Here is a 144,179-nt window from a genome sequence, read left to right as displayed (position 1 = left end):
CTGGCATTTTTTATCCATTAGGGTATTTCTGCACTACCATTCTCAATGTTTTTGAAATTAACTGAGCTCTATTTTCACATTCCAAGTCATCTTGGTTCTTCTGCTTTGATCTCTTCAGTTTTTCTACCTTCCTTTAAAAAACTATAAACAAGAGGTATATGCGACATTCTGCTAGCAGTGTGTCAGTGCCATATATTGTAGGCTACAGAGCACTACTACTTCCTGCTCCTGTGGTCAACTCTAAGGAATGCAATAGCTTTTTTTTAAAAAATATAAAGTTACAGAATAGAGGACTGAAAGATACAGTACTTGCTCCCAAGTGTATTACTTTGAACATGACTGTTAATACACGTTTTGGTAGAATTAACTTTCCTTGTGATGCTAATCACTTTATATTATAGTTATTCTCATTATTTATCACCCTATCTTGTGACATTGCAAAACTTAACACTCAGCTATGGTTGATAGTTACTTCCAAATCATGGACAAACCTGTTGAATAGCACTGAACTTGATATCAGTTCTTGCCAAATCCCCTGGATACTCTCTCATTCAGTGATACTTCCCACAAATGATGCCTTTGAGCTCTCTTCACTAACCAGTTCCTAATCCATTTAACAGGCACTTTACTGATATCATGTAATGCTAAAATTTTAGCCAGACTATCACACAGTATTAAGTCAAATGCTTTATGAAAGTATAAGTACCTCACATCTATACAATTGCCTTTAACAATCCCTTCTTTGAGATTACATTATTGAGATCAAGTTTGTTTGACAAGACCTAGTTTCCATAAAACTATGTCGACTGGCATTAATTATATACCTATTCTTTAGCAACTGACTTCCATATCAGATTTCCCATTACTCCCATGTTCTTTTTTGACTTCTGGCACACAAAGGCAGGGCAGGATGCAGTCACAGCATGGTTGGGAATGGGAGAAGTGCAAGAGAAGAGATATGTGGTGATATTGTCTTTCCCAAAGGCACCACCAAACAGTACTTATAGGAAATTGCAGCCTCCCTAGCTGTCTTCCATTCCATATCCAGTGTGTATCTTCTCCAGGTGATCTTACAGTCCTTGAAACAGTAAAGAAATACCCAAATAGAACAAAAGCTAGTATCAGTAATTCAGAGATTTCCTAAGATCCATGACTTGCTTATTTTAAAAGATTTTCTCCTTTTGAAGGTTGTTTACCACTCACTTGTGGTAACTAACCAGAAGGGCCAGTGGATCCTCACATGGTTCACAAGCACACTGTTCTTTTCAAACATAGGACAAAAGTATTTTTCACATGTGTCAGGTTCTGCAGAGGTTAAATAAATACACTCAACTCAGCAGGATTTTTGTCTAGCACATACAGTTTCGAAGCCTCCTCCCACCATGAGTTAGATTATGTGATCTTCTACAAACAGAAAAGACTGCCCATAGGAGATTTAATAGGTTTCTATTAAAAAAATAAAGGCAAAAATCACAGAGCCAGAGAATTGAAAAGGGATTTAAGCTCTGAAGCTTTGTAAAACCTTTAAAGTTTTAAACCAGCAAATGGGAGCTAATAAACTAGTATGACCTTGCAACAATCATGTAATCTAGCTCTATGCCTTGGGGCCCCCATCAGTCAGTCAGGACTTTAAGCTCTGAACCAACTTATAGGACAGACTAAGCTATATTTAAAAACATAGTAAGTACTTTGGGGTGCTCTCAGAAAGACACTATAGGAGTGCAAGATATCAGGGTTCATGCAGCAGACAGCAAAAGAGTTTCCTGCAAGACTTATCCCCTGAATAGAAACCTATGCTCTGGACTTTAATCTCTCAGCATGTTTCTCAGTTTCCTGAGGGTCCTCAAAACTATATAGACTGGTGTCATCAGGTAGCTCCTGTAGGAAGCTTGAAGCCCCAAACTGCCCTTCCCACTCCTCACTGTTGTAGCCTCTGCAGCTTTCGGCATTTACATCAAGAGATGAAGAATTCTACTACTCTGCTGCATCAGCATTTCCATGACCATCTGTTACTGCGTGGCTATACAGCAAGGGTTTGGGAACAAAACCTTCCACTGAGGCAGAAAGCAAGACAGACAGAGGGCAAGTTGGACAAGTTACAGGAAACCACTCACAACCTTGCTTGAGCTATCCACCTCTGTGCAAGCAAGTACGAGTACACGTTCTTCAACACCACAACTGCGAAGCTGCTTTCTCACTAACATGCCATCTACTTTTTACACTCTCCACTAGTGTCCAGGGATGGGTTTGTTCCCAGGTGCTTCCACACTCCCTCACGATCCACAGAGCAACTTAGGTCTGAGAAGCCAAAGAATACACTGGGCTAAAGCCAGCTCTGAGATCAGTCCTTTTGCCAGCACCAGTGGGAATATCGGTGTTCTGAGCTGCACCATCTGGGCAATGTCACTGGAGACAGAGGTCATGGGCTTGTGACTTGTGCAGCTGAACACCAACTTTTTTTTGTGCAATAGAAAGATTTTTAATCAGTACATTTTATGTTAGCTTGTCTTCTACTCAATCTCCCTCAGGTGCAAGGGCCTGATCAGTTCCCTACCTCAGTTCCACATACGACCAAACTCTAACCAAGGATTCCCTTGCCATCTTGTCATGACCATCCACCAGCACCTCCTCCTGCCTCGCCACCGAGCTAGCTGTTGTGTATGTATGCTAAACTGATGGCAACAGGCACACCAGAGCTTCCCTATAACTCTGTTTAGCAAAACGGTGGCATTTAATGGAGGGAAACCATAAGACAGTGATTTTCAAAGATGTCCACTGTACTTTTCACTGTGCACTGGTCCCCAAAGTAGCTAACATTCCTATGCTGTATTACATTCAGACATAGGGCAGAATCAGGCTCTCCCAACTGTCTTCCCCTAGAGCTACAGGAGCCAGACTCATATCACTTATATATCACATATATATCACATCTATTTCTATGAGTCTGTACCATAATCAACATGAAGTAGTTGCATAGTTGTTTCACCTCCTGGGGATCCTGGACTGATCTTCACTAATGTCTGCCAATCTCAGATAAAAAGGGAGATTGTTTAAAGACACTACTTTGAAAATATCTTCCAGATTTCTGAGTAATTTTTAAATGTGGCATCAAAACACAACGCAGAAGAGCCTGGAAGGAGGCGGTTGGTACCCTGAGAGATGGTGGTGGCTGAAGGCAGCACCCGAGTACTGTGTGGGGCGACGTGAGAAGCCTCCCTTGTCACACGCTATCCTACTCGGCTTCCTTCTGCCCAGCCGCCGGTAAGGAACCCGGTACGAACGCAGGGCTGCAGCCGGAGCTCGCAGCATTCCCTTTCCCGGGCTCGACGGCTGCGAGGCCGCCGGGAGCAGGGCAGGGCGGCGGGAGCAGCCGCCAGGAAGGGGCGAAGGCCCAGCGGGGGCTGTCTGCGGCTCCCGGTGCCCGCTCCCCTGCGCTGTCCCCAGGCCGCCCCTGGCAGCAGAGCGGGGCTCGCCGAGGGCAGAGGGAAGCCCCGGTGTCCCCAGGCCGCCCCCGGCAGCAGAGCGGGGCTCGCCGAGGGCAGAGGGAAGCCCCGGTGTCCCCAGGCCGCCCCCGGCAGCAGAGCGGGGCTCGCCGAGGGCAGAGGGAAGCCCCGGCGCTGCCCGCGGCTCTCGGGGCTGCCGCGGCCCCGCCGAGCCAAGCGCGGTGCTCTGGCGCCGCGCCGTGGGCAGAGGCCGAGCGGCAGGAGCGGCCCCGCGGACCCGGCGCTCAGCCGCTCCCTGGAGCCGCCGCTCCGAGGGGCCTTGCCGCGGGGCACTGCTCCTTCCCGCTCCTCAGCAGCAGCGGGAGCACGCGGCTCTAACCTTGCCCTGCTTCTAAGCAGCAGTGAAAAACGCAGTAAAGAGTCTTAGTTGTTTAGGATGAAAAGGTTTCAACAACTCAGTTATGAAAGATGCTGAAAGCTCCCTGTCTGTTTTCAACCTCTCTAAAGAGCCCTCCGGTAAGAAACATAGTAAAGGATGCAGGCTTTTTCCCTGGGAGTAGAGAGAGGGGAGAACACCTCTTTTTTTCTGTTTTTTTTTTTTGGTTGGTTGGTTGGTTGGTTGGTGAATGGGAGATGTTTATCAATCATTTTAAGAGCAAGAGTCACCATCCGATTTCCTTCAAACCACACTTTAAACATACCTACAGGAAAAACTTAAGGGAAAGCAGTATGTAGTCATAAATTTTGCTGACTGAATAGTTGACTGAAAAGAGCTCCAGGCATTAAATGAGAGAATTCAAAGGAAGCTGTCGGGGGGGAAAAAAGAAACTAACGTTACTCACCAGAGGTACTCAGCCTGAAAGCAGGAAGGCTCCCTGGACAAAAGCGGAACCCACAAAGAAGGAAGAGAGAGTTGACAGTACAAAGCAGGTACCCCATGTACCGCGGTACAGACATTTCAGTGTGAAACAGAGGAACAGCCGTTCATCTCCTGGGATTACTCCACGTGTACTCATAGCTGGGTCCTGCTGTCAATTGTTTGGCAGTAGAGATTTACAAAGAGAGAGAAAATAAAACTAAATTCAGCTAGTAGTATTATGACAATGCAAGAGGATGGCCTGACAGGTGACCCAAAGCAAAGAATGATGCAGACTGCATTTCAAGAAAACCTAGACAGGGCCTCTGTCTTTGAATGAACAAGATTAATCTTCTTAGAATAGCTGAAGAGACACGGAAGTGGTCAGTCTAGGGCTGGTTTTACAAGGAAGAATTTGTACCATTTAGTACCTGAATGCCTTCACCCTAATTCTAATCTAATGTTTGACCAAACCAAGACTTTCAATGTGTAATGGACTTCCATAATTTATTCTCATGTTCCACAATGAAGAGGAAAAACCCCTTAGAATTAGCTTAGAAGAAAGCGCACTCACATCTATTATGAAATTATGAACACCTACCTTCCAGCAGTGGTGGGAGGGAGATTACATTTTTACTGTTTTCAGGGTAATATGTGTACATGTAACCTACTCAGTGCCTGCTCCTTTCATCAGCCACTGCTGCTGTCACTGGAGATGTAGGAAACATTACAAATATAGGTAATTTAAACTTCTGTTGGACTGTAAACAAAAGCAATTGAAGTGCAGAAGCATATTCCCTTTTTTTTTTCTCAAATAACCTGTTTAAAAATCAGCTTGAAAAGTAGTACAGGTATGGTACAGGTACGGTACAGGTACTCAGTTGGCACTTTAAACCAAACCACTAAATCCACATAAACCACTGTCCAAATGTCTAGATTCATGGCTTGTTAAAAGATAAGGAATCTTATTTTGACATCAGGAGCCTTTTATCTTAGTACAGGGAAATTTTTTCGTTAATTCTACTAGTTAAAGACTTGTTCACTGGAAGCTGAAATATCAATTGGGAGCTAAAAAGCCAGGGAAGTTTATTTTTCTTTTACAAAATATTAAGAAAAACAGCATGTGAGCATGCAAATTAAGCCAGTTTAAAATACCAAAAGACATGAACAGAAACAATCTGTTCAATTCCCTAAGTATAGACACATTTTTAATACTCAGTTTTCAGTGAGAAATATTTTCTTAAGCTTTAAGGAAAACTACCACCAACAGTCTGCAAAAGTAACCCAAAAAAACCCCAAAAATATTTAAAGTTATTTTGCACTGTAATTGAATTCCAATTTCAATCAAATTATATCTTGACACAAATTAATCTTCTGATAAAAAATGAACCCATGATTTTTTTAGTATAAGGTGAAAATTAGGATCCTAAATATGTGCACATTAAATTACACCATTGCTTGACTCAGACTGGTACAGGTATAGTATATCTTCTTGGTCAGGGGAACTATCATACAGAGTACACCAGGGTGTATGTTTTTGTCAAAAAAAAAAAAAAAGAAAAAAAAAAGCAATGGTGAACACCAAAATAAAATTAGTATTTCCACAGAAATTAAAATGTAAAATTGCACAATAAGATTAAAATAGATTTAGGATCATATTTCCCATTCCTCAGTTTAAGTTGTCAATCATCTTATTGAATATTGAATCCATATAACCTTGCAAATTCCCAGAGTGGAAATAAAATTGGAACAAGAAATTAGATTTTAGCTAAATTTGTTAATCCAAAGAACAAGAGAATGAATCTGATGGATTACATTAATCTTCCTGGCTGAACAGTGAGAAAATTCTCGATTTACAATGCAATTTTAAACTTCTACTCAGGAAAACAGAAATTTATTAAGAAGAACAAACAGAGCCCATTTCCTTTCTTTACTCCACACAACTGAGAAATCTTACTAAATACTAACACTCTTCCTGATCCCTGGCACAGGAAAGACAAGGAAAAAGGGTTTTGCCCTTGCTCTATGCATGTAAACACACTGGAAATAAAACTTTTGCTACCTGACAGGCTAATCCCCCAGAATGCTACAGCTAAAAAGGATTCCTTGAAATCACTTAGATGCATCTTTCAGTAGTACTTAAAATGAAATCACTAAACATTAAATATACTATAACTTAACTCAAAAATACATTCATTCTATTAAACAGAGAATAAAATCTGAAGTACTGCATTTTTCAAATCATACTGATAAATTACAAACTACACACTTCAGAGACTAGAACAGTCTACAGAGAGGAAATTCCAGCTTCCAGAAATGTCTTGATTCTGTAACTTAATTTGTCAAACCTCTAATAGTCAACAGTGATATAGTATTTTAGATTTAAAAAAATGTTCTAATGAAAGGTTTGGTACCTCATTTACAGCCAGATGGAAATGGTTATTTTTTGTGTCCAAACTGTTGTCTGTTAGAATAAATAATTTTCATTCCTCCATAGACTCCAAGAACAGTGAAAACGCCTCCCAGCAAACATCCACCCAAATGATGGCAGGGGACTCTGAGAATCAATTCAAGCAGTGGGTATCTAAGCAGTGAAAGTCGAATTTTCTTTCTTCTTTGGGGCTCACTGATCTATCCAGTCTTAATCTAACAGGTCTTTAGGATTCTGTGGACTCATTCACAGATAACTTAGTACTTCTTCCCACTGTGTCAGCACTACATTTTTTTCAGGCCACATATTTTTATTTCTGTAAACTTGTTCCAATGAACTGATGACAGGAACAGAATCAGTCAAGGAAATGAGCCATAGACAGTTTAAGAACAGTAGGGTTTATCCTGAAGCACAAGCTGGAAGAAGTGCATCTACCCAAGATGAATTTGTTGGTTATGATGAGTTGGAAGCTCAAGAAATGATTTTGCATGACATAGTTAAATTTGTATCAAGGCCAGAAAGCTCCATCTGTGGTCAGGTCTACTAACAGTTTATGGCCTGCCTTTGTGTGTGCTTTTCTGATTGATGTGCATTTGCTGTTTCCCAGAAAGAGCAGATACTCTCTTGGGGTGGTGGTTCTGGTTATAACCCATTTTGGACACCTGCCAGCTGCTATACTGGAGGAAATTTCTTTCTGAGCATTCAAGCAAGTGAACAGAACATGTATGAGAACAAGAAATTTTTCTTTTCCTTATTGCAGTGAAGGAATCATTGAAGATATGGCAGTCATCATAAATAGCCAGACAGATTCTGGCAATACTCTTGAACTACCATGGTCTTTCCTTAGGTTCCAGGAAGAGAACAGAAAGTACAGCTGGCCTGTTATTTCATGGGCCATGCATTCCTTTCTGAAACCAAATCAATAATTACAGATTGATTAAATGAACTTGTAAACTCCCTATTTCAGAATTCAGCTTGGGACATGACAGTATTCTCAGATGGCAACATCCCATGGAGAAAAACAAAAATCAATGGATATGACCTTTCTGGCATCAATGGGTATGACCCTTCTGGCCTCTATTAAGGATACTGGCTTGTTGCATTCTGCATTTGAAATTTCATTTTGCAACAAAGTTAATTTTTTAATAGCTTTCTGAAACTATGAGAAATTATGGAATTGCTTTGCTGATGCCCCCTTAGCTACCAATATCTAAATAATTTCTCAGTCAGGCCCTAGTAATCACCCAAGGTTTTGCCCAACTCCATTGATAATCCCATATTTTTTACAGAGCTGGAAGAATCTTCAAGTATTTCAAATACTTTGTGACAAATCATCCTTTTCTCCTGAAAATCAACTCAGTTACATATAAACTACAACAGTTTTATGGTAAGGGTCAATCTGTTTTGTGGTTCTGTAGTGACTGGACCCATGTAGTCATGGCTCATCTCTACCTCCTCTGCATGAGTAAGTAAGTAAAAAGAATAACACACACACATTTCCACCTCGCTGGATCCATACAACCCAACTAGCTTCCTCTTCCAAAAACAAGCAGGAAACACAGCTTTAACAATTATTTAAAACACAGGTTGATAGGAATGGCAGCAAAACAAAAGTTCCACAGATCCATTTCAAAACTCCAAGATAACCTGCTATCCTTCTAATCCACATCCTGCCATGAAAGATTCACCACTGAGCTCCCTGACTGTCTCCTGCCTCCTCAATGGCAGCTCTCCTTGGAAGGCAAAGTACTATAATATAAAGGAGCTTTTTATACAGCCTGCACTTCTAGCCTAATAAGGCACAGATACTACTGGGCCTTGGGAATGAGCTCACCCCATGGCAGCAGCTGGTGAGATGTGGTACATCACAGCTGTACAACAGCCATATACAGCCACGTTAAGCAAAGCTGTAGCTGCAGCAGCACTGCTAGAGAAGTAAAATTGCTTCATATGACTCCATATCACCCTAAATTCTCTCCTCATTGAGGAGAAAACTGCCTGAAACACCCATCACATACTTTGGAGGTAGAAACGTACCATGATGATAACTTCTACATTTCCTTGCCCAGATTTTTCTTATTATTTTCAAAGAGGAAAAAGAAAAGCATGGAAAGTACATCCCTTTCTGTTATGTTCTCTTACATATCAATAGGCACATAACAGTGTATTCCCCACTGGTTGGAAAGCATTAGGCTACCTTCCTTATTGAGAGAATATTAGCTGGTCCTGCTTTACAAGGCTGCTAGTTTACAAGGATCCACAAGAATGTGACCTGCACATCAGAGAGCAGGTACCAATTTCTCTGGGCACTTTGACTTGGGAAGGAGAATGTCCAGCAGCTCATTTCCTGTGGAAGCTGGTTTGGAAGATAAACAGTGTCGAGCATTACAGGAGAGACAGATTCTTTTTTTAGGTAATCATCATCAGCGTCATCAAAACCATATGCTTAGATGCCAGTGACTTCTCAACAAACACTGGGAGTCATCTCTACATCAAGAGAATAGGCAAATTTTAGCACAGAAGGAGGAAGGAAGGAAGGCAGAGGAAGTCCAGACATCCAATGCATTTAGGAGACTGTCAGAAACCTCCATCCCTCCATTGCTACAGATGGTATTTCTCCTACACAGGGCACAAATAAAATATTTGTGTAGTGTGGGTATGCATGGAGTTACCGTTCCCTGTTCCTCTAGCAAGTACATTAATAATACATTAGGTGTCTTTCAAAGCTTGCTTGTGTCCTCCACCTGTGTATAATTTAACAGGGGAAATGCTACATTTTGAACAATGAACAATACATTAAATAATAACAGTTTTCAACTCTAAAATAGTGTAACTCTTCCCTCTGTTTGGGATTCAGTATAATTTCCATTGCCCTGTCTATAGAGGTCACCTCCTTGTTATCAGTTCTGGCTAATTAAAAGATTAGGAGATCAGGAAAGTCACCCTGAGGAATCAGTTATTACTAGAACTAACAACAGCTGGCCAAGCAGTAGAGACACATGACTAAATGTCCTAAACCCCTTCCCTTTACACAGCTTTCAAGTTTATCAGAAACTTCCAGAGACTGAGACCAATTCTTAGCATGATTGGTTTTTGTTCTGTGGGCTATGGAAATAATTTCCGCTCTCCCAGTGAATTTGCTGCTAATGGTGTTTCATCAAGAGCTACTTCCCAGATGACTGGTGTATGCCAGACCATGTTCCCAGTAGCAACCTGTGTTGCAAGCTCATGTTTCCAGGAGAACACTAAAATATTTATAATCTTTGTTAAATCTTCAGATGCATGCACACATGCACGATGAAGGCCACTTCTAGCTAAGTGCTTAGGTCACTGTAGCACATTTTTTTCTTTGCTATTTCAAGGCAGCACTGGCTACTGTACCTTTAGGCTTCATGGCTTCAGTGCCCTAATAGCAATGCTGTCTGTTGTTCTTAATGCCGTAAGAGTCTTTGCAGGCCTCTGGCTGTTTCATCCCTTAAGATGAAGAGGTCCAGGTGTGCTGATGCTCTTGTTCCCTGCTATGGAATTGTGTCTCCCCTATCTAGCCTTGCAATTGTTTCATTGATGGTTCACAGTAGGGAGCAATAGCCAGAGTTTAGACATAAACTAAGAGCTAGGACTCCTGGGGCAAAATCAGTTTATTTGGAGCAAGTGAGTACCATGTATACTGCAGCTATTTTTATCACCTGAGGAGCTGAGCCTCATCTTTTTCCTAACAAACTTTCCTCTCTGGATTTCTTGGTCAACGTGCCCTGTTCAACATTCTGTGATTTTGTGAGTTTATTCCATGCAAAACAGCAGCCCCTGTGTTAAAGGCTTCCCACAGCATTAACCTTTCTTGAAAGTGCTTTGAGAGCCATGGATAATAAGTACTATGAATTGCAAAATACATTAAGTGTCTTGGAATCATTTCCACATGACTTAGTTCATAGTGGCCTTTCTCTCTACTGTAAACCACTCCTAGTCACAGCCTATCTCAAACCCATTTCTAACATGAAACGTCCTGTAATGTTTCATGTTTCCCCCGCCTTCACTCACAATTACAGAAACGTTCTAGCAGTGACACATATGGCAAAATAAAGCAGTTTTCCCAGACAGATAATGAGCACTAAATTCTCAGTAGCTGTGAAGAGGTTTCTGAAAACCGCTTCTCACACTCCAGACAATGACTACCTCATACCAAGAAACCTCCTTGAGGCTGAAGTTTGTCAACCTGACATGGGAGAAGTTCCAAGTGCTCCAAATGGATATAATTTATAACAGAGCAGACCTGAGCCTGCCCAGCCATCTTCCAAGAGACATGAAACAGGGCAGCATCTTAAAACCTCCTGGCAGATTCTTGAAATCAGCATCCTCCTGGGAGACATGAAATATAATTTGAAGACCTGTACAAAGTAATTTTGACAGTTTGCATACAGGATGCACTCTGAACACAAAATTATGTTTTTCTTGAAGAAGATCAAGGAAATGCCTGAAGAGTCCTAACTTGTAATCCAGCAATATCCAAGATCACGTATGATGTTATATGGTGATTTGAAGTATAGACATTATAGGAGGTGGAAGTTGACTGCTCAGCCAAGAAGATCCTCTGTAGACTAAGCTCACAGCAATGGGGAGAAGATTTAAAAGGATGCAAAATGTAATGCAGGCACAACAGAAATTGCTGCTTACATAATGCAGGGAGCCTACCTTGAAACAATAGCCATAACAATGGAACAACAAAATTGTGAGAGGCCCCAAAATATTTCCTTCTGTGGAGTTTATAAAAAAGAGGATGGTTTCATAGCAATAGAAAAATAATGAACAGTCTGGAGCAGATATACTCTTATAAAGTGATAATATAATAAAAATAATAATAATTAGAGTTCATAAATCCAAAGATAACTAAATCCCCTCCTTCTATTTTGCTACAAACAACCAGAAACATAAATAGTTTAGCACAATTATTTCTGTCACTATCCATGTTGTTTGATTTTATTGTGCTCAATTTAAAGGTCTTTGAAACATCCAGATCTAAAGATGGCCAGATTGTTCATCTTCCCCAAACTAAGAGGACTGGCTGGCAGTAAAAAGACTGGCAGTCTTCTATAATAAAGACTTTATGTCTAGATCCCTAAATTAATAGCTGCAGCCACTGGATCAAAAGAATTTTGTTCTAGTAAAAACTGTCAAGCTGATAACTCTGGAGACTGAGTGGTCTCATTTATTCACAGAGCAATTAAATTATAGAAGGCACTGGGCAGATTCCTCACAGCTACGCCTTTCAGTTGTTATTCAAATAAAATCTCTGTTCTGAGGCATCTCTGCTGTAGTTAGCACAAATCTTGGGCTGCAGATGTGCAGTGGGAAACATCTGTCTCAGCAGGAAAGAGTGACATCCAGACACTTTGCAAAAGCCAAAGAACAGGCAACAGATGGCAGCAATTTTCATTCACCAGTGACTGGCTTGGACTCCTTTCTGGCTAACAAGTGTGAATGGCTTAATTATCTGTCCAGTTCTCTCAGACCTCTGCATCTATCTAAAGCTGAGAAAACTGCACACTTGGTGACAGTTGTTTTTAAATTACCTAATAAAAACAAAGCTAGTAACAACACTCAATTCCCAGGCACTTTGCTGTTCACAGGCTCTGCCACTTCCTCTTGTCCAGGGGCCAGAATGGAGACATACATGCTCAATTAAAAGGCCCAGGTTTTTCAGTGGGATTCTGACTTTCTGCCACAAGTCTGACAGAGGTACAAAGAGACCAACAACCAGATGATTCAGCCCCTACCAAAAATGCAGAAAATTCTTCAATTCTCATTTTGTGCACCTATAATTAGCACATCCTGTGCCTAGAAACATAGAAGAAATCACATAAACATATGAGCACTCTGTCTATGAATTGCTAAAACTGTCCCAAATCCACAGAGCAAGAAAAGAAACATTTAGGATTCCTGGCAAGTACTCCTCTCCCAGCACATGCTAAACAAAACCCTGCTATCTAACAGGGGGAGAGGATAAATTAACATAACCACCTCTCCATACAGCAATTAGCAAATGAAATCAAAACAAAGGAAATGTCCTCCATTCATCTTTCCCTGCCAAAGAGCAACTGACTGCTATATAATCCACAGCAATTAGCCCAATAATGGGAGCGCAAGAGATTTATCTTGAAGCAGGAATTAGGGAGGGCACGATTAATGTACTGTACATCAAGAGTGCAGACAAAAGCTGGTGATCCCTCAGTGCAGGGTTGTTTGAGGAAGCTGAAAAGCTTAGTAGCCTGGAACCAGGTTGCAACACATATACCCCAATACTCCCCTTCAACATATCCTGAAAAAGTCTGGTTGGCAATCACTGCATAGGGGAGGATGAGAGCTCATACTCAACTGTACACAAGCAAACTTTCAAGCCAGAGAAGACTGAAGCTTACATATGGCTGTTCCTGAATAGTAGGGGGTTTTGTATGTTCATTTCATGAGAAGATTCCAGGATGCCAAGGAGTTTAGGTGACATTTCCCATCAGGATGCAAAGATCCAAAGGACTGCTGAGAGATCTGCCACTGTAAATCACTATATTCCCCCCAGCTCTACACACTGTGAGAGATGAAGCCAAGGAAGCTCCATATTAGCCACTGTTTGTAGGAACAAAACTTGATAACACAGTGAAATGTCTCACATTATATTTTCTTTCCTGCTATTTAGATTTTTTGAAATCACAATGCTCTGCTGCTTTTCACTTTTAGTTCTCACCTGTTAGGGTTTTTTCTGCCTGTTTAACTTGTTGTTTTAGTATGGATCTAGCTCAAGCAAACCTGCAAAGCAATTGGAAACTGAACAGGCTTGAGTGGTACAAAACTAGAAAAAAAATGCAACAACCAGGTTGGTGGAACCTCTGCTACAGGGCAGGTAGGGGATTGGTAAGAGAAGTCTTAACACACAAAATACAATTGCCAGTAGCTGACTATTTCTTAAATTAGAAGATGCATTTTCTTTCTTCATTTTCACTTCTCCAGAATCACATGAAAAGTGAATAGCAAACATGGAACAGCTTACAGGGACACTACAAAGCTCTTGCTTACATATGGATCAGAAATAGTAGAAAGAAAATTAAGAGGAAAAATTAATTATCTGAAGATAATCTTTGTTCTAAAGACCATTATTAGGCATCACAAGCTTAAAGGACTGTGCTTATTTTAATGTAGCACAGGAAAAGACATTTAAGGAGATTTACAAAGATTAAGACCTCTGCCATAAATATCTGTACCAAAATTTTACTATGAGACAGTAAACAACTTATAGTCCTGTGACATTAAGTGTAAAAGAACACAAGGTAGTAACTGGATTGAACAAAATTCTTATTTCAAGGATATTAGCAACACTACAGAAAAGGAGATTTTAAATGAGTGGATTAGGAAGAGGACAGACTCTGCATACCACTAAAATCAATACCTTCTTGAAAATACCTTCTTGTCATCAGCTTAAATATGGACTCACTAGACAAACCAACAGAGAATTTGTGTTGGGCAACTGGTCCCACAGCTGTTGCATCTACTGGGGGCTTTTGGGTATTCAGTCAACTCAAGAGGAATTCTGAGAGCTCTGTAATGAGATGTGTTTTGAAATAATCAGATTTACCCATAGATGAGAGCTTCATTCTACAGGAACTCTACTGGTAACAGAATTAGCCCTTCTCCACTTAGAATAAATGGCTTTAGAGTTTCCATCAACTGCTGTACCTCTGTACCCTGTCTGTGCTCCAAAACTGTGTCTGATATGTTTTCACACAGCAAATATAAGAGAAATAAATACAGAAATTGAGACAGGTTGAACCCCCAAGTCATTCCTGAAAAACCTTGGATGGACTCACATTTCTAATCCTACAATTTTGCAGTTGATTTGTTTCAATAGAGCGGAGAGTTTGCTTCCAAAATCCAACGTTTGACCCTTAGTCCCCATGTGTCGTACTCTTAATTGGAAAAAATCATGTACCTTTCTGCCAAAGAATTCTGCTTGTAAGTGAGAAAAGGATTTAAAGTGTTCATCTAGAGGAGTTACTAAAATATCAGACAAGGGTTAAGAGCAATTTGAAAGACTACTCAGTAACAATGATTCAGCTTAACTTTCTCTCCAGTTCCTCTTTAGATTTTATTTCTTCTCTTTCTCCTTCCTCTCCTTCCTACCCCCTCCCTCTCTTCCTGCTCAGAAAATCTGAAAATCTTTTCTCTGTTATCACGTCCTTTAAGCTTCACAAGGAAGACATGTTCACTCCTGGAATGTAATGTATAAATTTCCTGCATGTGCTTAGCATGCTCAAAATGTGGGAATGAGGTGGCAAAAGTAAAACAAGTAAGGAACCAGCTCCAGTGAGATATTTACAATTATACACCAACATGAAGCTTCAGTTCTCTTGAAGTTGTCAGAGATTTAATCCTTCTCATTTCCCTTCTCATTTCTCTGAATCTTCATCAACTCACCCAACAGGGTCACTTTGCCCTGGTTGTGGCAATCTGAGGTGGTCTCCCACAAAATCAGTTGAATTGTTTCTCTAGCTCATGTAACACTGTGTTTACCATTGCTCCTATGGGGCTCTTTCCTTTTTTTTGAACTAATTTATTGTGCTTCATCAGTGTTTTTACGAAGAACAAAACACAGCATACCATTTCTGGGATCCTCTTTCCAGCATACAGCAGTTGCTTCCCCAGCACTGAAGAGTCATGCGTCTGGAACTGTTTGCTATTCTCCAAAAGCATTAGCATGTCTTGCCATCTCACATTGACAATCTAGACCTAAAAATATGCATGAAAAGACAACAGCAGCTGTCCCTTAGTGCTGCCTTCTGAGGAATCCTTAATAGCAGCAACACCAAGAGATTGTGCCAGTTCTTAAGGAGACAATTCCACCTTCTCCCAGAGTCTCTCACCTGCCTATTACAGCTGATACATTCCCATGACACAGAGATCCCCACAGACCTGCCAACAGACACCAGCACAAGCTACAGCTGCATCTCAATCTATCCACTTACAGCAATCTTTCTGACAGCATTTCTATCAAGGATAAGAAAAGGGTGGTATTCAGCTGGTTTGCCTGCCCCACCACATTACAAAATGGAAATGGAGGGCAGAACCTCAGAGATGAGCTCATGGCTGCATGGTTAGTCTCCTTGCTGTTGTCCTTTGGTGGACAGATTGCAAAGAAATTATTATTTGTCACCAAGTTTTAGTCACTGGGGTACTAGCAGAGTTCTCCCTTGAGGCATTCATAATTAATATTTTTAATATCTCATCACCTACACATGGAGAAATGCTGGAAGCCATAAGAGCATGACCTGACAAAATTCAGTCTGACTGAACAAAGCTATAGCTACACAGGGCATTCCTGATCATCCATGCTCTGCTCCTAAGCAGGGACACTGTTGTACCTTGATTTGACAGCAAGAAAATAAAGAGTGGTTTAAAATGAAATCTGTTAGTCAAGGATTTCATCATAACAGACAGATTTGGAGAGAACAAAGTTCTCGTTATACTGACTGTTGAGATTCTGCTTTGTGAAACCGTGACAAATCTAATAGCGCATGGGGGGATATTTTTTAATAGAGTCAACAGGCAGATGGATGAGATTTTAGACAGACAGAGACAGAAGTGTATAAACTTCAGCCAAACACAAAGAAAGAGAAACTGCCTGGGAAAATGTAACTGAGAGTAACTCAGCATGGCTTGGTATTGGGAGCTGAACTTGCAGCTTTGACAAGGCTGACTTTAAGGCGACCTTCAGTGAAGCTCTTTAACAGTGTATGCTGGGCAATCGCTGGTAAATCTTTATTAATTTTAATTGGCGGCACCCATTTATAAGAACCATTAAAAAGGATAAATTGAGCCCATCCGGCGTAATGTCTTTTGTTAATTAGTTTGTCAGCACTGTTTTAATATCCCCTAATGACTTCATATTTCAGGCCTGACATTAAAGGAGACGCTGTGAGAAAGGAAATGGTCTTATCACCGTGTACACTTTTTTCTTTTTTTGAACAAAAAGTGTCCTTCCAGGCCTGACCAAGGTTAGGTGTCATTTAACTCAGATAGACAGGTATCACAAGACTTGGAAGGGCCCTATCATCCTATCCAAACCTCACCTTGCTACTGAACAACATGCTCTTCTAAGATTTTCTCTTTTTACAGACACACACAACAGCAGAAGGAATTAAAAGTCATTAGTCACCAAACTCCCATCCTCCACAGCTCATCATGGACTTGTCTTTAGTCTCAAACCACAATCATGTGGGAAAAATACAGGAAAAATCTGGTACACAATTGCAGCCATACCTCCCTCAAGTAAAACAGGTTAAATCCCACAGAGCTTTTGATTCACAAAGACATGCACAACAATATTCTGATCTGTCTTGGGAGGCACAAACTTACAAATTAAAAGCTGATAGAATAAGAGCATCAACAAAGAATGCTTTGTGTGTGGATTTAATTTGTAAAAGAAGACGATGAAGAAATTATTTCTCTGGGGATAATGCTTGGTCTCAAACAAAGGTGAGTGAGCAAATCTGTGATTTTAGTGTCAACAGTTATCTTCTTCTTGTGTTCATCCTGTATATTTTGTAATAGCACAATCAAACTTTTATCCTGGAAGATGAAGAACTTGAATTCAGTTATGAGTGTTGGAAATGCACTCCTAATGAGTACACTATTTTAGACCTTTAAATCTCAAATAGGTTATGAAGACTTTAAATTAGCTAATAAAAGCAATTTAGAACATTTTAGCCTTTTTCTTTAATATGTATGCACTTGATAATTTTTTTTTCAAGGAGGAAGTGCATTCAGGAAGGGCCAGGAGAAGGATCAACTGTAGCCATCACAGAAGATAACACAACCCATTGTTGTTTGGGAATTCCCTTTATGAGGTGAACCTTGTGTGCTTAGACACCTTGTTTCTCTCCTCACACATCTGACACACACTTCTTTGAGCTGATGAAAACTGGAATTATTCATCTAGGGAAGCATTTCCTCACTATGATGTGTGCAGCAAATTTTGCTCCTACTCAGTTTCCTACAGTGACTTGTTCAATCATGGGGAAGATCCTGAATTTATACTAACTTTTTGTCAGTGAAGGGTGAGCTAGATTCTATTAGGTTTTTTTCATTTAAGATTACCATATGTGAGCAATATGAGGCAAACAACATCCCCCGGTAGTTAATACTACATTTGATGCTTTGGTGCCTAGTGTTGGATTAATTTACATGACAGTGAAGTGAATAAGTGAGACACAGCTGATAAAAAAATTAGCTTTTCCTCTGTCTTACACAGCTTTGCAAATCATTAATATTTCATTAATTGTAAGATGCTTACATTTCGGCTGTAATAGTAAAAGTAAAACGAAATCTTTAGCTAATAAAATAGCATATTTTTCCTTTAAATTTTAAGTTTACCCATAGATGGCTCTTTGTAGGCATCATACTGAGAATTGTAGAGAAACATGTTCTGCTTTGCTAGATCACCCTTCAGCAAAACACAAACAAGTAATTACTGTAGAGACTGAATAAGTTAGTAGTTTTATTACTGAGCAAAATCCTTGCCTCAAAGTCAATTGAAATCTCTCTGTAAGGGTCTGGAAAACTAACAGGTTTTGCTTTTTCCATTAAAATTTAAGGTTAATGATTTTATGAGATTTTTTTCTTTTTTTTTTATGGATACACAGTCACAGCATTTGAATATTAAAAGCTACTCTTTGATCTCCTGAAAGCCAACCTACCATCATTGCAAGCTTGTGCTATGTTTCATGCAGATTTAAAATTTTCAGGGGACTGCTAAAACTATGCCCTATGTGAAGCACACAGTAAAAGCATGCCTAGGGTGAAATAGATATTCCCAGCAGTCTGAACACCTCTTTGAATGAACTGCCTTTGCAGGGAATAAAAAGTCTTGAGTTTTTTTTCTCCAACCAGCCTGTCTCTTGTGCACTGGTGTGCTCTACAGAACTCAGCCTTTCATAATCAGAGGTCTGTATAACACTGTTAGCATAGCTGGTACTAAGTCTCCATTTTGCAGCTCTGACAAATACAAATTTACATAATAGTCTTTCATTTCTATAAAACATAGTTATTCGTGACAGGCATATTTCCAGTCTTCACCACAGAACAAAACCTTGTGTTTTCATTGTTCCAGTACTTCCAGCTCTCGTTGTACAAAAAAATTATGCCTTAATTACTTTTGCTATTGCCAACTAGAAGGTGAAAAAAGAAAATTTTCATCAGATACATTAACTCAATGACAGTTGAAATTCACCTGGGATTTGAGAAAGAAGGAAATTGATATTCCTGTTTCCAGTCACATCTAAGAGCCAGAGAGAAGAGAGTGGCATCTACCCCTCCAAAATATGGCAAACTATGGCCTAGCCCTTACAGTCTATTCCCCTGTATATTCTAACACTATTTTCACCTGTTGATGTCCTTCCTTCTTTCATATAAAATTTTCTGTCCTCCAGCATGTCACTGTTGATTCTGCTCTTCAGGATTTAGATATCCAATAATGAAATGCCTATATTTTAATAATTTTTTTAAGTTACTGAATGTGCCTAACATATTTCAGACACTTTAATAAAATTTTAATGCTTTATTGCCAACTTCTGATAAATTATAGTTTTTATCCAAAGTCCAAATAAAAAATAATAATAATAAAAAACTAACAACACAAAAAAATCCCACCCACATCTTAGTACCTAGGAAATGTGACACCCAGAAAAATAACCTGACCAGTCTAGATAAGTCTGTATAATCAATTTTACAAATGTATATGAACAGAATAGCAGGAAGGCCCCATCCATGACATACAGACCCTCTGCTGAAGTACCCTGACTGGTCGTCCAGGCTTGTTCTGATCCCATTACCTGCCCAAAATCATTGAGGAACTTAGGCAGATTTATCTGTGTGCCTGGATTACTCAATGCATACGTTGCAAATATCAAGACAAGATGCAAGACAAACATCACAACCCATATTTACAAGGACAATTTTTTTAAAAAGAAAGCTGTTGCTAATAATAAAATCAAGCTGTTAATTTCAATAACAGATAACTACACACAACGCATTCCCTTCACAAAATTCACAACAACTCAATAACTGGTAATTCCCAGACTGGAGCAACAGCTGGGAGGCCAACACCAGCCATTCCATCAGAAGCAGAACATTTTACTGATACAACAAGCGCTAGCAGGAGGTTCAGAAAGTGTTTCAAGCGGTCCCTTGTCTCACCTGGTATTGAAGCTGTAGCTGCTTTCTGCAGAGCAGCCACCACTGCAACAGGTGCTATGTGAGTTAGGCATCCCACTGTTGATGCTGATGTTAGCTGGAGGCCTGGTAGCCTTCAACAAATTTGGCTGCCTCACATGCTAATATACCCATGCTTGTGGATTCAGCAGCATCACTGAGTCTGGAGCTAATCAGGTTTTGAGAGACTTTCAGACATGACCTCCTAGCACGCTCTTTTGCTCTCTTTGACTCATTCTTTTCTGGTGTACATTTCCATCTCCCATACATAAATACCTAAGGAATCCATCCACATCCAAATAGAAGAGGCCTTGACAACCTACACACAGGAGATCTGGCACTTCTGGGAAAAAGCAGACCTGTTAGCATGGGATTTGGGTTGGAAGGTACCTAGCCCATCCTCCCTGCAATGGGCAGAGAATCATTCACTAGAAAGTAATTTCAAAGCCAACAAAAGTACACTGAAAAAAAAAAAGTGTATTTCAGCGTATTTGCCTGCCTTTGTGGAGGGGTGAGGCAGTCACAAGAATAGATCAGCATCCATTCAAGCACTTCCAATAACTTTTTCATTGTCTTCTGCATTAGTACCAAGTATTGTGTATATGGGCAGGCCCTACGTATCTATAGAGAAAGCTAAGACACATAGTCGAAGGAAAGCTGGTTAGAACTTAAACCAGTGGGTACTAGAGTTGCTCAAGTCAGTGCTTACTGAAGGCTATCAAGCTGAGCTCTGCTTGGTGGGAAACACGGGATTATCTCTGGGAGCAATTGTACTGACTCACAAGACATGTGCGGCCTGGTCTAAGCCCAAGCTTTACCCTGAGTACTGCAAGCACTAGTCTCTAACTGCTGGCTCCTCTACCCAAACTGGGTGACAGGAAGAGAGCAAGAAAGTTTATCTGCACAACAGCACCTGGTGGCAGCTGGAACAGCAGCACTGCTTCTGGATTCCTCCTGCTTGAACACCTCAGCCTTAGCAGAGCTCACAATAGAGTTGCTAACTGCAGGCTTTCACAGATCAGGTCCATTATGTTTCCTCACTGTATCTGACAGGGACTAATGCCTGAAATCATACTGGTCTTAAAAAGAGACTGCCCAGAGTTGCAATATTCAAGCACAGTCCTCCAAAACCAGAATCTCTTAGCATGAGGCTTATCTCAGAGCCAACTGTATTGCATCAGCCTCCTGGAAGATGTACTTTGAAAGGTTTTTGACCTTTCTTTTCCATTTGGGGACAAAAATGTTTCAATCATATCATCCAACACCTAAGCAGGAACAGATTCTCACTCCCAAGTTTGAGAACCAGAAGTAACATTTTAGAATAGCAAGTAGCAATCTTTGTGACAGTGAAAAATTCACTTGGAAAGCATCAAAGTTTGTGGAGGCTTCACACAGATTGGAGGAGCTGGTTCTTTGAGCTGTGGCTCAGTTAGATGGGTCCTACAAACAGCTTTTGATTCCTCCTACACAAGAGATTAGGATATCAAAGTGCTCTCAGAAAGGGCACTAGTTCAGTTTCTGCTGCTATTCTGCACAGAGATCTCATGCAAAACTCTCTGCCCTCCAGGTGATACAGTAATATGAGTTCACTCACATGAGCTCACTCATGATCCGACCTGGAAAAAAAGACAATCAAATTGTTGAAAATGAAACTATTTTAAAAATTGAGGGAGATCCTCACACAATTGATTTTACTAATGTTGTTCACACAGCTTTCTAGAGATGGCCTAGCTACATGCAATACATGCAACTAAATAACTTATATAACTGAGATCACACTTTCACTGAATCATCTATGCAGTGAATAGTGATCAATTCACTCTTTATAACAAAATTATCCTGACACTGCTCTCAGCCATCCAAGAAAAAACAAAGCAGAGGTTGTGAATTTCTCTGTTAACTGAAAATCAAACAAATTCAGCAGAATGCTTTGCTACTGTCTAACCAATAAAAATGTTGTATCTCTTAGAAGAACAGGGATTCCATTTCCTATTTATACTGGGCAATTTTTAGCTAACTCTTTTAAATTCCTCAGAGGGTGATAAAGCATGGGCTAGGCAAATGGGTTGTAAGGTGGAATGAAAACCTGCTGAACGGTCAAGGGGTTCAAAAGGCTGTGACCAATGGCCCAAAGACCAGCTGGAGGCCAGTCACTAATAATGTACATCAAGGGTTGATATTGGGGCCAGTAGTATTTTACATCTTCATTAATGGTCTGGATAACAGGACAGGGTGCACCCTCTGCAAAATTGCAGATAGTACAACATTGAGAGGAGTGGTTGACATACCAGAGATTTGTGCTGCCATCAGAAGGACCCTGGTTAATAGGTCATGAAAATTAACAGAGCAAAATGCCAAATCCTGCATCAAGAGTGAAAGAACCCCAAACATCAGTGCAAGCTGGGGCTGACTAGCTGGAAAGATGCTCTGAATGTGCCCTTGTGACAAAGAAGGCAAAGAGTCTCCAGGAGTGGATGGGGGAGAGCATTGCCAGCAGGTTGAGGAAGGTGTTCCTTCCATTTTGCTTGGCAGTAGCAAGATCCTGCCTGGAGTGCTGCATCCAGAACTGAGCTCCCCAGAACAAGAGACATGAACATAGCGTAGCAAGCCCAGCACAAGAGCCACAAAGATGATTTAGGGTCTGAAGCACCTATCATATGAGGAGAGGTTGATAGAGGTAAAATTGTTTATCCTGGAGAAAAGAAGGTGCAAGGAGAATCTTACAAATGTGCAAAAATACATATCCAGAAAAAGGAAAAAAGAACCAGATTCTGCTCAGTGGCATCCAGTGACAGGACAGGAGGCAATGAGCGCACAGTGAAACACAGGAAGCTCCATTTAAACATAATAAAAGTTTAGTGTGATAGTGGGCAAGCACTCAAACACACTATTTCAATATAACTTTAATCTATGGCTGTGGATTCCATGTTTTTGTATTCTCGCTGACACCTCCCCTTATACTTTTACATGCATATAAGCATTCATCAATGTTCAATTTTTAAAGTCATCCCAACCTTATACTCCTAGAGTGTCAGAATACAAAATATCCAAATAACATTAGTATCTAGCTAAGTTTATGTCAGTTCTGAACTCACTGCACTCTTGAAGGTTATTCAAAAACAGAAAGAAGTAGATACTATAAAAAAGGAATTTTTATATCAGACTGTAGTTTGTAAATTGTGTAGAAATATCTCTTCAGCTACTTTGGCATGTTATTTTACCCCTCTAAATCTAAAAGAAAACAACATGGGTTAGTTTTCACTAGCTGATCTTTTCATTTTTCTTCATCTTCACTTTTCACATTTCCAGCAAACACAGCACTAGACAAAGCAAAAATGCAGCAAACTCAAGCTGCCTGCAAGTTAAGTGTCTCCTTGGGCTGATATCACAGGTCTTTTTGCTAATCACTTATTCAAGTACACATACCCTCAGTGCCTGTCTTTGTGAGATCAGTTTTTATCATCAGTGGACTCAGCTCAGTTAGTTTAGTTTTCAGTCCACAGAATGTAAAAACTCCAGCAGTACAACAGGGGAAGTGAATAAAAACAGGCAGTGGATCTTTACTTGCCACGGCACAGTCTGCCCTCTGGGTACAACCTTCAACCTGGAAAAGTCAGATGGAAAGACTAGGGCCGTGTTAATGGAGACAAAGAAGAAAAATGTCTGGTGACTACAAAGAAAAGATTGGTTAAGATGGGTCTTGAAATGAAACATTTCTCTTCTTTGGCTACACTTTTGGCTAGCTTTAGCTGATCTACAAGGTATTTTGCAAAGCTCACCCGAAAAAGAGAGCAGAAATAAAAGCTGAGAGCTGGGGTTGTTCAGCCTGGAGGAGAGAAGGCTCTGGGAAGACCTTATTGTGGCCTTCCAGTAGTTAGAGGGGGCATGTGAAAAAGATGAGGACAGACTTTTTAGTAAGTCCTGTTGTAGAATAAGAAATAATGACTTTAAATTAAAAGAGGGTAGATTTAGAATAGATATAAGGAAGCATGTTTTTATTATGAAGTGATGAAACATAAGCACAGGTTACCCACAGAGGTGGTACAGGCCCTATTCCTGGAAACATTCAAGGTCAGGTTGGATGCAGCTCTGAGCACCTATTCTAGTTGATGTCCATGCTCATTGCAAGGATGTGGACAATATGACCTTTTAAGGACCATTCCAACCCAAACTATTCTATGAGTCTATGCTGCAAGTGCTCTCAATAGTTTGAGAGCCATCTAACAGTACATGGTTGCTCAGGATGCACTGGTGGGCTTTGCAGTAGTGAGAAGAAGTTTCTGCTTCAGACTTTTGTGACTCTTTGTATGTTGGATGCATACCTGGAACTCCAGCATTCTGAAGCTGCACTCCCCTGTGACAATGCAGCTCACAAGTACCAGGGCAAGGAACTTGCAGGAGTTGAGAGTGTTCTTCCTTGGGCATCTGCCTGGAAAACAGTCTCCAAAAGATCAGGTGGTTGCTGCATGACATTCCAGGAAATGTTGCTCCCCTTCTGAAATGTCTTTTCTACCACAGGAATCACATTAACAATGTCTGTTCCTTAAAACCAAACTTTCCCAGAAGAAAGAGAACAAAGTAAAAGTACTAAAAGCTAAAAACACCCAAACTCAAAACCCACAACCACTAAGGAATTATGAGCCTATTAGTTCTGTCTATGCTATATAAATAAAAATAAGGGATTTTATTAACACTGTCTATGCTATATGGAAGGTTCTCAAAGAGCATTGTATTTTCTGTACATTAAAGTTCACTGAAAGTACTGGATTTTTTCCATTTTTGCGTAAATAAAATATTTCTTTGTGTAGTATTACTTCACACAACCAAAATCCTAGAAATGCTGTATTTAAATGACTCGTAAATGTGACACATTGCAAAATTCAAAATATTTTAGTTATTTTATTGTTTAATATTTTATGCTAATATTTATAATTAAAAAATGTGATTACTTTCTAACCATTGTGAGTAAAAAATTAGTGTTATGGTATTGGAAGTCCAGGGATTGAGGGCCTTCTCAAAATTTCTCTTATGCACAAGGAACCAACACCCAGCAACACAACTGTGTCACAGGGAAAGCAAAGTTGAATGATTGCTGCAAGTGCAGAGCTTCTGGCAGGAGAATTACACAGCAGAGGGAGCAATTGCCCTTCATCACAGAAGCAATTGAGCCGCTTTTATTCCTTACAGCATTAGCATTGCTGTAGCTGCAAATTATTCTAAGATGAGTTTTTACCCTAACACAGTAGTTCTTACTAGATGAAATGTGAAAACTGAAAAAAAAAAAAAAGAAAAAACCTGCAAGATCAAAAATCCTCTATGAGTACAGCTTTGAGTACAAGAACTCTGCATTGACTTAGAAGGCCTTGGTAAAGCATCCAAGAGAAAAAGCAGCTGGTCTCTCTCTGTTCAGGAACAAAGACAGATAATTGCTAGCGTGAAACAGTGAGAATTTGTGAGAAGGGAAATTATTCATTATAATAACTATGCTGAGTCTACAGCTGATAGTGACAGTTTTATATGCTAAGATACAGAAGGTGTTTTGAGAACAGAAGACATGAGATCAGGGGTAAACCAACTGTGTATGTGTTTGTTCTCTACTAGTTTTCTGTGAGAGTTTATTCTGGTATGTAGTCATTTCTTAGTTTGACCTACAAAGCTTCCAGGACACCATTTGGTGCAAAGGCTGAGCAAGGTTACATTCTGGGCAGGGAGAACGTAGCAGCTAGAGACATGGGAGATTGACTCTGGGGTGTATTATTCATATTAAGAAACAGGAAGACACTCCAATTCAGAATGTATCTAGAAAAGGTGCTGCAGGTTTCACAGCTCTGTGTTTACAGAACCTCATAGAGAAGTTGTGCCCTGTTCTTCACACAATTAGAGTCACTGCAATGCAAGGCATTGTAGCTCACACTGTCCACACCTGAATATGGCAAAATCAGCAATGAGAGCAGGTAGACTCATTCAGTTGATTTGTATCAATATCTAACAGCAATACTTGCTCTCATTCCATTCTTTAAATCTTTACTTTTCTAAAAGAGAAAAAATGCAGCAAATTTCCATTTGCAGTCTTCTGCCTACCAGACTAGTCATACATGTTTAGTTAGACCGAGTGTTAGTCTTAGCTATCTTTTCTTTTGCACCTTTTGATTCCTACTAATGCAAAAAAATGTAACATCTCAGCCTTCCCTTTGCTATTCAGTCAAATCAGTTACAGGACCTAAAACTGAGAAAAGGGTCTTTGCTCAGCATGGGTTCCCAAGAGCAACTCAGTCATCCATGAAAGAAATAGCTCATTAATTTACTACAACTGATTGATTAAAAAATATTTTGGCTATTTTCAGTAAACCAAGACATCTTAATATACAATAAACTGCCAGAAGTCAAGAATGATAACATATAAGAACCAGTTTTATCATAACCATACCACTGGAAGGTAACTTCCACCCTTTCCAGGGACCACTGAACTGATAGATGCCACCTGCAGCACCAACTTCCACCAAAGATCCACTTCTCAGGATAGAGGGCATCAATGTCCTGGAAAAAATCAGTGCAAATGCCTCCAAGTTTGGCTGCTACATGTATCTGCCCTGCAGCTGACCACTGTGAGTATCCCATCACATACAGCAAGGGGACTAACTACCAAGAAGTAGAAATTACTTCACTTGTTCAGCACTGAAACCGGCAGGAATCACCAGAAAAAGTAGAAATGGGTGTCTGGCCAGCACTGTAAACCAAACGACCAGAAACTCCACAAGCTACTAGTGAGGATCTGGCCCTTTGTAACAGTTGGTTTCAGGCCAAGAAAAAGCTGAATATCCGTAGGGATGGCTGTGAATTGGCCAGTCTCCACCTACAAACAGAGAACGCTGCTGCCATTCATCCCACAAGTGTTCTTGGAATTTGCTTGCTACAGCTTTAAAAAAGGTCAGATAGAAGGTGCTCAAAAAAGTTGTGTGATCACTCTGGCTGTTTTAATTGGGCAGCCAACTCTGCCTTGTGACAGACAGCTGGGAAATGTAGCTACCCAGAGACTGAATTGTATCCACATTTAAGCACTCATATTTCATGTGAGCACATAAATTTTACAGCAGGAATTTAGGGGATGGAGCAGCTGCATTATGAGGAGAGATTTCTCTCCTTGATTTGAAGACATGCAGGTTGATGGGGATACAACTGAGAACTGCAAAATCATGGAGGTAGTTCAGAAAGTGAGAGCAGATTGTTAGTTACCAAACCTTGTAATACTACAAGTATGGGCAGCCACTCATACTGCATGCAAGATAGGTTTCAAACAAACAAAATAAATAATTTCATTTTGCAAACACAGCTGTAGTAAAATGTTGGGTGATATGGGACAAGAAAAGCAGGCTAGACAAAAAAAAGCAGGCTATAAAAAGAGAATTTTTTTTATGGACAGCCATTCCAAAATGGGTAAGGGAATGTCCACAGGTGTACCTCCCAGGGATTTTAATCCAGTGACCATGTATGCTGAGGAAGAATGAGGGGAATGCAAAAATGAACAGTCAGGATCATGTCCTAGTTCCATGTAATATTGCCTGCAGTTACTGTCCAAGGCAAAGATACCTGTCTAGGTGGGCCTTAGGTTTGACAAAATGAGGTATTTCTTACACTTTTATGCATGAAGCCATGACTGGAGAAAGTCTTTGCCTCTGTAGGCCTAAGAGCCCAGATTCACTGCAGGAGAGGCAGCTCCTGTGGCTTTCCCTGTAATCACTGCCAGACCACATGTACTTTAAAAACCTGTGCAGAAGTTATAATGTAATAGGAATACACATTGAGGAACTGCTTCTGCCCCACAGAGCGCTGAAGCTAAATTCAGAATTGTTTCTGTTATATCCTGGTAGCTTATAACTACTGAAGTTTTGCAAAAATTCCCTTGTTGTTTTGCCTTACATGCAACTCCTGTCCATAATACTCCCTGCTCCAGAGGAGCTCAGCAATGACACTAGGCTTTGTCCCTGTTACAGTATGAATTTCTCCCCAAAACTTGCAACCAAAGAAGTAAGCTCAATTTCCAGCTTCATAAAGGTGGTATCTAATAATGGCATGCCTATCCCACTCTCACAATATAAGAGCAGACTTTTAAAGAAAAAATCTGTCATTTGCTAGCACTCAAACACATGCTGGCTTCCTCTGAGCACAACAGATATCACCTGCTTCCTTCCTTTTCCTTTCAGATGCCACAGCTGTGATGGATATGTTACTAACATACACAGCACATGTGCCACATGTCCTTTTATCTTCCTCTCTCCATTTCTACACTCTGGAGTACTGAGGAAATTGAGCTGGCCAGAGCTATCTGGATGTATGCAAGGCCCAATCAAAGAGTCACAGGACCAGACAGATTGACAATAGCTGCTGCTCCTCCTATGTATTAAATGCCATCTCTTTTCCTAGATTTTTCCGTAACATATGCAGTGGTCACTAGTCTAAACTTGACCAAAAAACTTACCCAGCTTCACACTACAGTGGATGGGTGGGTGGACTTCTGAATATGTTTGTGACTTCCCAAGAAGCCATAAGAAAGATGGATCTAATTTTAGTGGAGCCCACTCCTTTCTCAAGTCTGAGGAAAAATCTGTTTCCATTTTCTCTGAAGCCTGCAAGGCAAGTAGGAAGGCACAACACTTTCATCATTGAAATCTGAAAAAAATATGACCATATACTAGCTCATTTCTCAGTATTCCAAATATAACCAGAAAGCATAGTGTTGTATAACTCAAGAAGACAGGCACAGCCCTACAGTGATAGAGATTTTATCTAGCTCCCATTTCAATGGCAACTGGCCAGCTGGAATTTGTTCATAAGTATTTATTTGATAGCAAGATGAGTTATACTGATCCAGTTGCCTAGAAAAGAAATAATTGGAAATTACAAGAGGAAATAACCTATTAAAGCCATCCATTTCCTCCACCAGGTATCACACAGGTATAATCCACTCTGTACCCTTAGACAGAATCAATTTGGCAAGGTTGTGTGAGATAGCAGAGAACTGGACTAGAATCCTTCCCAGTGGAACTGAACAGTGGACAGTGTCAACTCTTCTAACACTGGAAGTAACAAATAAGAAAACTGGGTTCTCAGGAGTACAAAAGAGTAGATCTTTACCAAGATCAGTTTCTCACAACTGAGTTATTAATGAGATCACCTCTCCCCAATGGCCTAAAAAAATTAACAATCAGAAAGCTGTATGATTCTAAATTCATTCTGGTTGTGGCAAAGGGAGAGCCATGTAAAACTATTCCAAAAGTCAAACAAGCAATGAAAAGAGACACAAGAAGACACTAGAATGAGTTGAAAGAAATTGGGCCCTGGGACTAGACACCAAATTCATTCCTTGGCATCAGACATCATTCAGGAAAGTTACTGCTTACAGAGGCTGACAGAAGAAGTTGCACTTATTGGAAATGTTCTCTAAATTTCAAGTTTTCTAGATTCTAAGTTAATCTCAGTCCATTTTTAGGAATTGCTTTACTTTTTGCTGTCCTGCAGGAAAAACACTTGATCCTACACATTTTCATTCCTAACCACTAGATGTCACTCAAGCCTCTTCTGTCTCACGCCCACCACCATGGCAATTTACTCCTCAGGGGAAAAAAACAACCGGAAAAAAAAAAAGCTAAAGTATCACTATGGAGAAATAGAGAACATGTCAAATAGGACACAAAGTTTTCCCAAACACAGCCTCTTTGTAAGCCTGAAGTAGCTTTCAAATGCACATTGGTCAAGACGTTTTGAAGCTGGAGAGAGTAAAAAGATCAACTCCACAGTTACAATTAATTCAATTCAAAAAGCAACAATTAATTTTCAATTCAAACAGCAACAAAGTGAACAACTTGGGTGGAAATAATCACCTCTTAAGCCTCTGAAAAGTCTATTATATACTATCAAAGTGTGAGCCTTGGTCCCTACAGTACATTCCTTATCACAGAACCTTAAAATGTTAAGAGCCAGAAGGCACATGAGAGACCATCCAGTTCCAGCCTCCTGCCATGGGCAGGGACACCTTCCACCAGAAAAGGCTGCTCAGAGCTCCTTCCAACCTGGCTTTCCTTGAACACTTCTGTGAATGGGGCAGCCACAACTTCCCTTCTTCAGTGCCTCACCACTCTCACAAGTAAGGAATTTCTTCCTATTATCTAAACCTAGCTTCTCTCAGTTTGAAGCCATTCCTCCTTGTCCTGTAACTACACGCCCATGTCAAAAGTCCCTCTTCAAGCTCTCTTACAGTCTTTCTTTAGGAGCCAGAAGGCTGCTAGAAGTTCTCCCCAGAGCCTTCCCTCTTCCATATTGAACAGCCTCAGCTCTCTCTGCCTGCTTTCATAGGAGAGGCGTTACAGCCCTCTGATCGTCTTCATGGCCCTTCTCCATGCTGGGGCCCCAGAGCTGGATGCAGCACTCCAGGGGGGGTCTCACCATCTCACTAGAGCAGAGCAGAGGGACACAGTCACTACATGGAGGTATATACCACATCTCTGTGATGACAATACCATCTTAGCCCTGCACGCACCTGCACATCTCTAATTCCTCTCATTTATTCCCCCCACTGCATGCAACTGCATAGATGCACTTAAGTTGGGCACCCCACCCCTATCCCAATGCAGCCAACTCCCTGCTGTCTCTCCCCACATACCTTATAAGATACTCCCTTGGAAAAGATACTTTTCTTAGTTCATTTTTTAAAAAATGAATTCAACTCTTTGTCTTATACCTTAACTTTCATGAAACCCCAACCCTATCTGCAAAACCTGCAATGATAAATTCTCTCCCCTGTATAAACAGATGCCACTGTGTAGCATCAAGCACATTTCATATGATGCCTAAAAAATGTGATGCAAAAACTGAATGTGAAAGTATAATTACTAGATTAGCAGGTTTCAGCAAACCAGAAAACATATGATAAGACTGTGAAACAGTAACAGGGGAAGGGAAGGAAGAGAAATCAAGAACCAGAAGATTAACATTGACAAAAACAATGCACCATTTGTTAATAATCATAGACCCCTTTTTTAAATGAAATTTTTAATCTAATACATTCCTCAATGTATTAGAATCTTAACAAATTCCTATATTCTTTTCAGTCTGTGACATAACAGAGCAGATCAGTATAGTTCTACTGGTCTACATATTTCTACTCTAGTATCAATAAAGCATTTCCAACAGTGAAAATAAACTATTTCTTTCACACAACTAAACCTTTTGTAATCAATCCTCTCCAGTCTCCCAAACATACTTCGCTATAGGAAATAATCTACTTTCAAAAAATTACTGAAATCTTTTCACATGCACAGGATTTTTATTCACTTACAATTTATGTAGCCTAGAAACCAAAAGAAAAAAGATTGGCTTGCTGCTTAGGAGAAAACACATTATGTCCCTGGTCTGCACTGTCTTCCTGTGGGATCATGGACATGTTTACAGTTCACAGCAGAGAACAATGCAGAGTGCTCCGAGCTGCAGATTCCCAAGCCAGGAAACACACATGGCACAGCACTGCTGAACCTGTATGAACCAGTCAGTACTAATACATTAAGGTATCATTGCATGGAACTGGTTGTCTGCTCAGCTGTCTTTTCATTACCAGTAAAAGTACTTGCTGGTTCTTTATCTCTTTTCTTCATTTGAAGAGTGAGAAGAGTAGCCCTTCCATGTTTTGCAAAGATGTTGCAGGCATACAAGAAAACTAGGAAAGTGCAGACAGAACTGAGTACCAGAGAGGAGGGAATGCATGCAGAACTCTAAAACCCACGCGGCACATGAAAGCTGCTTTCCTGCAACAATTTTATCTTAGACACCAGGATAATTAAAAAAAAAAATCTATTACTACTAAATGATAAAGTTAGAACTGGAGACACTAAGGACCAAGTTGTGATGAGAAAACTGATCAGGATAAATTTGACTTGGAAAATGACAAAAAATGTCTTAAGAAAATACCTACACTCTTGGAAAGTGTCACTTTATTGACATTTCTTGAAGAAAAATAAATTTCTGCTGAGAAAGGCTACTCAAGTTCAAGAAGGATTTTCTGAGAAAAGGGAGAGGCACAAATTCCAGAATGACAATCTGCAGTGTTAATGATAAGACAGAAGTTCAAACTGCATGCACAAGACTTGGCACAGGGAATTAATCCTAAGGCTCCCCATAAGTTCCTGACCAGGCTAGTACAGGAGTGGTGTCTTTTGCATGTACAGCTGAATGCTCACTGTAACTCCTATAAGAAAGGTTCACATGCTAGACCAAGATCAGCACACTTGTTTGGATGTGAGGAATGTTACATTTAGATTTCTATTTCACACAAAGCATTGTTGGGATTTGAACCCTGTCTTGTTGGTATATTAATTATTCTGTTTCCAGTTCAATCTTTCAGAAGTGTCTGTTCTGTACCAGTGTAGAACAGGAACAAGGTTTTACGGGATTGGAGCCTGTTTCCTCTCCGTCTCTAGAAAATATCAGATAGACAAAGGGAAATTAAGAATTTTATGACAAAATTCTACCTTTGTCAAAAAGCTCACTGGAGAAGTTAATGAACTTAAAAACAGGAACATTTTTTTTTCAATTTGCGTTTCCCACTCCCTTCAGAAAAAAAGCCCTTTTCCTTCCCAGCTAAGTACAGTGCTTTATACCTGTTATATTTATAGCCATATTCCTTTCAGTGAAGTTTGATATGAAATCATATCAGTCTGTGTTCTTTCCTGTAGACCCACTTTCAGTACTCAAAGCTGGGGCAGCTACAAGAGATCTGGAGAGGACTTTTTACAAGTGCATGTAGTGACAGGATAAGGGGAATGGTTTCAAACTGATAGAGGGTAAATTTAGAGCAGATATTAAGAAAAAATTCTTTACTGTGAGAGTGGTGAGGCACTGAAACAGGTTGGCAGAGAAGTCATGGATGCCCCATCCCTGGAAGTGTTCAAGACCAGGGCAGGATGGGGCTCTGAACAACCTGATCTAATGGAAAGTGACCCTTTCCATGGCAGGAGAGTTGAACTAAATGATCTTTAAGATCACTTCCATCCCAAACCGTCCTAGGATTCTATGATAAATACAAAAGTCTCATAAATATTTGCTGACATTTTAAAGCTTGACTGAATCTAAGTCTCCTCTCTCTTAGGTGTGACCTACACATGAAAAGAAATCAGAATGACTGCACCTGAAGAGAAAAATGTGTGGAGTCATTATATCATTCTCTGTTGAAGTCATTCTTAGCTGCCAACACAACTGGGCTATTCTGGCACTGCTATGCCAATTGATCTCCCAGACAGACTAAACATTACACGTGCTGGAATCAAATAACAAAAGCTTCGCTGTTATCTGCATAGGTAGTCCTGATTAGAGCCAAGGCCAGAACAAATTTAGGGGCAAAGGTAGAATTTGTGGTCGGGGCAAAGATCTACTGCAGCACATGGAACTGGCTCGGCAGCACAGGGATCTCAGCAGGGGCTTCTGCACAGCACAGAATTTCACTGCACCTAAGACATTGTTACAAATAGGCTAAAGGGAGTAGTGTGAGCTGGAGAAAACGAAACATACAAATAAACACCATTTAGACAACGAGTTTCAACTCTTTAACTGAAAAGTTTAAAAAAAGGAAGGGGAGGGGGAAGGGAACGGGAAGGGGAAGAGGAAACAACAAATCAAATACTTTCAAAACGTAGTTCACCTACTTTGTTGCAGGCTATCCAGTGTGATACAAAGTTGCTGAATGACTCAGAGGCAAAGTTGTGAAAAATCAGTTTAGAAAAACTACAGGTGCCTTTAAAAGGAGCATTCCAAACACAGAGAGAATTAAATAGAATTGATTTGTTTAAAACACTGAAAGAAACCCAACAAGGTTAGGTAATAGCCTCAAAACTAAGTACTCTGGGAAATAAATTCAGAAATATGCTGATTTGTTACAAGGCTTTTCACAGAGCTCTTTTAGGAATACAAAAAAGGAAACCCAGTCTGAAACAGTTACCAAAAAAAGGAAGTTAGTGCCACAGAGAACCTTAGATCACAAAAAGTTAGATAAAGTTGGATAAAGACAGCACAACCCCTACTCATGCTCTAAGCAATATTCATTGTTCCATAAAATCACGTAGTTTGGAAAAAAACCTTAAGATTATTGTCACGTTTCAGTTCATGCTAAGAAAATGTAACTAAACAGTGGCCTAAAATTGTCATTAAGAAGAAGAAATCTCTGCCAAGTGTTTTAATTAGTCTTATGGAAGATTACAAACATACTGTATTTGAAAACTGAAAAATAAAAACAAAACCAAAATGACAGCAAAAAAAGAAATTATTGTCAGAAATAAAAACAATTTAATATTAATAAAAATCTAGAAGACAATATAAAACAAAGGGAACACTATCACTCACTATCCATGTTCAGAGAAACTAATTTTGGATCCTCTCTAATAGAGACAAAACTCCCACTTCACACAGAAAAACAGAGGAAATAATTAACTTCTCAAGGGGTCTGTATACTATTTGCACACTTTAATCAAATATCTTATATCTTAAAAAATAACTTACTTACTCCAATAAGTTTTGCCTTGATTTCAACCCTTAATCTATGTTATTTATTTTTCACTAACAGCAAAACTTAACTGTGTCTTAATGAAGTTTCACCCATTTAAATCATTTTCAGGTGTGATACACACAGCATTTGCACAGTCTTCCTCTACAAAGCACAGGTAAATGAACAATTTACCTTGCTATTAAACAGAAATTGCATGGTCCCTCGTCATCCTAGCCACAACCACGTGCAGCCAGAGATGAAAGGCAGTGTTTAATGAGCATTACACACCCTGCACTGCAGGCAACAGCACCCATGGTACAGAAGCACAAGATGTACGGAAGGGGAAGTGAAGTCTCTGTCCTCTGCTCTCACCTCAGTTGCTTCCAGTTCCCACTGCAGGGACTGGCTCACTTGGGAGGGCTCTCCTCTATCCTTTTTCAGCTATGCCAAGCTTAGTGTCATGGCTATTGCCTTAAAATACAGATCCCCTGCTACGGGCCAATTATTTGAGTGATGGTCAGAAGGGAGGAAATGCTACCTAATAATTATCCGATACAAACTGAAACAAAAATCCCCTGATAAGCTTATTTTGAGGTCTGCTGATACTAATCAGCTACATTTCCACCAATTGAAATTTGAGAACATATTTTAAAACATGAAACATACAAAAAATGTATTTCACTTCTACTATGGCTATTTTTCTTTTAAGAAAGAATGGTTGTTAACGTGCCAAAAATGCCAACTAATTTTTACAAAATCTCTGGCTGAAAGTCAGAGTTATTAGCATTTTACTCTAACAGGTGGTACAGAGGTTATAAGCTGAGGTACTATGAGGCAACATGAACTAACAGCCCTGGATTAGTGCTGGAGCCCAGAATCAAAACAAGCATCCTTGCCTCTCTGGACAGTTGTGCCTAATTTCAGCCAGGGGAGGCAACACAGCTCTAAAAGAAGTATTTAAAGTCTTTGCACCGTGTCCTTTCCACAGTGCTGTTACTGGAGATATCTCTGCCCCTCAAGCAAAATGCAGGTGATGTCCCTTTGTATGTGCCATTGCATGACTGGCACACTCCGTCCCGTGTTTCTAGGGAGGCTGAGGACCACGGGGGCAGAAAGGACTGAGGACATGGGAGGTTATGAACTGTTCTTGCAAAATGTCATTCAGGGGCTGTAGAGTGATTTCTGTCACAGGCTTTGCTGCCTCTTTAGATATAAGAAGTCAATTTCAACCAACCACCAGTTGCTCACAAGTAAAAGGCAAAGGCAATAAAAACCTTACAGAGGTGATAAATCTGCAGTGCTTAAGGTTCCCATTCAAAATAAATCCTTATTCAGTGACTTATATGTTTAAGTATCACAGAAGTTAATGTAGGCAGTAAGAAGTTATGCTGGTGATTCGTTTGGAAGGCACAAGCAGGCATACACATTTAGCCTAATTTTCCTTAAAAAAAAATATATATATATATATATAAATCAACCTTTCAGCATTTGGGGCAATGTTGAGTTCAATAGAAAATTGTGTTCAAGTATTTTGCCTTCAGAAATTATTTCATGTGAGCAACAGCCTGCAGAGCACTACAGAAAAAAGTGGTATTTCTCTCTGAAATCCTCTACCCAGCTCTGTAAATGCTAACCCTGTTCTCAGGGTACATCAAATTCCATGGCAACCACCATGTATTTCCCCTCATTTCCCCACACTGATGCTGAACCACAACCTTTTGTTTGGCCTGTAAAATGCAAGTATTTTGAGATGCCCTTCAGACAGTTCCTCAGCAGCTGACCCGGTAATTTGTACACACTTCTTGTACTTGGTGCTTAAATTACAGACTACTTCTCTGTTAGAGGTTTCAATATGAATTAATAGTAGAAGGTGATGAGAAAACGCAGCCATTAGTCCTGTCTGTGGTGAGACACAGCCTGACTCTCAGAGATGAGGACACAGCCATTGTAGCAGGCACACGCTGGAGAAATCTCCTGTAGCATGAGGAGAACCTCCCATGAGAGTTCACATTTCTCAGCACTACAAGAGAGCTGAAACAAAACAAGACGATGAAGTAGAGCAAAACACTCGGTCTTTCACTTGTGGTACATCTCCAGACCATAGGTGCGATGTATTTTGCCTCTTCCCAGGCAGAAGAGCCCTGGCGGGCCCCTCCCTTGAGGGGGATTGGCTATATGCAGCACAGCCCCAGATAAGGGGCGCGGTTCCACAAGAGCCCGTTCTTCACCAGGAGCATCCCAATACACTCTCCACCCCCCACTGCTTCCTACCTGGAAAGCTCATCCCAGCTCTTCCGTTCCTCAAAGCTATGTCAACACGGGTACCTGCCCCTAGCTCCCAGCAGTGCTTTATCGCCGTGGGGCCGTCCCTGAGCCCGGCCAGCCGCCCACCCCGGTCCCTCCCGTCCCTCCCGCCCCCGCAGCCCGAGCGCAGACCCCGGCGGGCGGCCCCTGCCCCTCACGGCGACCCTTCAGCAGCTGCTTCATGGCCCCACCCCAGCCCCCCAGTGCCGGCTCCCACCCTGCCGCCCCGCCCCCTTATCGCCCAGCCGCAGCCGCCTGCTTTATCACCCGTATCTGCCTTATCGCCCGCGGGCAGCGGCACCGCCGCTCGCCCGGCCGCGCCCCGCCAGCGGCACCCAGCTGCGGTAGGGCGGTGGGCGCTCGCCGAGACCCGGCCCAGGGCGGAGCGGGCGGAGGGAGCTGCGCCCGGCCCGGCCCCGCCCCGCCCCGCCCAGCGCGGGGCTTTGTTCCCCCGCATGCAGCCCCCGCCCGGGAGGCGGCCGTGCCCGCCCGGCCCGCGGAGCGCCCGGGAGGCGGCGCGGCGGGGGCGCCCCGGCGGCAGGCCCGCCCCGCGCGGTGCCCGCCGTCACTGCCGCGGGCGCTCGGGCCGCCCGCGCCTCCCCCGCCGCGGCGGCGGCCTGATGCGGCACCCGGCACCGCCCCGTCCGGCTTTTTTCTCCCTTTCTAGCGGCGAGCCCTCCGCTCTGATATCTCCGGGGGCGAGGCGGGGGCGGTGACGCCCCGTGCCCGGAGCGCCGGCCATGCGGGGCGCGGCCCCCGGCGGCCCGGCGGCGGGCGGCAGGCGCTGAGCGCGGGCGCGGCGATGCCGATGCCGGGGGGCGACGGGGCCGCGGCGGCCAGGCAGCCCCCGTCCGGCGAGGCGGCGGCACCGCGGGACGAGGAGCAGCAGGAGGAGGAGGGCGAGGAGGATCTTCGCGACGGCGGCGTCCCCTTCTTCGTCAACCGCGGCGGGCTGCCCGTGGATGAGCCCACCTGGGAGCGGATGTGGCGGCATGTGGGCAGGATCCACCCCGACGGGGACCGGGTGGCGCAGAGGATCCGGGGCGCCGCCGACCTGCCCAAGGTGAGACACCCCCCCACCACCACCACCCCGGGGCTGGTGCGGCGCGGGGACCCAGCGGACCGTGCTCCTCAGGGCGGACGAAGGGAAGGGGGAGACGGCGGCATCCCGCTGGGAGGAGGCGCCCGCCTGTGCCCTTAGGAGGCCGGTCTCCCCGGCTCGGGAACGATCTCTCGAAAAACCGGGCCCCGGGACTGCTCTTGCTGGAAGCAAAGCCGCACTCTAACTCGGAGTGAGAGGGGGTGTCTGCGGGGCTCTGCCCTGCCTGGTGCGCCAGCAGCACCCTCTTCTTCTGCGGCCTTGCTGGGAAACGGACTTCAGGTAGCTAATGTGTGAGCAGCCTGGAGGGGGGAGGGGGGGAATGGCCAATGCCTAAAGACTGGATAAATGATGAAAAGATGAGGGGAGTTAAATTTAGAAGAGTACAATTACTTGAGGTGGGGAATTGAGACAGGCGGAGGTGAGCCTTTGAACCTGAAGAAATTCGATTTGGGTGCAGTCTCCCACACCGAAAGGCATTCTGAAACACAACTGTGTCTGTCAAAAAAGACTTTTGATGCTAAGCTTTTTAAGAAGAGTTAGCAAACGCTTGCAGAGCTTATTGCTGGCGTAGGGTCAGATGTGATTTCCAAGCACGTTCCTGGCCTTGCTGCACAGAACTCTACGAAAAGAGGAACCACTAAGCTTTGTGCTGTACTGAAACATTTGAATGTGAATTCTTGTGATTGTTGCTCTCTGCATTTCATCTCAGCTGGAGAAAAATCTCTCCCTTTTATTGTCATACTGTGAACAAAAGATACTGCAAACATCTGGTATGTCACTCCACTGGTGGGTTGTAAGAGTCTTCCCATCACTCTACTAGAGGAAATTCAGATACAAAAAGATGAAGTTTTTCTTCTCAGACTTTTTTAGCAAGGACTTACCTCCTTGAGAAGGCAATTTGAAGTATGGAAGAACATGCCATTATATGGTGTGCAGACAATCCATACTGCTTTCCATGAGGAATTCTGGAGAACCATGTGATGCAACATCCTTTGTGCAGTAGAGTCATAGGCATCTGTGGCAGCAATTGGAACAAATCCTGAGTCCTGATTACAGTCCCTGTTCTAAGTCCATTAGACTTTCCCTTCGTTTCAGATCAGTCAGAACACACACTACCTAATTTCTGAACCATAAGGACTAATTTGGCCAATGAAGGTGAGGGAAATGGAAGAAAAAAGCTGACAAGACCCCAGTAAATGACGGGGGGTAATAGAGTGTTCAGTCCCTTGTTTTGGTCTTATGTGAAGAGCTTCCACTGTTCTTACTTTTTAGTCTTCATCCGAGAGGGTTACAGTTAGGGAACACAAGTGGTCTGAGCTCTTGCACTAAGAGGCAAAATAGGGTTGTTTTGTTTTGGGGGTTATCGGGTTTTGGTTTGTTGAGGGTTTTTTTGCATCTGGTAGCACCCCTGGGAAATAGATCTATAAACTGTATTCAGCACTCTGCCATCTGAGATCCCATTCCCAAACTCACTCAGCACACAGCTGGGAGGATACTGCAATTCAGGAAACCACAAAGATGGATGAGCTCTGTTTTCTTAGCTCCTTCTCCCCTATAGAGATGTATTCTTTTCTTTGAGGGTTGCTTATTGCCACTTGTCTCCTTGCCCTCGAGTTTCTTTGAAAGGCTGGTGGGACAGATGAGAATGAGGGCAGTAAGTGTACTCTGCAAGGCTAGATCCTTTGAAAAGCCAGGTTCTCTCCATGTACTGCAGAGTGAATAGTCCTTTTTAGGTGTTGGGAATGGGACAGCAACTTGCCTACTCCAAAATTTTGGCCATGGGTCATAGCCAGCATTGGGTGTTGGGGGAAATAACTCTCAAAAATGCTGTCAATAAACTAAAATACTAAAATGATGACTGGAGGAAACTGTGATTAGATACATATTTACAGATCAGCTTCAGGAGCTGTATCTCTCACTGAGGTCTGAGAGCTCAGAGAGCTCCCCTAGTCTCCATTTCCTTCCAGTAAACTTGGGATGAGTGAGCATCAAGTGAGCAGGCTTGAGAGTGCCACTCTCCTGTAGGTTCTTCTCTTTCCAGCAACAGGGTGGGGTATTGTCTTGCTTCAAGCTGCTGGAACCATCAAATGGGTCCATGCTAAAAGTACAAAGTGGTGTGTGCTTGGCTTATAAAGAAATTATGGGTTTTAAATGAGATGGTTATGATGGCAAAGACAGGAAGAGTTGCATCTAATGGATTCAGACTGAGAGAGCCAGGAAAAATAATCTGTTTTTTTTCATTTAGGCTCTCAACCAAGGCTGATATTGCTCCTGTGTTATTTGCAGAAGGAAGAGTAGGGAGGTGCTTGGATACACATAAGTACCATAAAAGAAACTGTTGCTAGACTAGGCCGGCCAGAAGAGCACCTCTATGGTACTGATAAGGGTGGAGCTTTGGCTGTGCCTGGCTCCATCTCCTCTCATACAGCATGGCCCACTCAGTATATGAAAATCTTGGTTCTTCTCAGGATCCCCTTTCTAAAATGCATATATCCCCAATCCCATCCATATAGACAGCCTGCCAGAGTGCATGAATCTAGGAGTGGGGTGATGCAGCTACTCCACACAAGTGATGGAGGATCAAGGGTGTGTTCATGTGGTCTGCTAAGCCTGGCAGAGGTTATATACTTTAGGAAATCTGGGCTCTCTTCCTTGCTTTCTCTCCAGCTTCCAGAGTAGCTAAAGGGAAGACAAAATAGATCTGATTTCCTATCTTTTCTGTTATAAATAAATTCCTCTCTGCTTTCTAAAGGACTGTGAAAACTACCTAGTATTTATAGCTCCTTTGAGACGCGCAGTGGATGATGCTGGGGAATAAAAAAGTGTAAGGATCTCTCATCCTGTCAGTGTGGAATTGAGGGATGGAGACCTTATTCCTCTCCTTCTGCTTCTATTGCCCTATTAAAATGCTATAGACCTGATGCAAAAAGAAACTGTAGCCCAGTCTGGGCTGCAGGCCCAGATCTGAGAGAGAGCACAGTGTACTTTCATCAGTTTAATTACTTGAGGTGCAGGAGGCTCTTCCACATTAACTAGTCCCCTGCTGAACTGATTGCCATTGCACTGACTCAGTGTTACACAGTCCTTTGAGGAAAAGGAGATCTGGGGGTCTGTACCAGTAAAGGGAGGAGGAACTACCCAGAATCATTAATCTGTGCTGTCAACATGCACTTAATCTGTCTGTCTCCTCAAAAGCATGAAAGTCTCCATGCTGAAGAAATGAAACAAAGTTAAATAGCCTGCCCTGATTGTTACCTCTTTCCTTGTTTCTGCCTGGAAATTATTTCCTGTGAGTCAGTGTGTCACCTCACAGCATCCAAACTGACTCAGCTCATGCATTTCCAGAGATGGCTCCATTCCTGTGCCACTCTCTGGAGCCTTCCCTGATCTAGCTGCAGCTGAACAAACCCAGTCTCACATCTGCTGCCACTGTGCCTGTACTGCCCCCTGTGAATGAGGCACCTGCTGTCTCTGCTTGTTGGGGGAACCAGCACCAGCATCTCAAGGTTAAGTGGTCTCTGGTCCTTGTACTGTGGAGGAGCACAAGCGGAGTGCAACCGTGTGGCAAGCCAGGACAGGGAACTGATCTGGCTGAAAACTACCCATGCTTGCTGGCTCAGCTTTCAGCTGCTCCAGGTGCCTGATCTGGTTCACCAGTCACTTGTACCAACACAGGACAGAAGAAGGAGGTATATGAAAAAGAGTGGCCATAAAAATACCTGTAAAGGGCTCATTAAGAAGTACCACTGGCTACAAAACCATGTCCAGCAGAGGCAGTTGTCCACAGCAGCGTGGAAGGCTCAAAGGAAGAACTGGCTCTGACTCACTCTTTCATAGCTGTGGATAGGCCAGCTCTGGGGGAAGTCTGAGGAGGAACTGAAATGTTAAAAGCTGAACAGCTGAGAAAAGATGCAGTCTGATATTAGCAAGGTGTGTGCAAGGCATGAGCTGTCCTTCAGAGAGAAAATATTGGGATGTTTCTCCAAGCCTATCCGTTGTCCCAGACTTGTGTCTTCTTTTTATTTGTCCTGTGGACAGGTCCCTTCTTTTCACTTAGACACATTTTCTCAGCTGCTGACAAGACTACACTCATCCCCTGTGGAGCAAATGGTGAAAATGGTGAGGAAAATCTGACTGGACCCATAAGGCTGAGGCCTCAGAATGGGACAGCAGTCTGAAAGGTGAACATCCAGAAGTCATTCTCTGACCATGTAATTCAAAACACCAGACCCTGCACAGCAGGGAGTCATGCTGTCAAGCCTGTGTCCCAGCCAGTGCCAACTCATCTGAAATACCAGGAAGCAGTGAAGGACTTTACTACCCTTGCTTGCAGGACTATTCCAACCTCTGGTGATATTGGGAAACTCATTGTCCGTTTTTGCCTCTTTCTTTTATTTTTGTTTTGTGCCTTTCAGTTTCAATACTCAAATGGGGTCATGCTCCCTCAGATGATAGCTTTCCTGTCCTGTATCTTGCCTTGTCAGTTAATTCTATCTATTTTGTCCAATGTAGCATTGCATAAATGCACGACCTTTTCATGTAGTTTCTCTTGCAGCTCTGTGGCGATGCCTCATTCTGAATCCTTTCCCAATTTCCATTGTGGAAATAGAGGAATGTTTCTGGTGTGGTTACTTTGGGCAAAAGGGGTCTGGTTTTGGAGGAACATACTCCTTTATAGCTATGTGCCACTGAGTTCAGCAAGAAGCTGGAGAGGTTTGGAAGTAGTGATTTATGTTCTGCTCCTCATTTCAGATTCCCATACCAAGTGTGCCTGTGTTCCAGCCGTCCACCCCCATCCCTGAGCGCCTGGAAGCTGTACAGCGCTACATCAGGGAGCTTCAGTATCCTTTGCTGTACCTTACTCACTGGTGTGATAAGCCAGGAAGAAACAGCAAGAGGACTTTCTCTGTGACAAACAGAAAAGCTTCTTCTGTTGTGGCTGGAGGAGAACTGACACTTGTTCCCTGAAAACACGAAGCTGGACTTGGCATAATGTTTGCTGCTCTGTTTCTTTTCCTTTTTTGCCCAAGTTACCTTCTGGTTCTGTTCACTGCATGTAACAAAGGCCTTTCCCCACTATCCACTCTTCTAGGTCAATGGCTTTGCAGTGGTATTTCATTAAAAAACACACACAGCTGAGATCCTGACAGCCAGGTGTCAGATGTACTACAAACTGCATCACTTCTGTTAAGGTGTGGGTGACTTGTGGTGATGGGCAAACCTCAGGTCAGCCTACTCAATCACTCCATCTAAACAACACTCAGCCACCTTGCTTTTGTGTCTCTGTGGTACGCTGCCCCTTTATATGCAGAGCTGCCTGTGCGGCTGTGTTCTGGGAAAGAGATTTCTCCATTCCTGTTGTGCTGGAGAGCAATATGCCATGCAAACTCAGTCTAATCTCACTGATCAGATACAGATCTAGCTCTGGATCAGCCCTAATTCAAGGTAAGAAGGCTCACCTTTTGGCATCCAGGGTGGTTGTGCTCTGGATTGGATCTTAGTCAATCTTAGAATAAGGTACCATGAATGTTTCATTGCTCCATGTATTATGTGCAGACTGGAGCAGGAAGAGATTTATCAAACTATTCTGCCTTGATAACTGGAAAGCTGGGCAGAGCATGTGCTGTTAGCATGAACCTTTGGGAATTGGAGTGGAAACCTGTGTGCAGGTATGAGGAAGAGAAGAATTGACAAGGAAATACAGTGGAAGTAAGGAGGAATTATAAATGGAAGAAATGCAGAAAGGGTGGTAGGGATTTTCTTGTGCTGCTGCTGCATTTGTGGAATCATGACTTTGCTGTGAGAATAGTAAATAACATGAAAGTCCTTCACACAAGTTTTCTTCAAACTCTACTTTCCAAGCTGCCAAGCCCTTAACTTCTTGCTTCCAGGTACAATCACACTGGGACACAATTCTTTGAGATTAAGAAGAGCAGACCTCTGACTGGGTAAGTGCTGGCAGCCTCTACAGCATTTAATCCTTTCTTTGTTGTTAGAGTCCTGCTGTACACATGGCTTTTTCTCCATCCCCTGCCCAAGGTCTAGTGGCACTCAGGGCTTTGGTACTGCAGCTGCATCACGCTTTGGGTATCTTCATTGTCTGTTGCCTGGGGCATAGCTGGGCAGAGCTGTGTCTGGTCTTTCTCAAGAAAGAGAGTAGGGGCTTTTTGTCATGGATCAGTAAATCCAATAAACCAAAGATGACATATTGCAAAACTCTGCATAGTCTGCCTGCTTCTAATTGGAATGTAACTATAGGAACTTCTGAGGGATTCTGTAATTAGGTCCTGGTCTACAAAAGCTTTGTGAAAGCCAAGCATCTTTATAGGTCTGACTTCATAGCTCCTATGAGTGCCTCTGCAGAATCTAGGCTCACTAAGCTTTTGGTGACTCACACTTGGAACAAGAAAGGGCAGTCTCCTCATTGCAGATTTTGGGAACTGCTGTGCCCCAGAAGTTCCTTGCAATAAGCACCTGATGTTCATTGACTCTCTCGAAGAGCGTATCAAGAATCTCCCAAGACTGGCTTCTTACTATTGGTCTAGTCAACAGGCTTATGTGAGTCTAAATGCCTTGTTTTGTAATTGGTCCCATGTCTCCTCCATGGTACTCACTGAACAGAGACTAGGGTTAATACCAGAGAAGGCGGTTTTATTGTCTTGAGCCTTGTGTGGCAAACACTGCTGGCTCTTGGTCCTTTGAGGGTTTTACTTGTGGACACATTGGTGCTGTGGTCTCCCTGAGAACCCAGGTTGGCCAGTAAGCAGTTTTGCTGCAACCCACTGAAGTGAATTCCTTGCATGCAACAACAGCATGTGGCAGACACCTGCTTTGGATTTAATATCTTCTTAAAGAAGATACTTTGTTCTGTTCCCTATCCTCTGCGGGCCACCCTCTCTCCTGGAAACCTACCTTACAAATATAGTGCAAAAGGGCTGAACTGGCCACATTGCATAGCAAAAGCCACGTAACTGTCCTCATCTTTCCCTTGTCCCACTCTGCAGGCTGATGGATCTGGCCAAAGAAATGACCAAAGAGGCCCTGCCAATAAAATGCCTGGAAGCTGTGATCCTGGGAATGTATCCTTTCCTCTTGGAGTTGTGCATGTCTGCCTATCCTTGTGTTTTTTGCTCTGCTCTCTTGCTTGTGATGCTTTGAGGGTGGTGATAATATTGGAACCAAGCCCCACATTCCTCTTTTTTTCTCCCCAGTTCTCCCACAAAACCCCACCAATGAAATCCAAATCCAAGCAATTCTCTAAAGTATCAGAACTAGTCCTTTAGAGTTGCTTCCCCTTCACCAAGAAGCGTGGTGCTGCTCTGGTCAACCATATGAGATGGTAAAAGATAAAAGAACATCTAAAGAGAAGCAAAAACACTAGAGTTAGATCAGGAAATCCTTTGTGGATAGCATTGTTCCCTTACTACCTGCATGTGTTCTGCATTAAAATAACTTACAGATCCTCCCCAACTTCTAATTACAGTGTATGTCATTTACTAGCTTCGCCAATACCTTTATTAGTTCTAGAAGTGTGTTATCTTTACATACACATCTTTCCTAGCTATCTTCCAGGTTTAGTTTGTGATACTTGGGCTATAGGTTCTTCATGCACCTGGAGGGGCAGAAATAATGCATGAATGATTCAAAAGTGGAGGTTGGTGAGGTTTTTATCCTGAAGGTCTATGAAACAATAGCTAGGGAAACAGATTAAAACAAACCGAGGAATAATGCTGCAGTGTTAACAGTTTGGGAGCTATGGAATACAGTATACTTATGGTGCTAGCATTGCAACTTCTGCATCACAGAACTGTATCAAAATTAACTTGTCTTTGTTGACTGTCTCCTTGAAGAGGCCAAATCTGTTTTCCCCATAACCTAGATGAAAGTAGGGCACCCTGCAATGAGCTGGTCTCTTGACCTGGAGAACAAATCCTGTCTGTGATGCCTGAATCAATGGGGAGTCTGCTAAACAGGCTAGGAGGGTCTGGAGCAGGTAGGAGGTGTCTTGTCAGGAAACTATTATCACCAGTTATTTCCTGAATAGTGGCTGCTGTCAGTTACCTCACCAACAACATGACCACACTGGACCGTTTTCCCATCAGCTTCAAAACCCACTTCTCAGGGAACTACTTCCGACACATCGTGCTGGGGGTGAACTTTGGCGGCCGCTATGGGGCACTGGGCATCAGCCGACGTGAGGAACTTATGTACAAAGCACCTGTCTTCCGCACACTGAGCGAACTCATCTTTGACTTTGAGGAGGCGTATCGCCGCTGCTGGCACACTCTGAAAAAGGTGAAGCTGGGCCACTGTGTGTCCCATGACCCACACAGTGTGGAGCAGATTGAGTGGAAGCGCTCCATCCTGGATCTTGAAAAGCTAACCCGCGAAGACTTTCGCAAAGAGCTGGAGAGACATGCCCGTGATATGAGGCTGAAGGTAAGCAGCAAGGATGGAGTAACGCACTGCCACACCCACTGTCTTGCCTGGCTGCTGGTGTACTGAGGGAATGAAGTGACAGGAAACTCTTATATGTGTGGAGTAGAAAGTGAATTGGAGGCTGGGGCCTCTTTCTTACTGAATGCCACCCCACTGTATACAGGCTAATGGATGCTCATGCAATGCTGCAGTTGTGATTAGGTTGGACTGTATACAGTCCTTGGAGCCATACCTGTCACTGTAACTTGTTTTTTCTGACTTTTGCATATTTGATGCACTTGCCTTGCCTTTTTGGTGTTTTTTCCCATATAATAAATCATTGTTAGTTTTTGTGGGTTTTGCTATTACTCATATTGGTTTTCTGCTCATGTAGCTCTTAATTTTATTTTTCTGGCAGATTGGGAAAGGAACTGGACCACCATCTCCCACCAAGGACAGAAAGAAAGATGTCTCCTCCCCACAAAGAGGTCAGGCCAGCCCCCATCGACGAAACAGCCGTGGGGACCGACGGTGAGTGGGGCTGCTGGGCAAGAGACCTATCTAGAACATCTGTTTTACTCAGACTCCACCTTGCTGTTTGGTTTTGGATCCTTCTGATGTCCTACTGGGTTTCTTTAGAACAGTGGATATTTCTCTGACCTGCAGTAGCATTCTTCCCCAGTCAGTACCACATCATTGTTTAGGGAGTTGAGGGGAGAGGTGGGTTTATTTGCTTGCTTGTTTTGGCAGGGAGGAGGAAGGCAGCTCAGAGAGTGATGTTGGTAGCAGTCTTATAACCTTATGTATGGGCCTGAGCTCTGATGTCTCACAGACCTGTGCCTCAAAGAGATTCCAAAAATTATTCTGCTGTCAGCAAGACAGTTGTCCTGATAATAACCTGGGGTAGCAAGTGGACCTCCTACTTCCTAACTTGCATTCTGTTCTGTTGAGATCACTGCAAGAATTACTGGAGGCTGCAGAATAGTCCTGTCCTCACTAGTGCAGGATCAGTCTGAAGCTCTATATACCTTTTCCTGTGCTGCCATCTCTATGTGGGGCATCACCTGACTGAAAACAGTTTCTGAAGAGTTGTTGCCCTCTTTGCTCACAGGCCATCTGGTGAGAAGAAACCTGCCGATTCCAAAGCCATGCCAGACCTCAATGGGTACCAGATCCGGGTGTGAAGAGAGCTGTGCCTTGTGTACCTGGCTCCACGGACTTTTTGCTGGCCACAGTTGGGACCTGGATCCACCTGCAGTGATTCTGACAAATGAGACAGGGGAGTGGGAGCAAAAGAGTGCTGATTTTCCCAGGTACTTACTAGTGGGCCAGTCCCAGAGCTGGATCCCATGGGTCCCAGAGGATTCGCCTGCCTGTTTCTGGGAGAGGTGACCATCTTAATTCACTTAAGTATTTTTAAAAAAAGAAAAAAAAAAAGAAAAAAATCTAAAAATCTGTACATTAGTGGGAGTTTGCTTCAGGAAGAATATTAAGTGAGTGGGGTCAGTGGACTTGTTATCTTTGCCTTGACAGCAAGTAGGTGAAGCATTCTTGTCAACAGTACTTCTTTCCTGTCTGCACAGAAGTCCTCAACCCCTGCAAGGCCTGCAGGGCTGTGGGAGAAGTGATGCTGGAATGGGATGGCCCCTGAATCTTGTACAAAAACTCCTGGTTTTGTCATTATGAACACTTTGTTTATCATCATCTCTCTTGTGAGAGATAGGTCTGGATTTGCTCAGCCTGATTTATTGACCATACAAAGTCTTCTCATCCAGAAAAAACACATTTTGTATGTTTAGTCCTGCCTATTTCAAAGCATTTCATTGTCTCTGAGGGGGTAGACAGTGGAATGCTGGTGACCTGTTGCTGTAGATCCATTGGTGGTTGAGTGGATCAGGATATGCCTATACCACTGCTACATGAAAACAGGCACAGAGACCTCAATTATTCCAGCAGTGGAGATGGGGCAGGAGGGGGCTGGTGGAAAACCTGAACTTCACATCATCTCTTCATCAGCTTTTTCGCTATCAACTTCTAGTGGCTGCTACTCAGAAAGCTTGTGGCAGGCATTTCAGTCACTGAGGTACGAGTTTTAAGAGTAAATACTTAAAGAAGAATGTAATAATGTGAACAGGATTTACAAGCATTTTTTCCTTTCCACAAGGCTCTTGCTCCTTCCTCCCTGTAGTGTTAGTGCCAGAGTTACATACACCTGTTTGTGAGAAGCTCTGCTGGAGGAAATTGCAGCTGCTTTCGTGACAGCTCACTCTGGAGCCTCCTGAAAGCAGTTCCCCACCCCAGTGCCAGAGCTGTGGTTGTGTTCTGCCTCTTTGGAGAGCTGCAGTATATAAGAGCACTGCTTACACTAACCTTCCCCTAAGGGCTGGGCTGGGCCTTTCTGCCACTTGTGGCCTTGACTTCCTATGCTTCTTTTGGGGGAGTGTTGTACTGCTGATTAAGCAGTGTAATGCTTGTCAGAAATCTGGAGTGTTGTCAGACCTATCTGTTTGAGGCCTAGGACATGAGAACAGTGGGATCTCCAGAAGTCAGAACAGCATGGTCTTAAAGTGATTCGGATGCATGGATCTAGGGGACGCAAAAACTGAGATTGAAAGTGGGAGTACCCTGGAGAGAAAAAGTCTTGTTTTATCACAGCACTGATAAGGAGCTAAACTTTCTGAAATACCACATATTTAATTTTGTTAGAACTGGGCTTATTCTTTCCTTTCTTTGTTAGAAACATGATGGAGCTTAGCTCTACTAGTTTCTTTGTTGCAGTATTCTTGTGCCACATCCTCATAATAAGCAGAGCTATTTTGGTGGCAGAGAATGGGTTCTTAACCCCAAACAAATCAGCTCTTCTGCCTAGTTAAAGCAGTTAATCCTCGAAGCACCACCCACAAGCTATTTAACTCACGCTTTACAGGTCCCTAATTGTACATCCTTAGCTGTGATGTAACTTGCAAGGTGTATCCATACCACTGCAGTCGGTCCTTCCAAACTCTCTTTGTAGTCTGTTTTCTGCCAGGAGGAAAATCTGTAAGAAGGTGTCAGAACTTGCTGCTGAGCCAAGACAAGGTTAATCCAGAAGAGGATGCCAGTTTCCACAGTGCAGTACAACACCTGTCTACTCCTTTATATTCCAGCTACATGCAACAATTGACGTTAACAGCAGCAGTGAGCCAAGCACCTATTTGAATGCGTCCTCTGGTCATTTTTGTGTGGCTGTAAATTAACATATTTAATGTCTGGATGCTAACGATAATGTTAGCTGTAAAGGCACCACAGTTACCTGTAAATAATATGGGCCACTCAGAAGCCACAAACTGCCTTTGCATAATGTTTGCTATGCAGCGGACTAAAAGTTCAGATGCCACTGTGAATCATATGATAAATATAAGCAGCAGTCAGCAAGGGAAAACTGGCTGCCAGGTTTTAATAAAGTGGATGAAATCCAGAATTTTAAAAAATTATAATAAGATGCCTAGAATGCATCTTCATCATAACTTTGTTGATTGGTTAGTTATTTCAGAGTAACTGGAGAGCTTTTGAGAGTAATTAGTAGCTTAATATAGAGAACATTGAATAACTGGAGAGACTTGAGCTTTTTTAGATGGAAAGGGGAAATGTGGGGGTGGGAGGAAGACTTTACAGCAGATGAGACAAATGAGGGGTCAGCTGCAAGTTAATGATGCTTTCTTGAGAGCAGGGCAACAGGGGTGTTCAGCAGTATTAGATCACCAAGGCAGAATAGCTTAAAACAAAATGCTTTGTTTGACTTTGTAATTAAGTGCTTTCCTGCAGGATGTAACTGAGGCCAGTAGCTTAGAAAACCAAAGGAAATGGATGTTTAAGATATGAATGACAGGTAGAGTTCAAGGTCTCTTAATCCTCAGCTGCAGCTAGACAAAAACATCCTCTTTCAATATTTAATTGCACAATTACATATGTTAGGAAGTATTTAATTCTTTGCTTGATCAAACATTGATTAACTTCTCAAGGTGGACACAGGAGGAGACAAGTGCACTCTGCTAGGGTTACTATTTCAAGCCTTCTACTGTGTTTCTCTGTGTTGTAGAATTCCTGTTGTAGAATTCCTGCTCCTTACTGTTTCGGTATCTCCAGTTTAGCAGATCTTACAAGAAACTGGAAAAGGACCATGGAGTTCTTTCCTTTTTGCTCTTGCTCCCCCCATCTTTGTAACAGGATCAATCACTTCAACACAACACATTGTTTCCTTCCTAACAAACAAGACCACATTCTTCCATGACAAAGAGGATTAATGAGATCTAGCTTTATGCTGTAAGAAACCTGCAAGAAATCTTACAGAAAACTATAAGAGGGTACAGTGCAAGACAAACTTGAGCACTTCAACTTCTTTCCTCCCCCATCTAATTGCTCTGGTTTCTGGTCTGTCTGCCTTTAACCATAAGGAAAAAAAGCTGGCGATGAGAGTCTTTTTCACTTCTGCAGGCTTTAGAGGAGGAATGGCAATGTAACTCATATTCCTTTAGTGCCTGCAGAACAAGGAAGATGGATCTCAAGGAGTCCTATTAATTTTTAGAAGTTAAATATTAATAGGGTCACTTGTGTAGCTCTGTGATGTAAATTTCAGTATTCAGTGGGTCCCACCTGATGTCTGTTCTGCAGTACAAGTCCTGTGAATGAAATAAGAGCCCCTCTTTATACTTTTATGTAGACAAGTCCCTTGATACCTGGCCAACTGCAATTTTTTAATGGGCAGATTCATTAGTGAGCAAAACTTTGTGCTACAGCATCACTCTGATACAAACTTTGTATATTAAAGAGTGGGATTGGGTGTCACACTAGCCTTTTTTTTTTTAACTGGTAGAAGCTAAAGGAGTCATTAGGAATGTCAGGTGTGTTAGCAAGTGTTTTAGGTGGGAGTGGAGTGCTTTTTTTTCAGTTACTATTTTACCTGTGGGCCAGGGTATGGGTCAGAACATAGTTTCTATCAGAATAAATGACTCCAGAATTGTACATGTGTTCACGTAGTAGCTGTATTGCTGTTTTCAAATCTGCTTAACATGATGAATTTTAAGTATTTCAGGTGAAAGCCTTAATCAGGTGCCTGCCCCCTAAGGTAGGCTCATGTGTGGTGTTGTATAGACTGGAACATGACTGTCCTTAAAAATTCAGAGTTTAAGAAACCATAATGAAGCTTCTGTTTGCCAAAGGGCAAGAGTCTGGATTAGATTGGCTTGACCTTGCTCCAGTGGCTCTGGCTAATCACTTTGGGTGGTTGCTTTAGCTACCTGCTTCTTCTGAGTTAAGTGTTTCAAGTGGTCCTGATGCTTGAACAGTAGGAAGGGGCAGAGGGTGTTCCAGGTGTACTGTGTGTGCAAGTGAAGCTGAAATAACACCACACATTCCAGTGGCCTTGCACTGTTGTCTTGACAACATTTAGACCTGCATTATGGATTTATAATTTTACTTAATAAAGCAAGTGCTATCCTGGCTTGATGTTTGCTCTCCCAGAGCAAGTTGGAGATGACCCCTCTACAACCAAGCTGAACTCCTTAGGGAATTTAATATTTTTGTGTGTCTTCTGAGCAGGTGTTTACTTGTGTCACAACCACTCTCCTTCAGTGGTGCCCTGGCCCTTTCTGCTCAAGAGCAACTCTGTTTAGGCCCAGAAGGCTACTGAATTCCCCATGATCTCTGCAGAGCAGAGTTTCCCTCCAGGTCAGGGTTGAGATGGTGCTAGTGGGACCAGAGCAGTCCCCTTCCATGCACATCAGTATTCTACTCCAGCACTGATAGGGTGCTCCAAAACCATTTACATCTTTATCACTGGTACAGCTCAGAACTAAGAAATGGAAAGTTTCTTTCTTTAAGAACAGTATCATGTGTGTCTTTTTGTAATTAATCAGTGTGGTTCTGTTTCTTATGTAGCCAACACAGAATTTTTATTTAGATTTAGTTTTTACTGCACTTCCCATGGCCCTCATGTTGATACTTCTTCCTGCTTCCTTTGACACTTAAAACAATAAAATTCCCTCTGTACTGCTCTCAGCTTGTGCAGAGAAAACAAGTTGTTTGTACTGTCCTTCTTTCTGCCCTAAACCTTCCCATTACATGTCAGCTGAGAAGTCAAAGAGACAGCCTTGAGAGATGGTATCCGGCAAATTATGTAAAGATGTCCTTTACTTGCTACACTAAGGGACATGGAAGAACCCTCACCTTCCTTTAGTCATCTGAACAGGTGAGTATGTCTGTGCACAGAGGCAGTTCCAGAGTAAGTAAGTACATATGTGGCTGTTTAGCAAAGGTCAGAATTCACATTTTCTTCTTGAATCAGTCAGACTGGATGGGAAAAAAAATTCAGTGCAGGCAGCATCAAAAATTTCAATCTTACAATACAGTAACAAACCATACTGTAAGGGTTAATACAAACTTCTTCTTGCACTGCTCAGCTCTTCAATGTACAATTCAGTCTCCTTTCCTGGCCTGAAAAGCAATTCTCCTCAGAGTCTGTGTTTAGTGACCTTCCAGACTAATGACCTCACCAGGACCTCTCAAGACAAATGCTGGGTTAATACAGGACAGTCAGCTGCAAGATTCAGTGCAAGGATCCCCAGCAAGGGGATCCAACTTTATTCAGGCTATCATCTTTCAGGCATAACATACCCCTTCTCTCCAAGGAAATGAGTAATACCTGGGACCAGGGCCAGGATGTAGGCAAGCCTACAATGTGTATAGGAAAGGAATAAACATTCTCTGACCTGTTATTCTGAAGAGAAAGGCACATGTAATAGTCCATCTTAGCCAAGTTAATTATATGAATAGCTTCTGCCCTGAGGGAAAGTAATTGCACAGTTCTAAATATCTACTTCAGATGCTTGCTTGAAAACACTCTCTGGTCCATGCCTTACAGATTTTGTGTTAAATTGGGTAACTCCTATATCATCCCCTATGGATGTATAGATCAGGGTGATTGCTAGACAGTGGAGTGAAAACAGCAAAACAGTGATGTGGTCACTAACTTTCTGCTCCTTCTCACATCAGGCTTTTCCCCTGCTACTGGTTGTTCCTGCACTTTTAGGTTTTTCAAGTCAGTTAGAGACCATGCTACTTGGACCTTAAGTGGAAAATCTTTATTGTAGGAAGGATAAACAGCATATTCAAGCATAAAACAAAAAAAGAAAAAAAACCCCACCCTGTCAGTTTTTACACTGAGAGGCCCAAGACTTAAGGCTCTCACATGTCTAAAAGCACACAGAAATTCACTCATGAGAGAGTGAGACTAAGCCTTAAGTGCACCATCCCTGCAGAGACTGCAAGATTATGTCAGGTAAAGGCATATGAGATGCTGTGGATAGGAGGCCATTACAGAACTAAGTTAACTCAGCCAGGTTTGCTTTCCTGAATTATACTTTTATTTTGGCAAAGAGTGAGTGCCATCCTATCTCTAATCTCATTTTAAGAGAGCAAAGGAAGAGAGGAATAACTATAGAATAACTACTGCATTGTCTACTCCCAGTTCAAGAGCAGTTCCAGATGTGGCCAGCTCCACTGGCCAATAACTGATTTTATATAAGTAGAAGGCTTTGCATCCAGAAAGAAAAGAACAAGTCTTTCTCCCATTTGCCAGACTTGGACCTTGAAAGCTGCTGTGTTTATCTTATCAAAGTTACAACAAATTTTTCCAGCTATTATATAAGAGCACAGGAATGTACAGTCTAAATCTGAAAGAAAATAAATATTTTTTTAAATAAATAAAAATAAAAATAGCTTCAAGACTAGAATGACATTTTCAGGGGAAGCTGGAGGACAACTTGCCTTGACAGGAGAACCCAAACGTTTACAGCTGACAAAAGGAGTCAGAGGCATGCCAGCTGTTAAATCTGTCACCTTGGTTATCATTGTAACAGATGAGTTCTCTTCAGAAACTCAGTATCATACTTAGAAACACAATGCGATATATTCAATTCAGCACGTGCATTTCAGCATGACAGTGCTATGAGAAGCTACAATCTGGTAAGAAGCAGGTCACAGCCAGCAATTCAATTAGTCTGCACAACAGGAAGCCTGGTGTGCTCCCCCTTAAGCTAAGCAACAAAAGGGCTCATCTGCATTTGGATGACCCATGCAAATTTCTAATCAGTAATCCAATAAATGTTCAATAGTAAGGTGATGGCAATGGGAGCAGATACTGGACTGTAGCAACAACTTGCTTTGCAGACTTTGCCAACACCATCATCAACACATCGTTAAGAGCAGGACTCGTACCTTGATCTGCTGAGATGCTGAATTTCTTACAACCTCTTGGAGACTCCTCAGAGAAGAAAAACTAGGGTCAAGTATACTTCCGAGTTCTGCTTTCACAAAGCAGGTGGTGTACAGAGCACGAATAATAAATCTGAAACTTGTTTTTTTTGTTTTATATAACAGGTGTTACTCCCATCTAAGTGTTTGTTTCAGAGCTCCCACTCCTCCCACTTAATTCTTCAGGGGTGAGGAAACCCACTATCTTACATCTTGACACCATTTAAATGTTGCATTTATAATAAAATTTAGCACTAGAGAATTGCACCCATAACTTTTAACTGAAGAAATACAGCTGCAGAAAAAATAAACATCAGTAACTCAGAAAGATAACTGGACAGAGCAGTCATGGGAAAACAGCTGCTGGAGAGGGAGTTCATAAGAAAAAGGCTTGGAGAAAGAAGACCTCAAGCAGCAGCCAAGTTTCATTTATTAAGAACAGGAAAGAAGCTAGAACAATTATATTGTTTACCACTCCTCCCATCCCATGTAATTGGGAAAAATGATTATGAAGGGCAACCTCCTGAAGCAATGAACTTAAACTGAGAAAATGAAGGAAGTCCAACTTCTCTCTAAATAGCATAACTAAATACAGCCTAGCAGCTGTGGTGCAAACTAAGCTGTTTTTTAGCAAAGATGCTTTGTCAAAAGCTGGATGCTCCTGCAGCTTAGGAGGCTGCCAACAGGAAATGTACGCACACTGCCAGTGGTCTCTGGCATCGCTTCCCCTAAGCGCCAGTCTCCCGAACTCTACATCACTACTAAGGTGATGTGGCTGTTAATCACCTCTGTGACACCTTCCCCTTCTGAGCATTGCAGATACTGCTGTTCTACTTTCGTAACCATTTACAGACTCCTCTGTAATTCATCGGAAAGCTGTGCTAATGACAACTCATCCTGCATTTAGGTCCAGAAACAGTTCTAAGAGCTACATCTGGACTCTCAGTTCTGCATCCCATTACAATGCTCATAACCACAGGCTCTGATTTTATCTGTGGGTGCTATTCTTAAAGCATCACAAAACACATTATTTTCCCCCAACAACTATATGCTAGTTGCAATTTTAGTTAGGAACTTTCTACCCACCCCACCTCCAAACCTCTCCTATAATCCCACACAATCAAGAGGCATTCACAGGTCTCCAGATCCATGTGATATTAACTCCAAATTGCTCTAGAACACAGGGCGTTTTATTTTCCTGAAACAGGCCACCTCCATAAGAGTCCACAGAAGAGATAAACACAGAGATCAAGTTTTCAACTCTGCCTTTGTGTCTCTACCAGTCACTAGCAATAGTCCTGCATTTCTGCCATAGTTTCACTTATGAGTGCCCAACAAAGCATGTGTAAGCCAGGGTTTTGAGAACTGCAATTCTCCCTGGGAGCACCATAACCTCCAGAAAAAACAGTAAGAGGACTTGTAGGCATTGTCCTGGGGCTTCTCTGCACATGACTCCATATCCAGTGTTCAAAAACTTAACAATTCCAAGTGCACACCATATTATTTCATGCATGGAAAGGGAAAGCATTAGTTTGACCTATGCAACATTAGATTTCCAGCAAAGCATAGCTGGAACCTTAAAACCTCCCTGAAATGCTTCCATGCAATTTGCCCACAGGTCAAGGTTTTGGTTTACATAAAATAGAAAAAGCACTTGTGATACTGGAACACAGGTCCCCCACCTGAGTTACATCACAGGAATGGCAGGATGCTTCAGGCAGTGCAGGTGCAACCAGTTCATCTGCTGGTGTATGGTGCACACCTTCTGAGTCTCCTACAGGCAGCTTCCATACACACACACACACACAGTCATAGACAAATACCTCCTCACCAACTGACCTCAGACTCAGCCAGCAATTACAATAGAAGCAGATAGTTGAAGTTCTAAGTGACAACACTATGTGTCAGAATTTTTTGTGGTGCTTTTGTTTTGTTGTTAAACCTTTAGTGTCTTCTAAGATTCCTATTACAATGTTAACAGCAGGAGGGAATCATCTGCAACCAGGCTGCCTTCTGGCAACTTCTTTTTGAGCCAGACAGAAAGCAAAGCTCTCAGTTTACCCTTTCCTTCCCTCCCTTTATAAATACAGCCACTTAAAAAATCAGAGTAGGAGTACATCCAGAAATTGAGATAAACATAGTCATATAAATGCACACCTCTGCATCCATCCCCCCCACATACCAGTGCCATGCCAGAACTATCACCTAAGGGCAAAATAATTCACATCCCCTCCAAGACTGTTGTTCACTTACAAAAACTCACAAATGGCAGCAAAAGCCATCCACAGATCACCAGACAAATACCACGCCATCTGGCAGGGCAAGAGAGGAATATGCAGTCCTTACATACTCATAAGGGCACAGAACACAACTCCCCCTCCCCCGCCCCCGCCTTGTTTTTGTAGTTTACAGAAGTGAGCTGTAAAAGATCATCAGTATTGCTTTCTTAAGGAAGAGGGCAAAGGCTCCTGAAGGCAAATCTTTGTTTGGGGGTGGGGATGGGGTGGGGTGGTGAGGAGTGGAGCAGGCAAGACAAGCTCAACTCCAAAGAAGCCACCTCTGGGATTTAGGGATGTCTTGGGAGATTAAATCAGACTTACTTCTTCCCTCTCTTCAACCCTCATTACTTTCCTGTGTAGTCAATTTGCCCTCTTCAACCTTGCAGCCAGCAAAGCCTGGCCCGGAAGTGTTCAGAGGTTCAGCTTCCAGAAATACAAGGTGCCACAGTTAATTTGTGATATTTTCTTAAATTAGCAGTGTTTTATTTTTCAATAAAGAAAGTAACATTTAAAATATCACAGTCTCTCAATATAGACCATGAAGAACAAACAATGTTTCAAGTCTTCTGTACCTTCCCACAAAAATCTGAGGTGGGTCCGGATTTGCTGCCTTGTTTGTGAACAGAAGATTGATAATGTTGCTGCCGATACTGGTTTCACCTCTTAGGGAAAAACTGAGCATCAATAGCCAGGCTGAACTGGGGAATCTAGTCCAGGAACAGGTACAGCTCGACTGCTTTTGTACTGCCCAAGCCACTGCTTACAAAAGCACACCGACAGGACACCAAAGGTACGCTGGGATCCAAGTGACTGCGGTCTGGTTCCAAGTTACCCAGCCTTCCCCTTACTCCCAATGCATGTCAAGAGACAGGAGTTGATCCTAAGGGTTCTATCTATAGCTGGGTCCAGAAGAAGGATGCAGTATGACTTTCAGTCTGGCACAGATGGATGCTACAGGTTGGCTATTGACCCCGGCAGGCTGAACACAATAGAGAGTGCACAGAGAAAAAGAACAAGGCAAGTGACAAGAACAGCTCTTCTGTCGAATGGTCCTGCTGACTCTCACATGCCTTCCAATTTCATGTCTCTTTTGGGACAACCACAGTTATAGCCTTCTGGGGTTGTCATGCCTTACAGGGTAATTATTTCCACAGGATATTCACTGGAATGATCCTAAATAATTTTGCTAAAAATGACAAATTAGGTACCATTCTGAGACTGCTAAAAAGGAAAGAAACCTTCCCCAAGGCCTCTACTCTTTTGCTGCAGTTCTAGGGCTGCTGTGGGTGGCTCTGTAGAACCCCTGCAGTTCTAGGGCTGCTGTGGGCGGCTCTGTAGAACCCCTGGCTCCATTCCTGGCAATCCCATTCCCTGGTCCATTAGTCACAGCAAGCAGTTTCTTGTAAAAACTGTTACACCACACAAATCCTTCTGTCAGCAAGTCAGCCCTTACAGATCATTAAGTAAAAGACATTTCCAAGCAGTTAGCAGATCCAATCTAAAAGGCAAAGCAACAACTATCCCTGAAAGTACTGAACTATTACTGAGAAATTAAAAGAACTATTGTTTTGGTGTGAAAGAGTACTGGCATATACATCCCATGCTCCTTGGTAGCAATTAAACTAACCAAAAGCAGAGAGCATTACCCCTCTTTTTCCTGATCCTTGAAAATCTCACACAGGGACAAACAAACATGGGAGTTATGTTGGTTCCTGCAGCACAAAAACATTCACTAAACAAGGCAATGAAACAAGGATCCCTTTAAGAGATGCTAATGCCTGAATACACCTGACAGCCCACTGGGAACACAGTTCAGGTTTGGAAAGATGTAGAAAATATCAATGCAAAAAGCGCTCCAACTCTCCCATCTCTGCTTTTAGTGAGGGTGTGAGGTGAGAAAAGTATTTTTAGGACACCACAAGGCAAAGGGTTTTCTAGCAAGCAGGTTGTACAATCCAGAGTCTCAACTGCTGCATTCAGAACAGCTTTTCTTTCAGGAAAGGGAACCAACACTAACTCTCTCAGAGGCTGGAGATCTCCAAGCCAAAGCTAGCCAGCAGGCATAGATGATCAGATGAACAAAAAGGATTTGGTAAGCCATTTGCCATCAAGAGGACATCTTCAGAGAGAAGAGAAAGACGGCCAAGCAGCTTCAGGGCCCCATCCTTGTACAGCCTGCGACCTGACAAAGAAAATGGAAAGAAACATCAGCCAGAAACTGGCACTGCAGATTAACTCTACATACTCACAGAGGGATGCTTGCCAATCCTTTCCTGTTCTTTCCCTGATAAATGGAGACAGGCTGCACAAGTACTACACGCACCTTTGAGCCTAGATGTGAAAGCAGTGAGCATCCTACAATACTGCTGTTCATGGTTTCATATTCTTGCAGGCATAGGAAGCAAGAATACACTAAATTCACCAGGTAGTTGATTACACAAGAAGTTCCTCTCATGGACTGTGGCCTAGCTTCAGATTCTCCCCCAAGAAGGAACTAATCTCTTCATTCCTAATCCCCAGGAATGTTCCCCAAACTTGATTCTGACATTACTCAAGTCAACTTCAAGAGAGTTCCTGGGTGCATTTACATGGAGTCTGTCATCAACAGAACTCCTGCTTCCAGCAGCAGAGAGAAGGTGCCACTGTAAGGGAACCAGAGTCACCTCCTTCCAAGAACAGCATGTGGTCTCAGAGAGACAAGAAGTTCAAGCCTTGCACTCAGGACCCAGCACTGCCTGTTACCAGGAGCACAAGTAAGATATTTATACAGTAGAAAATAATCTCTTCTGTTCTAGCTTCCTCAAAAGTCTACATGAACCTAAGTAGCCTCATTTTTTTCACAGCAAAGAAACGGTGTCTTCTCACGGTACATGAGTGAATGTTACTTCCACCTTGTGTATTATTTCAAAGACACATCCTGTAGATCCATCAGCTTAATGAAATGCCTTGCCCATCTGGCCTGTCTCAGAGCTCTTTTCCAATGTCACAGGGATAAGCCCTGCACTGCTGTACTCACCCGCCTTGCTCTCCACAGGCTCTGCTGAGTAGAAAATGTAATCTACAGTGGCTCCAAGCCCCATGGGCATTGTTGTGACCTCTGGACGTCCCCTGTGTGGCAAGAAGTGGCTGTAGACAGAGGTCAGGTTGAGGCTGTGCTGGATAACACCTGAACACCTGCACACAAACAGTCACTGTTTAGCAAGGAAGGAAAGAGAATGATGTCTTTTCAGTACTGCAGTCACAGCTGAATGTTCCCTTGCTGATGCAACTGTCTAAACTACTCCTACTTTGTGAGCACATAAAATCTTTCAGAACTATTCACTCCACTTACACCAAAGGAAGACAGATTGTGAACTTCCGTTGTCTTCAGTACCCAGTCCTGTATATGCCTATGCCCTTCATTCTCAATCTCACCAACACAATGCTAACAGAGAGCACCCAGCTGCTGAGAAAATCCTGGGTGGATCTAGCTCTCCCAGACAGCCCTCCTTACTCTCTTTCACTCTCTCATTTACTTCAGTCTTTATATCAGCCAGATTTTCAATGCTCAGAAAAACAAGGCTGAGTTTGAAGACTGGGGCTATTGAAGGTACACCAAGTTACCTTGGGATGAATGGCTGGGGATCAGGATCTTTCACCATGGCAGCAGGCTTGGGCCAGTGTGCAGGGCGGTCTGCAAAGGAGCAAAGAGATTCCAGCCAGACCTACACAGATGCCAGAACAGGCTGCTCATCCCAAGTCTGAGAAGCTTCTCCTGAAACCAAATGAATCTTTTTGCCCAAGAAGAGCACATAGCTTCCAGTCACGAACATCTTAAAGGAAAATATCCAAAGGAAACACAAGCTGTAGCATTACCTCTATCTCATGTTTTCCTTGAAATCACAGAATCATAGTTATAGAACAGCCTGGGTTGAAGGGACCTTAAAGATCATCTAGCTCCATCCCCTCATCCCATGGGCAAAGATGTCACCCACCATATCAGGTTCCCCAGGGCCACATACAACCTGGCCTTGAAAATTTTCCAGGGATGTGGCATCCACAACTTCTCTGGGAACCTGGCCCAATGCCTTTCTACCCTCTATGTAAAGAATTTTAGGAAGTTTAAAACCATTTCCCTTTGTCCCATCACTATATGCTTGTGTAAATAGTCACTCTCCCTCTTTATTTAAAAGCCCCCTTTAAGTACTGGAAGGCCACAATGAGGCCTCAGTGAAGCCTTCTCTTCTCCAGTCCAAACTCCCTCAGTCTGTCCCCAGAGGAGAGGCTACATTGAGCGAGGGGAGTGACAAGTTGGAAAGTCTCCTGTTAATACCTGGTTTAGCATCTGTCACACCTTCCAAGAGGACCAGCTGAGGTGGTCGTTCACAGGCAACATCGCAAAAGCGGAACTGCAGCAGGAAGTCACGGCTGTATTCACGCCTCCCTGCAGAGAAAATTGCAAGTTAAAAGAAGAAAGTGACTGCAGCAAAGTCACATCTCCAGGGAACACCTACATATATTTTAGACCTTTGGGCCTCTTAGACCTCCTTTGTTTGTGAGAGGCTTTTGTGCCCAAGCACAAGAATAGAAATCACCTAATAACCTACATGTAGAACAGAATAGCTGTATAAAAGTAGAAGAACAGAGCAGAGCCATTGCTATCCTTCAAATGCTACAGTCATGGTCAGCACAAAGTAAGAATGTCCTCTCTGTGATACCAAAAATTCAAGAGACTTTCAAGCAGATCAGTTAGTGTGCAACTCCAGGAAATGTCTGCTGAGAAAAAATATTTCTGGAGATTGGGCTGAATACAAGTTCTACATTCAAGATTTTAGCAAAATCTATTTTGTGCAGGCTCCATTTTATTAATCCTCTCTACTGATGCAGAGAACAGATACGATTGTAACTGGGTCTTAGGAATTATTTCTTTACAGTGGTTTGCAAATACCATCTAAAACCACACCCCAAACACCTATAGATGAAAGCTGCGCCTGTTGAACATAGTGTACAACTGCACAGAAACAGTCTGGGAATATGAAAGAGATGCATGGAGTAATTTTTACTGGTAGAGGAACATTCAGCTCCTAACTAGAGAAAGAAAATGCAAGAAATGAGGTCACAGCAATAGGTTCTGGAAAAAAGTGTATTTAATTCACATATGAAGCAGAAAGAGACTATCTTCGTCAAGTGTCTCATGCAGCAATGCCCAAGCTACCAGAGAGATAGCAAGGCCCATAAACTGTCCATCCTCAGCAAACTCCAGCTGTCAGTGCATAATGGAGCTCACCAAGTTTCTTTGGCTGGCACAGAGTGACATACTGGCACTTGTCTGTTACACCCAGTGAGCTCGGCCACAGTGGGGCCAGCAGTTTCCGTGGATACAATTGTTGGGAAAAGTCTTCCTGACCAGACACCTGCAAGAAGGCCAGACAAGGAGAGCAACCATCAGTGACACAGAGCAGATGTGGAAGCCATAGACAATGTACATATATACACTTGCCAAGAGCAAGATGGGAGAATGCTCTCCAAGAAAGGCTCGAACTAAGCTATTCAGAATATGGTGCAGGTATAATAAACCTTCAGCTGCAGGGGACAGATACAATTAGCTAAAAATCACCTGACAAGATACTTTACAGGCATCTTATTGAAGTGATGATTTAGCTTGAACACCAACCATATATTTGATCACAGACACGCAGTAAGACATTATCACAAGAGACTCTAGCATAAGTACCCACTTCAAACTTCTTTTGGAACAAACATCCACATAAAATTTCAGTAAGTCTTGGTGGAGCTGCATTTCCCTCCACTTCCAGTCACCCAGGCATAAAAACTCCACAGGAAAGGAAAAAAAGACTTTCAATTAAGTGGTCTATTATCACAAGTCTGCCTCAAGAGAAACCAAAAAGCAGTGGTGGAAACACCACACTTGTCTGCTTCTTTCTCCTGCAGTGCTGGAGACATTGGGGAAGATTGCTGAATAACTTAATTCAACTAACTAAAACTATTTCCTTACAAGATAAAGAATGCTGCCATGCATTTCTCTAGCAACATACAATAAAGAGCCATCCAATCCCAGCTCTGGCTGGAAACTACCTTCCAGGCTGGCATCCCATGGTAGGAAAGTTCACCATTTCGGATGAATTTGTAGAGTGGAGAATCAGGTACGGAGTTTAGGTCTCCACACAAGATGACAGGATAGTAGCTGCCTTCAGTAGTTCTTGCAATTTTGTCAATCTCTGCTAGCAGCAAGGCCACCTGGGCCAGTTTGATATCTCCTCGACGGGGATTGAACAACACGTGGGTGTTGGCCACACACAAAGGACTGACTGCCTTCAGACCTAGGTCCTCTGGGAGCACAGGCTGCAGCAGCAGCACCAAGCCCACATTATCCCGGTTGAGGATGTCCAGGCCAGGCCGGAAGTATTCTACAGGGCTGAGGCTGATCAGCTGGAACCTGCTGTGCTTATAGCACACTGCACATCCATCTGTCTTCGTCCCAGTTCTCCGTTTATAGAAGCAAGCAAAGCCTGGAAAGAAACCACCACCTATTAAAAGGTTTATCCAGTTCAGCAAGTCTAGAAAACCTTCCTACATTTGGATACAGCAATATACCAAATTCTGTTCCGATAATCACCCTTTATTATTAGTCATTGGGGGTATTTTCTCTCTCCTTGTGCTTCTAGGGCCCTCTGCTTTGTTACTCTGATCTTTCAACTCAGAGACATCAGTTGCAAAAGAAAGCATAATGGTCTAGGCAGACAGTTCAGAAGGGCCAGCAGCCACCTGGCAAACAGGAAGAGATCTCTTGAAACTGAGTACTTTGAAGATGTTAAGCAGGAAGCACTGCTTGGCCAGTCCCATGAGCTGGATATCCAGACCCACAAAACCAGGACATACCCATCTCCTTGAATGTTGGTTCCAGTTGCTCCCAGTAATGGTTCTCTTGAACCTCCTGGAGACACAGAACCTGGAAGGAAGGCAGAGACCTCGTTTGCTCCACAAGAATTTGCTAGTTACCTTGTTTTGGGGAAGGAAGAAAGTGGAAAAGCACACTTACATACCAACCCTCCAAACAGAAATGTCATCACTGCAACTCTGCCCTCTACTTATCACATGAAAAGCACTAACTTTCTGGGTCACATTAGTGTATCATTCAGTTTTCCAGTGATGAAATAAAACATCCTTCATCCCACAAAGAGGACTCAAAGAATAGAGAAATTCATGGAGACCTCTTCTATGTAGGCTTCCACTCCAGTGATGCCTTAGAAAACTGGTCCTTCTTCCTCTACTTCTGCTGTTTATAGAAATTAAGCCCTGCTATCAAAGTATGACTAGTTTCTACAATCAAAGCAAGACAGACACCAAAAACACAGACTGTGAAAGTCCTCACTCTCAGAGCAATCAGTGTCCAGTTACCAAACAGGCAGTATCTTCCTAGGACTTGACCCCATCTTTTTCTTTTCTTAATACTGTTAGATCAAACAAGGAATTCAAATTCTGGTAACACTGATATAGGGAGGGCTCAGTCATACTTACATCAGGATCCCAATGCTGGATCTCCTGCAAAAGGTTTGGAAGGCGGTAGTTCCAGCTCAGGATGTCTGGATGACAGTGTACATAGAGATCAATGCCCTGCTCCACCAGGTCCTGGGCAAGGATGTTGTAAGACATGACTCGAAATTCAAAGAGAGAAGTGTTTTCTGAGACCTGCTCTAAGACACAGGGCTGGACAGAAAGATCCTCCCAGTCTCTCCATAAAATCTCTATATGCAAGAGACAAAAAGCAAAGTTACAGCCACACTGGGTACCCTGTTGATACTTTGGTTCCCCTGGGACCCAGAAAATTCTCGTTCCCTAAGCTAGGACACTCAGGCCTCTGAGCAAACCCTCATCCACTCTGGTTTTCAGATGCTGTCTCTGGATATCTTTGGATAGCTGTCTGTAGGAATAACACATGACCAGAGTAAGCATACTGAAACACCAGACCCACTTTTCGGTGCTTTTTAGAGTACAAAGCCAACATTTGAAAACAGCAAGGAACATGTATTGATATTCAGACCACAGCCTAACAGCACAGAAACCACTAGCTGTGACCAGCCCCTCCTCAGCAAAATCTCACTTTACAGTTTTCACTAGCAGACCCTGTCAATTCCGCAGGGACAATCAATGTCTTACTAACAGCAAGCCCAGACAATAGCCTGACCACATTCGCTACAAATGCCAATCCCAAACAAAACATTAGATTCAGAGTCATCACTGACCATGGTAGGGCACCTCTGTTGGAACAGGATAAAATGGCACTGCATCCTGAATGGGCTGGGCTGGGAGCGCTGGTGGCACTGTCTCCGCATCACATGCTAAACTCCAGGCCAGCACAGCTGGGTCATCATTCAGCACTTCCACATTGATACCAGCACAGCCAGCTGTCTGGTGATCTGTCTGTGGCACCACAGCTGTCCAAGGGGCACTGCCTGCTGCAGTCACTGTTTCCTCTGCTGGTAATCTTGTCAGTTCAGCCACTGCATGATCTTGCAGTTCTGAAGAAGCCAAGGTGTTTAGCTCCAAGAGCTGCTGATCAGCACATTGGGTGACTTCTGGAGACGTATTCAGGTCACTGAGGCTGGTCATCAATAGCTCTGAACCTTCTAACCAGGCACTAGTGAGTGTAACTGATACTTTCCTTGCTGCTGGAACACTCTCACTGGCTGGCAAATTCCCTACTTCTTCCTCCAGCCACTGCTGGAGAAGGGCTTCTTGCTCTTCTGGAACCGATCTTCCTGTGGTTGCAGCAAAGATACCTTCTATCTGGGTGGACGGGCTCTTTGCCAGAAGCACATTCTTTTGACAGGTAGAGAAAGCATCTGTCATTTAAAAACAAAATCAAAATAAGAGAGCCAGAAATGCTTTCTTACTCATTCTTTTCTTCTTCCAATGCATGTGCTGTAACTCTGTGCAATACAACCATCCGGTATAGCAACCCAAACAAAATACTTCTGTGAGAAAAAACAGTTACAGTCTAAATAACTTCCCCTGCATCCTCCAGAATGCTAAGCCACAGTTCAAGTCCAGTTACACTAGTCCAAGTCACTGAAACTGACACAATAGCAATGGATTTATCAAATCTAGGGAATGCAATTCTAACTCATGCAGCACCACAGCGCCAAGCTGAAAGCCCTTGTGGAAGCTATCAGCTCTCAGCAACGTATGTAAAGGCACAGTCTCTAAAGGTTAGCCAATCAGGTGCATGGACTAAGAAGCCAAGGTCTTCTAGATCATCACTTGGAGCAAGTTTCTGTCCAGGGACTAAGAAATAGAGGTCAGCTAAAATAAAATATATCACAAGAATGTGTTGTAGAAGAGAAACCATTCTGTTACTAAAGAGATGAAAAATGAAGACACAGAGGGACTAACATATGCCTCCTTAGAAAGAGTATATGCACAGAAGAAGTCCTGGTAAGAATTACAGATTACCTAATGACGGATGTGGCAAAAAAATAAAACCACTTTAAACTGCTTTTAATGCAACATTGAATATACTAATATTTGTGTGGCAAAGTAGAAAAAGACATCTCCTTTCACTTGCATCTATACAAGAGATGGTGTTTACATTTTGCTATGAAGTCTGCACAGACACTCATTCCTACTGTTAACTAGAAATTTCCATTGTTTACCAATCACTTTTTTTCTCTGCATGCCTGTCAGTCAGCCATAGCAGTAACATACAGGAGTCAGCAACATCCATGTATAGTTTCACTATACCTTTTGTGTCAAAGTTTTCTGTACCTGTCAGAAAAAGGAGATTTAGGAACCACACTCCTCTCTGCCAGTTTGTAATTAAGTTCATTAATGTCAGAGACCCCAGCACACCAAGGTAATGTTTGCACATGCCACTGGCCAGGCCCGATGAGTGCCTGCAAGAGCCTGATAACACACAATAGGAGCTGAATTTGAGAGCAGCAAGCTCGCTGTTCACTATGGAAGAAGACAGCGTGCTAGTCCAGTAGTTGCTACAGGCCCAGAGACAGGTTCAGGTTGGAGGGTGGCTTTACATGAGCTCAGTAAGCAGGGACTGTGAAGCAGCAGCAGGATTTAGGGAAACTAAGTGAAAAAGCAATGCACATAAAACATAAGTCCATCCACGAAGTCACCCGCAGGTCCTTGGGAGATCACAGATCTCTGAGCAGCCCATCTGCACGGAACTCCCCGAGCCTGGAGAACAGGTTGGGGGCAGGAGCTAGAGCCCTTGCGCAAAGCGCAGTCTGCCTCTGCAGCACAGCAGCCGGCAGCCGCTCCCTCCAAACACGCAACTCCCCGCGCGGCCCGGGGCCAGCAGCCCCGGCCCGGCACAGCACCCTCAGGCCGCACCTGCTCAGGGCCAGGGCCTCGGGGAGCCCCGGGACAGCCGGGCAGACCCCGGCCGCCGGGCCGCACCCCCCTCAGGCCGGGGCGGGGGACAGCGAGGGACATCCCCGCCCCTCCGGACCACCCCCGCCAGCTCCCCCTGCCCGCGCCGCCGCGCGCCCGGGGCCGGGTTACCTCGGAGGGCCTGGAGGAGCCGCGCCGCCGGCAGCAGCACATAGCAGAGCACGGTGCCGATCATGCCGCCCGGCCCGGCCTCCACCGCCCCCAGCCCGGCCCCGCCACCGCGCCGGCCCCGCCTCAGCTACGGCCTCACTGCGCGGGCTCGCCGGAGCCCGGCGTGCCCAGACACTCACCGCGTCGGGCCCCAGGGGCTCGCAGCCGGCTCGGACCTGGCCCTCCCCGAGCGCCGCTCCCAGAGGCCGCGGCCCGCGGTGGGACGGCCCCGGCCGGGGTGGGGCCCTGCCTGCCCCAGTGTGGGGCAGGAGCGCGGCCGGGAGTGCGGAGCGGCCCTGCAGACGTGCTGTGACCCTGGGCTCAGTGACGGTTTAAGGCCCTGCCACCCTGAAAATTAATTTTAGTTTCAAACAAAAGGTTTTCACCCCCTGTTCTCCAGAAATACAAACAGGACAATTTCTTTTTTTTTTTTTTTTTTTTTTTTTTTTTGCCCCCTGGGAAGCCACCATTTTCTCCAGAATGTTGCACAGGCTTTTTGAACACCGCTGATAGTAGCCAAGGTTTTGCAAAGCATAACCTCTATGCGGCAGTGGCGATGGGGTGGGGGAGACAGTGGAGCAGGAGCAAGAGCGTGCCCTCACTCCGTGCTGCTGAGAGGTCATCAGAGGTTTGCAAAATCATTCAAAAAATCAACCAAAAAATCACACAAAATCGCCTGTGAGTACTCTGGCGTTTGCAAGTTGAGGTCCATCAACATGCTGAAAACAGACAGTTACATATGAAAAGTGATATCCTGGTTGAAGTCCAGAATTTCAATATTTGCTTCACTCCACAATCAAATGTTTTCAACATCCAAAAGCAAACAGATTGAGCTGAACACACTTCAGATTTCTTACACTAAATACACATTTCTAAAGTGTAAACTCAGTAGCCTTTTCCTAAACTCTAAGATGGGTATCTGCAACGAAGTCGAGATTCATGTTATTCCTGCCTTTTGCACTGATGATTGCTGACAAACTGTCCCCCTTGATGGTAACCAGCGGCCATCTCATGGGTCATAATTAAATTATACTTGGTGATGTGTAGAAAATCACACTGTGAAAAGCCAGTGTTGACAAAAGAGACAGAGGAACCTTGCAACTTTATTGAAGTAAAAGGCAGAGTCCACTAGGCCATACCCCCATGGGGTCTCTCAAGTTTTTGGAGGACACAGCCTCCTTTTATTCGAAACTCCTGGCCACACATTGCCCTCTCTCTTCCCCTATTAGCTGAGGTATTACGAAGGTACAGACTTCCCAAACTACCTACTACACATTGCCCTAAAGTTAAGAACCTCAAATTATCTGGATTCTGCAAAAAATGCAGCTTGATGTTCATGAAGACATTATGACCCATTTCTAAGACCTTAACACCCTGAAATCCCCACAGCCACTCTTCCGGAACCTAATTGGTTCTTTCACATCGTGTTATTTATGAAGACATTAAGACCCATTTCTCCCATCAGTAATAAGCACAATGAGGGTCCACAGCTTGGATCTGAGATTCTGTTCTAATGTATATAAATAATAATCCTACCACTCTTTTTCAAATCCCCATGTATAAAACATCACAGACCACAGAAGCAGTGACTTGTCTCAAATCCCACAGATGTCTCTGGCAAAACACCGCACTGTGGTCTCCTGTCTCCTGTTGCAGTAACCAATCCATCCTTGGTTTCTAGTCAGAGAATGGAGGATGTTCTCCAGAGAAAGGATCTGCAACATTAAGAGCTCATGACTGGGTCATTTAAAACCACCCTGCTCCTTAAAAGGAAAGATCTAAGAAAAGATCTGCAGACCCAACCCTCATCAGAATAATCTGACTGAAATTAGAGAAGAATGTTAGCTGATGCTACAAACAAGCAAGCAACTGTGGCCAAAATAGCCACAGTTGTTTGGCCTACGCTAGAAAAATATTTACCAACTTTGGCAATAAAATCAAAGCTGACAATGGTCATCCACTTCAGGGTCAAGCTTTCCACTGGGTTTTGTGGTATTTTGTTCTTTATCCACATATAATCCTTCCACGGTCTCTAATGACTGGACTATTTGAGAGGTCTATGTAGAATTTAAGGGAATAAAACCACTAAAATTATCCTATTCTTGGGGAAATGGGAATATTTGTAAGTGCATGAATTCTGCTCAGCCTTTATCAGAAAGCCTCTTTTCTTACAGTTTTGGTTTTGGCACCTTAGGAAAAATCACAAAGTCATCGGTAAAAGAGATGTAAAATAATAACCACTGCAGCACTTTTGGCACCAACAGCAGTTGGTGGAATGAGCGAGTACCTGATTCAAGGCCCCATTAAGTGCTGACATGTTTACAAGCCAAACTTTATTACTGAACATACTGGGAATTTGTCTGTAGGGAAGTCTGAATTGTTCCAGACTAAAAAGGTGAATACATTCCTATCTTCATCTCATTTAACACTGTAACTGCCACAGTCTGACTTTATCATGAAATTGTACAAACTGGAATATGAACTTGAAGGACACAAGAATGCTTAGCAGCAGCCTGGCATGATTCTTTGATACATTTGGGGGAGGAAGGGGGAAGGTCCACAACCAAAACCATAGCTTATTCTCAGTTATTGTGAGCTGACTGGATCCCAGAGCAATGGGGTTTCTGGGCACTGAATGTCACCCTTTGAAGTGAGAAGGTGCAGGTCAGGTCATATAAGCATGATGTGGCAGCAGAAGTCAACCACAGGCTCTGCAGGGCTTTCTCACAACACTGGGACAGCAGCCCTGCAAGCAAGACATAGGATTCTCCTGTTTATAAGCAGAATAAATCAAGAACCCAGGTCTTACAAGTGGCACCATTCCTCCTGGAGATGTTTTGACTTCAAGCAGCTGTGCTTTTAGTATGTAAGTGTGAGAAACATACAGGATCTAGGATGTGGCTGTGAACTCTTCATTTACAGAAGAGAAAAAGTAAATGAGTCTGCAACTCACTGGTGGTGACACAGAGAATGAGTCTGAGAAGGACACAGGTGCAGGGTTTACTTACTGGAAAACTCACTCCAGAAATTGTCAGAAATGGCCAAAGAAAAATCAGTAGCAGCTAAGAGGGACTGTGGTTGAACCAGGCCGATCACCAGGTGGGAAGGCTTGTCTCCCTAGGCCAGATAGCAACGAGAAGAAGGGTGAGCAGGGACCCAGGGTACCAGTGGCCAGAAATGAGTGCTACCATCTGGGAGCAGCTTGGAAACAACAAAATTAATCATTAGAGGACTTGGCAGTACCAGCTTCCAGGACACTCCACCCAGCTGCCCCTAATGCCCATAAGAGATGTCAGAGCTCAGCATTTTTGGATCCTCTTTGAGCTCTTCATTGCCCAGAAGGACAGGCAGGGCATGGGGACAGGGTTTTCTGAACCTGCTGCTTCCAGGCTCTGCTTATACACAACAGAGTCAGGTGCCAGGGCTGCTTGCAGCTCTTTGGCCTGACTTTCTAGCTTAGCATAACAGTTCCTCTCAAAGTTCTAAATCTTCTTTGGCCTGTCACTTCGTCATTACAAGTGGATTTCTTATTTTCCTTTGTTGTTATATATGCAATTATTTGTTAAATAATGCAATTACTGTAAGGCATGGACATATATGGAACAACTCCTCTAGGCTTGTTTTTCTATATTTAAATAGCACATAATGCAATTTATGAAGTGCCGAAATCACTTCTGAATCTAACTCAGAAGGCTCAATCCACACACTGTGGGACTGACTAATGTATTGGGCACATGACTTGTCTCATGACTTCTTTGCATGGGATTTAAGCCTATTTTTACCCTTCCTTTTGTCTTTCTCACACTAGAGTAATGCAAGTAAATCCATCATTTGACAAATAAAATCTGGCAGAAGGAAAGGGTCTTAATAAAGGAGATGCAGCTACAGAGCTGGTTGAAGTGTGGTGATGTGAATGCCAGCTGGCCAGTCTTTTCCTCACACAGGTCTGAATGAACAGCTAAACTGCTCCACATTCTACATCAATGCTGGGTGACACCCAGCAAGGGTACAAAATTACAGGTTAATAGCCTGGAGTTCTAAAGGGAAATAGAGAGTAAGAGATGAAGGCCATAAAAGCAGTGACAGGGAAGGAAAAGGAAGATTCAGACTAGAAAAAAGAATATGTATTGTGCTATTAGCCAGAAATTATTTTGGCAAAATAACACTTCATAATTTTTTCATGCATTTAATCCCCTTAAAAGGGAATTTTCCAAATTTTCTTTTTCTATAACTATAAAATAAATTATAAATTGTGGGCAAGAGAAACTGTATTGTTTCCAGTGATATATTCAGTCCCAATATAAGGTGGCAGTAATATACGGCAATATAGGGCAGTTCTGCCGTGCAGAAAGAGTGTACTGCAAAGCATTCCCAGAGTCTGATCACAGAGTCAGCCTCTGTGCCTGAGGAATTGTCAGTCAGCTCAAGAGAGGTAGGAGCAGATGGCATGGTTTTGGCTTGCACATTTGTGGGGAAATGGGATGAAGATAAAAAAATGCTTTGCCTGCTGGGCTCAGAAATTGAGAAAGGTAGCTTGTAAGGGAACAACAGCCTAATGTGGGAGAACTGTGAGTTCCCTGCACATGGCCTGAAGAACTTGAGGACAGCTTAGCCCCGGAGTTAGCCATTCCCCATACTGAGGCTAGCACCACATGCATGTAGTGCGCAGGGAGTGCTGAGCAGGAAGCAGGATTGCAGGAGTACATCCACAGCATGGTGGGGGCTTCAGTAAGAGGAGTGGAAGATCTGTCACATCCAGGGAGTCACATCTCTGCTAGACTTGCATGGACAAACTGAATCTGCCTCATGGCAGAACAGAATGAAATGTCCAAAATGAGTGAGCCTCAGGAGTCTGTCTTGCTGGCTGATGCCTCAGCAGAGAAGGCAATGCAAGCTCCTGACACTGACCTAGGGGTTGAAACTGAGTGCCTTCTCACCAGCCTTTCCACACAGAGCTGTACCTACCAACTGATATGTATCCAAAAAAAGAGACCAAGGACATGATCCTGCCAGAATTCTGACAGCTACGTGTAAGCTGGCTATTGATAAAGGCCCGGCAGGGGGGTGAGGGGAAGAGGGATGAGAGTGTGAATTTTCCTTTAAGAGTTCTCCCTTTGATGTCAAACATCTTTCTTCAACTGCTTTCTACACACCAGGGCTATTTCTTTGTTCCTTATTGTCTCCTCTAGCTGTACATAGAGCAGTAGGAGCAGCTAGCTGATACCAGGGATGGAACTGCATGCCTGTTTGTGCACTCCTGATGGAACTCTGTAGCACTTGTGGTCTGCACACCATGGGTTTGCCACAGCTGTTCTAGTCTTTTCTGGTGGCTCTCCTCTTATTTTCTGCAGCATGAAGTCAGTCATCTGATTAAACAAGTCTTTCACTCATTTTTGTCACAGTAGGATTTATCCATGATTTAGGAAGAGAACTTTCTAACTTAAGTAAATGGAAGGAAAGTCAAAAAACATAACAACACAAGAACAATGACTATTTTGTTAGAGTCTACAGACTGAACTGAAAAATGGCTTTGTTGAGAGGGGCATTTGTCTTGAGGTTAGACTTCTGAATGTATATAACAACACGGAGAAATATAAGCTCTAAGTATGGGGTTTGATGAAGGAATTCTAAATGACAGGTTTTTGTGGAAATACAGCCTCCAGCTGCACTGATATATCACACTGCAGCTGTGTCAACAACACCCAATGGCCAAGATGAAAATGCTGGGATTCTTTCTACTGGTTGTAAGCCAGAATGTTCTGAGCTTCCCTACTTCTGCTGGCAATATCAGCTGCATGCTTAAATTAAACTTAAAAAAAAAAAACAAACAAGAAAACAAAAATGTTTTTGCCTGATGTCAAAAGTTCTCAATTACACCAAAAAAGTTCAGTCACACTGCATACTGGTGAGAAGCTGCAGCAAGTCACTGGATGTCAAACAGATAAGCAAGGAGGATGTATTTACTCCTGGAAGTCTGGGATAAAGAAGTGGGAAGAAGCAGGGGGTGATAATGCATAAAGAGTAAAACTGTGCTGTTGTTGCATAGTGTTACTTAATTTTATTCTGTAGTTTAATTTATTTAATAGACATGGAGGGACACAATGCACCACTCATCAATATATTTTTTCTCTGTAGATCCTGAGAAGGCCTTTGCAGACATTATGGGCACAGAGCTCGTATACTTGGAAGCACACAGACTGATGGAAGTGGTGTCTGCCTCACATTTGATTCAAAATTTGGCTAAGCCTGAACCACCATGGTCTAGAATCTAATGGTATCAAAGACACTGTTAGTGCTATGGTCATGAGTAGCCAGTAATAGTGGAGCCAGTGTTCTCAAGAACAATAGGAATTTTAGGCCTCTCTCAGGCCTGGAAGTCATCACAGTGTGGGAGAAAAAAACATAGGAGCTCTGAGCATCCCAGTGTTTCTTATCCTCTGCACATGAAAATTTTGTGTGGCAACTGATGCCCTTTAATGGAGTTACCCCCAAAAGTAACTGATGCTCTTCCATGTGACACAAGCCCTCAGTGCTTCTAACCCCTACAGGGCCAGATGGGGCTGGAGGGACTCATATTCCACTCTGGGTTCTGCATAGGAAGGTGCTACATTCACTCATGGGCAGGCTCTAGATGCCTGAATTGAAGCTGGGATCTGAACCTGAGTTTCCAGGCTGGCACAAAGCAACAGAAAGTCATGATTACTTGAAATCCATCCAGGAAAACATCTCTTTTGTATGCCAATTACCACTGCCATGGCTCTGTCACATCCCCTGATCTCTGCTCAAGACCCACAATGCTCCCTGAAGTTTGGAGGAAATGTCTAGTGTCTCAAAAATTAACTAAGGAAACTACTCTCCCTGTTAATTTTACAGTAATTTTTTGTATGCCTTCGTTTACCTTTTTGTCTTCCCAGTCCAACACAACCATTACACTATTAGAGTTGGAAAACAAGTGCATTTTGGTAGAAGGAGCTATATGCATAGGAGAGATGTTGTGAGACAATTCTTCAAGAACTGGTACCTGATCTGGCATAGTTTGTAGTCAAAATTATTGCTCATCAAGTTCAATCTTCTGAAAGAAAACCAATTTTAACCAAAATGTACAAGCTTCTGAAAAGCAGAAGTGTGCATATAGTGGCAGTTTGTTGAGTCCAGAACTGTTATCTTCATTAGCAGATGTGACAGTAATTACCATAACTAAGTTGTTTCAGTTTATGCTTGGCCAACAGAAAACATGTTTTGGCCAGGAAATTTAATTCTCTACTATGACATGGAGAAACTTTTCTAAATAGATTAAGGGAATAATGCAAAATGTTCAGATATGAACTGGTGGAAATGTTCCTTGAATTTGAAACTGGGATATACAAAATGCATTTTGATAGGCCATGGGATCTGTGTTACACTGAAAGAAAAGACTCTTGGTGAAGTGCCTCTTGGTTCGCTGAAGACAAAGATCTATGTGAAACTGATGACTCTAGGGCTTTATTTGTGTTAGGAAGGATACAGAGTTAAATACACCTATAACCTATGCGTTAATTACTGTGGGGCTAATATTTCTCATATTGCCCATCGTGCATTATTCCCTTCGTATCTTGGGCACTAAGAAGACAGTAAAACCAATAAATTCTTTGGACTCATCCTTCTTACACTCCCTTCTTTTCTTCCAAAACATCTTAATAAGCACCTAGACACATCAGGAGCTGAAGCCATTGCCAGTTTGCTTTTGGATAATTTGTCCTACCTCAATGTTTTTCAGCTCATGGAGGGGCTGTATGTGCACAGACACTGATGGCAGTAGAAGTGAAGTAATATATGTGTTTCATTCCAGTCTCTCACCCTGAAAATATTACTCAGACTATTGGCAAAATCAGTCTCTCAGCTATATCTCTGATGGGAACCCAGATTAAAAGTGGAAATCTAGACTTTAAGTGATTAATTATTTGACCTGCTCAATTTCCAGCACCTCTGAAAACCTGTCCCTCAGGAGGAACTTAGTTAATTTCTGGAGCATCTCCAAAAATTGGGTAATTCCACTCCATAGAGTAAAGACTAGTGAGTAACTTCCCTGTTGGGTCTGTCTGAGATGGAGTTAATTTTCCCCATAATAGCCCTCATAGTTCTGTGGTTTGTATTGGTAGCTAGAAAGGTGTTGATAAATACAGGAAAGTTTTGGCTCCCAAAGCTTCAAGCACTGTCCCTTCAACACCCTCCCACCACCCTTCACCACAAGGCTGGTGGTGGGCAAAATCTTGGGAGGGAACATAGCCAGGACAGCTGATTCAACCTCACCAAAGGGATATTCCATACCATACGACATCTCCTCAGCAATAAAAGCTAAGAGAAAGGCAGGGGGTAAAGGGAAGGGAGGGTGGGAAGCAGCATCACGTTTGTTATTACAGTGTTTGTCTTCTGGACCACTATGTATATACACCGTTATACAACACCATGTGTACTAAAGTCTGACTTTCTGGGAAGTGGCTGGACATCATCTAGTGATGGGAAATAGAGAATAAATATTTTCTTTTGCTTTAGTGTGTGGCCTTTTCTTTCGCCTTATTAGATTGCCTTTATCTTGATTCAAAAGGGCTTTTTCTGTTTTATTTTCTCCTCCGTTCTGCAGAGGAGGGGCAGTGACAGGCTTGGTGAGCACCTGATGTTCAGCCAAGGTCAACCCACCACAACTTCTTACAGCCAGATATGGACTGTGATGGACTGAAGGTTTTACCTAAAAGCACATCTTTCTACAGACCCCAGCACCACACCAGAGGAGAGATCAGTGTATTGTTAATATACTTTTCTTCCCCACTAAACAACTTTGGAAAGGAGACTGCACCACACTTTGCTGAGACATTAATAATGAGTTACCTGAAATCCAAGGTCATTTGCAGCCCTCACTTGGCATGATTCACTTGGCAATGTCCACATGATTTCCTGGCATAATTCTGCTAAGTGCTTAGTTCAGAAATAAGAGAGGCTGAGAGGATGCAGTGCTGGATGAACTGCATCAACATTTTTTCAGGACAGCTCTGTGTGTCTGGCTGAGAAACCTTCAGAACTGTGTAAGAGAACACAACTTCATAAAAGTTTGCAATTCTCCAGTAAATATTTTTACTGGAGAGTCTTGGCTTCTCTGGACAGTTCCTGTCTCAAAGCCCTTTAATCATTTGGTACCTTCAGAAGCTGCCCGAAGCAATACCTTGTTCTGATACCAGAAAGAGCTCTAAGTCAAGGGACAATGGTGGGAGTGAAACAGGGACAGGAACAGAATTGCAGGATGTGTTGCAGGCCAGACATGAGCTTCATCAGAGAAGTTTGCACAACATGAAGTCCTTATTGATTTTGCTGTTTTGGGAAGATAATCACTGTGATGTTATATGCCCATCAGGGGACACAGTGCCACAATCTCTGTGCTGCTGATGTGCCATGCACTGAAGATATCAATGTGTCTGATATCCCTCCTTTTCCTACTCACGTGGGTGCCTTGGTATGGCATCTGGCTGCAGCTGCCTGCAGCTGCAGCTGGCTGGAAGATCACATTACCTCTGCACACTTGTCTTTCTGTTGGGAATTAACAAGTGAAGGAGTTGAACCTCAGCCACAAAAAGTTCTCTGAGAAAGGAGGACAGATCCTGGGATAGATGCTCAGTAACTTATTACTCCTGCAAAGCCAGGATGTCATGGTTTAGGAACAGCACTAAAAATGCTCTGCTTTAAAATACAGCATGAAAATTAAACACTTTCACCTGTTCCTTTCCAATAATGAGAAAACACTAGGAGAGATTATAAGATATAATCACAATTTATTGAAAAAGACTGCTAACCACAACAATGTTAATAAAAGAGCATACAAAAGAGTATTTTACCCACCAAATAAACACAGACACTTTGCAAAGACAGCACCAAGTATGATTAGATTTCCAGTTAACCAGCCCAAAAAAATCGAATAAATAGAGACAAACCAAAACCTGGTGGGACCTGACAGGACTCTGAAACATGCTAGGGAACCCTTTCCTGTGCCTGACCTTGTGGGAGAAGGACTGGAACATTCAGCAGTTCCAGCTGCAGCTTGGGCTCTGGCTGCAGTCATTGTGGCTGCAGCTTGGGGTCTACATGGCTCAGCTGGGCTCCACTCCACGTGGCTGCTGCTCTTTTTTTTTTTGGTTTTTTTTGTTATTTTCTCAGAGCAGTATCTCGGGTTCACTGGCTCTAACCTATAGAACCAAACCAGAAAAGCTGCAACTCAGAGAAAGGGGAAAGGGACCACTGGTGGCAGAGATGGGCTAGCTTTACTAGGTGACCCCAAAACCTGCACACCCCTGAGTCTAAGCCCAGCAAAAGACAGTGACCCTTCCAGTTCTAGCTTCCTGTTGCTGAACCCACACTCCTGCCATGATGTGAATGGTATGGAATTATACACTGCTAGAAACTCCACCACATTTCTCTACAACCATGACAAAACTCCAATTGCTCCAGTGAGAGAGAAAAGGCAGAGACTGCGGGTTGAGAGAGGAACAATTTACTGGAAACAGCAATGAGATAAGAAAATGAACAACAACAGCAACAATATTAATAACAAAACTATACAAAAAGAGGATCATTTCTGTGCAAAAAATGCCACTCACTGACTCAACATGGCGTGACCCCAAAACAGGGAATGATGGACTCTCTGCACCCCTGCTTTTCCTGGACAGCAAGTCACGTCCACCTTGCTCTTGGAAGGTGACCTGTACTTCCAACCCTGGCAGTGACATGAGGTGGTGACAATAATGACCTCAACATGCCCATGTGGGTCCAGGCTCTGCCCCCTCATGGCTACTTCAAAAAAATTGACTCTATTCTGACCAAAACCCAGGACACAGGAGTACAGGCACCAGGGAGCTGGATGGTGTCAGCACAGTGAACATGCTTTTCCTTCTCTAGCAAGAATGCCCCATGACCTGGTGGGTATACAAAAAACAGGGCACCCAGATCCAGAGCTTTCTGGCTGGCTCACAGGCTCACCCTCATCACCACAGGTGACTCTATCAGCTGTGAGTCATGTATAGGAACACACATGCATCATGAGAAACCACAGTGACAGAGCAGTCTGTCAGAGAGGAAGGACCTGAAAGGGAAGTCCCTCAGGGTATATAAAGCAGAAAATTGTAATCTTCTAAAATCCCCTAGGATTGGAACTGTTGTTTATTTAGGAGCTACTTCAGTTTTTTGTAAGTAGCACAAACCTAATGGCTTTAGCCATTGCACAGTAAGCAGCAATAGACACAGACTAGGAAGGAATAAAATTAAGATGCCTAATCTGTCTGTTCAGACAAAGTGAGAATCCAAGTGTGCTAGTAGTCCTTCAGAGAGAAAGCAAACAAAACAATTAATATTTCCGTAATCTCAGGTGCTGTTACTACACTGTGAAAGACTTGCATGAATACCTGAATGCCCTTCTACCCTCAGTATGTTCCACAACCTGCTACCATAATGGTCACAGGCATGTGTTGTGAGCATCCAGTGTTCCTTGAGCATCTCAATAATGCAATGCCTTCCATTTCATGAACACTTTCCTTCTCCTGGTTCAGTATTTCCACTGATACGTTATCTCTTTCTAATAAAAGTCCATATCTTTAAAATATGGAACAATTAAAACTGAAGCAAGGACAAAGCCATGTGCTCCTGTCTTGAAAAAGCCTGCAGGCAACACAGAGATCAATACTAAAACTTTTGACCTTCCTGTCCAGAAAAATGCCTCTCCAAAATTCAAGGTTTTACATCTCTTCTCTCCTTCCAGCTCACTTGAGGCAGGATCAGCAGAGATTACTGCAGAATCTGTTTCTTTCTGTTTTGTTTCTAAAAGGAATATTTTTAAGTCAGCTAAATTCACCATCTGCCTCCATACAATCTTCCATACATGGAAAATTTGGATGAGAAATTCTCTCTGAGAATGTGAAGCAAGTGTTGGCAGCAAGTCCTATGCCTCCCAGTGTCACAGCAGACACAAATGAATTCACACATACCCTGCTCTAAGTAGAACTTACACCTTGAGGTGTGTGATGCATGTGAATTGGCATTGGCACATGTACAGCTGGGAACAGCTATCATGTGAAGCTGAATTCCTCTCCTCTGCTAATCAAACATAAGTAGAATGAGTCTTGATATTTTAGATGTGGCAAGGAGAATCCAGCCATTTTTTATAGTGAGAAAAACAGTCAGTGTCTATTAACATAAGAAATCCTTCCTCTCTCTGCCTTTCTCCTTCACAAGGTAAATTATTTGCTGAGAATTTATTCAAGCACAGGATAAACTGTCATTGCCACAACAGAGCAATGCCACAGCACTACCTAAAATAGAGGAGTATTACCAAGCCCTGGCAAAAGAAAGCCAAAACTGTCTTCTAATAAGACAGGGGTCAATAATCCCTGAAAGGGCAAAACTGAATAACCAGCTAAGATTCCTCCAGAGGTGAGAACTGAGAGCTCACACATCTTCTCAATCCAAGATCAGACTCTAGGAATTCAGCTCAGAAAAGTCAGCTTGCTTACAAGCTGCATTCTGAGCTAGATCTAACATCATCATCCTGAGAGCCTGCAAATGACACTATGGTGGTTGAGGGGCATCTTTAGAGTTGTTAATGTAGGCCTGTCTTTGTAAATCACTGCAACCACACCAGTCTTTGGGCCTGCTGCTTCAAATTATGTAAATAAATGTGTCTGTGTGCCTTGCTCTTAACCTGGCTTGAGGTAAAGTCACTAGCTCACCCAGAGGCATTCCTCTCTCTCTTAGCCACTCAGATTATCTTAGGAGCTGAAAGCACAAAGGATCTAAAAGCACGAAGGATCTAAACAAGAGTATGTCTTCTGCTGGCCAACATTAACAAAGAAACTTTTTTTTCTAATCATGGGAATGAGGACTGTACATGAGGTCCAAGGTGGGGGAGAGATGATGTTCATGCATTAAGAGAGGCACGCAGCAGTGCAGATCCTGTAACATCAGATAGCCAGACCTTGTAGCAGATCAGAGCAGCCTGAGTTCTGATCTACTGTGCTGCCAAGAGGAGCCAAGCAAATGGGAAATGTCCCAAGGGGCACAACCCCATCCAGAGGGGTTGTACTACTAGCAAGCACACATTCAAATGCAGCCCATTGTCTCAGCCTCTCCCCATCATATGACTGAATATGATCCACATCACATCCTTCTGCACGACAGGTGTAAAGGACCTGATATATGGAATTTCATGCTAGGAGACAGAGAGAAACCGAGAAGGTAACTCCACCTGACTTGAAAATCTTGCAGACTTTTGTGGACAAAGACAAAATATGATGAGATAACAGACAAACCCATTGAAAGGGACCGCAGTTTTTCCACATGCCTGCTGAAGAATGGGAAGAAAGGGTCATCCTTGAGATTGCAGCATGCCTTGTGCTAGACATGACATCCTTATTCTCACCATGTCTGGATCTATGTCTCTTCTTTTACAGATGGCCAGTAATCCTCTGACCACAGAAGATGCCACTGTACTAGCCATAACCATCAGAAAGAACAGATCTCTTTCCAAATCAACACTCCAGGACTATACACTATGCATTTTTAGGAGGTGAGTGGATCACAGAACTGCCTCTTTCTGAGACTGTTTGGCCACTTGCTGTTTGTTTCATTTATGCACAGTCATTAATAAAAAAAGGCTGGTATTTGACAACGCTTCCAGGTGCCATGCAGAATCTGGCTTCGGTCTAGCTCTGGAGAGGTGCTTGTAGTTTCACCACATTTCATTCCCTTCCATTTTCTAACAGCAGAACTAGAACAAGGAGTGAATTACCACTGGAGGATAAATTCTATTCATCACCTGAGCTTTCTCCAGGGTAATCTAAGATGCTAGATACTGTGAAGTACTTTGATACTCCATCAGTATGTCTGAGGAATAGAAGATGGATGCTTCAAGGCATTGGAAGCAAAGCATTTCTTTTTATAAAAAAATGCAAATCAAACATTAAAAAGCTAGTAGGAAGGAAAAAGAAACCAAAGAGACCAAATCTTAGTATACTCTGTAGCAAGGTGGGAGCATGACACATATTGTTGTAACCTCAGGTGCTGCCTCTATTGCTTCTAAAATAGGAGACTGAGAAACGCTCCTGAGTGAGGGCAGGGGTTGTGCTGCAGACAAACATGGGGGAGACACCTGCCTATATATTAGTTCAGTCCTGGCCTTCCCATCCATCCACTGGTTCTTCATGGGAGTAGTTACAGGTGTCAGGGGCCTCAGGGTCCTCCATCCATGTTTGGGAGCACCGTGATTAAAGGAAAGAGCATTTTCACAAAAATTAGATTTGGGACTTGGAACATAAATATTATGTTCACACTTGAAACCAACTAAAAATAAAGTTGATGGGCAGTTTTGGGCACTCATGTGATGGGTTGTATCTATGCTACATCTGCATGTGTTTCTCTGTTACTATGTTACTGAAAGAAACTAAAAATTAGCAGAATAAATAATATTCACCCATAGTCTTTCCTGAGAGTATCAAGTAATTTTAGCAGAGATCATCTGAAGAACAGGCATTCCTCTATGGCAAAGATTTTTTCCTGCATAAATTAAGATCAAAGAGAATTATTTTCCAAGTCTGCAAGGAGTCAGGCCTCATTCTGCAAAGGAAAACCAAAACAGGCTGTATGGGTGTAAAAGACTGCATTATAGAACACATGATCCTGTTAGTTTTATTACTAATAACCTAAACAATTAATAAAATTTGAAAGAATAATAAATTTTAGCTAAATTCTGAGAAATCAAAAGAGATTATTGAAATTCATTTATTTGAAAGGAAACACTTCAGAAACTTTGAAGCATGGAGTTAATCTTCAACCTAAATCTCACTATGAATCTGTTTTTTAGGGTTAACAGTTGTTCTCTTCACCTCACCCTTGCAATAGTCTAAATTACTTGGCATTTCATAAGATAAATGGTCAATGGCATGAATTTACAATGATATTAAAGTATCTCAATAAAATGCTTGTAGGTAAACATCTAATATGTCTAACAGATTTCATTCCACCTGTGATGTGGGGAGATTTGCATTTCAGTTCTGAGTAACTGTTAATATCCAGTGCCAAAGACCTTACATTGTCTTGAATCTTTGAGAAATTAGTAAATTAGTAAATCCTTTACAGGAAACTTAAGGGAAGACATAAATAAAAGCCTTTCTGCCCCTTTTCTCACTGATGCATGTTTATCTTGACTTCTAAAGAATGAATAATTACTGTGTCTATAAAAGGAATTTGGAATAAGGACATCTAGAAACCTCTGCATGGGTTTGACAGTACTAGCAATGGTGAAGCAATAGAAAGGCACATTTTTAACAACAGTTTATTCCTTCTGACAATATACCTAAGCATGACTGTTCCCTACATGCTTTTTATAATCTACTCTTTATAGGGTTCCAACTTGCAGATACTGACAATCAAACATTTTCAGAAATCATGAATCAAAGTAACTGGCACATGCTCATCTTCAGCATCACAGTACATAGGAAACTACGACTGCCTTTTGGCTGCCTGCATGTTGTTTTTCTGGACTGGACTATGTCAAACACGCAGAAATGCCCAAGCTGGCTCCCTCCAGGTGCTGCCTGACCCCAGCACTGTTTGTTAGACCAGACATGCTGCTTTGGCTATGCTGCTCCTGAGGCTGCACTGGCAGACCACCAGCTTTGGAATGGGCTTAAACCAAGCTGGCAATCCTGGGGAGAGCCAGCAGCCTTAAAGGCAGCTCAAGCTTTCCTGTGCTTCATTCCCAGGAGTAACTCACTCTGCTGCTGTCCATGGTGCAATGGCTTCTTCAGAGAGCCACTCCACGTCCATCAAACTCTTGGTGCTGAATGAAAGCTAATAAACCCAGCTGGACCTAGACAGGTTCAAGACTGGGTTTGAGTAGGAACAGTCAAGAGTCATTGCACAGTAGATGAAAAGCTTGTAGACGAATCTGCAAACAGTGGATCTTAAGTTTCCAAAAAGAAACTGTAAGAATGCATTAGCAAACTATAAATAAACTTTAGGGGAAAATACAGTGCTTGAACCTCTCACAGTGACAGAAACAAAAGCTTTCATAAATTTCCTGAGCTGCCTTGGAACTCTCAACAATTAAGAATATAACTAACATAATACATGAACAATTCCCCTGTCATCATGGGTATGAACAAAATCACAGTCATGACTTTCAGAGATCAATCAACACATAGCAAAATTTGCCATAACTTAAACTTAGAGGAATAATTTACAGTGGCATCAATAATATTTGCATTGACAGCTTACTTTCTAATATTCCAAACCCCTGAACTAGGACACTGCGCTGCTGCCCATTCAGTATATGTTAAAACATAAAACTTACAATGTGAGCTCTAAAATGCTGAGCTGTCACTACCCTGTTTGAAATCTGTAGGAAAAAAAGAAAAATGTCAGGGTTTCTTCTGCTGACTGGAACTTATTAGGGTTACACAATGAAGCAGAGCTTTCCCAAAAGCTCTGTTCATCTGGAGACACCCAACCCCTTCCCAGAGAGGATCATTTTCTTGTGGGCTATAAAGTTCCATTGCTGGAGATACTAATTCTTTAAGGTCTTGGGTGATTTTGTTTTATTTTTCATAACTCTATGGCACACTGTAGCTATTAACTGTTCAACTTGCAGTCTGCATCTAAATAGAATGGAGGAGACCCATCTAGGACAGTCTCTGGGATGAACATGAATCTTTTTCTCTCTCAGACATGGAAAAAGAGAAAGATGAGCACTTATTTACAGTTGGGTCTCCAGGGGGTTCCTGAAAGTGAAGAGCAGAGATAGCAGAAGGCACCATCCTTAGGAGAGAATGGCTAATGTATTTATGAACACAAGAAAGGCTTTGTTGGTCTCTGGGTGTCCACACTGACTGCACTTTCCTTGCCCTATGTAGCTCAATGAGTTGGTGAATGAAACTTTCATCAAGTTGCAGGATTTGGTGTGTCAGATGCATCCTGAACTAGATGTCATCTACAGTAAGGTCAAAGGCTGTATCATCAAGACCCCCAACAGCATCCAAATCGCATGGAAGTGATTCAGGCGAGCTACTTAGCTCCCTGTACACAGTATACATGCTGCACACACTTGGAGGGATGGAGGTACAAAGGGGTAAGTTTTCTTTCAAGTGAGAAATACAGCCAAGTTCCTTCAGAAAAGTAAATGCACTAAGAGAATCACAATGTACACACAGACTGATTAAGCAAAGCCTTTGATCTTCTGGAGAAACTATTACCTCGGGATCTTAGAGCACTGAGGGGAAAAAAGAAACATGAATAGATACTTACTTGCTGTGTAAAACAAATAGATTGATTTCAGGTATGATCCAAATGAGTGTCCATCCTCATCACAAGACCACCCCAGTAGCTAACTTTAATAAAACACTTCTCTGACAGTTTTGCTTTAGCATCAAAATTAATGTGCCTCACAAAAGTAGGATATGGTATTACAAGGATATGCTGAAATAGAGATTACTCAGCTTTTCAAGGTCTGCAGTTTCCATGGATAGCAGCAGATGGTGCTGTCCTCCTTTCTGGCAGCCAACGCAAGAAATTGAACCTTGCTGAGCTAAGTAACACTTTTGCACTACCAGCTTCACTGTGTTTCTTAACTGCTGTGTAGATTTTCAGCTAATTGGGTGAGAATTAGCTGTGGATAAGGTTTCAGATGAAACCTTAAGCAAAAGCTTGGGCTGTTAGCTCAGATCAAACAATGCTGCTGTGCTTCTCAACTAGTGACACTTGCACTACCATGCTTTGCAGTTTTTAATAGGTATTATGGTATTCAGGTATCCTCATTCTAACAGAAGCAGAATTCAAAGAAGAGTAACTAAAGTGATCAAAGATCTAGGGGACAGAACTGTCTTGATTAGACAGCCTAGCCAAGCAGTGGCTGCTGGGATGAGGACTAAATATGCATATGCAATTATAAGGGGAAAAAAAGCCAGGTTTGCTACTGAGTCTTGTTTCAAGGTTGGGGGAGAAGGAGGTATAACTGAAAAGAATGGAATTAATATGAACAAAAGGTCTTTGTTCTGACAAAAGGCTGACTGCACAAGGAGTGAGAACTCATATCTCTCAGTGATGGGTTGAATAAAAGCGGGGTGATGGATGAATAAGAGGAGAACTGGAGGCAGGTAGCAGCGACTGTTTCATAGTCATGCCCGTGTTATCTCTGCTTCCAATAGAACTCTTTGAAAGAGCACAACCTACAACTCAGAGAACTTCTTTGGGAATATTGATAAGGATGGAAACATAAAGATTCCTGTAGCAACCTTCTGGAAAGCCGTGATGCAGGTGTGACTCTGAAAGCATGGCCAGAATGTTCTTCTGGTAGTGTACTGCTCTAGGGAAACCTTTCTGTTGCAGCACAGCCACCAGCCAGCTTTGCTGGTGGCATCATGATGCTTCTGGGTCCCTTCCAACTCAGACTCTTCTATGATTGAAAAGGCTAAAAGGCAAAAATCACTCATAGCAAAAGTTGAGCCAGAATGAGACAATAGAAATGCTATAACACCCAATAAATACTGTAGATAGCATCCGTGATAATGGACCAACTTTAGAATATCACAGATACCAACTGTTTGTATAGGATATACAGGATCTTGATACATTCTTATGTCTTACTGCTATGGAAAGTGAAAAATAGGCATCTAAACCCCGCCCGTACAATGGAGTAGACAGTTGTCTTCCTGCCACCGTGGGATCAGTACTGATTCATTTGGGATCAATTTGGTATCAGTAGCAATGGTCAGCCAGACATGAAGTTCTTTTACAACAACAACAACAACAACAACAACAACAACAATAATAATAATAATAATAATAATAATAATAATGGCTTAAATTGTCTTGCCACCACCATTCTGGATTTTTTCTGTCTCTCTTCCTCCATGCACCAGGCCATCTGCTCACCTATTAAAAGACAGCCAGGCCCCACTCTCATATAGAGGATTTTTCCGCTTAAAATTAGCCTGGTTTCCTAGCACTTCTCTTACCAACAAAACATCCCACTGATCTGAGTCCAAAATTGGTGAACTAGTGCACAATCTAGACTGGAATCAGACAGTAGTTGTGGATTACAGGTGAATGACTCCTGTTTTGTCTTTCTTTATTTAATTCAGCTTGACACCAAATAAACATAACCTTGTACATCTTGGGATGTGAAGGGATGTATGCTTTTGGCCAGTCCATTACTTACACAAGTAAAAGGTAAACGAAAAAACACCTTGTATGCTTAGAAGTTCTGTTGAATCAAACTAAAAGTCTTATTTTCCAATTTGATAAACTTGCCATGAGAATCCTGCAGGAATCTCGGAGCTGAATGGCATTTTCATTCATCCTAAACCTAAGATGAGAAGCATCAGCGCAACACTATCCCCCCTGCAGCCAGAGTAAGATTTGCAAAGACAGCATATCTGTGCTGTCAAAACTTTGCCTCCATCCTCAGGGACTCATGTTTTTTCCCTTCTCTCTGATTCCTCTTCTTAGGAGACCTACTTTTCCCTGGAAACCCACCTTCAAACTACAGAACTTTTCATTCTCTTGAAAGTGCCTCTTCCTTAGTGCCTGTAGCAATCATGTCCAAGTTCTGAGAGCCTGAGCATTCAGCAGCAAACTCCTAAGAGGTTGTCAGTTGCTGCAGGCTAAACTGCTTGTCATTGGACCCAAAAGTCCCCCTAGATTTTCAGTCAGTTCTAACATGTGACTCATCAGCTGAAAGCCCTGTTAATCATGCCCAAATATTCCCATCCCTCAGACACACGAATGGGTTTAACTACATGCTATAGCCTAGTTTTAAAGCTAGAAGCAATGGGTCATTTTTGCTCTTAGCCTCCTGATGTTTTCAAAGAGAAGCAAAATAATTTGTTGGATTCCTTCACATGTAGTGGTGCCATACTAAAAGCATCCATGCTCAGATGCTAGATGTGCTTTAGCCTGGGTAATCTTGAATCAGAGGTTAATTAGGATTCCCAAGCACTTCAGGGACAACTTACAGAATCTACAGTGGTTAAGCGTAAGCAGATAAAATTGTTGGCCAGAAAATACTTCATCTAGTGTCATTAATGCTGTAGAGTTGATATAAGGGAAAAAACAGATACAGATATATATCCCTTATCTAGCATCTTGATGCATTTTAGCACTGTGGCAGGTGTGAAATGGTAATATTCACCTTGCAGACAAGAGTCAGAAGAGTTGTGACCTTTGCTGTCCTTACAGTTCCTACCTCAGGCTGTTTCCTCAAGATCCTCTCAGCAGCTTTAAGATACCTGACAGAGAAGGTTCAGTTTACTAGATTAATACTGGTTCACTTCTTTTCAATCAGTCACCTAAAAGACCAGGAGCCAGCACAGAAGCCTGTGGAAGGGGAAATTGAGGAGGAAGAGAAGGAATAGCTATAAAAATGAAGCAAGAAAGCAGGTCAGACAATGCAAGATTGTATGAGAACCATTGAAAGAAAGCTCAGAGTGCTGGGAGGCCCAGCACTGGGGAGCTCTGATGGTCTAAGTTATTGAATGTAAAAATTAAGCTGATGTTCCATTACACAGCAGGTTCCTCCACAGTTTGGTCTTTTTCCATTAAGGAATGATTGGTCCTTTGAACCTGGTTACCAAATCTGTCTCGTTCTGTATGCTGATGGTTATGAACTTACTTACAAAGATGAAGGCAGAAAATGGGAATTGGGAAACTAAGACACTCATATATTTTTATTATCTTCTTTTGAGGCAAAGCATGTGGACAAACACTGAGGTAAGGATCGGGCAGTCATCCCCTGCCTCCTTAGCAGATCTGACACAGGGACCTTTGCAAGAGAAAAAAAATAAACTCATTAAGCAACAGCTCATGTTGCTTAAAAAGTTATGGGTGATAGAAATTTTTTTTAGTGTCTCCATGGGAAAAATATGTTAGAAAGATGGTAGACATAACAGATTTTAAATGGCTTAGATACCATACTTTTTTTAAACCAACAATAAAAACTACATTTTACAGTTCTTAGGAAGGAATTAAAGCCCTGCATATATTAATGTTTATTTAAAAATAGAATCTAGAAAATGTTAATATGTACAGGAAGTACATTTTGCCATGTACATTTTGCCAACATAGACTTTACAACAAAAATCTTGAAGAAGTAGGAAATGTTGCCACTTTGGGAAGATGAGCTTTTGGTGGAAAGAAGCTAGTTACAATCTGATAAGTCCTTCTTTCCTAATGGAATTCCCATGTAAAAAAAAATCTTTGAAATATCTTGAAACGTTTCAAGAGTTCAGGCAGCTCCAGCACCTAATCAAGATGGTCAAGACGACTGTTGGCATGATGGCATTGGTAATGTCTGCTCAGTAGCCACCCTCAGAAGACTTTAGCTCAATACCGCAGCAGGTCTGTGTCCTCTGATGCCTGTGACTCTTCCAGAATTGCATTGTGATTGCAGTCAGTGCCACCTTCACTTACAGAATATGTGGGGGTTTGAGATGAAGAATCAGAACAGCATTTGAAATGCTGGCCAGTTTGCACATGCAGGGGTATAAGACTGTGGGGTTTTCTGTTCTTTTCCTAATCATTACTGAAAAGTCATTAGTGTTTCTTGACTATTGCTAAACACTGAGGTACATTGGGATGGTATGGACCCAGCAATCAAGCCCCAAGCTGCAACTTCCTCACTCCACCCCCAGCACAGTCAGGGAGAGGACGGAAGGGTAGAAAGCTAGAAAACTTCTGGGTTGAAATAAAGACCTTTTAGTAGGGAAAAATAAAAGCCATACATGTAAGCAAAGCAAAACAAGGAATTAATTCCCTGCTTCCCACGGCAGGCAGGTGTTGGGCTGTGTCCGGGCGAGCCGGGCCGCGCCGGCCGCCAGGTGTCAGCACAGCCCCGGCCGTGCTCGGAGGCCTCGCCCGGAGCCTCTTTCATGGCATCGCGGAATGGCCTGGGCTGGAAACGAGCTTAAACATCATCTGGTTCCCACCCCCCGTCGTTGACAGGCACACCTTCCGCTAGATCAGGTTGCTTGGGCCTGTGTTCAACCTGGCCTTAAACACTTCGGTGGATGGGGCATGCACTACTGCTCTGGGCAACCTATTCCAGTGTCTCACCACCCTCACAGCAAAGAAGTTTTTACTAATGTCCAATCTGAACCTATTCTCTCTCAGTTTGACATCCTGTCCGTACATAATCGTACAAAATGTCTCTCTCCAGCTTTCCAGTAGGTTCCCTTCAGGTAATGGAAAGCCACATTTGGGTCACCCTAATGCCTTCTCTTTTCCAAGCTGAGCTGAGCTAGCCTTTCCTCAAAGGAGAGGTGCTCCACCCCTCTAATTAACTTGGTGGCCTTCATTTGGACTTACTCTGACAGGTCCATGTCCTTCTTGTCCTGTAGACCGCAGAACTGAATGCAGGTAGGGCATCACCTGAGCTACTCTTCACACAACTACATCATTGCTGCTTTCCTGTGAAGAACTACCAGTGGGAACATCACTTAAACTGTTGTACGATGTTCCTCCAGCATCCTGCTCCAGAGGCTGGTGCGTCAGCAGCGTCTGTGCCATGTTTTGTGATGGCCTCAGTGGGGCTGTGGGTGAGGATCTGAATATACCTGACAACTGGTCCATACAAGTGTGACAACTCTGCCATTGCTTGTTGGCCCACATGAGTGATGTCTCACTGCTGCAGGACACTTTTAGTATCTCTTGGATCCATTGAAGTTACTGCAGCTGATCCACAGACCTAAGTGTAGATACTCTGGATTTCTTGGGCTGTAGTTTAAAACAGGTCTTGTCCTAGGACGTTCTTCAGTTGCTCCAAGTCTATCGACCAAATGTTCACCATACCCTAGCTGTGCCTCTCTTTCCCCCTCAGTCCCAGAAATCCTTTTTTAAATCTTTTTTTTTTTCAGCCTAAGAGGCATAAAATGAATTACCAACATTTGCAGACTTAGAATTAAGGCCAGAGAGTTGGGAACATCTAATGATTTTATATTTACAAAAAAAAAAAAGTGGAGTTTTTTTGCATGACACACAATTACTGTTGCATAACAGAAAACAAGATTCGCAGTATCCCAAATTTTCCTTTGAAATGAGCTTCCTGGCTTATCAGCAGGCAGATGATCTATGGTCAGTTAAGCTGGATCAGAAGTGACAAGTTTCTCATGTGTTTCCAGAGTGGAAAACAAGGAAGAGGGAACAATGGGATCTCAGGGTACCTGATGACAGAGTGAAGGTCCTGCTTCACTGTCCTTACAGGACTGTTTGTTGTACAGGAAAAGGGTGCACCTTGGAGTAGAGGAGCAGCACATACATACTGTTCAGTATCTCCAGTATTTTCTTTCCACAGTGTCTTGGGCTTGCATATGTTACACATAGATCTTTATCTTATGCAAAGTGCTGTTGTGTATTAGTCACGCATTACTATTCCACTTAGGTTAGCACAGAATCAGATGCCCAGCTAAACTGATTTGTTCAATTATCGCACTTACGTTTCTAGATTAGCTACAGCCATCAAAAATCTTCTGTAAGAAAACAACATAATCAAATAGAGATGGGAACTGGCCTGCGGCAGGTGTCACTTTTATTTGAGTGTCCACTTAAACTCCAGAGCAACAACAATGTGGGAGCTAGATTGTACCTTTACACCAGGAAAAACCTGCAGGGAAATTGGATGGTTTCTTTCAGATGAAGAGTTTGAGATCACATTTTCATTCCAGAACGACTTGATAAATAAAAACTACTTGCTGTGCGAAGACAAAATCAAAAGAGATTGAATCTCTGGGAAGGAACTAGATTCAACCTTTTGTCCTCCTATGCGGCCTGATACAACTAAAATTGAGAGTGAAGATTTTGGTCACATGCAAGCAGTGTGGTACAGGGGTGTAGCTGCAGTTTTTATTGTGCAGATCTATGAGCATTCTCAGATCAAGAAAGCTTTTCTAAGCTTGGTGGCAGCATTTGTCCCCTTGCTGGGAATTCACAAATAAACTCTGGTGAGACACTGAGCAGGGGCGGTCAGGGAGTGGGACATGAATTGCTCTGCTGATCCTGCACCTGTGAAATGGCGCAGAAGGAAATGGTTTGGCTAGCATAAATTAAGGCAGCTCTGAGACTCATCTAACATACCTCAGGAATTCAGCCTGCCAGCACAAAATTAGACAGTATAAAAAGCTGGCTAAACACTACATATCTTCCATAGCTTCTGAGAGTGACACAGCCAAGTGACATTGTCAGAGCTCTTCAATATTAGGAAGAAGATAACACTGTTTAAGCAATATATTTTGAAAACACAACATGAACACCAGGTTATTTAATGTGTTAGATAGTTTAGATGAACCTTTGGATGTTTTGCAAGGAAAATAATCTTTTTGTAATGAATCCCATCAAACAGAAAGAGATCCAATTCAGACTAATTTCCCAGGCACCACCACAATACTTAGGATGACATTATAAAGACATCACTAATTAGAATCTTTGGAAATCTTAGAGTAAGTATAAAGAATAATCTCTTATGACAAACTATCTCAGCTTGTTCACAGTGAGGACCTTTGATCTGTCTAGCTGAACTGGCCTACAGGCTTTTAGTTGCAAAGGAGAAATCCCACAGGCTGCCAAAGTGGGTACACTGATCCTAGTCTTCCTCTTTTAAACTTAGATCAATAGTTCTTTGTTCCAGTAGCCTCCCATCCATATAAGGAGTGTTCAGTGTGTATCAGTGGACATGCACCCTATGCAAAAGGGCGTCTTGCAGCCATGCATGAAATCAAGCATCATTGGACTGGGAGCATGATAAGTACGAGGTACTGGTCAGTGCAATTAAGATCTTTCAGGTGCCTCACCTGAATCTGTAACAGCAAAGTTACAGAATCTGAAGAGATGATGGAGTGAAAATTTGCAAGGACCAAATTTAATTTTTTCAGCATGAAGCAGCAGATTCGAGTTAATTGACTGGTGCTAATGGTTTTTACAAGGCATTGGTAAAGGTCAAGATCATAATAGACATTTCAGCTCCTCAAAATTTATGTCATAGTTGTTCTTCTTAAGTGGATGAGTCCTTATCTGTCAACAATACTGAAGCTCTTGCATAGTTTCTTAAACCAGAGAGCCCAATCAAAAAGATTTCATTCTGAATTTGGCCCAACAGAAAATTCAATCAAGCATAGTTCATTCTTTGCCACCCTCTTTCTTGTAGGCTGCTGAGATGGCAGCCAGACACATGCTACAGACCTGACAGATTGCTCCAGTTGCCCTCTCTCTTCCAGACATTTCATGAAGACCTTAGTTACCTCACTGACATGCAATTAGCTGTGAAACTCTCAAGGGACAAACATGCCAGCTTTCACAGCCTTATGGGAAGCTACCTTATGGTACCTGATCATATTACAGGAGGACAAAAAAAATAATGTTCTGCCATGTAACCTTATTCACTGGATTCCCCTTTTAAGAAGCTGAGTATGTGTATTCCATGGTGGTCTGTGTTTCCTTCTGGGGTCACGGGATAAAGTGGTCATATAATGGAGAAAATCTTCAGGATATGATCCTCCGTAAGGGACTGAGACTAGATCCAATCATGATCTTCTTCTGCCAAAGAAGATCGAGCCGTTTCAACCGTCCTCTTTGGCAGTGGTTTGTCCGCACCCCACCTTCCCGTGCCCTGCAGTGGGAGCCAGCGCACGGGGCACGGCGGCTGCGGGCTCCAGCAGCGAGCGCCGCTCGAGTCCGGGGCGCTGCAGAGCGCTCGGCGCCGCGACCGCGCCTGCCTCGAGTCACCGCGAGGGCACGGACGTGTCCATGCACAGGCTCCTGCGGGCAAGTCTCTACGCCTTAGCAGCAGCAGGAAACTTGCTTCTCCACCCTAGAGCTGCACCTTGGCCTGCTTTTCCCCCCTCCCCAGCGAGCAGAGGGCGCTCCGTCCTCAGAAGTGGGACCTCGGCACATTCCTGGGATGTAGCTAAACCACACGCACACATGCACACCCTAGGAGACAAAAAACCCGAGCTCAGAACTGCGAGCTGGGAAGAGGGTGGTTGAAAGCCTCGGAAAGGCAGGCAGGCAGTCAGCAGCCGGATAGGCGGGCAGGGTGCGGGGCTGCCAAGGGCAGCGGTGCCCGCACCGCCCAGCGGGATGTGCCCGCACCGCCCAGCGGGATGTGCCCGCTCCCAGCTCATTGTGCGGCACAGCGGAGCAGCCACAATGCCCGCTGCTCTCGGGGGGATGGGGGTGGGAGCTGGGGGGGTGGAGACAGACACAGGCGGAGTCAGGGCTCAAATTCTTGAACCTTTCACATCCTTTCTGTAATTTGAAACATACTTGTTCCCAAGCCAGAAGCTTTTTTTTTTTTTCTTTTTTTTTTTTTTTAATTCCTTCCTTGAGGCTGTGGAAATACATTCAGAGAATGAAAAAAAAAAAATAAAAGAAAAAAAAAGAGAAAGAGAGAGAGAAAGAAAGTAAGAATAGAAACGGAGGGGAAAAGCAAGCCCACTACTTATCCGAGGCTCCAAAACAAAACAGAGAAACGTGAGAGCACGGCCCTCCCCAAGCACAACTGCTCGCGGGCTCAGATTTCCTTTCTGAGGGGTCATGGCTGCTGCAGTCACGGGTTTGGAACGCAGCTGGTCCTGCCTGCAATAAGGAGAAAAAATCCCTGCTCTTCTGCAAAAGGCATTTGCCTCCTTTCGCTTCACAAGCTCGTTGTGCTCAGACGAAAGGAAGCCATTTGCAAAACGCTTGGGGCACTGGATCCCCGTCATCTTCAGTGGTCATTCCCCTTCATCATCACTCTCAGCCCCTTCCATCCACCCTCCCAGCTGGCTTGGGAGGGAAGGGACATATGCGTGTCCCTCTCGTGTGCACTTCAAGTCACATACCTATAAGCACTTCCATTTATTTATCTCAAACAGTCCTCATGACTAGTGTGGGGTGTACACAAACGAGAGAGGAAAACTGGCTAAGGTACTGTCTGAAACATTTTGCATGTCCCTAATCACCCAAAAGGCACAAAGCAGCATGGAGTGGCACAGAGCACTCTCTTGCATCAGCCAGACCATACTGCCCACTCCTTTCCCCCTGGGTAAACCACAGCAGGTGATTGTGCTGGTGCAGCGGGTATTTTTATTTGCTTTGTGTAAGGAAGCAACAATTACCAATGACAATAAATGCCTCCTCGAGTCAGAAGTGACCTGAAGCTCCTGAGTTGGATGCAAGCAGTTGCAGTGCAGCTGCCTTGCCAGTGCTGGAGCAGGGTTGCTAAACTGACAGGAGCACCTACCCCTCTTTCCTCCACTCAGGGAGTCACACCCTGGTCTTTCAAACCAGAAAAACAAGGATGAGGAGAGAAGCTTTCATGTTTCACTGCCATTATCATAGGTCATAACTGTGTTAATGTGCTATCATGCTGTTTACATGGGTATGTATATGGATGGCTGTGAACAACCCTTAAGAAGGCATGAGATTTTCCAGGAGAGACTCAAGTGGGCACACGTACATCACCTGAAGCAGCTGGGTGAGTGCCTCACCAGCAGTCACCTCTATACATGGGTGAGACGGCATCCAGAGGGAAGGGCAGTCCATGTGCACAGGATACATGCTGTCCTATTTTGTCACAGCCCCTGATCTGCAGATTTGGGGCCAGTTGGGGAACTTGGAGAGTATTTATGTTTCCTCAGGTGAATAGCTAGAGAAGAAGGTATGGTATCTCCAGAAGACAGAGATGGAGCAGATACATTTATTTGTTTTATTGGAAGGGACAGTGGGATATTTCAGGGTTTCCCCATAGCCTTTCAGCCATGTGCCCCAGGCAGGACAGAATTTAGGTTATGCTCACTGGGGAACTCCTCTCCTCAATCCAGCTCCTGGCACTATAAGACACCACACTGACACTTTGCAGATTGGCAGGAAGCACCATGAAGCTCATGTGTGCTTTAATACCACATTACACAGCAAATGCTGTTCTGGCTGCCTGAAACACTGCAGCATTTGGGCTCTCTCTCTCTCTCTGAGAAGATAAAGCATCCTCATAGCTTAGCTGTGTTTATCCTGAAACCCTCAAGACAGTCTTTGTCTCTGAGCTGGTCATTTGGAGCTCACAGCTTCTTCTGAATGTTACCCTCACATGGAAGCCATCCTGCTCAGGGTATCCCTGCCACCACTCCATGTCTATCCTTTGCTCTCAGCCTTGATTCCGGCTTTTCATGCTATACAACTGTACCATAGTGTCTTGGTAATCACATTTCTATCACTTTGCAAATAAGCCTTGGCTACAAACACAGATGCTCTGCTGATTTTTTCTTAGGCATCCTGGATAGTAAAGGGTTATTAGTGCTCTATTCAAGCCTATGTTGGCAGACCCCACCCTTCTCTAGATTGTTATGCAAGCCCAGTTGGAGTTGCTATTAAATATGAGACAAGACCTCAGTTAAATATGTATTAAGTTACAGATTTCTAGGGTGTTACCAACTTTCTAGAGATACCACATGTGACTCACTGAACTAGATGACAGACTATGAAATAAGTTATTTCATCTGGTCATATTTATCAGAGCAGGTTTGTCCTGCCTTTTTTTACAGGGATCACTGTCTCATAAGTACAAGCAAGCAAAATGAAATCTGTTCTTGCAGGTATTGCTTTCTGCAGTTCATTTTCACTGTATTCCAGTCCCACATACCTGATCATACCCTGGTTAGCTGAAATGAAACAATTCAGTCCCTTCTGATGCAAAGACTTTGGAGGAAGACACCTCTTGTTCAATGGGCAAATTCTGTAGATGGGACTTCTATCCTAATCCAAATGGTATGTTAAATTATGGACAAAAATCAACACTTGTCATTCTTCTAGAAAATAAAATGTTCTGGAGCATGCTCTTCCTCCCTGTTTGCTTCCCTGTACCCATCACAAGTCCCAGGCACCATCTGTGAACCTCTGACAGAGCTCTTGACCTAAAATAAACAGCATGCCAAAGGTAAGTTGGCTGGAGCCTTAGTCTGCGGCTTGTCACTGTTGGGGTGCTGGGCACCTCTAAAGGGATAGTAAGTCCTTCAAAACGGTAGCTGAAAATTCTCCTTACATAGGGAAATATCTGTCAGATGCTAAGAGAGGCATCCTACCCATCTGGCCATACTGCAGAAACAGGTGGCATTTAGGTCACAAACCAAGAGCTCCTTAAGTGTTCAAAGTGGAGACCTTTGTATCCTCAAGACTGAAGCCAAGAGAAGCTCTTATCTTTCTTTGTCCCTGTATCAGATCCTAGTCTTAGGGCATGTGGCTGGGATAGACATGCCAATAGCTGCAGGCAGAAGAAACCTTCTGTTTTATAAATACCAGCTTCCACCCAACCGCTTTTTACATATTAGGCTGGTTTTTCATTGGTGAAGTGAGTTTGAAGAAGGGAATAGGACAGTAAGAAAATGCAGCCCAAAATCAGAGGCAGTGAAGAAGTAAAGACTAACATGACCTCAAAGAAAAGAGCTGAGACTCTCTGCTGACAGAACTTTGCAGGGGTTGAGAGGGGCAGGTTATAACAGGCTGGCTGGAGTCACAGAAGTGCTGGGAGATGGAGGGGTGCAAACTTGGGAGCATATGCTCTCCAATGACTTCAGTCTCTGTGCAGAGGAGTGTGCACAGCTTCATAAGGGGTGAGTGCAGGGGAACACTGTGGTAGACTTGTCATCTCTGCTAACCTCTAGAAATTGGCTCCTTTAGAAGAGATAAGAGCATGTAGGCAGACTTGAAATGAGGACAGGAATCCTGAACTCAGCATTACTTCTAATTGCTTATTCCAGACACAGGCTGTGAGTCCATTCCAGGCTCTGGGAAGTCCAAAGGACAATTTAGCCACACAGGAGGGATCTTCCTCCATCCCTGCATAACATAGAAACAAGGTGGTCTCTGGGTGACAGCAAAGATCAGGGTGGCAGAGATTCTTGACCCTTTAGCACTGATTTTGCAATGAAACATTTTGGCTCATAAATCTGTTTCTCCCTCTGATTTTATCTTCTCTTTTAGAAAATTATGCAAATAAAGCTGAGCTGCCTCATAGTTTGTGGATATCTGCACAATAGTAAATAGCCCTCCAAGGAGAGGAGTGAAAAAGGGTAAAGAACTATATGAGACTTTGCAAGGACCTGTGTTCATGCCAGGAAAAAGTATGAGCCATAGTCCTGCTCCAGATCAATTCCCCAGCTTCTTCCAGTCAACTGTGAATTTTGTTAATGCCTGTCCTGGGGCTAGAAGAAGGCAAGGCCAACAGTTCAGTTTGCTTTGACAGGACTGAGCCCTGCTTGAAAACACTAGGAAACCTCCTGAGTCAGCAGCTCACTTGCTCCTACTCTTGGAATAGCTGAGATTCCCGGACACAGTAACTTGACTCTACTCCTGGCTCAGGCAGCCACAAGCTGAAAGGCAAAATAAAATCCCCTCCTGGCCTATTAACGAGGCCTAATCTGGGTTCAGGAGAAACCAGTCTGACTGATGAACTCCCCAGGCTCAGGGGCTCTGGCTGGGGCTGGGAGAGTTATTCTTTCCTTATTCAGCAGACAGGAGGATATTAATGGAGAGCATATGGGAGGGGAGGGAGTACTGTGGATATTGCTGGAGGACAGCCAGACTGCATCAAAGCCCCAAAAAGCCTATTCTCCATCCGGGCAATGCTAAAACACGCCACGGAGAGACGAGAAGTCCAGCTGTGATACGGGGGAGTTATGAAAAAAGCCCTCTGCTTTCCCCAGCTTTTTTACTCCCACTCCTGATGGGACAATGGGGCAGTATTGTCACATAGTCCTGTAGGCATGGTATTCACAGTGGAAGCCTTTCTAGGGGAGAGCACGCTTCAGCCAGGCACCCCGTCCTGAGAGCCATGCTACTTCAGGGAAGCAAGAACTGCCTCTGTGCTGCAAAGTGCCATATAATTTATGGTGCTATAGAAATGATGAATTACAACAGTCCTGCAGTATAGAGATGGAAGAGCTCTGTTAACTCCTCCAGCCCATCTCCCAGAGCTGATGCAGTACTGTTGCCTCTCACACATTTCCTGTGTCTGTCTGGACATGTTTAGAACAAGCAAGCAGCTGAGGTTCATTTATTTTTCACTCCTTAATTCTACTTTAAAAATAACCCCCAGTGTGATTAAGGTAGTGCTGGCTATGTCAAGAAGGATGGAACAGGGTGCATCAAAGGTGGCCCACATCTGCCTTACCTTAAAGATAAAATGGAGGACTGCCTAGTGAAGACTTAATCACAGCCTGAACTACAAAACTTGCTGTTAAATAGGAGGGCAGCTAGAACCAACTCTGATAAAAATTAGATGTGTCCTTTTTGTCTCCTGACGATCTTAATGTAGCCCTGACTGAGGCAGCTTTTGGGGATCCATGATGCTTGGCCTTGCATCATTCACCAGATCTTAATTAACTAAGGAGCCTGGCTGGTTTAGCCTGGTGAAGGGGTATATAATTGCAATCTATAAATAAATACTTCAGGGGGTGAACACATGGGGAGGAGAAAAAAGCTATTTGAAGATAAAGGACAATGCTGGCACAAGAACAAATGGGTATGAAGTAGCCATGCATACATTTAGGCTAGGGATTGTCAGGTTTCTAATGCTGAACACATTGATGCTCTGTGAAGGCAAATCAACGGGTTTAGTAAGGCCCAAACTCAAGCTAGTTTTAAGAGGCAGCTAAACACATTTCCTCAGCTGATTGTATGAAATGGCTGGCTATGCAAGGAAAGGAGCTGGACTTGGAAAGCCCAAAAGGAATGTCCTGAGGCATTTCTGGTTGCAATAAGTACGGGATGAGCTCTGGCTAACCAGCTGCAGGGTGCAGTAGGAGCAAAGTGGGAAAAACCAGAAGACTAATAAAACCTGAGAAATTTCAACTGCACCTTCATACTGCCTTTCAGTACCTGAAAGGACTCCAAGAAGAATGGAGGGGAATTTTTTACAAAGGAATGTAGTGATAGGACAAGGGGCAGCAGTTTCAAAGTGCAAGAGGGTAGGTTTAGATTGCTATAAGGAAGAAACTTTTTTACAAAGAGAGTAGTGAGGCAAGGGAACAGGTTGCCCAGAGAAGATGTGGGTGCCCAATCCCTGGCAGAGTTCAAGGACAGGTTGGTCAAGAACAACCTGGTCTAGCGGAAGGTGTCACTGCCCATAGCAGTTGAAGGCAAAATAAATTAATAAATGTATTAGTTAAAAAAGGGGGGGTTGGAATTAGATGATTTTTAAGGTCCCCTCCAACCCAAACCAATCCGATGATTCCATGAAGATTCTATAAAGCATAGCAGGCAGATTATAAATCCAGGTAACACTGGAATGTGAAACTAACCCCTCTCCAATGAGTAGGCTGGCTGGCTTGGTTTAGAGAAGTTTATGAGGGCAGGAGGAGATTACAAACAACAGGCAGGAAAAAGTACCTGTGATTTGTTTGTCTGAAAACCTAGGCAAGAGAAAAGAAAAAAAGAAATAATGATTGGTTTTCCTTTGCGCAGTTGAGGTAGGGAGGCCCTTAAATTTTGTTTTGCCATCCACAGAGGCAAAAAAGATCTCCTGAGCCAGAAAACCTTAAGCTATGAGAACATTGTGTCATGTTCTCCAGTGAAGTAACAGCTCAGTCTGACCTCAGGCTGAGACCAATACATGGTCTGCATGCAGTAATCTTTTTCTGTGAAGTCATTTGCCAAATAGACAGTGGGTGTCTTTCCCCATGGCTTTCCTGCAAAACAGAATATGAGAGACCTTGACCCTTGACTAATGCATGCTAGAGAGGCAGATGTCCAAATCTTAGCAGTCTTATCCAACTGGAAGCTATAACAATAAATCACACACTCCAGTTTACACCACCAGTGCAAACAAGATAATGGACCTTATACAAGAGAAAGATCTGTTGTAATATAGCATTTTGTTTCATCCTGTTCCTGCTGAGAGTAGACGGACATGCAGCAGGGAAGACACAGCTATACAACTGGCACGGACCTCTTGTACTGAGGGAATTTTCCTGTGGGAATCTCCTGCCTGTTTGAGTTTTCTATATGCTCCATAACCAGTGCAAAGCAAATTTAGCAGAGAGCAGAGAATCCATCTTAAAATGCCTTAGGGGGGACAGAAAATACAGTATAAATGGAACTGCAGCAATATCTCTTCTAATTCTTGTAATCTGTCACCTAGCTGTGGCAGTGATAGGTACTTTAGAAACCCACAGACAGTCTGAGTATGATTTGATCACATTAGTGGTGGCCTATGCATCAAGAGATTCAGAGGTTTTATTCAGAAAGGCATTAAAATAAAGACGGTTGTGCTTTCAATCTCTTTTGTCTAGAAAGAGGTTATCTCCTAAGGCTGGCTTTATTCCTGACATTTCTCATTCTTTGCTTTTCTTCACAGATCAGAAATAGAACATGAAATGCCTTGTCTTGCTATTTTCATCATTCTGCAGTCAGTCTCAGCATGAATCTGAGGCTATGAAGGTGGGAGGTGATGAGCTGAGTCAAGTCTGAAATATGGTTCCTTGCACTAGAAGGATATAGATGTGGTTTCTGTGTAAATCACCAGTTCAGGTCTTCTTGGTACTGAAAGGTGATGACTATTATGCTCTGTGAGAGCTGTTATGCTCTCTTGAATTGAGGTAGAAGGTTTCCATCCAATTACTAGCTAACTTTATTCAGTAGTCTACGAAGCTGAAAATGTGTGAATGAAAGCACCAATATGTTTGCTGGGGAAGAGCACACAGGAGAATTTTATCCTGCCACTATCTGCATTTTCTGGGCTGTGTGAAGCTTAGATATTTTTCATCGTCCATGTTTAAAGTTCTTGGCCTGTTAACCCTCATCAAGTTGAATCAACTATAAAGATAGGAGAGAAGATGAGGGGAAAAATTATTTTTCTTTGAGGATACAAACCAACAGATTTTTTTCCGTTGACCTCCAAAAACCAATGAGAATTTATTGGTCATTTTCACATTTTTAACTGACATTTTAATTTTCTTCACAAGAGCATTTCAAACATTGAGGACGTCAGTAAATTTCTAACACACTTGGTGAAAAGTTTTTCACACAGACCATAAAAGTGTAACTCTGGATTTGTACAATTCATGCTTATGGTCAGCCATGTCAAGCTTTAAAGAATCTGCCACTTCAGCCATCACAAAAAGGCAGTAAATCTGGATTATGCATTGAAAGTGCTTAGGGAGTCTGGGTATTTATACCAATGAAATGCCAAAATATTTTACTGACACGCTCCATTTTTTACATTCTTTTACTAGCAGTTAGTTTTTTTTATGTGTGTATATATTTTTTAATGCTGACAGTTAAATTTTGGCTATTATTAGTTTGCAACTGGTTAGGCCTTCTCTCATCAAAACAGGAGACTGAACAATTTCACACTTTTGCACCTTGGGCAAAAGATAGTGGAAACATTACAGACACATGCATGGCCTGGGCTGAATATAGTTAGAGCTACCTCTTTGTAGATCTCCAGATGTCATACACAAAATTCCTGGCTGTTTCCATAGCAGTAATGGGATGCTGCTGCTGAAGAACCTCTGTCAGCCCCCAGTGTCTCCACACGGGACCAGAGCTGTGAAACCATGAAGGAGAAAGGTGTGTCTCAGTAGGGGAATTCTTCTGCATCAGAAACACTTTAAACCACTCAAGGAATGCAGGCAGCTAGAAATATAAACTGAAGCATCTGTGGGGTGTCCATCATACGGTGCCATTAAGAGAGGTCCAAGTCAACTCTAGTACCCAAAGCAATGCAGTCATTTTAACATAGTGCTCTCAGCTGGGCTGCTTAGCCTCTATTTTAAATGTACGCACTGCAGACAGATACATTTATTTCCTGACCCAAATTAGGTCTCTTATCTAATTTTGAGCACCTCTGTATGATACTGTTTGGCGCTACACAGATGTTTTCTATTGGAAAGGGTGCCGGGAGTTCATTTTATTTACAATGGGAAATATTAGAAGAGGCCATATTCCTTTTGGATTGACAAGGAAGTCACACAAAACTGGTGCATAAAAGATTTAAGTATACATAACTAACTCAGATCAAGCTCACTGAGGTTAAAGGAAGAGTGGAAACATGCTTATGGAGTCCAGATCCAGCCTCAGCCACTTGGTGACCCAACACTAGAAAAATGGTATGGAATTTCTGATGCTGTTTTTAAACAGTTCACAGTGTTTCAATCCTGACTGCCAGGGCCCCAATACCCTCACATGGGCCTCCCCTCATCCTGCCCACAGCCCAGGACCCCATTTCAGGCCCTAACCAGCAACGTCACAGGATGTTGGTCTCCAGCCTCCATGGGGAAGTTGACATGGCAGCTCAGCCTAGGTCTGCCCCCCTCCCCAGGGAGGTGCCAATGCCCAGGGCTGGGGCTGCCTTGGTGCCCTTGGCTGGGGTAGTGGGGTGAGCCTGGGCTCTGCCCCGCTGCCCTGTGGCTTTCCCTGAAGCTCCCTACTCCCCATCCCCAGGGATCCACCAGCCCTTGCTGTCCCCTGGTGCTGATTCCTCTATGCTCAGTAGCTGCTGCCTGGCTCTTACCTACAGGTCAGGATGTAAGGAGAAAGGTCAAACTCCAAAGATAACCAATTAATGCTGCAAAGCATAACCAAACTAATGATCATAACCTTGGCTTCCTTCCTCCTCCCCAGAGCCCAGACTTACAGGCATAATTGAATATAAACATATATAATGTATATGTTTGTATATGTATTGAATATAACATATGCTTAATTCCTGGAAGAAAGAGAAACTGCCTTTGGATTTGAAAGCCCAACTACCCTCTCACCCCATGAGGAAGGTTTGGTTTTATTGTATTGTCTATTCTCGCCTCTAAACAGCTCTCACTTCCCAGTTGGAGTCCTTCTGGCAAGTATTGATATGCTTCTTTCTTGCTATGGAAAGGATACCATGAACCTGTCATCCGTTAAACTGTTTCTCAGCTCACTTTTGCTGTGGTGTCTCTGTGAGTTAGGTTTGAACTCTAATAATTTAAAGATAGTTAATCCAGTATGGTTTGTTGAACTTCCTAAGTATTTACAAATGTATGGCACAGCAAGTGAGAAAAACCCTATAAAATTACATTCCTAGCTTTGCATCTCTCTCCAAGTATGATATGGTAGTTGTGGATGACTTTACTACAAATCCCAGGGAACAGTTTAGGTATCAAGCGGTTCTGGAAAAAAAAACCCCAGAGATCCAGAGATTAGAAATCATTCAAAAAGTCAACTTCTGCCACATTATGGCACTGGAGGCCATGCAGTGAACCCTTCCTTGCTCTTTGTCCTTGACTGCTCCCTTAAGTCCAAGATGCTGAAATGAATCAGCAGATCAAACGACAGATCGTGACTGAGGCAGTTTCTCCAGGCAAAGGAGGCCCAGGCACAGCTGGCCAGGTTTAAGGGGAGGCTTCAGATTTGCCCTGAAGATCTTTCAATACAGTGCTGGGCCTTGCCATTCAAAAGCCAGAGGGACATGTTTACATAGTGTTACATTTTAAAGCAGATGCAGATGGAAGACAACTGTGTTCAAGACCTGCAGTATTACACAAATGTTTGAATAACAGCATCATGTGCTGCTGACCCTGAGGAGAAGTGTTCTCTGGCAGCAAGAGAGCCACTAATTCTTAGGAGCTGTAGTAACATCAACATCAACATGTTCATGCTGTGGGAAGGCAGCCTTGTCTCGTATCTCAGGGCACTGTGAGGGGCATTAAAAAAATCCATACTGTAGCAATGGTGTGGAACATAAGAGTACTTGTAAGGGATCTTTCTTTATTTTCAAGCTATAGCCATACAATCTGAGCAAATATAGATGGCATATATAGCCATGTGGAAGATTTCATTCTTTCCAGCTGATCCTCATTACCATTTGCTTTCAGTAATTTCAAGGAATACTGTAGCTGCCATTTCCAAGTCTCTGTCAGAATTTCTTCCAGGGAGAGGGATTCAGGTGGGTTTAGTTGTTCCATTTTTTTCACAAAGAAATCAGACTTCTTCTCATACAGTGCAATAGGGGCACTGTGTCCCCAGGAGGGACTAATTCTCATTTCCTGGCTCAGCACTGGAGGTAGATAACTTACAGAAATAATTCTGCAATCTGTGACTACTGTTGCACACTGGAGCTGGCACTCTTAGGAGAAGGTTTGGAAATGAATTGCCTGTTTACAAAGGAAGCCCAGTGTAGTCAGGACTGGCTTGCTCCATAAAGAGTACAGAAGGACTCCCACAGCACTACTAAAATAATAGGAAGAGTAACAGGGATTGCTACAGGAATGAGTCATAGGCGCGCAGAAAACCCAAAGGAGGCACTGATTTTGTCAGAGGCACAAAGGCAGCTGTCACCTCCTCCCAACAGCCATTCGGGAGCGGATGGCGAGCAATGCATAGACAGCCATCTTGTTTCTAGTCCGACTCAAAAATCCTTGTTTGCCAAGTAAGAAGGAACAAAAATGTGTTGAGCAAAAGATTTAATTTCTCAGTGTCTATGGGGAAATCAACAGACAATGGGAAGCAACATAAAAAGCACATACATGAAAGACTGTTATTTAAAACCAGTTGACATAGTCATTTTCAGTGGAATCTGGCTGGCTGTAGCCAGTATTTAATTCAAAAATTCTTCAGGAATGAAGGTCTTTTGCAGGCCAGCTTTATTTGGCTGGGGTTGGGTTTTGCTTTTTCCCACATCCCGCCTGCTGAAGTTAGAGGTTGATGGCAGAGAGCCCGATTCTTCTGCCTCTTCCTGTGCTGGACACAGCCAGCCAGAATCACCTCTTTGTTAAATTGTCTGCTAGAACTGCTATATTCAAGAGAGGCTGGTGTGAGGCAGGGAAGTAACAGGATCACCTGATCTCCTTTCTAAGAACAGAGCAAAAAATTATCTGAAGGATGATCTATAAGGAGTCAAAGAAGTTAAAGAAACAACATGCAGTCCAGAATGGGCTAAGTATGGTCCCATGGCAGTAATGGCTCTCCTGTTCAATAACATAGAAGCCATTAAGGGCTGTAAAAAAGAGGTTTTCTTGTGCATCAGACAAAAGCAACAAAACACTTGCTCCTAGAACTAGACATAGAAAGTGAAAATAATGATAATTCTAAAGAACCTTTTTGAAGCACTGACCAAAAAAAAAAATTACATAATCATTTTCTATCTCATAAGAAAAGTACAGTTCAACAAATGAGGGATACAAAAATTAGTCCTGCTCAAATGTTCAGCAACACATAGAAGGTAGAAAATACACAGTAGGTTGGTATGGTTGAGCTACTCCCACACAAAGCCCCTAACATGAAAACAGTAAGGTAACCAAACCCAAAGCCATCCTTAAATCAATAATACACTCCACTACACTCCTCTCTCTTGTACACCTCACTTGCTTTCATTCTGTCTCCTGGGATGTTTAGCCCAGGTCTGCTAAAACCGAGGTATTGTCTCTTGTTGACTCTGGCAGGCAGGGGGGCAGGGAGCAGCTGATATGGCAACTCCAGATGTGCTTTTTCCATTCTTTGAAACTGTTCATCAGAAAAACAAAAAGCTCTCCGTTGTCATGGAGACAGTATCTCTGGCTCTGATGTATGCAGTGGGCGGCAGCAGCTTCCCTGCTGCAGAGACACCCAGGACCCAGTACTTGAGTAAGCTACTCACTGCTGAGCATGCTCTGAAGCAGAGGGTTCAAGCTTGGATGACAAGCAGGACTTCCCCAAGGTGGCCAAGAAAATGAGAAAGTGGAGGATCCAAGGATCCATGGATTTTGCACCTGAAAAAAAATGTCAAAGTGATGTAAAATTGAATTTGGAGTCAAGGAAAAGCTGTACAAATCCCTGATAGGCAATACACAGAGAAAGCTGGTAGCCTCTTTTGAGATTAAAACATTTCCAGAGATTTGAATTATTGTCTTTATAGAGATAATAGTAGGAACGGTGGAGAAAATAAGCAAGATCTTTTTGCAGATGGAGATTTTTTTTTCCAGGAAAGCAGTGAAAACTCTATCTTTTGAATCACTTAGAACTTATATCTGCACTCAGTAAAGGAAACGATCCTCTACTGGTCCCCAGGAGACACATGAAATGAGACCAATTAGGATTTCTCCAGCTCTAAATACAAGGACTGTGCAAAGACATACTTTACCCTTATTATGTTTGAAAGTGAAAATGAATAGTGTGTGCCCCAGCTGAATTAGAATCAGGGCTTGCATTATGTAAAAAACCAGAGAAGATTATCTGTTCTGTCCTTAAAATCTCTGAAAACATGACCACAGGGTTACCTGATCAACTGGGAATACCTGTTATGAAGGCCAGTCTTAACAGTGTCCAGTTGATGATATCTCAGAGGACAGTGAGAATAGCAGATAATCCATCTGGCCTTGAGTACATTGCATTATACAGGGAAAGAAATTTCACTGAACCAGGGATGTGATCTCGAAAATATGAAACTTCTACCTCTTGTGTATACTGTATTTACCATACCTGATTACCACTCTTTTCCCGGGCAGATACTGCTAGTGATCAGAGATTATCCAGTCTATTTTACAACCCAGATCTTATAAATGGGCCATTTTCATTTCTGGTATAAAATGGTACATCCTAATTGAACTCACAGAAATTACTTGAATTATAATAACATTTGGATTATATTGAATTATAACTTGAATTATAACAAGAAACAACAGTTTGGCTCTGAAGTGGGTAGCAGGACAAGGAGCCACAAAGTATACAGAGTAACCTCACTAAGATTAGGCCATGGGATTGCTAGAAGTATTGAGTTGTGGTTTGTCCCATGACACAGAAATAGATGTGAACTGCTGGATGTGCTCACAAGAACACTGGAAAAGGTCTGGAGTTCTGCCCACTCTCATCTACATTTTTCTTCCCAAACCAGTTTTGCTTCATTACTGTTCAAGAAACTGAGAACGGCTGCTGATAGGAAGAAGCCCTATTAGCAGAGACACCCTCCTGGAGGTGGAAAGGAATAGACATTAGGCTGCTGTCTAAATCATGCAGCAGTCTAGCTGGCCAGGGCTTATTCCTCCTGACATCTGCTTTCTGAGGTACTGCCATCCATATTAGATTCCGTCAAAAACCATTTTGCCACCAAGCTGAGTAGCTTCCTGGGACGTGTGTCGCTGCAGGGGGCCCACCATACCCCATCCTTTGTCCTGGAGAGATGACATCCACCCTAACAGCAGGGACTGGTGTGGGTTATAATGCCTTTGTCCAAAAGCATTGGAGATCATTCCCCCATGGAGATACTCTGCATTTGGCAGGCTAAAATGGAACAAATCAATAATTTGCTGCTGTAGAGTTAGAAATGCAGACACTCAGGACGCTTGCTCTGAAGCTGTCTAACTCAGGAGAGTGTTCCCATCAGGGCTCAGATACAGAGGTCTCTGAGTGCATGATACATTTTCAGATGAGTTCAAGGGAAATACATGCTACAGGATGGACATGGAGAGTTCAGCGGGTAGTAAGGAATGACCCCACAAACCAGTGCTATTTTGGGCACATGACATTGCCAGAAGACTCATCTGGTTTTCAAAACTAAAGTTCCTTTTTTGGGAATAAAATAATACATGGTTCTATTGGAGAACCATGTGTTAATTGGTATTTCAATTTGACCAATTTAATTTCGATTCCTAAATTTTCCATATCATATATCATTGGATGCAGCATCCTGCTACTTCAAATGTTGCATAGCATTGCTATGCTCTGTTAAATAACTTCCTTCTTCCTTTCCAGAAATAGCTACGTTTCAATAGTAAGTGAAGAGATCTTAAAATTTATAGTTTCTAGAGCTTCTAGTTGGGATTGCTGAAATTTATAAACATAAACCTGTTTTGATTTTTGCTGTCTGGAGAAGCAGCTGTTAATAGGGAGGAGTATCCAGTCTAGTCAGTTTAGCCACTAGACCATAGCCTGTCAGGTAAAGGACATTTCTGCCCAGCTACTCTCTCCTCAATCCTTTCTGCTGATCTCTGTAATTCTGATGACCTGAAAGACACTACTCTGGGGCCTGAGGAAGACAGGATACTTCACTAATGCTGTTGTAAACTGTGCTTTAGGCTCTGTGACAGAATATTGAGTTGGTTTAGACCTTGAGCAATCTGGTGGTGTTCCCCTTTCTTAGGAGCCAGCCCACTCAATAATAATGGAGGCTGAGGGACCAGTCAGAGTCTCTGGCAGGGTGACCGGGAGGGTATTGCTGCTGGCAGGAGTGTCTGAAGCAGTGAATGTGCCCAGCATGCCAGTGAGCTGTGTTCACTCATCCAAGAGTTGATTTAGCTCAGAGGTGGTTTGTGAGACCTTGGCCCCTCTCCAGCTCTAGCCTTTCCCCTTCTCTCAGGAATAGCAGCATGGGTTAAAAGCAGAAGGACTGAAGAAAGCACAGCCTTACTTAACCACACGTGGAAACAAAGAAATGTCTACAGCAATATGGGGAATTAAGGGAGAGGACGTAAAAGGACAGAGGGAGAAAGAGGAGGGACGGAAGGAGAGGATGGCAGGGATCTTTTCCAGCCCCGCTTACAAGGTGCGGGATAATTCATGGCTCTTGTTTACACTGCTCCAGACCACATCACAGACATTCCTAGTTAATGGCTTCCATCTGGAGCAGCCATGTGCTGCCCAGCCTCCCCCTCACCATGCTGCCAGCAGAGGAGTGTCTCCCTCCAGATCTTCCCACCTTCCTACCTCTCACAGACTGCAGTCACTGAGAGGATTGGTGCAATTCCCGCCTGTCCCCAAGACATTACTGTCACGTTTCCATGACCCAAGATAAGGGGACTGGGATATACATCAGACCTGTTCATGTGGGGCCCACAGGACGTGCTGGAAACGCAATGCAGGGACACCCAGTCATTTACAGAAACTCGGCCTAATTCCAGCACGGATTATTAACTCTGGCTCAGCACCAACCCTGCTGGACCTGGGCTGCTTCCCAACAGGACCACTGAAGTGTCTCCACATTGCACCTCCCCGCACTCTGCTTTTGGGAGGGTTTATTAGCTTGGGCACAGTGCCAGACATGAGCTGCCTTTCTGCATCTCCATAGTGCTTGAACTGAGTTTCACTGTGCTCAGAGCACAGTGGAAAGACACCTGCTTGGCTCTAAGGAAGTCCAGCTCTGGTCAGGCTGGTTCTAAGCCAGCCCTGGTGAATCCAGCAGGATTTATGTGAAATCTCTCATGTGTCTTTGCATCATGGCTCACAGCCCTCACAGCCTCAGCAGCAAGGTCCTAAAACATCCTGACTGGTTCTACCTGGGCCAAGTTTATCAGGTTGGATTAAGGATTTGGCAGAAGTGGCAAAGCTGCTCAGAGATCTGAACCAGATCTGGAAGCAGCAAGGCCACAGTCACACAGTGCAGCACAAAGCCTCCCTTTCTGAGTCCTGCCAGACCTGGTCTGGCTCAGCTTTCTCTGCATCTGCAGCAAAGACTGAAGTGCAGAGGCAGAGCTGTGTGTGGGCTCCAGAACCAGAACAGAGAGGATGGTGGAAGTCAAAGGTGCACAGTGGAACTGGAATGGCCAAAGGAGACAGTAGCAAAATCTGCTGCAGATCTGAGTGAGCTGCATCCAGAACATCCAGCCTTCAGCTGGCCCAGAAGACAGCAAATGCAGCCTGCAAACTGAATTTAGACTGTCATGACATGCAGAAAATTCAGTAAAGTTGGAATCAAATCCAGGCTACCACAGCAGTTTATTTATTTATTGAGTGTCTGCAAGGTCTTGGAGGTGTGGTCATGGGTTAAAGGGAGAGGCAGGCGAAGATCAGTTTCTCACTCTGCTCTCTTTGTTTGTGTCATGCTTTCTTGAACTCATTCTCTTGGCTAAGCAATACATTCCCAGCATCTGTCGAGTCTGATCTGCTCTAAGCTCCAACGAGAGGCAAAAGAGGACCTGAGATGGGAATGAAACAGAATCCCAGTCTGTGACGAGGCACTGAGACTCCTCACTGTGCCCCATGCGGGTTGTCCTGTCATAAATCATCATTTGTCAAATTCAATAAGCATCCTTAACACAAAAATGATGCTATCTCCTGGGAGCCTCAAGTGCCTGAAATTTTATGCAGATGTGGAGATACAAAAATATAAGGGAAGAGGGAAGGACAGCGGGGAGGAGGAAGGAGGACAGATTTTGCATGGCAGAAAGGGTGTTCTTCTTTATCCTCTGCTCCATTCCCATCCTGTTGCCCTCTACCCCACTGCCACATGTGCACTGTCTTCCTGGGAATACTGCAGACCCGGCTCCTGGCACATCTTTTGCATACTCTAAAAGCAGAAAGCAAGCTGTGTATGCAATATGGAAAATTCATCTACTTTGGGGGTCACAAACCTACCACAAAAAGCTTCCCTGCTAGCCTAGAGATATGTGGACGGCAGGAGGTCCCTGAGGGATGGCATCCTGCTTCGGACAGAAGAGGTCATGGGGCACTCTCATTAGAAATCATGCTGCTGCCATTTCCACTCCCTGCCAGCAACATGAGAGCTGTAGCCTCAGTTAGATACCCCATCCCTTATTGTGCAACAACAGGAGGCTGGAGAATAGGGCCACCTCGGGGGGAGGGGGCAGAGGTGGGGGGTGGTTCAGCTGTGAAATCTCACTCCTCATTGGAATGTGCTGGGGAGCCAGGGACCAGCACTATTGTAAGAAAAGGCTGAGCACAGGCTGCTGTGACCACTGAAGCTTGAAAGCAGGCTTCATTTATGCACATCCAGGTTGCATTGCACCGTACGTTATCTATGCTTAAAATGCCACATATAAAAAGGAATATATGCAAGTACCCACAACAGCCATTTTGTCTCCCTGTCAGGACTACAGTGCCTGTTTCCAAAATACAAAGCGTGAGCCTCTGAAGCTGCTCAAGCTGAAGTAGCAGACGGAGGTGAGAGACCAGCATCCTCTACAGATCAGGCACCCATGGGACACAGATCATGACATACCATCATGACTAGCTGAAGCTTAGTCCAGCTGCTTGAAGTGCATCCCAGACAGGGCCTGCTTATGTGATGCCCACCAGCATGACTGACATCTGGGCTAGGGAGGATCAAGCAAGCTCGAACAGCCACTTTCTGAGGCTTTTGCAAATGAGATTTGGGCACAAGGAGACAGTGCAGTGCTCCTTGGTCAATGGCAGGCCCACAGGCAGGCCAAGCTTTATTTGCACTTGCTCACACACCCTGTTGTCAATGAATCATTCAGGTCACTGCAGATAAGTCTCTAACCACCTACCACCATTTATTCTTCTAAGATATGTGTGCTACAGAGCAGCCATTTTAGAAAGAGTGTGAAGTTCTCTGAAACATTTTCCAGAGGATGTTTTGAATGCCTATACTTGCTGAGCCACACAGATACTTGGTATCTCAAATTAATTGCTGAAATGGTAGAGGGAAAGTATAAAACCACATTAAAATTCCAAATAAATATTAAAAATACCTTCACAAGATAAATATGCCTTGACTTTGAAGGTCAGAGTATTGATCTATCTGAAGGCTAGAAGTAAGTACTTTGTGCTGCACTTGTGATCCTCCACTTTTGGTTATTATCATTATCGGCATTATTGTCGCAGTAGCAGCACCTCAAGGACCTATTCAGGATCCAGATGCCATTACAAAAGGGACACTGAATTCAAATGAAGAGATTTGTAATGAACAGTCTGATTCAAAACAAAACCAAACTCTACAAGACAAAGCAAACACAGGAAATCTTTATGAATCAAGCTCAGCGCCACTGCAGCCAGACTGCTCCCAGCACCCAAACCAGGATGTTAAGAAGGGCTGTAGGGTATCTGTACTGTCCCACAGTCCCTTCTGGAACTGGGCTGTTGATACACCCAGAGATTAAGCCCATCCTGTAAACAGCACATAAAGCACAGATCTGTGTGCTTGAACTACCTTTGGGGATGGTCCTCAACATGCTCCTCTTTTCCATCAAAAAATTCTGCACAAGGAAAAAGAGAGGAACAAGGAGGAACAAGAATATTTGGAACAAGGACCAGCCTCCTGATCCCACCTCAGCTCTGACAACATGCCTGATGCCAGGTGGTCCCCAGCAAACAGCCCCTTCACCCACAGGCAGGTGGAAGGTGTGTGTCTGTGCACTCACCGCAGGCATGCACAGATGGAGCATACGTGTCCTGAGCCACCGCTCCATGCAGTCACAGATGAGAGGCCCAGTGCAGCCTCTCCAGGTGTGGAAGATGTGCTGTGCCTGGCTGAGTGCTGGCCCCTGCATGCCCCGTGTGTTCAACACGCTCACCCCACATGGACCTGCCTTCTGCCCTGGCAGCTGCAGAACAGGACCTGCAGCTGAAGACAAACACATTTCTGCCCCGGAGAAATTTTAACGTAGTGCATATGAAGAGGAGGAAGAGGGAAGTGTAGAGGGATGGGTTGCAGCAGAAGCAGCAGCAATTCCTGAGAATGGGGTATTTGTTGAGGCAGATACCTGTGCTGATCACATTTCTCCAACAGCAGTGGGTTAACCTGAGTTAACCCAAGGAAAGCTAGCTTGGGTGTGCCTCCGTGTTCTGCAAATACACTCCAGAAATTCAGTTAGAAGAGTATGCCCAGAGAAACCTCCTGAAAGACAGACTATACTATTATATAGGTCAGTTATTTCAGGCATGGAAATGATTAGCTGAAACTGGGGGGAACTAATCTTGAAGAATAAATCAAATCAATTCTTTCCCCAATCAGAATTCCTTGAAAATAGATTTGCAACAAGATAAAGCTGTCTTCTTTTTTTTTTCACTTGCAGGGAGATACCAAACTCAATGACTGCTGGTGTTACAGGTCTGAATCTTGCCAAACTTCAGACTCTAGCCAAGTAAATTCTGTTTGGTGAAAGAAGTAAATATTTTTCTTTAGACTATCTTTCAAAGAAATAAAGCTTATGTGAGTGTGCTGCCTACAAACCTCTCTCCTTGTTACCGTTTTAACATTGTGATTAGTTGCAGTCCAATTTGCAGAACCCTAAGGCAATTAAATCCCGGGAAAAACCTCATGCAATAAGTTTCATGAAAATGAATGGCTGGATCAAGTATTGCAACCCAAATTAGTGTCTCCACAGAGTTCCAGAAGGAGGGCAAAATCTAACTGCAGCATGCTGTTAGCAGCCAGCTGACCAGTGAGCCTGTACTGGTGCCCAGTTGGAACACAGGTAAGTTGTGTGTGTGCAGTCTCCTACCCAGGTGGGGTGCTGTAAAGACATAGAGATGACACGGGCTACTGTACAAACTAGGGAGTTGTAGCATGATGAAACATCACTCATTTACAGAAGATTCCATCAGCAGCACCCATTCAAAGCTGTTTGAAGGTCTGCACTGCCAGAGGCAATCTCAATAAAGACTAATCGATAAATTACAGTGTCTGTAACTCTGACATTAAAGTAGGAGACGAAAGGAAAATATGTATGTAAGTATTTTTCACACATGGTTCCACAATAAATGAACATGATAGTCACACCATACACATACCCATATATCTCTGTTCATATCCTTCATTTCACCTAAGCCCCTAGGGTACTGATAGCAAAAGTTCACAAACACAAAGCAAAGGTCATGATGCTGACAAGATATCTTTATTGCTAGACAACTCCCCAACCCACCCATGATAAATTAAGGCCCTTATTCCTGCTTAACCCATAACCTTTGTAGTAGACCCTGAAGGTCAGCTATGGCAAGTTTCCCAACCTGGGGACAGGGACAGATACGAGATCCACACTCAGAGCTTCCTTCTCTTCCTATCCGATGAGCAAATCAGTTCACATAGCCTCAGCTGTATATCCATACCCCCACACACAACAGAGACACACAGAATTCTTGCACAAATACACTGCAGTGGAGATAAAGCTAATAGTTTACATGCAAACACACGCCCAGACATGTGTTTCTTCCTGGAGATGCCCCCTCCCCCTCATGCTTTACACATTATATAAGAATTTTATTCTGTAGCATGCTCTGAAGAAGGCGGCATTTTGCCAGATTTCAAAATGGCCTCATTTATCACCTAAATCCCCTACGAAAGCTAGGGAATAGGGTTTGTAAAACAGCCCAGATTAATGAGGCTGCATCTACATCTTAATAGCTTTTGTGTGTACACAGTACTTCAAGCTGTGCTTGTGAGCAGTGTGTATTTCTGTGGTTTATGGACTTTCTTTCTTTCTTCATCTTACCAGATACATCTATGTGTGCTGGTGTTCCTGAACTAATGCTGTGTGCCTACACTGCCTGTGCCCAGCACATAAAACCATCTTCCCTGGCTGTAGCTGGTTATGCTGCATGCAGGTGGAATTCTCCATGTGAGCACCTCCCAGTTTGCAAATGTGATCTGTGTAGGGAACCTATTTATGCCAGGGCTTTGATATCCATCGGTATACTTTTGTGCATGTAAAAGTCACCACTTCAGTGCTGGCTCCTTAGGCAACACAGGCCTATATTTCTTCTCTGTGTTAGGGAAATTTCATTTTGATGCTATATATAAGAATTCTGGGGAAGTAATTAACAGAAGCCTCCAGAGAATTCATTATGAAAACAAGGCACCACATGCCAGATTCAGAGGAACCTTGTACTCCTTGCAAACTCCTCCAGGCAAGGAAGATATTGCAGCTGCAAAGGGAACATAACCCAGGGCAGGGAACAGCAAGCACCAATGAGGTCCATTTCTCAGACCCTGAAAACAGCTTTAGCAGAAAGCTGGAAAATGCAGCAAATTGAAAAACGACGTTCCAGATGGGATCACAAAAAAAAAAAAGGGCATCAGTTCCATCGACAGTGAAGATTAATTTTTAAATTACATACCAAAAAACTCTTCCAAGATCATTTGACCTGTGTCAATCTAGTGGCTCCAATCATCCCTTGTGTAGGACAGAGGGAACACTTGGAAATTCCCCTTACAGAGTTTACCCTACGGCTCTTTCTTAGCTCCTTCTCCCTGGATTTTTTTTCATCCTTTCCTTACCCATTTTTCCTTCCATGTCTTTTATGAGGAACTGCTGCTGCTCTCTTCCCTCCCCCTCCCTCCCCCTGTCTGCTGTCAGCCATTTCACTTGGCTTTTTCTGCTCTTGCATTCACCAGAGCTGAATTCAGTGACAGCCTCTTGGCAATATCCCTTTGCTGGTGACTCAGGTAATTGGATCTGGTGCCTTGGGGAGCTGCCAAGCATGATGTCACAGCTCTGCAGAAAAAAATACCCTATGTAATTGCTTGATACACTAGCTAATGTCTCATCCCAGTGGAGGGAGGAACTCTGAGTTTGGGGGTTGCCAAGATTTCAGAGACACGGGACTCTGTGGTCGAAGTGAATAAAGAATTATCTGTATTTTTTTGTTTTCACACGTTCTTGCATGTTTACTATGTGATTATTAACTCTCACCCGACCAGGGAGTCTGAATGTTCATAATAAGCACTGCAGACCCTTTATGGAAAGGGAACGACTGCAAAGCTTTCATTAAACAAAAGAAAATGGGAATAAAACATTAATACAGTGCAAAAATTAACAGCTCCATGCACAATGGTGTAACCCTGCATCAGGGTTTATTCTGCCCTTTAATAACATTTGTGTACCAGCACTTAAATGCACTTGGATCCTTGATTTCTTCCAAGATTGCAGGAAGACATCTGTCTTTTCCTAGCTGCAAGGAAAGGATTTGGAGGACAGGCTAGGGGTCAGAAGGGATCAGTGTTAGTTTCAGGGTGGATATGAAAATGTATCTGAAATCCATTAAGTGAAGCAGCAAGATGAGAATGAGTTAATGGGTGATTCTTGCTAACACACTAATAAAATGGAACTGAAAGTTTCTGGCTCTTCCCTAAACTGCCCCATCTTGTTTGGAAAAGAAACCCTTGGGAATTTAGTATTCAGAAGAAGTTGACTGTTCCAAGTTTTGCTTTTCAGATGTTTTATGATGATCTTCCTTCTTTTGCAGACTTAAGGAATCCAGCCAGCAAGGATCTGGCGTAGCGAGATGTTTGGGCCTCAGTTCTCTTCCCACAGTTCATCTGCAAGGCTGAATCCATTGCTAGAGGTATTGATTGCTGTGCCAAGAGAAGGGAACGGGAGTATGAGAAGTCAAAAACGAAATCTTTGATTCTCTTCACTGCATGAAACATTTCCCCCAAGCAAAATAGGACCTGGTTTTGCTCACAAATGCCCCAAAAGACCTAACATGAAAATTGAAGCCTTGTGTAAGATATGATCCGTTCTTTATCTCCAGTGTTAACATGGGTTAACTGCAAGAGTGTTTTTGTCCTCTCCACCACTGCAGCTGAAGTGATGCTGAATAACCTGGAAGACTTGGCAAGTCCTGAGAAACAATCAATCATTTTTTGATAGGTCACATTTTCCAACTAGGAAATATGTGTCCTGACTTTCCACCATGCTCTGGCCATTTCAGCAGACGATAATTACTATTCCACTAAGCTGGTTCTCACACAAGCACAAATATCATATTCCTCAGCTCTCTGTCATAGGTGTTTATTCAGGCAGATCACCAAATCTGGGTTAGGTCTCCTGCTGTGTTCACTAACACCTTTGTATTTCTAATCCTGCCAGTCTAGGCCTTCGCCTGGACTTCTGTGGTTTTGATGAAGGGATGAAGGTTCAAATTTTACTGCATTAGTCCAGCCCTCCTGGAGTGACTCACAAGTTTAGTTTCCTCTTTAGGTGTTAGACCTGTGCAGTATTGCAGCTGCTCTGGGTGGGCTTGAAAATTACTTTGAGAGAGTCTGGAATAAAGGCAAGAGGGTTTCAGCTCCCAGTTTTTGAGACTCTTGCCTCCTCACACTCTGCCTTCTGATGGCATGCTGTTATACAGGGATCTAAATGGTATCACAGCTGCAGAAACCTACCATGCAGATGGGACCAGTCCACTTCTGGAAAAGGTGTTAGAGGTCTTGCTGTGGAGAAGAGGCCACACCTATCTAGCCTCTCTTTAGGTCCTCAGGTATCCACAATATGTTTAGCTGGCTTGTCCCAGTCACACCACTCAGATCCTGGCAGCACAGCTGATATCAGCAGGATACAGTTCAGCTACCTAGAAGGATTGTCAGGTGGAAGCCTCTCCTTGTTAAGGAACTAGTAATGACTTTTAAAAAGGGAGGGAAATGCAAATTTTCATCACTTCTCTTATTAGGGCAATTTAAGTACTAAATGGAGAAGCAATATGCTCTAGAGAAGTCATTTGCTGAGAAGTCTGCCTCTGTCCCTCAAGGGACAAACCTCCCTCACAGCTGCACACGGATGTCCCCTGCCATTTCCAGGACTACACATACAACTGGTAGTGTGTCCCCACAAAAAAAAAATTAACAAGCATGTATGATTTGTGACATGAAACATGTCACATAGCATTTTAGCCTCTCAGATTTCCTCCTTGGATCAGCTGAGATGTTCAGTCTAGTCATTCAGATAACTATTGCTTCTGATTTCTCCACTTGAAATTCCCAGTCCACCAACAGAAGTTGTGTACGGATATAAGGACTTGGAAATAACAACTGACCTATGAATAATATTCATCAGTGTAAAAAAAATACTGCCATATCGTGACAAGGCATCAGCACAACAGGGAAATATGAACACCTTATTTGGGAGCTGGTGTGAACACAGAGGAAGATAACACTAGCAGTACAGCATACAAGGGAAAACAAGCCGTTCCCAGTGAGAGGAGTGGATCCAAAGGCAGCCTGGCTAACTGCCCTCAAAACCACTTTAGGAGATTCCAGTCTGCCAGTCTGAATACACTGTGAACATATAGAACGGGGCACCAAGATCAAATCAACAGATATAGCCAAAAAGAGCAAGCTGACTACATACTCAGCCCTAGGGCAGAGAACTATTACAGCAGCTGACTGCCTCGGCAAGCCCTGAGATCAAAGAACAAAGCATTATTAATTACTGCCATTATAATCATTAGCATAGTGCCCAGTAGTTCTGGTCATGGACCACTACCTTACTGTGTTAGCCAGTGTGCAAATAGAGAAGAAAAGAATGGGCCCTGCCAAAGGAATGCTGAGTTTCAATATTAAATGTGAGACAGCTACAAAAGGAATGAATGGGACAAACAAGCAATAGTGTCATATACAGAGGAAAGATGCTTGGAATCCAGATCAACAATTTGGCTACCACCAGGGCAGCCTCTCAATTACCTGGAAACAAGCAAGTACAGTAATTTCACGAATACAAGCCGCACCAATTTGACCAAAATTTTGGTGGAAACCCGGAAGTGCGGCTAATATTCCGGGGCGGCTAATACATTAACAAAATTCTAAAAGCTGCCAACACGGAAGTGAGAGCCCGCGGCAGCCCCAAGCCAAGCTGGAGCCCGGCCGGCCCCGGCAGAGGTGGGAAAGCCTGGCAGAGGCGGGGCCAGCAGTGTGGGGGGCGGGCGGCAGAGCCTGAGCCAGCAGGGCGGGGCAGGGGGGCGGCAGAGCCCGGGCCAGCAGGGCGGGGGAGCCCGGGAGAACTGGGGCTAGCAATGCAGGGGAGCATGGCAGAAGCAGTAAGGCCGGCGGGTGGGGCTGCCTGGCAGCGGGGGAAGCCCAGCAGAATCGGGGCCAGCAGCATGGGGGAGCCCGGCGGTGCGGGGGCCTGCAGTGCCGGCCAGGGCGAGGAAACGCGGCGGCGGTGCAGACGGGAGGGGGCGGCCGGCGAGCCCGGCGGCGGCAGCCCGCCGGCAGGGCTAGGGAACGCGGCGCGGTGCGGCCGGCGAGCCGGGCGGCGGCGGCGGCAGCCCGCCGGCAGGGCTAGGGAACGCGGCAGCGGGGCGGTGCTGACGGGAGAGGGGGGCCAGCGAGCCCGGCGGCGGCGGCAGTGGCTGGCCCGCCGGCAGGGTGAGTACGTAAACAGCGCAGCGGCGAGGCGGCCGGCATGCCTGCCAGCGGCGGCAGTGGCTGGCCCGCTGGCAGGGCGAGTACGTAAACAACGCAGCGGCGAGGCGGCCGGCATGCCTGCCAGCGGTGGCAGTGGCTGGCCCGCCGGCAGGGCGAGTACGTAAACGCAGCGGTGAGGCGGTGCTGACGGGAGAGGGGGGCCAGTGAGCCCGGCGGCGGCTGCAGCACCACCCGGCCGGCCCCGTCAGCAACCATGAGCGGGCCGAGCCTTCCTGGCCCCGCCCCGAGCCAGTAAAGCCCTCTATGCCGCGATCCTGTTACTAATTGGCCAATTTGTGAAAGCTGCGCACGGATTCTCGCGACGAACGAAAGTGCGGCTAATATTCGGGGTGCGGCTTATCTATTGACAAAGACAGCAACATTGTTGAGGCACCGGAAGTGCGGCTTATAATCCGTGCGGCTTGTATTCGTGAAACTACTGTAGCTTAAAGGTCTTTACAATGCACTCTGGTTATTTTAATTCACTGAGATGGTTTATACAGGTGCCAGATATCCATGGTTTGTCTCTTGAAACAGCAGCTGAAGGCATGTTTTGGTTATTCAGAGTAAAGAAAGGAGAATGCATCTCCACCCGGAAAAGGGCTGATTGAACTCTGGACACTGCAGATGCTCCATGCTTTCCCACACATGCTGCCTGTTCCAGTGCTGCCCACGAGACAGAGATCATGTGTAATGTCCCCCTGTAACCAGGGAAATTGCACTACCTGCTTTCAGAGTACGTAGTTCACATGGTTATCACCTTCTAAAAGCCACATCACCGCTGGCACTTCTTCCTCTCAAAGGAGGAAGGCTGAAAAGGCTATTCATCCTTGGGTGGTCCAGGACTGGTCTGAGGCACAGCTGGACTTGACAACTGATTCTTAAGAAAGAGGATACCAGATACTACTCGCCAACTCTGCAGGGATCAGATATGCCCCTGCACTGGAACAACTGTCCCTGTGTCACTTCTGTGTCTTTCATCACTGACAATATCCATTCTATTTTTAAAATAACAGCAATCCATGATCTTCCAAATGTTTCTAGTCAATGTTGTGACTAATAAATGGTGGTATTTTTGATCTTCCTTTAGTACAACGCCATGAAGAGCTTACAATGTTTCAGACATCAGTTAATGTAATCTCCCCATCTGTAATCTCTCATCTCCCTGTCATGGTCCATTACCCCTGTGTCACCAGTGGAGAGGATGGTGCCTCATACACAGAATGGCCTACTCAGAGCCACACAGTCAGTCAATGATGACTTTGGAATTTGAAAGGAGAAAAGACATGTCTGTCCACACTGGGACTTCCAGCTCTAGGCAGAATTCTCCCACTCCCATGTGATTCCCTTATAACCACATCTGTGAAAATGTCCTGCTTAAAGCTTCCTTTTAATCTTTCTTCTGATGTTTCCACATTCTTATTTTGCAATGGTCATGCTCACATTTTGCTCATTTTTCCAGTGCTCTCATAATCTTCTCAGATGTAATTTTTTCTCCTTTAAAAAGAGATTCCAGCCACTTCTTGGAATCCTCTGTATTTTATATATCTCTAGATCAGACTGTTAAATAGAGCCTATTCCTCAGTATCTAAATATCTTATAATCTCTTATATATTCATAATGACAATATCCCATGATGGATACAGATACTAGTTTCTGCATTTTAAAGTCAGGAAGCAGAGGCACAGAGGGACTAACTGTAACCACTAGCCAGTGCTAAGCATTCATTAAGTCAAGGACTAGAACAATGAGACAATTTCAAATTCTAGTATCACTGTTCATTTTCTAAGACTGCTTTCTGAAATTGCTAAGATGTCAATTCTTCCATCTTTTATCTGCTGTCATGAGGTTGTGTCCATGTAACAAATCTTGAACTTATAGAGTCTCATTACTCCAGGAACAACAACCAAAAGAATAACTGCACAAAAAGACACTGTACCTGTGCTTCCAAAATTTCCAGAATGAGATATCCGTAGAGCAAGTAGAAGGATAATTGCCCTAGTATTATTCTCCCCACGATGGCACACAAGGAACCAGATTTGGTTGTAAGGGCAATGCAAATTTGTGTAATAACTCTTTTGATCAAATACTCATGCTTTCCCCAAGTATAGTCTCCAGCTGGCACTGCTGGAATCAGAAAACTCAGCAAGGTGAACCAATAATCTGACCCACCAAAACATTTCTTACACTGATACAAAGGTCTGGAAAAGTATAAAAATCACAGTTTCTTCTGTAACCACTCTTTATACTGGATTTTTTTAAAATATATGTATATTGGAATAATATTCACTGTGTCTCCTTTAAAATCCTGAGTTCACCATTGACAACAATGTAGGAACTGCACCTTGGCCTATGCCATGCAATGCATCTGCACCCTTCTTTGTATGAGCAGTCCCAAAGGAAGGGCTGTATTCTCTCCTTCCTTCAGTCAAAGCCTGCAGGTACTGTCCCTAAATGATCAATTGTCTTGCCTAGACATCAGAATATCTTCAGCACAGGTACATCTTTAAGACACATCAGTGTCTTAGTTTATGGGATAAAAGTGAGAAGACAGATGGCTACCTAAGGAAGTATTTGAAGACTACATGGTCTGGTTAGATGAGTGAAAATTATTATGCATGTCTGGGAACAAGGTTATTAAAATGAGGAATGAGGAACTTTCTGAGGCTGGCAAGCATCTTGACTGGCCACCTACCCAAAAGTTCAATTAACTGCTTACCTCATGCACTTCACAAAGAAACAGAATAGCATACCAAAGGGCATTTAGTCCTCTGGTATTTCATCTCATCTCCTCAGAAATGCACCTTACAAAGAAGCAAATTGCCCTCTTGGCAGACTATGGAAGATGCCTAAGTGACCAATTTAGGCAATGTCCTAAGGTTTAGAAAGCTAATGTTGGGCAAGGTTCATGCCACCCTGAATCTTTCATTTTGATTTCTGTTCAATCAGCTTCATAATACCAAGAAATTCTAGTGCACTGGAGAATATAACCTGATGTGTGCAAATATTTACATAGCTAAGTAGTATTCTGGGCTAAGTAGTGTTCTGGACTTCTTAGCCTGGCATTAGTTCTGTGAAACTGGGAAAGAGTGAAGTATAAAAAAAAGGTTGACACAAAACAAAGTAACAACATGGAATATCTTGTCCCACTGAAAATATTAATGTTGATTTTAATGCATTTATAAATTTGGTTGGTAAGGTAACTGGTACTGGTACAATTTAGGTTTCTGTAAGGCAGATGACATTTTCTTTTTTGGTCTTTGATAAAAAAATATCACGACACAAACCAATGCTGCTCTTACTAAATAAATTCAATTCCCACTCAACTGATGCACCATTAAAAAGTAATTGTAAATGGAGGATTATCATTATATGTGACTTATTCTACTGAGCATCTCAGAAGTCTGTTTTAAGTGCAAAGCTACTCAATATCTCTATTAATTAACTCCAAGAAAAACAGAACATCCATTTGTATGACAGAAGAATTGGCAATAAAATAAATAATGATGGACATGGTAGTTATAAAGATCCACTTGGAGATCTTTTTGTAAAGTGGGCTTATCTGAACAATGCGTCTCATTACAGTCAAGTGCAAAATCACGTAACTAGAACAAGAGCTTCCAAAATGGGAGTGTCTCCAGGACTGCAGGAATCTGAAAAAATATTCTGAGATGATAAGAGGAAACCAAACACACATATCTGAAGGAAGGATGCTGATCAGCTGGAAAAGGTTCTGAAGCAAGATACCAGAATAATATGGAAGCCGTAAAATATATCCCTCTATAACAGATTGGGGATACCTAATATAGTTTGTTTACCTACATAGTTTGTTTACAGTCTCTAAGTAGATATATATAGGAAAGAGTTCTGACAGTACTTGACTCTATTGCCCTTAAGAAAAAAGGTGTATCAATATTTGGTGGTTTGAATCAGACACAAGGAAGATTTAGATAAGTTTCAACCATAAGGTCGATTATCTTGTCTGGGATGAAGAAGAAATTATGATCTTTGAGATCTTTAAGTCAAGAGAGAGCTTAAAAATATGGTCCCACTCAGCCCTTGATCATCCCTTACACAACTGATCTACAAACACTTGCTGTGAATCTGCAGTTTGAGCTACACCCAGCACAAAACAACCTATATAATCTTTATGTTCTTCAGCTGGTCACTTGTGGAATAGTGTCAAAGGGTATGGGAAAGGGGTGGGAGCTGGGTATCCTTATGCCTTATGTCCCTGTACAGGGACTCAGAATAGATGGATACTGAACTCAGGAGAACATAACACTGTCAGAAAACCGACTGATCCCCTCTCCTTCCTTGGACTTCACAGCACAGCCTCTCTCTCTAGCTTGATTAATCCCTGTCTATCCCGAACCACTGTCACGGCCCAGCCATCGCGGATGTGATGGAGGTACAAAGCAGAGCAACACCTATCTCCCTCCCTTACATACACTGCCTTACCAGAGTAGGTAACCATATTCATTAGTAAGGTCATCCAGCACAACTCTATATGCAGTAATGAGAGAGAAATTCTACAAATTCTTTCTGAATCTTTTAATAGGAGCCTCTGGAGTAAGTGAATAATGACCCTTATCTTAAGGCAGGCCCTGCATACCCATGACTGTGCACAATGTGTGTGGTGAAGAAGGTGACAGAAGTACAAAGCCTAAGACTTGTGGCTTTTCCACAGCCAGGACTTGTGCCCTTATTCATTGGGAGGACACCATGCAGCCATGGTGTCACAGGGATGCTATTGAGGAGGGCAAATATTAAAATGGCTGTATGGCAATGCATCAAATATTTGAAAGTAATACTGAGGAGATGGCAGTGCTAAAGATGTCAGCAATTCTTTACTTGTGTCAAGGGAGAATATCTGTGTATATTTGTGTGACTGTCCTCTCTGAATATATGATGAGCACATAACATGAGATTCAGGGGGGTATGTACAGGGATTTTTTTCTCTTTTTGTGTTTTATAGAACCTGACTATAACTGCCATGACTGACAATTTGAAATGACCACGCAGCCCACTGAAATGAATTTAAATGAATCTTTGCATCACTCTGATTCTGCGATTTTATTTAGGCTGGGATTTTCTTTTAGTTGCTATTGCTGCTGCTGTCACAAGCTCCAGCACACATATTCCAGTTTAGTCTTGTGGGGCACATGACACTCAAAATATGGTGTGTGGCTACAGATTTTGCCAACAAGAATCTAAGACACACATCCAGGCAAGAATCAGTCTTTCATCCCTAAGACTGGCTGTGGCAGACAACTTGACAGTTGCTGGTTCATGTGTACTTAATCCATTTACTCCTGAAAACTTTTTTAACCATCTTCCTTTCAGCTGCTCAAACTCCTGTTTTATGCTTATGCTATACACAAAGATTAAAAATCAAGTGCCCTAGACAAAAGTGTATTCTTTCTTCCAGATATATTATATTTGCATACCGAAACCAGTCCACAATTTATTAACGACAATTTATTAAATATTTTCCTGGGCTAGAAACACAGAGTTGGAAAGGCAAAGCTTAAGACATAGAGCTCATCATAATGGCTGCAGAGAAGTGGGTGGCCAGGAGTTTGGAAGTCTTTGCAGGTTCCATGCTGGTCCACAAAAGCATGAGCTATCCTCTGGTCAAAACTGCACAGGGGCTGTATCAATTTGAAAGACAAACTGACAACCTCAGTTCAACTGGTTCATGTACCACTATTCTGAGCTTAAAAGAAAAGTCATATAGAGCTGTTGAAAAGAAATCAGCTTACAAATAAAAATATGAGTCAAAAAATTCTCGTTTCAGTCAAATAGTCAAGTAAATAGAAAGTAAAGGCATGTAGACCATTTGAGACCATAAGGACTCTCAAAGATTGCTCTTGTTCTACGGCAGCCTATCTTAAGTCTTCACTGAGCTCTGTCTAATCTATGCTGACACAAAAAACAAGGATGTTTTTACTGAACCAGGTTTTGGCCATTTCTTCATTTACCAGAAACTTACAAAGTCTGATCTTTAAGTAGGACCAGCACAGACATGGGGGCTTCTTTTAAAATCCTAGCCACTCCTTTGATAGCAAACAGCTTACTGAGAACTTCTCCTTCAAAATGTATCTCCACAAATTGTGCTTCTGTTTCATGATGATTTCGTTTACCTCACATTTCTACCATATCCTTAGAAGGTGATTAGATGAGACACTGAAATCCTTCCTGAAATCCAGATATAAATACCTATTATTTTTCCATTCACTGTTAGGCAGTTACCCTGTCAAAAAGGGATTTAGATTGTTTTGACATTATTTGTTCTTAACAAATGAAGCCAGGTTGTCCTAGATAACCTTAGGTGTTTATGAATTGATTACTTGATAATTTATTCCAGTGTTCTTTCAGATATTGAGGCTAACTGACTCGCTTACAATGTCAAAGTGTGCTTTTACCCCTTTTTAAGATGGTTGCTTCCCTGCCCTCTATTTATTCTCCTTAACCTCTCCATACAAGTACTAATGCTGAGTCAGCGATTAAGTACTCTGCTCAACAGTAATCAACCAGTATCTCATGAACCACTACAAGGAATCCCATGTTAATACATTCCTGACTTTGAGCCCTGTTGTGTATTACTGGACACTGTGAGTTGCTCTGCCTTCAGAAATGTTTTTTGCTCATTTACTTCATAACAATAGTTAAGATTTTTTTTTTTCTCTAAATGTAATGGAATATGGTGTATAAAACAAGATTCTACTAATGCTAAAATTCACCAAAGCACTTTGCAATGGAATGCTTTCTGAGAAAAGGGGATGCACCCTGATTTTGCAAGTGGACTACTTTATATATGGAAGAGGGAAAGAAGTTTTAGGTGGACTGTAACATAACATAGCAGAAACAGGAAGAGATGGTTCTACCATAGATGAAATAAAACCTGCTAGTAGTTTATACAAAGAAAATCTAGGGAAGTATTTGTCTGTTGGTAAGGTTGAAGTGGTACAAACAGCACTGTCAGGCTTGCTCTGTGTCAGAAGAAAGCTGAAAATGGAATGTAACAGCAACTCAGATATCATTAAAGATTTGTGCTATAAAATTATAGTGGATATGTGTGTTTTATTTAGATTTTTATGTTTCAATTGTAATTGATGTGTTCTAATATCACAAACCAATTAATGATTAACTACACTTTTTTAAACCTTTATGACACGACACTAAAGCATGACACTTCCATGAATTACAATCCTATTACAATCCTATTGAGTCTCTTAGACTAAAGTTTTGTGGGCCTTCAAAAGCATGCACATGGGAGTGGGGATTTCTCTCCCCATGACAGACTCCTTACACTGACATTAATAGAATTCCACAGTGGTCCTGAGATTGCTCAGTATCTGTGGATATTGGAGTTGTTTAGTATTGGTGGAATTCAGAAGAGTGTATTACTTCAGGATAGAAATATCAGAAAGGGTAAAACTTACATGCCATTAAAGCTTATGATTTGAGGTGCAATGCCATATGAATCCCTGCTGCCATCAAGTCAAATGCTCTCATGAATAACATTAGAAAACAGCTGCAAACCGCCTGGTAAAGGACTTTGTTTTGTTTATGTACTGCACAGAGCTAGACTGGCCTAAGTTGTATAAGCAGACACATCACCTATATAAGCATCTCTCTTTGTACTGCCTGGAATTCCTTTCTCCATATGCTCATAAACTCTCTCTACAGTAGCTAAGAGCAGAACAATGCATGGCATCCCACTGGGCTGATTTTCTTTCCCACGTCTCAGGAAAGGTAAAACCTTTCTCTTCATTGTAACTGGTTTAATTGTATTTTCAAGCTGCTTCTTTCCTCACTCCCTCTCTCTCACTGTTTTAGCTCTTTTCACTCATGCTTTCTTTTCATCTCCTTTTTCTTTCACCTTCTTGTCTTTTCTCTGCTGTTTTCTGATCTGTCTTCAGTAAAGCCAGAGAAAGGAGATTTATATCTTCAAGCAGAGTGATCTGTAAAGCCATGACCCTGCTTACAAAATGCCTTGTCTTTCATTATCCTAAGGTTCAGAAGAACAGTGCTATCAACATGCAAAGAAAGAGGCTTTTCTAATATATTCTTGGATAGTTTCACAGGCAGCCTTGAAAATAAACATAAAGACTTAGAATTGATGTAGAAAGTACTGGAGGAAGGCTGAAGCCTTCTGGGGCTCTTCACATGACTTCTTTGAAGGCAGAGGAAGCAGCTATCCTTGTCCATATCATACAAACAAACATTCTTATAAGCAGAGAGGATCCATTTCAAAGGCTCTGTAATTGTCACTAGTGTCTGGAGTAAAAAAGCTTTGCAGAGGCTAGCTGGAGCTTGAAGCTAGCACTGAAGGCAAACCCAGGAGTCTGAATACAGAGCACCCTCTATACCACAACCAAACCTGAACCTCTGCTGAGAACTGTTCTAGATTTCAGTGACAAATAGGTGCACAGAAGCATCTCTTCATGGGCCATCTTATTATCTTGTTTGAATGTGGGAGATTCAACACCAATTAGTAGTTTGGAAGATCTGATTGCTCCAGAGATTGTATTTATAGGACTAGCTGAACAATGGCTCAGAATGGAGCCGAGCTTGACCTCTTCTTCAAAGCCAGAGTTAAGATTTCCTGTCATCTGCAGCCTAAGCTGCTCCTGGGCATCCCCTGCCATCCATCCCAGCCACAGCAGACATGTGTCTCAAATACAAGTGGTGACTGATGCTTTACAACAGATCTAAGGGGTTTTATGATACCAAAAATGCCCTAAATTGGAGAATGGGGGATGTTGAGTAGCATCTTAGGCCAGAATGTACTCTCTCATTGTGTTGTTGGTGGTGAGCTTCTGCAAGCAATACCCAACAGACTTCCCTATACTCTGAAGTGCTAGTCACTACAGGGGAATAAAAATCACTCGAGGTTAACAAGAGTGATTCAGATGTTGTAACTACAGAATTTTTTAAGCACGGCATGCGTGTAACTGCATGGAGTGGAAAGATGAGTTTCACCGTACATGTCTTTCACCACCCATGCAGGCATACCATCACACCACAAGCCAAAAGCAGCTTCCGAGTCTGCCTATGCAAGTAATTAGAAACTTTGTATGTGTAGTGCTTTTCCCTCTCTGTTTTCTACAATACCTAAACCACCATATAAATTAAAGCTAGAAAAATTGTATCTGATCCCATTTAAACTGTTCCTTTACAGTCAGTATTGAGTGGCTTCTTCCAGTCCCCAAGCACTTTTTTCCTAGCAGTTGCGTTGTGTCTCTCAGGCTTTTCTTGCATTTGGTGTGATGGAGATTGCCCATATCCACTCTGAGCAATTTAGACTTTACTTGTTTCTATATTGGTATGTATATGATTTCTTACCATCTTTCTCAAAATACTTAACAGGTAAGTTTACCCATGTCTGCATTTCGCTACACCTTACATTTGTCTCCATAAACAAATTCCATATGCTAAGGGACAACATCTGTGTTGATTTGGCCAGAAGTAGATTTAAATGTGTTGCTGACCTTATGCAACAGCTAAAGCTCCTTCTTGGAAATAGCCATAGGTGCCTATTTTCTCCCGCAAAAAGGAGCTATTGAGTTGAAAACTGTATTTTTAAGGATCTCAGAAAATCCCTTCTTCCTGACCTGAAACTGCCCTAAAATTCAGTTGGTTTACTTGGTTGTGAAAAACACTTCCTGCCATGTTGGCCAAAACCATTTCCTGCAGGTCCTCCCCTGTCTACCTCTGCCCACTGTTGGTCTCTTGTTTTATTATTAGACTGTGAACACTTTGGGGCAGAGAGCCTTTTTTTAGTATTATAGTATACAGTGATCTTGGATCGTGGGTAGGACTCCAAGGTGCTACTGGAGAAAAAGTGACCACAAAACGCAAGTGCTCTGTAACCTCATTTGGCAATTTGTAGTTCTGAATTTGGCACCTCAACAAACACTCAACAGAGCAGCAGGAAGACTTGGCTCTGGAATCATCAGTTTTACTATTAAATGTTAGTATGATTAGTTATTCCTTTGAAATCTGTGATGTGTCTAATGTCAGAAAAAGAAGACAGGTCCTATACCCTTAGGCTTTAACAATCTAAACATGATTATATAGCATGAGATTTGAAAGCCTGAGTGCATGTAGTTTGTTGAATGTCAAATGTGGAGCAGGAAACAAGGGTAACTGCAGCAGAGGCAAGTACCTTAGATAAAAGGCAGGAGAATAAAAAGATTAAAAATATTAAATTGGGAGAAGGAAAATGCAGGGTGCTTATGAACAAGCATTCCCTTCCTGTGCGGTGTGTTAAACTGCAGAATACTCTGAAACCTTACAGGACTTAATAAGAAATATTACCTGTTTCAGTTCTGGTCCCTAGAACTGAAAAGTGCTCACTTAGCTTGCCTGCTGATTGAACATATTTATTTACTGCATGAAGAGAATAACCCAACAATGACCCTTCAAGGGATGCATCACACAGATTTTAAGCATGTCCCTACCTCTAAATGCAGTGGGGAGAAATATGGTGAAACGTGCAAGTAAAAACAGAAAGAAAACTTTGTACAGAATCACTGCCTGGACTGTTTGATTTTTGAAATGCCTCCATGAGTGGGAGGCAGCCGGAGCTTCCATGGAACGAGGTAGCTCTGTGCCTGCGAGAGGAGCTCGGAGCAGCAGTGCAGCTCCCGCGGGGGCCCAAGCCCCGCACAGCCCCCGAGCCTGACCGTGCACGGCCAGCAGGCTGTGTGCTCGCTCTGAGCTCGCCCCAGCTGCTGCTCCTTGCTCCTTTGACGTGTACGTGTGTGTTACATGACTATAGAAGGAGCAATCAGTCAGCTCCCAGGAATCTTAGCAACAGCCGCGTCCCCAGAAAAGGCTTGTAGCAGCTGGAGCGGTGATGACTCAGCAGCATGGTCTCTCTGGCCTCTTACTGATCCCTGGCAAGGACTGCAGTCCAAGTTCTGGCTCCCTTGTTTGGGTCACTGCTTTCTTGCTGGCACCAGCAGATGAATTCCTGGATCCTGCTGGCCTTGGCATTCGAAAGCAACCAAAAATTAGCTGATAGCTGCAGCCAAAAAAAAAGTTTTTTGTTCTTTTTCCTTTAACGACAAATTAAAAAAAAAAATCAAAACTGAACAAAACCTGCAGAATCCTGTTAGCACACTGTAACAGGAGACAAATGGCAGAGTTCATCTGTGGCGGATGTGTAGGGGAAGATGGTCACATGCCAGGAGACCCACGTCCCTTTGCTCCCTTGGGGAATGAAACAGATGGGTGGGTTGGGGCTGGGCTGGAGACTATACAAAACATCACTAGAAGGTTTGTTTATTTTCTGTACTGAGAGTTTGAGGCTGTGGTGTTGAGTAATTCTGTTGACATTTCACCTAGTTCAAGTCACTAGTGCAATGAATCTATTTGGCCTCTAGTTGTTTTCGACTCCAAGGATGTTAATATAACAGCCTCCGTCCACCCTCCTGCAGTAATTCCATGGACGACCGAGAAAAAAATTGGGATTAAGGAGTCAGGGGTCAGGACTGCAGCGTGTTTGCACGGCGGGAGGAACCTTGTGCTGGGGCGGTGACGGGACTCGGGCTGGGTGGGCAGGGGGGCTGCAGGGTCCCCGGGCAGCGCTGCCGCCAGGAGAGGCCCTGAAGAGCCGAGGGGGGAAGAGAGCGCACAAGAAGGGGCCACAGGAGCCGGGGCGGGGGGCTGGATGTCTGGATTCTTTTGGCAGAGGGCTGCCGAGAAGCTTGCTGGTGTTGTGCCAGGCTCCAGCGAGCTGCGCTTAGTCCCTCCCTTTCACGAGCACTAAAAATTCATCCTGAAACAAAAACATCCATGTGTGTGTTTAACAATCTGCCTTCTCAGCAACACGACCGCCACCCCGGCATCGCTAGCCTCATTACTGGGAGCAGGAAATGAGTAAAACACAAATGGCTGGGGAGGAGGCTGGAGGGGCCGCCCCGCTCCCGGCCATGGGGGCTGCTGGGAGTTGCCGCGCCTTGTTGCAGATGTCGGAGACCTCAAATGTCTGCCGGAAATTACAGCTCATGTCGGGCGGGGAGACGTGCGCTTCCCCGGCTGGGGAGCGCAGCGGGAGCCCCCCTACCCCGCGCCGAGGCCGGCAACTCCGGCCCTCGCCAAACCCAGCTCGTAAATTAGCTCGACTGGAGAAAAATGCACGTAGGAAAATGTGTCAGAGCAGGAAAAGGGAAAAAAAATGAAAGAAAGAAAGAAAGAGGGAAAAAAAAAATGAGAGAAAAGACCAACCAAGCAACCTTCGGTTGGAGAGGGGCGTGGGGGGCCCGGCGGGGAGGCCACGGCAGCGGCCACCGCAGGCAGGCGGGGAGCAGTGAGGCGGGGCCCCCAGCCCCGCGCAGGCCAGCCGAGCTGCCGGGAGAGGCCGCTCCCCTTGGCTCAGCAGCCCGGAGCGCTTCCCAAATAAACACCGCAGCGCGGGCCCTGCCTCGGTTCGGGCCGGCGGAGAGCGCAGCGGGGGCCGTCGTGCCCCACACCCGCGGCAGGAGGGACACGAGTGTGCCGCCCTCAGAGCCGCAGTACTCACGGCGGCGACCGCCGGCAAAAGGCTGGGAACGTGGGAAAGTGACGGGGTGTGCGCAGCGAAAACAGGTTACAGGAGGGTATTTTTAAGTGTAGCAGAGCGTAAGAGCATTCGGATGCCCTGGGGAATGTCTGCCAGAACAGCAAGAGCAACACCGCAACTGCCTCGAACAGCAAAGAGCAGGGTGCCTCATGGTGCGATTCCAGCATTACTCACCCCAAGGATCAGGCGCTTCCCCACCCAGTTACATATGACCAGGAAATTACAGGCTGCGCTGCTCCCCGCCTGCCTGAGCGGCTGCCATATCATATGATACACACCAGAGCGGCGTGGCTGATGAAACAGCACAGCAGAGGGTGCTTAGTGAAACGCTAGTGTTTTGTGGAAAAGACGAGCTGGGCTGGATCACACTGTCGTTTGGTATCCTGAATGCATGCTCCCTCTTGCACATCTTGCCATTAATTAAAATACTGCATAAAAATGCAATCCTAATCTTTCTTACACTTGCTGCTCACTGATTTTCTTCTGGTAGACTCCACAGCCAGCCCCGTGTGGCTTAGGTGTTGTAATTCCTCTCTTACTTCACCCATCCAATTTGTGGACAAACTAATTTTCTTCACACCCAGTGTTCACAAGATCTTTGTTCCTGTAGCCATTGTACCAAGGGCTCTGCATCTCTAATCTTTATTATGATAGCATTCATATCCCAAATCAGACGTGCACCTCTCCTCCCTGCAGTACACAGCAAATGGAGCTAGAAAGGTCATCTCTGCAGCACACTGTCATGTCCCTGGCTTGAATTTATCTGCTGCTTCTTACTGAACTGAGTTTAAGGAACTTGTTACAATGAAAGTCACCTGTGCGAGACTGCGCATTCATCTTTTCCATTATGCTTCTCTCTATCCCCTCCACTAATAATGTGAGCTTTTGCTAGCCCTGCCAGTCTCCTCACACCCTTTCATGGCGTTCTCTAATACCTCTTTGCTTGCTCCACCTTTTGCAGCAGCATCTCTACTCAAGTCAGTTTTCTGCAACTAAGGTAGTCTGATCTCCTGCAGTTTTGTGTTGTATTGATTCCACACACCAGTTAAAAGCTCTTTCTTCCATTTGTTTTTAAGAGCTGCAGCCTGTGTGAATTTTCTGAAGTCTGAGAAAATAGTAAGTCCTGTTGCAGCCTACTTCTGAGCTGAGGGAAAGGATCTTGTCTCAGTTTTTTGTTTTAATGAAATTAAGTACATCTGAACCAGCTTCTCATCCAATTTGCTTTTAGTTGACCAATGTATCAAAAATCATGCACACATCTGACAGACTTACGATATCATATACTCTTCCCCCACCAAAGATCTTATGATCACACAAACCTTTCTTTGCAAAACCAGACCTAAATTCTGACTGCAAAACCATGTGCTGCTTCTCATTACACCCCTTCTACATTATTTGTTTTCCTTTCACTATGCCTTTCCTGCGCTTGCCTTTTTATATCTTCTGCTCCTGAGGGCAGGGTCCAGACTCTTTTCTATTCCTACAGAGTGTTAAGTGCCTTATGGGCATAACTATTTCATTAGTTAATAACTACTAACAATTTGCATTAGTATCATACATCCTGCCGTGTCACACCAGACCACTGCTCCAGCCAGTCAAACATGTACCCCTGTCTCATGGTGCTCTGAATCAAGTGTCCCCCAGTGAGTTGAGGCTCTCATGTGTGGTAGTGGTTGGACACACAATTTCAGTCTCATTTTGCAGAGTCTGTCCAAGACTTGCTCGTTCTTAATGAATCCAGTGCCCAACCAATCTTGGATCTGAGCTCCTGCATAAAGGAGCATAAACTCTAGGCTAGTTGAACCTGGTAGCCTATCTGACAGAATGAGATTAGTTTAACTGTTCAGAGGCAAGGATGATGGCTTGAATACCCCCAGCATAGCAGTGATCTAGGGTAGACAAAACACAAGGATTAAGTAAGATTCCTCACTGACCCCAGTCCTTCTGTGCCTCCCAGCACTGGGGGTTGGGGCTTCCTTCCACACAATTCCCAGTGCCTTTCTGTTTCTTAGAGATGTCTCTTTTTTCTTTAGAATACAGTATTTGCTTCCCTAATACCATGCAGTAGCAAATTCCACAGTTTATCCTATAATGCTTTGCTTCAAGGAGAGATAATATGTTCTTGATAACATCAACTGATTTTTTACATCCTGTATCAATCATACTGAATTATGAGGAAAACTGGGAATCTCCTGGGAGGGTTTGATGGCCTTACAGTGGAAAGAATCAGGAATGTGAGACTTGGGTGAAGAATTTCAATTAAAAGAAAATCAGGAAGACTTTTGAAAGGTGGACACCTGTATTACATTCTAAGAAATATTTTTGTTTGTATATCTTATATTTCATACCCTGCACAAAGCCTTTTTCAGCAGAGAATCGTACACTGAGAATCAGCAGATGGATGATTCAGCACAAAAAAATAACACATTCAGGAGAGGGAAAATGAGCTGCTTCTTGAACGTTGTTCATTTATCTACTGTTTGGTCTTTGCAGCATGACTGTCATCCTGCCTAGGAACAGGAAGGCAGTTTCAGGTAATGAAAGCAGTATGGGAAAAGAGACGGGACAAGACTGCACTGCCACTTGGTAAGACTGCAAGGAGGGTTGAAAGTGCTATGGAACTGGGAAGAGCCAGAAACTGAACTGCTCATTGTATGCAGCTGGAAGCCATGGTGAACATTCTGCAAAGGCCTTCTACTGGGAGATGACTCTGGTCATTTTTCCTTCCATAGCAGCTGGTCCCTGTAAGACACTGCACCCTCAACATAACTTACAAAGGTAGCTGACCACCTGAAAGAAATGCTGGTGCACCTGATGTTTATGTTATACTGTCCCAGGAGTCGTGTGAGATTAACAGCTAGTAAGTGACGGCATACCTGGAATAAGTTCTCTGTTGGTGCTCTTGGGCAATATATAAGAAGAAAATGTGCATTTTAGTAAAGGCACACTTAAACCATATGAAGGAGACCTGTATTTTTGGAATGAAAGGTCCTCCTCCATGTCTGGAGCATGACCTAGTTGGTGACTGAGATATATATAGTTTATAGGCAATGATTCCTCAGAAACAAATCAACTAAATGAACAAACTGGGTGATAAAGTAGAGCTGAGAACTGCATTGTCCTCCTCAGAGTCATAAAAATTCATCCCTTTTACAACTGCTGAGTGCTTTGCCAATATCATGCCAAGGTGAGAGCAGTGGGGGGAAGGGAAGGATACTGAAAAGGAAAATAAATAGGCCAGGTAAACAGTGCTGCTGCTGCTGCAGCAGCCGTGGTTGTCATGGCAACGGGGGTGAAGAAGAGGAGGAGGACGAGGAGGAGGGAGGAGGGAGGCGGATTGATCGATAGTCCTGTGCTGGCTCATCTGGCTTCCATCCACGTGCTACTACAGAGGGAGAGAAAAATCAAAGAGCCACGCGCAGGGTGGCCAGGTCTCCAATTCAATACATGGCAGCAGCTTGATCAATAGCTTGTTGGAAGGTGGGTAATTGACTCCCCTTCTACCCAGGAGAAAGCAGTGCAGTGACAGAGATGTGTTCGTTAGCTACTGATTCTCAGCTCTACTTTATTACCCAGCTTGTTCATTTAGGTGATTTGTTTGTTTGCTTGCTTGAGATCCCTCTTCAGTCTGATTTCTCCCTGTACCTGTCAAAGATGAGCACCAGCAGCTGCAGCAGAGCCAAAACTACCCCCAAGTTTCTGAGTTGCTTTCCCTCTCTTCTCCTTTATCTTTCATTTGCTCATACTAGTGCTTTTATCTCATATTGGCAAAGGTTTTGACAGGCAATGCTGGAAACAGGGACAACCTTTTCTTCTGGGATTTCTTGAGCTTCCTTCCCTGGGGTCTGGAGGAACATGATTGTGGCTCATCTAAACACAAGGAGCACAGTAGCCCCTCAAAAAATCAGGTCTGTTTTTACACTCACAAACCAAGTGAATTATAGGGAGAGATTTGCAACTCTTATTTTTGTATATTTGCCCTTCTTCAGAGGAATTATCTGCAGAGGGTGACTAGGTGATGCTATCAGAAAAGACAAAAACCAAAGAGAGGTATTGAAGGAAAGGGCAGGAAATCAGGGCATGCTGAGGAAAAAAAGAAAATAGGAAGATGTAGAAAAGGACTTATTTCTGAGGGAAGCACATACTCATGAAGTACTGAGATAGTGTAGGCTAATTCTCCATTGTTACCTAGATCAGGGCAGGGAGCCTTGCCACAAGGTACCCAAATGCTGCATTTTGTAAACAAGCCTGTATGATACAACCAAGTTCACCCTCATGCTGAATAAGCTTCTGCAGGTGTATTCCAATGAAACAAAGGAGAATTTGAGTGGCAAAACTAGGATTTAATGTTTTATATTTTCTGTCAAAGCAAGAAGCTCAAACCTCCCTATCACCTTCTTGGTGATACTAGGAACATAATTGACTTCAATAGCAAAAAAAAAAAAAAAAAAAAAAAAAAGAAAAAAAAAAAGAAAAAAGCAGCTACTTTTTGTGGTGCAACACCCCTCAGCAAACTGAGCATAAAATGGTACATCTAGAGTCTGAGATGCTCTGGAAAGGAAGGGCCATCTCTTTGCTGTATACTTGTCTATTGTCCAGCTTGCTGGAGCCCTGGTCTACAATGAGCACTTGGGCTCATATAGTAATAATAAGAGCAGTAGTCCACTGCTGGGTAACTGATACTGCTTTGTAGAGCAACCAGCCCCTTAGGGTACAGCTAAGAAAAGGCAAACACACAAGAAATATCACTTCCTTCAGTTCCCTGGATTTTACTTGGAGCTAACCCATCTAAATGCACTGATGTTCAATTTTATTTAGCTTCTGAATTAAAAATGAAAACTCACTTGGAATTCTGCTTCCGTTAAGTTAGTTGGCTGCAGTCCAGTTCTCAAGGCTTGTGCTTTTAGAGCTTGATCCAATCCCAGAGAAGTCACTGAAAATTGCTCCACTGATTTTAATGAGTCAAACCACTGCATGAGGAGTAAGCTATAATCTCTCAAGACTTTTTTTTTAATTTTTTCTATATCCTTTGAAGCACCAGCTGGTGTATCTCGCAGACGCTGGATGTAAATCACAGTGGGAAGAGGGGGCTGTGTGAGCACAACTGCTCCCTGTTGCATAACCTAGAAGATGCAGGTTAATTCAGGCGATGCTTACAAGGTACAGACTACAGCTCTTTTCATTCCCCAGTACATCTGCCTCTGGAAATATTTACAAACCACCCAGAGATACCTCTGTGCCTTGCAGAATATTTTCCTTTGGTTCCTTTGTGAGTGGGAAAATAAGAGCATCCTAACCTCTGGGCATAATTTATGGCAGAAATAAATAGCAGGATGATAGAACAGCTCCAAAGTAAATTACTGAAAATATTCACCTGCCAGCTCTCCAGAGAAAGCAGGCAGGTGGGTGAGCCAGGATCAAGTCAGACTAAAAGCCTTAGAGGAATATAATAGTTTCTTCTAGTCATAAAGGAACAAAAAGTGTTTGCAGCACCTGAAGGCTGTTTCCCCTCTTGAAGGAAGCTGGAAGGTTGTATAGTGACAATGGAACAGTCTGTAGTCAAATTTGCACTTGGGCACGATTAAGAAAAGGACATACAATATTCAACATTGCAAATGCCTACCCTACCTGCCAACAAGAAGCATATGTATTTGCTGAGTCATTATGCCTGACACAGTCTGAAAAAGGAATGGAGTACATGGAAGACATACATGAGAAAGGCAGGATGGATCTCTTACATGTCAGTAGGACTCCAGAGAATCAGCTCAGCGACTCTTGCTCTTAATGTGCAAATTCAAGGGCCTGGCTACTGAAACATAGTTTAAAATCTGGGAAGAGTTGGGAATAATGTAACACACAGTCTGTGTCTTTCTCCAAAGGGACCTTTCCTAAAGGGCTCTCTGAGGCTATGTGGGAGTTGTAAAAGGATGTATCTCATCTGCTTCTGCACTAGTGTACTACCACAGCTGTATCAGGGCCCTGAAGATATGTAAAGCACAGGATTATGGTAGCACAAAGGATCCTGTATCCTAAAAAAAGTGACAAAAACAACTGCTGGTGCACAGATGAAAGGTACCAGTGCAGCCGTTTTGCAGTGCACACCTCACCCAAGGCCTTGAAACAAGGATGATGCAGCAAACCCAGGAGTGTCTAGCACAGAGCTGTCTGACTAGAGATCTCTGGGCTGTGATCAGGCCATGACATTTTCCTTTGAATACCATCTTGGCAAAAGAAGAGCTAGGAAAAGCTGATTAAGGAATCCCTTGAAGGCCATTTTTAGTTCATTCCTGCAAACTTGAGCCACAGGCTCTTCAATTGCTTTTGTGTCCAGCTAGGAGGGGGGGGATAGTCTGGAAAGCTGCTTCTCACTGTACCTCCAGATCATCACAGCATCCACAAGGCATCTGAGAGAAGACAGTGCTGACTTTGGGTCCTTTAGCACTGGAAAAACTGGATACCTTGGGAGCAACCTGACAAACTGTTCTAGGGAAAACACAGAGAACAAAGAGTGCATAAGATGATCATCTGCTTTTAGAAGAGCAGACAGTGGGATGAGAGACTGAGCCCCTGGTCTTTGTAAGGTCTTTTCCCTTTACCTCAGCCCCAAGAGTGACTTGTGACCTGGAGCACTCAGCATGCTCAGCTGAAAGTCTGTTCTTGTGCCTGAACAAGCAGCTGTCTACATCCTGGCTGTCCTACATTACACCCAAAATGTGAACAGAGCCTGAAGTCTCTGACCTTAGAGCACCCTCAACCTGAGAAGCTGGGCCAACACTCATCAGTACTGTAACTTGAATTCTAAGTTCTTGTGCTGCCGAAATGCATTGTTGTATGATTAATGGATGCCATTAAACTAGAGAGACTCTTCAGCCAGCAGTGAAAACTCAAGAGAAATACTACAGTCAGCCACAGTCAAGGGAGCTGAACCGAAAAAAAAAAAAAAGCTTGTGGTTTAAGAAAACTGACTTTCTGTCTCTTCAAGATTACTCCATTATAAATTGTTAATACACACTGCTCCACTTTAAGAAAGTTGGTAGGGCCACCTCGTGCCTGTGAAGCTCTCCAGGCAGGAGGAATGGTGTGAGTCCCAGCAAGGACAGAGCATAACAGTCAACACTGGTGCTACCCTGACTCCTGTTCCTAGTGGGAAGGCAAAGCCTGAACATTTTGCTGATGCTACCTCAGATTGTTTTAGATGTAACTGGTTACATAGAGAGGTTGATATGAAGAAGAGGAAGGTAGCATGCAGCTGGTAATAGCTTCAGCTATGTCAGTGCACCTGCTCCACTAGTGATGGAATCCTTCACATGTAAGGATGTGCACTAAGAGGGCCAAGCAAAGTTAGCTTCTAATGGTAGTCAAAATGCACTTCAGTTAGCTGATCTGTAGCAAATGTTGATGGTCATTTGGGGGTTTATAGTGCTGATAACCTTATCACTGGTCACAGATTCTTGAGTAAAGAATATAGACAGGAAGCACTACATATGCTTTTTTGGCACAGCACAGAACAGAGTGAAAATTGTGCTTATTAAGCAATTAAAATTCCAGTTACTTGTGATTTGGACCATCTCTTATGGGTTAGCATTGGATGATTTCCCATACTACACAAGAGGCCAGCTGTTTACACCAGTGAGAATCCTGAACCAGGGAAGATGTGACGGACAGAGCTAAAGGAGTGGACAGAAAAGCAGCTCGATGTCCTGGGAACCTGGAGAAAAGCAGGCAGCAGGTAACAGAAGTGTGTGAAGAGGGTGTACCCCTAAGCAGGCAGGATTGCAGGTGCCTCCATCCCTGCACTGCCACATGGATGGTTTTAAAGCAGAGCCAGTTACCATAGCAACAGCACCTACCAGAGCTGCCAGCCATCAGGATGCAGCTCCCAAGGAAGGTAAAGAACCAGGCTGACCTGTCTCCACACAAACTCCACTAGCAGCACAAAGCCCTGTCCCAGGCCAACTGTGCAGCTCCCAGGCCAGAGTTTTGCCTATAAGGAGGAAGGCCAAAAGCTCTTCACTCAAGCTCCCAGTGAAAGCTGGATCAGCTGAACAGCAGCTCCTGACTTGCAGCAATGCTCAACCTATTTTTGGATTCCCAGGAAATTAAAAGATAATGAGCTAAATTTTGTAGTGTTGAGGGACAGGTCAGAGGACAGGAGAACGTGCAAAAGAATTCTCAGCAGAAAAGAAAAGAGGGATCTCCCTTTTCTGACATATTTAATATTTCTCCTTGCACCTGCCTTTCCGTCTTGCTTTTAAATACTACTGCTTCTCTGCTATTGCTTTTTCTTCGTACCCTCCCTTCCAGTGCTCCAGCAAAATCTTCTGCTTTGTAAGCATGATGCCAATGAAAACTGATGTTTACCAGCTCTAGTAGGGTCCATTTTCTTGCTTACATAGTTCACACTTTCTCTCAGAGAGAAAGAAGTCATGGAGGAGGGAGGCTGCCATTAGCAGGATTAAATGTCAGACACCTGAGAAATCTGACACTGAAGAATTGATGGAGGCAGTTCTTCATGAACAGGTGGATACTTCATAAAAGCTCTTACACAGCCCCAGTCTGGCAGCCTTGGTAGAAGGGCCAGTGGCCAAATGGGTCAGATATCTCATGCCAGGCAGGCTTTTTATAGGTCTGGACTGGACTGTACTGCAATGACTGAGTCTACACTCTCAGCAACGCCTACTCCTGCTCATTCTCTGTTGTCCTACCTGGGGTGTGAATCTCATATCTTTCAGCAGGATAGAATTCATCTTACACTGAATACCAGGGATAAAAAATACAGGGAAATTGTTAAGCTTTGATAAACAAACATTTTCAGGAAAAATTTCATCTTACTGACTGTGGAAATTTGTGACAGTTCTAAGCTCAGGCAAATCAAGCAAACTGCTCATTCTGATACTGTGAGAGAAAGCAGCAGCAGCCAGAGAAATGGAAAGATCGACAGTTAATTGGAAATGTTACATCTGCTGTTTATGCAAAAGGCATAAATATTTATATCCTGAAGGCTGACTTTTGGGTTTGCTCCTCAGCAGGAAGATATTTACATTTTGAATAAAGACTTTTTTCTTTCTCCTTCTCAGTAAATGTGAGCAGTTTATCATTCCTTTAAACAGAAATCTGTAGCCAAGTCTTCCAGTCCTGTTAGTTACATGCATGCAGATTCTCTTGGCTTCAACAGAAATTACAGGTGTGTGCAGATTGTGGCATCCATCTCCTTCTTTATTATGGACAGAAGGAGACTAGTGGGACTGAAATGACGGGGCATGAACTGAGATCACAAAATTAAAAGGCAGAAAACGCAGTGAAAATTCAAAGGTACCTGAGATAATAAACTGTTTTTCTAAATCTGCTTTTGGTAGGAAAATAATCAAAGTTTGCACCTTGAAAGATTTTTATAACATTAGCTGTATAGAGCCAGGAAAGAAATACTTGAAAAATGTAAGTACAACACTACATTGGATTAAGCTCTCTTCACCACAGACATGTGATGAGTGAACCCGCTAAGAAAAGTATTTACATATGCAATGATTCTAGGAAAACCAGGGAAATATGCTGAACTACAGCAATATTAAGAAAACCAGTCGAAACTCTGTTATCCTGCAAACCTTTTTGTACCTTATCTGGCCTCCACATCTCCTGTTTCTCGTTGCTTTTCCTTGCTCTTATACGTACTGAGCCAGGCTTTATCTCTGTCCCTGTCTTGTCCCATCCTGCTGTGCCAGCTGCATTGCCCTCAGCTTGCTCACCCTCCTATCCTGTGGTCTCCCATCCTGCTCCACTCTGTATCCTCATCTCTGCTTCCATCCTTGTTCTCCATCTCAAACTTCACCTGCTGTCCTACTCACCTCTCACTGCATTTTATTTTACCACATGTGGCTCCAGCGTCCTCCCTCATCCCTATCATTTCCCAATTTGAAGCTCTCCTCCCACACCTTTCCCTATTACTCGATCTATTCTTGTCATCTCTCTCCATCTGCTCTCTTCTCTCTGCCCAGTCCCAGTTTAGCCCTTGTGTCTGCCCCTATTACATTCTCAGAAGACCTCAAACCCACACATCTCTGTGTGGATGCTGAAGCTGTTTGCCTTAGTCTCTTCTACAGCATCATTCATTTCTCATTTTAATCATTCCCTCTGATTAGCCATAACATTAAAGCTGAAAAAGAGTTACTGAAAAAGAGATAAACAATAACAAAAACACTCTGATGAGATGTAGGATGTTGTGGATTATTCTCTTTAGTACTCATCAAACACACTGGTCCACCCCTGAAGGCCAGAGCACAGATTGCAGTGCTGCCAGGCATCCTGCCATTACTTGAAGATTCCAGACTTAGGCCTTGGACATCTCAAACAGTGTGTCTTATCCCCTATTTAATGATAAAAACTATGCCTCTTTCAGGGACTAGAGATTCTCCGAAGTTATGACATCATTATTTTAAAGTACTTGTATGAAACATGGTTAGGTTTATAGAAGGAGAGCCTGCTCCTTCTATACAAGGGGGATACCTTACAGGAGTACTGATTTGTGTCTGTGGCACAGAGCTACCAAAATAACCGCAGAGCATTCACACTGATCCTCAAAGGATCAGCAGACCAGGCCAAAGGTATGGAGGAATTTACTTTCACCTCCTCTCTAGCAATCACTGGATCATTTTCAATGACTTCTCCCTCTCCTCTCATGGAAAAAAAAAAAAAGCATCAAGATCATGAGAGGATATTGGCATTCTCCTCTGCTCTGCCCCTTGTTTCTGAGATCCTAGGATCTCACAGCAAGATTTTATTTTAGTTTAAGGGAATTTTTGTGTATGTTTTAAAATGCTTTGTCCTCTGGGAATATTTTTTCTGGCTCACATCGTTTCTGTTTCCATGGCAACTACAGCTGGCTCAGATGTGCAGTTGCCATGGCAACTGTCTGGTTCCCCCTTTCAAACGACGCATTGAAACAGGAATGATATTTGCATCCCCAATGCTGTATGGAACAAATCTCTTTCACCACACATGGGGAAGACATAAGACAACTGTATAAAATCAGCACAAAATCCAATTTAAATCCTCTCACAGAGGGTTTTAGACAGCTGGTGATATGAGAGAATTGCAAAGAAATTGGGCTTTTCCATTGAAGGGCTTAGGGGGAGGCTGGCACTTGACTGACATTTTCAAAGTCTGTTCTGGGCAAAGCAGTATGCTTGGAAATACCCACATGGGAAGAACACAAGATATTCCAGGAACAGCTAATTCATGTAAAAGCTTCCACATCTTACTTTCTGTAAGGTCTCAAGATAAATTATTATATGTTAAGAAACACATGGTAAATAAAGTATCCCTCAGTATTTCATCCCAAAGTACAGACCAAAGCTTGCATTACTCATGATTGTATCTTGGATATGACTACTGTAAGGATGTCTGGGACTCTCTTTGGTATGTACTGTTACAGATTTGCAGAATAATAACACATATCTAACTCATGTCCCCCTCTCTGCATGTGTAGCCCCCCACAGACATCAGGTGAGAGGTGCCCTGCAGATGTATGGTGACACCACAAGGCACCATAACTCTGCCTGCTCATCACAAGACATATTACCAGAGGTGCATTTCTCTTCTATGACATTAGGAAAAAAGGTGACAATGATAGGATTTATTGTGTGGCATGTGTAAGAGCTTTGTCTTTAACTTCCTAGCATCAGCTACATGTGCCTACATTCACTTTGTTGTTTGTCTTCTTTGTTTTTCTTTTTTTTTTTTTTTATTTTATCTTGCTGGTACTGTGAGGACAAATTGTGAAGAAAGGCATAGGCAGGTCTCTCTGCAAGACTCTGCTGGTTCTGTCCTCTTCACTTATCTTCTGTAGCTTCCCTAACAATTTTGATGTACATAACAGGTTAACAAAAGACAACAGCTGTGCAATGGAGTACTGTGGGGAAAATGAGTGTATTTCCTTGGGGAAGCAAGGAGTTGGCACCTTTCTTTTACACCATCAGCAGCTGTCCCTGTGCTGTCTTGGGCTTTGTCATGCTGCTGGGCTGAACATGATTCTCCTTGGAGGGGTGCAGTTGAATCTGAATGTTTTGTTTTCCAGATGGGCACTGTCCCAGCTTGCTTGCAATAGTCACAGTCCAGAAGACTGAATTCCTGAATTTGCGCATGGCTTTAGGGTGAGGTAACTTTGGTATCTTTCGCATCAGCCAAGCAATTTTAAAAACAGTGCTGTTAGTAGAAAGGAGTAGGAAAGAGCAGGAATAATTAAAGAGCAAAAATTACCACAGGGTCCAGTCAGCTGCTGCTAATTATTTATCTGCGGTGTATAGGC

At 43.3% G+C, this 144,179-nt stretch overlaps 3 protein-coding genes across 6 annotated transcripts; 2 read left to right on the top strand and 1 right to left on the bottom strand.

The window, feature by feature from the left end:
- The first annotated feature begins 37,348 nt into the window (after window positions 1-37,348).
- On the top strand, window positions 37,349-52,381 carry VASH1 (vasohibin 1). Its single transcript, XM_033061499.1, has 7 exons — window positions 37,349-37,869; window positions 42,661-42,749; window positions 43,800-43,856; window positions 44,913-44,987; window positions 45,966-46,347; window positions 46,745-46,857; window positions 47,438-52,381. The coding sequence occupies exons 1-7, from the start codon at window positions 37,609-37,611 to the stop codon at window positions 47,508-47,510; spliced, it is 1,050 nt and encodes a 349-aa protein (XP_032917390.1). The 5' UTR covers window positions 37,349-37,608; the 3' UTR covers window positions 47,511-52,381.
- Window positions 52,382-55,783: 3,402 nt separating this feature from the next.
- Window positions 55,784-132,131, bottom strand: ANGEL1 (angel homolog 1). Of its 4 annotated transcripts, XM_033061494.2 has the most exons (11): window positions 132,053-132,127; window positions 106,087-106,198; window positions 65,138-65,737; window positions 64,413-64,639; window positions 63,774-63,843; window positions 62,970-63,403; window positions 62,161-62,287; window positions 61,207-61,317; window positions 60,498-60,567; window positions 59,911-60,068; window positions 55,784-59,076 (listed from the first exon to the last, which is right to left on the bottom strand). In XM_033061494.2, the coding sequence occupies exons 2-11, from the start codon at window positions 106,094-106,096 to the stop codon at window positions 58,916-58,918; spliced, it is 1,968 nt and encodes a 655-aa protein (XP_032917385.1). In that variant the 5' UTR covers window positions 106,097-106,198; window positions 132,053-132,127; the 3' UTR covers window positions 55,784-58,915. The 4 variants fall into 4 exon arrangements, with proteins under 4 accessions (XP_032917385.1, XP_032917389.1, XP_032917386.1 ...); XM_033061498.2 differs by lacking the exons at window positions 106,087-106,198; window positions 132,053-132,127 and adding an exon at window positions 67,592-67,671; XM_033061495.2 differs by lacking the exons at window positions 106,087-106,198; window positions 132,053-132,127 and adding an exon at window positions 67,413-67,505.
- Window positions 72,285-87,871, top strand: LRRC74A (leucine rich repeat containing 74A). The gene is given in 16 exon segments (XM_042779421.1): window positions 72,285-72,370; window positions 73,585-73,695; window positions 73,697-73,739; window positions 74,366-74,468; window positions 75,056-75,198; window positions 76,072-76,093; window positions 77,028-77,096; window positions 80,678-80,699; window positions 80,863-81,030; window positions 83,025-83,049; window positions 84,374-84,479; window positions 84,482-84,519; window positions 85,664-85,699; window positions 85,701-85,772; window positions 86,499-86,560; window positions 87,802-87,871. Coding segments are annotated over 16 exon segments (1,176 nt in total).
- Window positions 132,132-144,179: the final 12,048 nt, after the last annotated feature.

The sequence above is a fragment of the Catharus ustulatus genome, chromosome 6, assembly GCF_009819885.2.
Source record: "Catharus ustulatus isolate bCatUst1 chromosome 6, bCatUst1.pri.v2, whole genome shotgun sequence".
Classification (NCBI taxonomy): Eukaryota; Metazoa; Chordata; class Aves; order Passeriformes; family Turdidae; genus Catharus; species Catharus ustulatus.
The sequence above is the reverse complement of the archived record's forward strand: the minus strand, read 5'-3'. Positions and strand labels throughout refer to the sequence as shown.

Coding starts and splice junctions, on each gene's coding strand:
- VASH1 (XM_033061499.1), top strand. CDS start 37,609: ATGCCGATGCCGGGGGGCGACGGGGCCGCGGCGGCCAGGCAGCCCCCG. Junction 42,750..43,799: donor CGCTACATCAGGGAGCTTCA/GTATCCTTTGCT, acceptor TCTTGCTTCCAG/GTACAATCACACTGGGACAC. Junction 44,988..45,965: donor GAAGCTGTGATCCTGGGAAT/GTATCCTTTCCT, acceptor GGCTGCTGTCAG/TTACCTCACCAACAACATGA.
- ANGEL1 (XM_033061495.2), bottom strand. CDS start 67,476: ATGATCGGCACCGTGCTCTGCTATGTGCTGCTGCCGGCGGCGCGGCTC. Junction 63,404..63,773: donor ACCAACATTCAAGGAGATGG/GTATGTCCTGGT, acceptor GTTTCTTTCCAG/GCTTTGCTTGCTTCTATAAA. Junction 59,077..59,910: donor GCCTGTGGAGAGCAAGGCGG/GTGAGTACAGCA, acceptor TTTCTTTGTCAG/GTCGCAGGCTGTACAAGGAT.